At 44.6% G+C, this 142,003-nt stretch overlaps 6 protein-coding genes and 1 long non-coding RNA gene across 23 annotated transcripts in view; 6 read left to right on the top strand and 1 right to left on the bottom strand.

Moving 5' to 3' along the window:
- Positions 1-27,870, top strand: part of LOC307206705 (uncharacterized protein) — an 83,316-nt gene extending 55,446 nt beyond the window's left edge. For 2 of the 10 annotated variants that reach the window (XM_079960060.1, XM_079960061.1), the window contains exons 2-4: positions 5,977-6,154; positions 8,863-8,989; positions 25,369-27,870. In XM_079960060.1, the coding sequence (XP_079816186.1) occupies positions 6,080-6,154; positions 8,863-8,989; positions 25,369-27,659 (2,493 nt within the window). In that variant the 5' untranslated portion in view covers positions 5,977-6,079 and the 3' untranslated portion in view covers positions 27,660-27,870. Of the gene's footprint in view, positions 1-3,325; positions 3,401-5,976; positions 6,155-8,862; positions 8,990-10,019; positions 10,085-16,824; positions 16,932-17,888; positions 18,051-18,175; positions 18,303-25,368 lie in introns of those variants that run through there. The other 8 variants (XM_079960064.1, XM_079960058.1, XM_079960059.1 and 5 more) reach the window with 7 other exon arrangements.
- A 6,876-nt stretch (positions 27,871-34,746) lies between these two features.
- LOC307208644 (uncharacterized protein) lies at positions 34,747-40,514 on the bottom strand. The gene is made up of 4 exons (XM_079963469.1): positions 40,370-40,514; positions 38,546-38,690; positions 38,189-38,266; positions 34,747-36,867 (listed from the first exon to the last, which is right to left on the bottom strand). Exons 1-4 carry the CDS (start codon positions 40,370-40,372, stop codon positions 35,543-35,545), a joined length of 1,551 nt encoding a protein of 516 aa, XP_079819595.1. The 5' UTR covers positions 40,373-40,514; the 3' UTR covers positions 34,747-35,542.
- A 3,784-nt stretch (positions 40,515-44,298) lies between these two features.
- On the top strand, positions 44,299-52,427 carry LOC307207042 (uncharacterized protein). Of its 2 annotated transcripts, XM_079960722.1 has the most exons (3): positions 44,299-44,586; positions 46,282-46,455; positions 49,617-52,427. In XM_079960722.1, exons 2-3 carry the CDS (start codon positions 46,323-46,325, stop codon positions 51,881-51,883), a joined length of 2,400 nt encoding a protein of 799 aa, XP_079816848.1. In that variant the 5' UTR covers positions 44,299-44,586; positions 46,282-46,322; the 3' UTR covers positions 51,884-52,427. The 2 variants fall into 2 exon arrangements, with proteins under 2 accessions (XP_079816848.1, XP_079816849.1); XM_079960723.1 differs by lacking the exons at positions 44,299-44,586; positions 46,282-46,455 and adding an exon at positions 48,719-49,515.
- Positions 52,428-52,740: 313 nt separating this feature from the next.
- LOC307209172 lies at positions 52,741-105,684 on the top strand. Its single transcript, XR_013835377.1, has 2 exons — positions 52,741-53,636; positions 103,402-105,684. It is a non-coding gene; the product is annotated as an uncharacterized lncRNA (long non-coding RNA).
- On the top strand, positions 61,056-105,684 carry LOC307206766 (uncharacterized protein). 5 transcript variants are annotated; one of them, XM_079960174.1, is made up of 5 exons: positions 61,058-61,263; positions 63,579-63,707; positions 64,047-64,220; positions 90,372-90,545; positions 99,745-105,684. In XM_079960174.1, exons 3-5 carry the CDS (start codon positions 64,088-64,090, stop codon positions 102,009-102,011), a joined length of 2,574 nt encoding a protein of 857 aa, XP_079816300.1. In that variant the 5' UTR covers positions 61,058-61,263; positions 63,579-63,707; positions 64,047-64,087; the 3' UTR covers positions 102,012-105,684. The 5 variants fall into 5 exon arrangements, with proteins under 5 accessions (XP_079816301.1, XP_079816300.1, XP_079816299.1 ...); XM_079960175.1 differs by lacking the exon at positions 63,579-63,707 and having other exon boundaries at positions 61,056-61,263; positions 64,083-64,220; XM_079960173.1 differs by lacking the exon at positions 63,579-63,707 and having other exon boundaries at positions 61,059-61,263.
- LOC307207148 (uncharacterized protein) lies at positions 74,176-78,960 on the top strand. The gene is made up of 2 exons (XM_079960909.1): positions 74,176-74,314; positions 74,788-78,960. The coding sequence occupies exons 1-2, from the start codon at positions 74,302-74,304 to the stop codon at positions 77,136-77,138; spliced, it is 2,364 nt and encodes a 787-aa protein (XP_079817035.1). The 5' UTR covers positions 74,176-74,301; the 3' UTR covers positions 77,139-78,960.
- Positions 105,685-108,624: 2,940 nt separating the features above from the next.
- On the top strand, positions 108,625-125,115 carry LOC307207031 (uncharacterized protein). 3 transcript variants are annotated; one of them, XM_079960693.1, is made up of 3 exons: positions 108,625-108,907; positions 110,626-110,763; positions 119,963-125,115. In XM_079960693.1, exons 2-3 carry the CDS (start codon positions 110,631-110,633, stop codon positions 122,227-122,229), a joined length of 2,400 nt encoding a protein of 799 aa, XP_079816819.1. In that variant the 5' UTR covers positions 108,625-108,907; positions 110,626-110,630; the 3' UTR covers positions 122,230-125,115. The 3 variants fall into 3 exon arrangements, with proteins under 3 accessions (XP_079816819.1, XP_079816818.1, XP_079816820.1); XM_079960692.1 differs by having other exon boundaries at positions 108,627-108,907; positions 110,590-110,763; XM_079960694.1 differs by lacking the exons at positions 108,625-108,907; positions 110,626-110,763 and adding an exon at positions 116,249-116,399.
- The last annotated feature ends 16,888 nt before the right edge of the window (positions 125,116-142,003 follow it).

Here is a 142,003-nt window from a genome sequence, read left to right as displayed (position 1 = left end):
GGCAAAAGAAACTGTATTGTTTGTTTTATGTTGATGATTTATTATTCTTTTGGAAAGATGTCACAATGTACAATAACGCCCTAGCTCAACTGAAAGAACACTTTGACATGAAAGATCTTGGTGAGGTAAACAACTACCTATCTCTGGAAATAGAGAGAGATCAAGATGGTAACATTCTAGTACACCAGTCACGGAAAATTGCTGATGTGTTAAGCAAACTAAACCTGATGGATGCTAACCCTGTAGACACACCGATGATAACAGGTTATCAGGTAGATGACACTGAAGAAGCATTTTCTGACACTACACTGTACAGAAGTGTGCTAGGCAAGCTAAACTTCATTGCCAGATGTTCAAGACCAGACATTGCTGTTAGCTGTAATTTGCTAAGCAGACAAGTCAACAATCCTACTGTTAAGGATTGGAAAGCTCTGAAACGCGTAGCGCGCTATTTGAAAGGCACTATGCATTACAGACTGAGATTTAACAATCAGAAGTCTGGTGGTCTTGAGATATTTGCAGATGCAAGTTTTGGAAGTGACACTACAGACAGGAAAAGTACGTCTGGAGTTTGCTACATGTACAATCAGGGTCTATTTGATTGGTCATGCAAGAAGCAAACAACAGTTAGCTTAAGTACTTGTGAAGCTGAACTGAATGCACTGTCTTATTCACTCAAAGATTGTGAATGGTTGTTACAATTGTGCAAAGACATGAAAATTCCTGTCAAATGTCCAATCCAGGTTTACCAGGACAACAAAGCATGTTTGGCTTTGCTGAATTCTGAAGGTTGTAAGCAAAGCACGAAGCACTTGCAATTGAAGTTGCAACATGCTAGGGAACGTATTCAGAAGGGACTCGTAACGGTGTCCTATATGCCAGGTAATGAAATTCCTGCTGATGTATTGTCCAAGATTGTATCAAGGGATCAACACTGTACCTATGTGCAGAAGTTGGGTTTGTACTGATATTGTACGAACACGCTGCCCAGTGGTGTTCACAGAAAGGGGGAGGATGTTGGTTTCTGCTCTCTTCACTGTGCAGCGAAAGGCTTGTCACAAGACAATGTTTACATTCCACAGTCTGTACTGTTGGTTTTCCCACGGGATAAGGGGAGACTGGATGTGACGTACACTGGTTTCCTGTTTTTCACTGTTCTTTGCAGTTCAGTGTGATTCTCTCCGTGCTTCAGAGGAGAGAGGATGCATTCTTTGCTCCGGCAGAGACAAGATGGTTTTCTGTAATCTACCAGCTTTGAAATGTAAATAAAGCAATATAGAGTATGGGCACGTATTCCTCATCACTCCGCTGTGCACTTGGATACTGCTAATCAACAGCGAAGGCATTGTGCAGCCATCCCGAAGCTGGAACAGCAAGATGGAGGGCTGCGCAGCGCCCCGTCTCGCTGTTTTGGCTTCGGGGGCAGCAGGCAGCTGTCCGTAAGCCTTGGGAGCCCGGCGGAACTCCCGCCGGGCTCCGCTGGCTTGCGGAGAGCTGCCCGTGTTACAGGAAAAATCCGAGGGCTCCCTTGGACAAAACAAAGACACCAACCAGGATAACTTGGAGCAAAACAGCAGCCTGTAGGCTTGGCCTTTATTGATCTGTTGCAACAGGGTATTCCCCTCACGTGCAGGAGAGAGGAAAGACCCAGAAGAATAGTGTGCAAGGTCTTATAAAAACTTTTGAAATTCCCCTCCTCTAGGTCTAGCCCACCCCCAGAAACATCATGCATACATTACAGAAAGGAGGGGTTGAGGGAGGAGTTGTGGTGGTAACATCATGCATACATTACAGAAAGGAGGGGTTGAGGGAGGAGTTGGTGGTAACTTGAGTGTCTTGTCACCTGGCTGGTTCCTCCTTTCCCCCCTCCCCATGAGTCACTTCCAGGAACTTCCAGGAGACAAAGGGGAGTTTGCAGTTTCCTGCCCCCTGAGGGAAGATCTGATCAGTGTCCTTTGTTTCAGTCCATGCTGAATCCACTCCCATATGCAAGTTCTTTGTGATCTTGATTGTCTTCTGTCTGGGACCATCAGGGTTGGCATAGCAACTGGGCAGGGCACCTGTGTATGTGCTGGGATGCTGAAGGGATTATGGCTGCCCTGTATCAAACCTGCCCCATTTTGTAGTCCTTCCTTCATGGAGTAAAATAAAAGTGGAACAGTGCAAATCCAATGTATGGTTGATTTTCTATGAATTTATAACAGAAGCATAGCGTATGTAGTGTGTGAGTGTGAGTGTGTGTGAAGTTTGTACAAACAGAATGATTGGGGTGGGGGGGTTCCTGCTACACCCGAAGCCCGGGGTGCACAGCGCCGCGCTCCCCGGGCTCCAGGCTGCAGGCAGCTATTCGCAAGCCTCAGTGGCGTAGCGTGGTGGGTGCAGTGGGGGCCGGCCGCACCAGGTACAACATCTGGGGATTAGGGTTAGGGGGCGCAAATCCACGGGTTAGGGGGCGCAAATTACTTGCCTTGCGCTGGGTGCTGACAAGCCACGCTACGGCACTGGCAAGCCTGCGGAGCCCAGCGAGAGGCTTGCGGATAGCTTCCTGAAGCCTGTTTTGGGAAGTTTTTAATGTATGATGTTGTATTGTTTTTAATATTGGGTTGGAATCACTCCTGCAAATGTAATTTCATCAACCAATTTTCCTATCACTATTCAAAGGGCCTCCGCTGCAGATTTCCAAATGTAACAATTCACTGATAAATGTATCTATCTACTGGCTCATTGGGAAAACTCTAGTTACAGATAGGTAGCCGTGTTGGTCTGCCATAGTCAAAACAAAATAAAAAAATTCCTTCCAGTAGCACCTTAAAGACCAACTAAGTTAGTTCTTGGTATGAGCTTTCGTGTGCACACTGTGTATCTGAAGAAGTGTGCATGCACACGAAAGCTCATACCAAGAACTAACTTAGTTGGTCTTTAAGGTGCTACTGGAAGGAATTTTTTTATTTTGTTTTGGGAAAACTCTAGAAAGTCATATAACAAAGCCTAACTTTCTCCATCAGCTCCCTCTTTTTTAAAAATGGTACCCATTGCAATGACACTGGACCAGCCTTTAGGGTTGTCTTAAGTTACTGCTCTAAACTCCTTCCCAGGACGAGAATTTTTAGAAATTCGGGGGCGGGGGTCGCCCTTCGCTGCCTCTGCGCGGAATTGAACCCATGAATTTCTCACTAAATAAACGGGAATATAGGGCTTGCCGGCTGGGAAGGGCATTTCTGTTTGCAGGGGGGGGGGGCGGATCTGCTGCCGCTCCCCCTCCCTCTGGGTCAATGAGCTCCGCTTCCTAGAGAGGCAGGAAGGGGGTTTTATTGCGGGGGAGGGAAGAGGCTATTTGGAGGGGAGGGGTCTCCATCTTCATTCGCGGAAGAGAAGCGGACTTGGAGAAGAGGAGAAAGAGGTGCCGCATATTGGGGGGTTATTTGGGGAGGGGGGTGGGAAAAGGATTTGCTTTCCCTCCCCCTGAATCTACAAACAGGGCAGCTGGGAAAGGAGGCGGGAGGATTGCGGGGGGGGGTGTGCAAAGAAAGCAGGGAGGGGCTCCGCCCTTTCTCTGTGGGGAAGGGGGGCTGGCTGGATGCAGGCCATCCTGTTGCAAAGTGGGGTCCTCTCCCCCCAGGAGGGTTTGCATTGCAAGTTCCTTTTCGAAGCGTAGAGATCGCTCCCATGTTGGGGGGAGGGGGCGAAGACACTTGAGAGGAACCAGAAAAGGGTGCCCCCCCCCGAGCAATTTAACTACAAAGGTATTCGCAGCCCCACCCTGTGCCTGTAGACTCAGAGGTCAGTCCTCCTCCGTTCAAAGGGGAGGGCAGCCCCATTCCACCTTGTGATGCTACTCTCTGATCTGCCCCCCTCCCGAAATCTGCTGCTGAAGCCCCTGCCTCAGTGGGGCGGAGATGGGGGGGGCAAGCAGGGGAGAGGAAGTGGAAGCAGCTGGAGAACAGAGTCACCTCTGGATTGGGGGAGATCTCGAGTTGGGGTGTGTGAGAAGTGGACAATGTCAAGGGGAAATCGGCCTCCGGAGCTTCCTGAGTAAGAAAGAGGCTGATGGGAGAAGGAAGGGGGCAGACCCCCAGCTCCCCTTTCAGAAATCCTAGTCTGGCCGGCTGAGGTTGCTTTGGCAAAAAGGAAATAGCCTTGTTGGGTTTCCCATGTTGGGGGGTGCAGTTGGGGAGGGTTTGCTGTGCTGCTTTTGTGCCCCAAAACTGGAGGGAAGAGGCACATTTTCCATTTCCTGAAGCATGAAAAAGCACCTTGTCAGTTTCCCTCCTGCTTGGCAGGGGAAATGGGCCCATGGATGGCAGGAATTGAAAGTGATCAAGGTCGCAGGAGCCCTTTAAATATGTTCATGGCAGAGACTGGAGGAAATAAAGAAATGCCCCCTCCCCAGCTGGACTTGGGGGAAAGAGGAAGGGGGATGAGTTTTTAATGCTGTTTCTTTCCAAAAAGAGGCTTCTCCAGATATCCTCTTGGGACTTTGCCGGAAAGGAGAATCAAAGGCCTGTCTTGCAGGATTGGCCCAGCGCAGAGGTGCTGAGGGACTTTCTCTGCCGGTGCTGCCAGCCTCACTCCTGCCTGGCCTCGTCCCCATCCAGGTTGCCAGGAGGGTCTTGTAATGCTGTAAGGTAAAGGGACCCCTGACCATTCGGTCCAGTTGTGACCGACTCTGGGGTTGTGGTGCTAATCTCGCTATACTGGCCGAGGGAGCCGGCGTACAGCTTCTGGGTCATGTGGCCAGCATGACTAAGTCGCTTCTGGCAAATCAGAGCAGCGCAGGGAAACGCCATTTACCTTCCCGCCAGAGCGGTACCTATTTATCTACTTGCACTTTGACATGCTTTCGAACTGCTAGGTTGGCAGGATACTGTAGGTGATCTAAAACCCACCTGGGCAATGCTCACACCAGAACTCTGCAAGGTGGGCCAGGATTACAGCCAGTTTAGTGTTTGGGACAGGGGTGGAGACCGTTCTCCAGCCTGAGGTCCTAATTCGCTCCTGAGCAGCCTTCCAGGGGCCACTTTCCATTGATGGGCAGGGCCAGAGTTGGTAGAACTATCTATGGAGGTGACTCTGAGCTTTGTCCAGGAGCTGCCTGCCTTCCAGGGATTTTTTCCACCCACACAAAAGTCCCCCAGGAGGCAGCTGGGAAGTATTGGAAAGAGGGTGTGGCGCTGGGGAAGTTCTTGAGGGCCAGAGAGTGAGAGACAAAAAGGAATTGAGAGCCAATTCAGCCCCTGGGTCTGAGGTTCCCCACCCTGCCGTTTGGGTGCTGTTCCTACACCAGGGAGACCCAGTCTCCCATCCCCATTCTCAGGAGGGATGCCCTGTGCCCAGTTTGAACCCCCTGATTATTTCTCCTCCTGTCCTTCCCCACAGTGTAGGGAAGATAAAAGAGGGGACACAGGACTAGGGGGCCAGAAGCCACTAAACTTTGTATTTCTGTCTCCTAAACTATAATCCATGTTAGCGCATAGAGTGCTCTAAATATTTCCATCTGCTCCGCTTGGATGGAGCTTCTGCACCCTGGTGCCCTCCAGATGTTGCTTTTCTTCTGACTGCAAATTCTGCATATAATTTAGGGGTTTTCCTTATTTTCTTTATTCTAAATGTATCAAAGGGACAGAAACTGGTTTCCTGGGTGGCTGTTTGGGGGAAAGGAACAGTGAGGTCTGCAGAGGTACTGGCCGTAATGCTTTCTGCGAAGCTTCATTAAGAGTTTGGGATTTCATCCTAGAACTTTAGAATCCGAAGCTGAATGTCCCCTAAAGACTGAGGCAGCTTATACTATTATAAAGAGCTTGTAGAAAGGATTACATCCTTCCAGTTTTTTGCAATTAGAATTTATGGGTATTAGCTTATTAATACTGGTATTTGTAATTTGTAAATAAATCTGCCTTTCTGTGAACTGAGACATCTGGGTATATAAATTCAATAATAATAATAATAATAATAATTTCTGCATTGTTCTCCTTAAAGAGCTGCTCCCTGCTTTGAAGTGCATCTTGGCAACAGCTGAGAGAGTCCCAGAAGTGGCCCAGTTTACGCCTCCTCCTCCTCCGTCCTTTCCACTGGCAGCGCAATGGCCTCTGAGACCCCCTCTGAACAGTCTCTTCTTAAAGGTGGAGTGGAAAGAGGAGCCAGGCAGCTTCCTCAGGTAGGGAAAGAGCAATGAATCATAGAATCATAGAGTTGGAAGAGACCACAAGGGCCATCGGGTCCAACCCCCTGCCAAGCAGGAAACACCATCAGAGCACTCTTGACATATGGTTGTCAAGCCTCTGCTTAAAGACCTCCAAAGAAGGAGACTCCACCACACTCCCTGGCAGCAAATTCCACTGTCGAACAGCTCTTACTGTCAGGAAGTTCTTCCTAATGTTTAGGTGGAATCTTCTTTCTTGTAGTTTGGATCCATTGCTCCATGTCCGCTTCTCTGGAGCAGCAGAAAACAACCTTTCTCCCTCCTCTATGTGACATCCTTTTATATATTTGAACATGGCTATCATATCACCCCTTAACCTCCTCTTCTCCAGGCTAAACATGCCCAGCTCCCTTAGCCGTTCTTCATAAGGCATCGTTTCCAGGCCTTTGACCATTTTGGTTGCCCTCCTCTGGACACGTTCCAGTTTGTCAGTGTCCTTCTTGAACTGTGGTGCCCAGAACTGGACACAGTACTCCAGGTGAGGTCTGACCAGAGCAGAATACAGTGGCACTATTACTTCCCTTGATCTAGATGCTATACTCCTATTGATGCAGCCCAGAATTGCATTGGCTTTTTTAGCTGCCGCGTCACATTGTTGGCTCATGTCAAGTTTGTGGTCAACCAAGACTCCTAGATCCTTTTCACATGTACTGCTCTCAAGCCAGGTGTCACCCATCTTGTATTTGTGCCTCTCATTTTTTTTGCCCAAGCGCAATACTTTACATTTCTCCCTGTTAAAATTCATCTTGTTTGTTTTGGCCCAGTTCTCTAATCTGTCAAGGTCGTTTTGAAGTGTGATCCTGTCCTCTGGGCTGTTAGCCACCCCTCCCAGTTTGGTGTCATCTGCAAATTTGATCAGGATGCCCTTGAGTCCATCATCCAAGTCGTTGATAAAGATGTTGAATAAGACCAGGCCCAAGACAGAACCCTGTGGCACCCCACTAGTCACTCTTCTCCAGGATGAAGAGGAACCATTGATGAGCACCCTTTGGGTTCGGTCAGTCAGCCAGTTACAAATCCACTGAGTGGTAGCATAGTCAAGACCGCATTTTACCAGCTTCTTTACAAGAATATCATGCGGCACCTTGTCAAATGCCTTGCTGAAATCAAGGTAGGCTACATCCACTGTGTTCCCTTCATCTACCAGGGTTGTAATTCTGTCAAAAAATGAGATCAGGTTAGTCTGACATGACTTATTTTTCAGAAATCCATGCTGACTATTGGTGATCACAGCATTCCTTTCTAGGTGCTCACAGACTGTTTGCTTAATGATCTGCTCCAGAATCTTCCCTGGTATTGATGTCAGACTGACTGGGCGGTAATTATTTGGGTCCTCTCTTTTCCCCTTTTTGAAAATAGGGACAACATTTGCCCTCCTCCAGTCTGCCAGGACTTCGCCTGTTCTCCAGGAATTCTCAAAGATGACTGCCAGTGGTTCTGAGATCATATCTGCCAGTTCTTTTAATACTCTTGGATGCAGTTCATCTGGCCCTGGAGACTTGAATACATCTAAACTAGCCAAGTATTCTTGTACTATCTCCTTAGTTATTCTGGGCCGTGTTTCCTCTGCTGAATCATTTGCTCCAAATTCTTCAGGTCGGGCATTGTTTTCTTTATCGGAGAAGACTGAGGCAAAGAAGGCATTGAGGAGTTCAGGCCTTTCTGTGTCCCCTGTTTGCATTTCACCATCTTCTCCTCTGAGTGACCCCACGGTTTCTTTGTTCTTCCTTTTGCTACGAACATACCAATAAAAGCCTTTTTTTGTTGCTTTTAACCTCTCTAGCATGCCTGAGTTCATTCTGTGCTTTAGCTTTTCTGACTTTGGGTCTACACGTGCTGGCTATTTGTTTGAATTCCTCTTTGGTGTTTTTCCCCCTTTTCCATTTTTTGTACACATCCTTTTTTAATCTTAACTCAGTTAAAAGTTCTTTAGATAACCACCCTGGCTTCTTTAGGCACCTTCCATGTTTCCGTCTCATTGGTATACTATCTCCCTCTTAACAAACTCCCAGCCATCATGAACTCCCTTTCCTTTTAGTATTACTGTCCATGGGATCTCACCCAGCACTTCCCTAATTTTATGAAGTCGGCTTTCTTAAAGTCAAGAAATTGAGTCCTGTCTTCTAAGAGGGCAATCAACATGCAGTTGCTGCAGGTAAAGCTGCCTGCAACCTTTGGCAAGATGGCAAACATTGCGCAGGAACCGCAGGGGACTGCAGCTGTTCCCTCACCCTCCATCTTGAGAACGTGTCGTTGTGGGTGACTACAGCGGTCTCCATCATAAAAAGCGTGAAGACAGGACAAATAACTCCCCCCCCCAAAAAAAAACCCTAGGTCTCCCCCAACAAACGTTTGAGACTAGCTCCCTTAAATCTAAAAGATGGATCAAACTGCCTTTTAAGCTCTGATAAGCTCCTCCCACAGCTAATCACCTGCCTCAACAGAAACCCTGCCCCCTCTGACCTTTGCACAGGGAGAGCACCTAATTAGCCACAAAGAAACACACACACAAGAAAACCCTTTTTGCTCCTTCTTCAGCTGGGGAAGAATGGGAGCAGGGAGGAGGGAAGAGGCACAGATGGGACCACCCAGCCTCCCTCTGTGTTGAGTGGGGATGATGGGGACCAAAGAGAAGCTCTGTTTTCTTCCTCTTCTTCTTCCAGGCCCTCTTGACCTTTGAGGAGGTGGCTGTGTTTTTCACGGAGGAGGAGTGGGCTCTGCTGGATCCAGGCCAAAGAGCTCTGCACAAGGAAGTCATGGAGGAGAATTATGAGATGGTGGCCTCTCTAGGTAAGGGCACATTTTTATTCCTCTTGGCTGTTAGACGTTGGATGTGTGAATCTGCTGTTTGAGCCATTTATTCATTCTGTGTCTTCTTCTTTGGCAACCTCTTATAGCTGAGTAAGATTGTCTTCCATGAACACAGTTTTAACGGTGTGTCCGTAATTGACTGTAGAGTCCAATTCTGGATCCACAAATCCTTTGGCAGTGGGGACATAGGTTTCTGGGCAGGAGTTAATCACAGCGAGGTTTTGCCAAACATGCTTTCCTCATCCTGAGTTTGTGCTTCTTTAAAGTCCACGAAGCCTTTGGTAAAGCTATTTTCCAGTTGGCACTCTTGCAGGCCAGTGTTTCCCAATTTCCTATACCCCATTTTTTTAGATTAGCCTTCAGAATATCTTGAAACCACTTTAGTTGTCCACCTGTATTTAACTTTCCATTCTTAAGTTGGAAATAGAGTAGTTGCTTTGGAAGACAATAATCAGGCATCTGAACAACCTGACCAGCCCAACAAAGTTGATGTTGAAGATTGTAGTTTATAGCAACGCTGTACTTTTATCAGTAGGTAACTCTTCATAAGCTGATATTGTGGTATGAATTCCCCCAAAAAACCAAAAAAGGGAAAATCTACAAAGAGACTCACAGGTTAATAATTGTGGTATGAGGTTTCCTGGTCCACATCATTTATTAGCTTTTAATGGGCCAGCAGATACTTTATTGTCTTTGCTTCAAAAGATTAATATTTTTGTATATTTTTAGAGTCATATAAAGTAATATCTGTGGTTACAAACCGTCCTTCTTGTGAAAGCTTCAGGTTACGTGCTCCGCTAACCTGGAAGTAGGTGCTCCTGGTTGCGAACTTTGCCCCAGGATGCGAGCGGAATCGCCCCATTAGCGAAAGTGTGCCTCAGGTTAAGAACGGTTTCGAGTTGAGAACGGACCACTGGAGCGAATTAAGTTCATAACCAGAGGTACCACTGTATTAGTACTATAGCACTTAGGTTTTACTTATTCCTCATAGAGTGGCTCTGATACTCAGGTCTGAGCTCATCTCCTTGCTTGGAACTGAACAATACAGGCATGTTGTCCTGGACCAATTGAGAGGTACATACTTCCACTTTGCTGGGAGACTGTACCTTTGTATGTCTCCTTTCAGTGTGTAGGAATATAAAACCGGCCCTGAAAGACCTACATTGGCTCCCAGTACGTTTCCGAGCACAATTCGAAGTGTTGGTGTTGACCTTTAAAGCCCTAAATGGCCTCGGTCCAGTATACCTGAAGGAGCATCTCCACCCCCATCATTCTGCCCGGACACTGAGGATCAGAACGAGGGCCCATCTCTTCCAGCATCCTGGTGCAGGTGTAGGTGATGTGTACAGTGGGTTGGAATGTATCAGCAAGAAATTACAGATCATGGAGAAAGGAGAAAGCTGAAAACAGAGGTGCAGGAGGGGGAAAGTGTGTCCCTCCAGATGTTGCTGCACTACAACTCCTGCCATCCCTGGTCATTGGCCATCTTTGCTTTGGTTGATGGTACTTAGAGTCCAACCACATCTGGAGGGCCATAGATGTCTCACCTCAGCACAGAAGAGAAGGTGCTGATTGGACTTGATGTGTTTTAACTTCTCTGGTTTTCTTCCTTGAATACCTAACAATATTATCTTTCTCTCCCACTTTAAACCAGGTGATGGAGAAGCCAATCTGAATTTTGAGGGGCCATCTGTAAAGTACTTCACTGCGAGTGAACACCTTAGGACACATCTTCAAACTAACACTGAGGAGAAACCCTTTAAATGTATGGAGTGCGGAAAAAGCTTCAGTGAAAAGGGAAAACTTGCCGTACATCAACGAATTCACACAGGGGAGAAACCATTTGAATGTATGCAGTGTGGAAAGAACTTCAGACAGTCTTCACACCTTACTGTACATCAACGAACTCACACAGGGGAGAAACCATTTAAATGTACTGAGTGCGGGAAGTGCTTCAGTGAGAGTGGAAGTTTTACTCTACATCAAAGAATTCATACAGGGGAGAAACCGTATAAATGTATTGAGTGTGGGAAGTGTTTCAGTGAAAGTAGAAAACTTACTGTACATCAACAAATTCACACAGGGGAGAAACCCTTTAAATGTACGGAATGCGGAAAAAGCTTCAGTCAGAGTGGAAGCCTTACTGTACATCAACAAATTCACAGAGAGGAAAAACCATTCAGATGTTTGGAGTGCGGAAAGAGCTTCAGTCAGAGTGGAAGCCTTACTATACATCAACGGAGTCACACAGGGGAGAAACCATTCAGATGTATGGAGTGTGGGAAATGCTTCAGTCAGTGTTCACACCTTACTAGACATCAGCGGACTCACACAGGGGAGAAACCATTTAAATGTATGGAGTGTGGGAAGGGCTTCAGTCACAATGGAATACTTACTGTTCATCTACGAACTCACACAGGGGAGAAACCATTTAAATGTATGGAGTGTGGGCAGAGCTTCATTCACAATGGAATCCTTACTGTACATCAACGAACTCATACAGGGGAGAAACCATTTAAATGTATGGAGTGTGGGAAATGCTTCAGTCAGTGTTCACACCTTACTATACATCAACGAACTCACACGGGAGAGAAACCATTTAGATGTATGGAGTGTGGGAAGGGCTTCAGTCACAATGGAATACTTACTGTACATCAACGAACTCACAAAGGGGAGAAACCATTTAAATGTATGGATTGTGGGAAGGGTTTCAGTGAAAGTGGAGCTCTTACAAGACATCAACAAACTCATACAGGCGAAAAACCATTTAGATGTATGGAGTGTGGAAAGAGCTTCAGACACACTTCACACCTTACTCTACATTTGCGAACTCACACAGGGGAGAAACCATTTAGATGTACAGAGTGTGGAAAGAGCTTCAGTCGGTGTTCACATCTTAATATACATCTACGAACGCACACAGGGGAGAAACCATTTAAATGTATACATTGTGGGAAGGCTTTCATTGAGAGTGGAGCTCTTACTAAACATCAACGATCTCACACAGGGGAGAAACCATTTAAATGTTTGGAGTGTGGGAAGTGCTTCAGTAAGAGTGCAACTCTTAGAAAACATAATCAAACTCACAGAGTATCAACTGTTTAAATGAAAGTGTTGAATATGTTTCACTTATAATGAAGTTCTTAATCAACACCTATGGACTCTCACAGGGGAGAACCCATTTAGATGTATGGAGTGTTCCAAGTTTTTCCCACAGAGTTCACTTTGTGCTCCATATCAACAAACTCATATAGGGAAAAATCAGTTGTAAATGCATGGAGTATATTTGATGTTCTGGTGTTTGTATGGAAAGTTGTACATATATGTATTAAAGCAATGAAGGTAATGTCTTATAATAGTAACTATAATGCTAAAGATAATGTACTGTTAGGGATGTGCAGAATGCGACTCTGGAGTGCTCATTGAGAGTAAACATGCTGAGAGTCTGTTGATATTTGGTCTTTGCAGAGAGAATTGGGAATGGAAACTTGTGAAAAGTGGAGTACGACAGTAGTGTTTAGGAAGCAGGATTGGCTCTGGAATCCTATAACTGAAGAGTTGAAAGGGACTCTTAAGGTCTTCTAGTCCAATTCCCTGTTACAAGAACAGCAGCATAACGCCCATTTTTATAATTGCAATAAAGGAAAAATGAAAACACAAAATGACTGAAAAGTAATTATTAAACCTTGCTACATTGTTTATATTTTATAAATTAATTGTTTTACAATACCTTCTCATTCATGGCTACATTAATGGCAGCAAAGTGGATAAAATCCCTGGTGGCAGCCGGAATACAGGAGGTGTTCAGGGGAAGAACCAGTATACGGAGGGAAAGTGGCACAGGGAAATGTGGGTATTGCCAGTGGTTTCAGGAGAGTCCTTTCCCTGAGGAGAAAGGAATCTGTGCCTAAGTAATTGGCCCATCTTTCAGAAATCGAGATGATCTGGCAGATCTGCAAATCTTTTATGAAGCAGCCTGCCTGAGTTGGTTAAAAGAATGGATTACATTGGATAATGCAGACATCCTGGACCTAGAAGGCCATCATTTAAAATTTTGCTGGCATGCATGTTTATGTTATGGTGAGGTGAAAATTTACAAAAGCTTTAGAAACCATATTGTAAGGAAGAATTTGTATAGAGTTTGGGAGAAATATAAAACTCTGTTGAAAATTAAAACATGTTTACGGCTATCTCCTATTGAGCCTATTACAATAAAGAGAGGTAATATGGATAGACAATGGGCAATTTACAGGGAATTGTAGCTTACAGGCCCATCTTTTAGAAATCTGTAGAAAGAGCAGGCAGTATAGGAGGCTGAAAGCAGAGTTCATCTGGAGCTACTCCTCCCTCTGCTGGCATTGAGCATTTACTCATGATATGACGCAGCCCCAGCAGGTCCTAGAAGCTACCCACAGTTGGACTTCATCCCCAAACGCCCCCTCCTCCATTGCCTCCCAAGACAGACAGATGCCAACAGGGTCTCTCTGCCTGCCGAGGATTCCACCTGGGACCTCCTGCAGGCAAAAGCATTGAATTCAAGACCTTTTAAAATAAATCATTTATTCAAAATAAATACAGCTTTGTCCACTGCCATAATATCACAGAATGATCACTCCAATCCTCAATCCCAGATCACGGTCATGTTGGCTCCCCCAATACCTTCAATAGGAACCCAACTACCCATCAGCCTGGCTAGACATTTCCAATCATTATATCCCCTCCACAAATACCTCCGTGGTGATGATGATGTTGATGGCATTAAAATATCGTGTTCTTTTTCAATAAAGGGAGACCAGATTGTGTCAAAGGTGTCTTTTTTGGAGATGCCTTTGATTAGACACCGATGGCATGTGAGGCGTTGTGATAGAGCAATGGTCCAGATGTTATTGATCCAAGCCCCTATTGGTTTTTTAGAGGTTTCCTTCCATCGGGCAGTAACTGTAGTTTAGCTGCTGTGAACAGAAAGGAAATTAATTCTTTAGATTGAAGCCTAGAATATGGGATAAAATCCAGTTATGATGAGGCAAGTCCTGGATTAGGACGGATAGATTGTTTAGTGAATTGGGGGGGTCAGATAAAAAAAACTTCCCCCCAGAAGATGTGGACCACGGTACACTCCCACCAAACATGAAAATAGGAATCTGAGACCTTCTGCATGCAAAGCAACTGCTCTGTCACTGAGCTGCATCCCCACACAAGAAAGCCTAACTTTCTCCATCAGCTCCCGCTTTTTTAAAAAAGGAACTGTTAGTGGAATTTATGGAAATTTATGAAATTTACCAAAATCATCACAATCACTCCTGCAAATGTCCCTACAAAACATTTCATCAACCAGTTTTCCTATATTCAAAGGGCCTCCGCTGCAGATTTCCAAATGTAACAATTCACTGATACAGACGCTTCAGGTTACAGACTCCGCTAACCCAGAAATAGTGCTTCAGGTTAAGAACTTTGCTTCAGGATGAGAACAGAAATCGTGCTCTGGCAGCACAGCAGCAGCAGGAGGCCCCATTAGCTAACGTGGTGCCTCAGGTTAAGAACTGTTTCAGGTTAAGAACAGACCTCCAGAACGAATTAAGTTCTTAACTCGAGGTACCACTGTAAAATTGCTCAAGTATCGTATTTGTGCCATTCCAACTTTGTTCTGTTCAGGAAAGGAATGGACGTCTTGGACATGGGCAGAGGCAGCCATAATCCCTGGAGCCTGAGACCACGTACTCAGCAGCCTCCTTGCCTGGCTGATAATCGCTGGCATTCTGAGTGGTAGCCATATCAGAAACCAGGTAAACCCGACCGCAGTTTTTTAAGGATCTTGGGATCTTGGTCAAGACAAAAGGGAGTAATTAACTTGACCAGGAGAAAAGGAACATGTACATCAGGCATGTTCAACAGGTCAATCACGATCTACCTGTCAATCATGGGATGTGTAATAAACGTAAATCTGCCCTTATGGGGAACACAAGAGCCCTTATAGAGTCCTTTGCAGGTTCTCCATCGGTTGGATAAAATAACAGAGGCCAAACAGAGAATATTGAGAAGCAAAGCAGCTAGTAAGCCTGATCTTTATTGACAGTTGCAACAGGGTGCTCACAACCCCACGCAGGAGAAAGGAGGAGGACCCAGAACAAAGGTGTGTCCGACACTGAGGTCCAGCTCCGAGGGCCTTCTGGCGGTTCCCTCGCTGCGAGAAGCCAAGTTACAGGATCCCCCACCCCCTCCCTCCTTGCAGAGAAAACATTTGAAAAGGGTTTCAGGGCGGTCCTCCTGTGCTGCTCCAGACATGTGGTATGTGCTTGGTTGGTACATTTATGAACATTTATTATATATGTATAAGACCTTAAAATTTTTATTTCAGACGTCATTGGTCGATCGCTGTCAATCACAGGACCTTCAGCAATCTGCGCGACCCACAAAACAATGGGAAATGTCAGCGGGACCCTTAGCGATGGGCGAGACCAAAAAAAGTCCTCCCCCCCAATAAAAAATGCTCAACAAGTTTGGTTCCCTCCCCCCCCCCAAAAAAAGCTCAGCAACTAGCTCAACGTTGCTTGTCAATAACAACGGGTAGATCAAAGCCATAATAACACTGCGAGTAGATTGCTTTTTCTTGGGAGTTGGAGGTATCTAATGCACATAATCACCTTTGTTATACTTAATGGGAGTGAAGTGCAGGTCAAGGGATGGATGGAGGCAAAACTTCTGCCAAAAGACCCTCTCCCAGGTTATGACATAGCTGTGATGTATATATGACGTATGTATGTCACTATGTATGGTCTGAAGCTCAACATCAAAAAAACGAAGATCATGGCTACTGGTCCCATCACCTCCTGGCAAATAGAAGGGGAAGAAATGGAGGCAGTGAGAGATTTTACTTTCTTGGGCTCCATGATCACTGCAGATGGTGACAGCAGCCACGAAATTAAAAGACGCCTGCTTCTTGGGAGAAGGGCAATGACAGGCCTAGACAGCATCTTGAGAAGTAGAGACATCACCTTGCCAACAAAGGTTCGTATAGTTAAAGCTATGGTTTTCCCAGTAGTGATGTATGGAAGTGAGAGCTGGACCATCAAGAAGGCTGATCACCGAAGAATTGATGCTTTTGAATTCTGGTGCTGGAGGAGACTCTTGAGAGTCCCATGGACTGCAAGAAGATCAAACCTCTCCATTCTGAAGGAAATCAGCCCTGAGTGCTCACTGGAAGGACAGATTGTGAAGCTGAGGCTCCAGTACTTTGGCCACCTCATGAGAAGAGAAGACTCCCTGGAGAAGACCCTGATGTTGGGAAAGATGGAGGGCACAAGGAGAAGGGGGCGACAGAGGACGAGATGGTTGGATAGTGTTTTCGAGGTTACCAGCATGAGTCTGACCAAGCTGCGGGGGGCAGTGGAGGACAGGAGTGCCTGGCGTTCTCTGGTCCATGGGGTCACGAAGAGTCGGACACGACTAAACGACTAAACAACAACAACAGTGTCACTAAGGGTGTTGAGTGTAAAAAGGGAAGCTTATAAAAAAGAGAGCTTCCTGCTGCTTCTTCCGTGTGGTGGGTGGAAGTCCTGCTGCAACAATAAAGATCCAGGGGGGAGGCTTTTCAGAAATCGGGGGTGGGGGGGTGGGGGGTGAGGGTGAGTCGCCCTTCGCTGCCTCTGCGGGGAATTGAACCCATGAATTTCTCACTAAATAAACGGGAATATAGAGCTTTCCGGCTGGGAAGGGCATTTCTGTTTGCAGGGAGGGGGGGGCGGATCTCCTGCCCCTCCCCTCCCTCTGAGTCAATGAGCTCCGCTTCCTAGAGAGGCAGGAAATTTATTTTTCTTTTTTTTTGGGGGGGGAGAGGCTATTTGGAGGGGAGGGGTCTCCATCTTCATTCGCGGAAGAGAAGCGGACTTGGAGAAGAGGAGAAAGAGGTGCCGCATATTTGGGGGTTATTTGGGGAGGGGGGTGGGAAAAGGATTTGCTTTCCCTCCCCCTGAATCTACAAACAGGGCATTTGGGAAAGGAGGCGGGAGGATTGCGGGGGGGGGGTGTGCAAAGAAAGCAGGGAGGGGGGCCGTCCTTTCTCTGTGGGAATCGGGGGGGGGGCTGGATGCAGCCCATCCTGTTGCAAAGTGGGGTCCTTCCCCCCAAAAAAAACAGGGTTTGCATTGCAAGACCCTTTCTGAAGCGCAGAGATCAAGCCAGCCTCCCAAGGTGGGGGGAGGGGGGCGAAGACACTTGAGACGAACCACAAAAGGCCCCCCCCCCCAGTGGAACTTAATTGCAAAGGGATTCGCAGCCCCACCCTGGGCATGTTGACTCAGCAGTCCGTCCTCCTCCGTTCAAAGGGGGGGGGGCAGCCCCATTCCGCCTAGTGATGCTCCTCTCTGCTTAACACCCTCCATCTCCCTTCTCACTGCTGCCCGCTCCTGCCCCCCCCCCAGGCTCTGTCTCCTGCTTCAGGGGAGGGCTGAGCTCCTCCAGGACCCTAATCTGCCCCCTTCTCACTGCTGCTGAAGCCCCTGCCTCAGTGGGGCTCCTGGTAGAGCTGGTTCCATGGGGGAAGATATGGAGGGCAGGCAGCGGCTATTGTGAGGAGTTGGCAAAAGGAAACAAGGATTTGCTTCTTGGGAAGGGGGTGGCCCTCCCCACCCATGTTGGCAGAGTGGGGAACAATGGGGGGGGGTTTGCTGTCCTGTTTATGTGCCCCTGAAGCGGCGGGAAGAAGCACATTTTGGATTTCCTGGAGCTTGGAAAAAACACCTGACCGGTTTCCCTCCTGCTAAGGGTATACGTGTGGCGGGATTGAAAACTAATCAGGCAAGTTCAGGTCTGTGCTCACAAGGGGCCAGTTTTGACGCTCTGGTTTTATTTTCACCCTGTCCTGTCTCACAGAGTTGGGGAAAAAAGAAGCGCAGCTCCTTTCTTTGAAGTACAACTGCGAAAGTCCCAGAAGTGGCCAACTTTACGGCTCCTTCGAATCGCCTCACCAATGGCCTCAGAGGCACCGTTTGGACCTTCTCTTCTTCAAGGTGGAGTGGAAAGAGGAGCCAGGCAGCTTCTTCAGGTAGGGAAAGAGCATTGGGGAATCAGGTTGGAGGGAAGAGGCACAGATGGGACCACCCAGCCTCCCTCTGTGTTGAGTGGAGATGATGGGGATCTAAGAGAAGCTCTGTTTTCTTCTTCTTCCAGGCCCTCTTGACCTTTGAGGAGGTGGCTGTGTTTTTCACGGAGGAGGAGTGGGCTCTGCTGGATCCCGGCCAAAGAGCTCTGCACAAGGAAGTCATGGAGGAGAATTATGAGATGGTGGCCTCTCTGGGTAAGGATGAATTTTTATTCCTCTTGCCTGTTAGATGTGGAAGGTGTCAACCAGCTCTTTGTGCCATTTATTCATGCCGTGAAGGAGCAACATAGGAATAGCCTGCTGTATCAGTGCAGTGGCCCATCTAGTCCAGCATCCTGTTCTCACACTGGCAAAACCAGATGCCTGTGTGAAACCAGCAAGCTGGATTCGAACACAAGAGCACTGTTGCCTCCTGTAGTTTCCAGCATTTATAAAAAACATTGGTGCTTCTGACTATGGAGGCATTGCAGAGCCATCACAACGAGTGGCCGGCAATAGACTTCTCCTCCTTGTATTTGGGCCATCATTGCTCCCTGTGGGATCGAGTTCCCTAGTTTAACTATGTGCTGTGTGAAGGAGGCTGATATTTTATCTGTGCTTAGTGAATAATAATAATAATAATAATAATAATAATAATAATAATTTATTATTTCTACCCCACTCATCTGTCTGGGTTTCCCCAGCCAATCTGGGCAGCTTCCAATAAAATTAAAAGCATCTCCCTAAACAGGGCTGCCTTCAGATGTCTTCTAAAAGTCGGGTAGTTGTTTATTTCCTTAACATCTGATGGGAGGGCGTACCACAGGGCGGGCGCCACTACCAAGAAGGCCCTCTGCCTGGTTCCTTGTAACGTCACTTCTCGCAGGGAGGGTACCTCCAGAAGGCCCTCGGAGCTGGACCTCAGTGTCTGGGCTGAACGATGGGGGTGGCGATGCTCCTTCAGGTATACTGGTCCAAGGCCGTTTAGAACTTTAAACGTCAGCACCAACACTTTGAATTGTGCTTGGAAACTTACCGGGAGCCAGTGTAGGTCTTTCAGGACCAGTGTTATGTGGTCTCGGCTGCCACTCCCTGTCACCAGTCTAGCTGCCATATTCTGCATTAGTTGCAGTTTCCGGGTCATCTTCAAAGGTAGCCCCACATAGAGCGTGTTGCAGTAGTCCAAGCTGGAGTTAACAAGAGCATGCACCACTCTGGCGAGACAGTCTGCAGGCAGGTAGGGTCTCAGCCTGCGTACCAGATGAAGCTGGTAGGCAGCTGCCCTGGACACAGAGTTGACCTGCACCTCCATGGACAGTTGTGAGTCCAAAATAACTCCCAGGCTCCACACCTGCTCCTTCAGAGGTACAGTTACCCCATTCAGGAGCAGAGAGTCCCCCACACCCGCTCGCTCCCTGTCCCCCCAAAAGAGTACTTCTGTCTTGTCAGGATTCAACCTGTTAGCCACCATCCATCCTCCAACCACCTCCAGGTACTCACACAGGACCTTCACTGCCTTCAATGGTTCCAATTTGAAAGGGAGGTAGAGCTGGGTATCATCCGCATACTGATGAACACCCAGCCCAATCCCCCTGATGATCTCTCCGAGCGGCTTCATATAGATATTAAAAAGCATGGGGGAGAGGATGGAACCCTGAGGCTCCCCTAACAGCACTTTCTGGACATAGCCCAGGAGGAAGGAGTGGAACCACTGTAGAACAGTGCCCCCAATTCTGAGCTCCCCTAGACGTTCCTCAAGGTTGTAATGATCAATGGTATAAAAAGCCACTGAGAGATCCAGCAGAGCTAGCAAACAGCTTTCACCTTTGTCCCAGGCCCGCCAGAGATCATGGTCCGCATCCTTCAGGCGTGCCTGGAGTTGTTCTGCAACCACCCGTTCAATCACCTTGCCCAAGAATGGAAGATTTGGGACTGGGCGATAGTTGGCCATATTGGCCAGGTCTAAAGATGTTTTTTTAAGAAGTGGTTTAATAACCGCCTCTTTCAGCGGGTCTGGGAAGGCTCCCTCACAGAAGGAAGCCTTCACCACCCTGTAGAGCCCATCACCCAGCCCCTCCCGGCTCGCTTTTATGTTTTTTTTTAATAATAATATTTATTAGGTTTTCTCAAGAAAAAAGGACCACAAAGATAACAAAAAGTAAACATCAAAGAAAAGAAAAAAAGGAAAATTACAACAATCAAAAATCAAAAATTCCACACAAAAAACAAAAGAATAAGAAAAATAAAAAAATTAAAAATCTCTCCTTTCAATTTCTCAGCATTCTTTTACTTATTTTCCTGACTTCCTCTCACCTCCCTCCTTGTATTCCATTTTAAAATTAATTCAGCAAATTCATACCACTTGTCTTACCCTTATTTATCTTATCCTCAAATCTTTAAAGTTCTTAGATTTAAACCATTACTAAAGCCAATTACTTCCTTTCCAGCATCTCTTAATATTTCATTAGAATTACACTAATTCCATAAATGAAAATTTATTACAAAAACATTTCTCATTTTAAGTTTCTCCAGCGTCCCTTTTCCTGGTTCCGGATAATATCAGTCCTTAAGTCTTTAACCCTTGTCAATCCGGTGTTCTAATATCTGAGGCCCTCAAGTCACTTCCAAGCCCCCTCTGCGAGTTTTCTTGTTTCTGTTTGTAGTTACATAAATCCTTGTTCCCTTTTGTATTCTTTCGCATTTTCTTCTCTTTCTCTTTGGGGAGCCAGTCTCTGGAGGACTCTATGTAGTAAAATTCTTCATCTCCTTTTATCCAATTGTCCCATTCCCCAGTGTTGCACTCCCCAATGTTTAGTTTGTAATCCAAAGGGTAGTCATTCCAAAGATAATCTTCCACTTGTTTCACACCCAAGATAATAACTCTCTTAGGTCCACAATTTAACCAGTGTCCTACGAATTCCATCTCCCAATGTTGCAGCTTCTGATCCTGTAAAACTTGGAGACTCTGTGTCTTATGAGATACATTCATAACCTCATGCACTTGCCCTAAGTCAATATCCTGGGTAGATTGTTGTGCAGTTTCTGTAACTGTACATTCCATTGGCACCTCCTTGTTAACTGCAGCTAAAATATATGCTGTCTCTTGATTCATAAGAGACACTTTCTCATCCATCTGTTGCAGCACATCATATATTTTGTCCAGGGCAGATAAAACTTCCTCTCTCATCATTCTGTCAAGGTCAGGAAGCTGGTCCCACGGTCTGATTTTCTCAGCTGCTATGTTCTCTTTGTAAAATAAAACAAAAGCACTGGTAGATCTCCTCTAGGAGGAGTAGTTACATTTTAGCCTCCATTTTTACAGTGTATCCAGCAAGGGAAAATAAAAGTTACTTTCGATTTTCAGATATTTTGTTTCCTTTCAATCTAAAGCAAACAGGCAGAAGGCAGCATAGGACTTATTTTCCTTCCAACTCTATCTGTCAGTTTTCTTATATTCCTGTTATAGGCACCACCGACAATTTCTTTCCTTTCATTCCATCCCCAGGTTAGGAACAGTGAAGACTTATTTTCTTAAATTACTCCCTGCAGGATTTGCAAAGTCACGATTTGTTTTCCCCCTATCCTCCTGCTGTCTAGGGGGGGGATTTGGTAGTTAAAAGAGCAGGAAATTCCAGGCTGTCAATTTACGGCTTTTAGCTTATAAAGTCTTTGCTTTGATCTTTCTACAAAGAACAGAAGGCGGACTTCCTATTTTTACACCTTCCCGTCTCGGCTCTCATTCAAAGGTATAATTTTGATCTACAAGTTTCAATTGTCCTACTCACGGGTTGCTGTTTGAAATCCGAATTAGCATAGGAAAAAGGACAGCACTCTCCGACTTTGGCTGTGCAGCTTCACTCCACAGAAGTAGCAATTGACTCTCAGCACCACGCCAACCCCCGTCTCACTCTGGAGCCCTTTGTAGAGCTCCTTTGCCAAACAGAGGGGCGCAAACGGTGCCCGCCAAGTCCCACGGTCGCAGGCTTCTTCCGTCTGCGATTTTTGAAAGGGTCCCCGCTTCGCTGCAGCGGTAAGACCCGGTTTCTGTGGAGCTGTCTCCCCCTGAATCAGGGAGAATCCGCCATTGTCGGAGGCGCCGCCTCCGGAAGTCCCCGGCTCGCTTTTATGAGCCAGGATGGGCAAGGATCAAGGAGACAGGTGGTCGGTTTCACTCGTTCAAGCAGCCTGTCCAGATCCTCAGAGGTAGCAGATTGAATTGATCCCATGAAACTTGACTAGACTGGCCCTGCTCCCATGGTGGAGTCTACCTCCTTCCAAATCTGAGTGACTTTATCTGCAAAAAACTTTGCAAAATCATTGCAGGAGATCTTGGGGCCCTTATTGGACCCCAGTGGCACAGGTGGTTCCGTTAAATTATGAACCACCTGAAAGAGCCTCCTCCTGCTGTTTGCTGCAGATGCAATAGAGTTGGCGAAGAAGGTCCTCTTCGCTGTTGATATTGCCACTTGGTAGGCTCAACATTGAGCTCTAACCTGTGTCCGGTCTTATTCAGAATGACTATTATCTTTTTAATGTGTTTACAATAAGTTTCCAAAATAATCTACAAAGCATTTCCAATCTTCATTTTTAAAATTATTTTTAATTTTAATTTATATACATTGCAACAATTATTTTGCCTAGTTTTAACATTTTCAATTTCAACTCCCTTCCATCTCTTTCTGCGGTTCCTTAGATTTATTGTCTTCCTTTCCTGCATACTCCAAATTGTCTTAACTTATTCTTTTATTCATCTATTCTTATATATCATATATATATATTAAGCTGCAGGTTTTTACAATAATCCTGCCAATGTCTTCATCTGTTTACAGTTTGTGAATACTCAATAAACCATTTCCATTCTTTTCTAAAAAGTTTGTTACCTTGATTTCTTATTCTTCTGGTAAGTTTCACCATTTCTGCATACTCCATTAGTTTCTGTATGCAATCTTCTTTCGTTGGGACCCCTTCATCCTTCCATTTTTGGACAAATAACAGTCTTGCAACTGTAGTCGTCTACATAAATAAATTTCTATACAGTTTGGGTAGTTCTAATCCTATAATTCCCAAGAGAAAAGCTTCTGGGTTTTTTAAAGGGAAGATATTTTAAACATATTTTTCAGTCATTATGTATCATTTCCCAGTAAGCTTTAACCTTATTACAAGACCACCACATGTGCAAAAGGAACCTTCTTTCTCTTTACATTTCCAACATTTATTTCACTTTAATTTATACATTTTTGCCAAGCTACTAAGTGTTAAGTGCCATCTATATAGCATTTTCATATAATTTTCTCTTAAACCATAACATGCTGTAAATTTTATATCCGTATTCCATAATCTTTACCATGCTTCCATTTGTATATTATGACCAACATCTATTGCCCAGTGTATCATTGAAGATTTCACTTGCTCATTCTTTGTGTCCCATTCCAATAACATTGTGTACATTTTAGACATCACTTTAACATTACAACTTAACATGTCTCTCTCTAATTGTGATTGTTGTTCCCCAAACCCCCGCTTCATATCATTTAAAAATATTTAATTCAAATGATGATATTGTAACCATGTTGTTTACATCCCTGGTAAATCCTTCAATTCTTTTAATTAAAATTCTCATCCTCTCTTAATAAATTTCTGTAAGTTGCCATCATATTTTTCTTTTTCACCGCTATGGCTTCCAAAGGTGAAAGCCAAACGTTCCCAATAATTTTTTATATCTGTCCCATATTCTATACAATTTCCCCCCTAATTGTATGGTTTGTAAAGCCTTTATGTACTTTCACCATTTCAATACCACAGATAAGTGTGGCAGCCAAAAATAATATCATGACCTTCCAAATCTAAAATATGTTGATTCTTCAATAGCAACCATTCCTTCAACCAGCACAGACAAGATGTTTCATAATATCATATCCAGCAGGGAGAAACCTCCTCTATCTTTCAGTTCTATCAGTATTTTATATTTTATTCTCATTTTTTCTCCTTGCCAGATATATGTAGAAATATTTTTTGCCAGTTGTTGAAGCAATCTGCCTCACAGATCATCAGCATTTCCAAACTTCTTCAAATACTTTTTATCCTGATCTCTTATTCTATTTGTCAATCTTCCCATTTCTATATATTCTATTAATTAATCTGCCATTCCTCCTTTGTTGGCATCCTTCTTCCATACTGTAGTTGGTATATATAAAAAGAGATCTGTGATCCCTAGATATACCTTCATCTATTATACCTAAAATAAAAGCTTCTGGGGTTTTAACAAAGGTCCTCTTAAACATTTTTTTCAGCTCATTAAATATCATTTCTCAGAAGTTCTTAACCGTTTTGCATGGCGACCACATATGATGAAAAGTAACTACTTTGCCCTTACATTTCCAGCAGGTATCTGATTCAGTCTTGTGGATTTTAGCTAATTTACTCGGTGTCAGATACCACCTATATATCATTTTCATAAAATTCTCCTTCAGTGTGCAACACGCTGTAAATCTAAAATCTTTTTCCACATTTCTCCCAAGCTCTCATCTCCATATTATGACCTATATCTCTTGCTCATCCATTATTATAATCTTATCCAAATAATCAAACTTTGTGGTTGTTTAGTTGTTTGGTCGTGTCCGACTCTTCATGACCCCCTGGACCAGAGCACGCCAGGCCCTCCTGTCTTCCACTGCCCCCCGCAGTTTGGTCAAACTCATGCTGGTAGCTTCGAGAACACTGTCCCACCATCTCGTCCTCTGTCGTCCTCTTCTCCTTGTGCCCTCCATCTTTCCCAGCATCAGGGTCTTTTCCATGGATTCTTCTCTTCTCATGAGGTGGCCAAAGTCTTAGAGCCTCAGCTTCACGATACTACTTCTTAAAAAGCTGTTTTTTTCCTCATTTGGTGCAAAGACTCTCACCAAGAACATTTTTTCTCCTTCAACAATTACCTATATCCTGATAATTCTTCCTTGGTCATCTTTAAATAATTGTTATGGGTTCAAACCATGTTCTATATGCATTACCACACTTCTCTTTTTAGTTTTTCTGAGGTTATAAACTCTTCAACAAATATTTTGTTTACTAATAATCCGCTGTGTCGACTTGCAACATGTGTCTCCTGCACTAAGAGATAATTTTCTGGGATTATTTCCTTTCCTAAAAATGTGGTACATAGGAGAGGAGAGATTGTTGGAGGTGTTGAAAAAAATAAAGTACTGATTGGTCTTGCTGTGTGTTAAGTTCCCTTGTTCTGTTCCTTGAAATCCTAACAATATTCTCTTTCTCTCCTACTTTAAACCAGGTGATGGAGAAGGCAATCAGAATTTTGAGGGGCCATCTGTAAAGTACTACAGTGTGAGTGAACACCTCAGCACACATCTACAAACTAACGCAGGGGAGAAACCCTTTAAATGTATGGAGTGTGGAAAGAGTTTCAGTGAAAGAGGAAAACTTAGCGTACATCAACGAATTCACACCGGGGAGAAACCATTTAGATGTATGGAGTGTGGGAAGAGCTTCAGTCAGTGTTCACACCTTACTATACATCAACGAACTCACACTGGAGAGAAACCATTTAAATGTATGGAGTGTGGAAAGAGCTTCAGTGAGAGTGGAAAACTTACTGTACATCAACGAACTCACACAGGGGAGAAACCTTTTAAATGTATGGAGTGTGGGAAGAGCTTCAGTGTAAGTGGAAAGCTTACTATACATCAACGAACTCACACAGGAGAGAAACCCTTTAAATGTATGGAGTGTGGGAAGAGCTTCAGTCAGTGTTCACAGCTTACTATACATCAACGAACTCACACAGGAGAGAAACCATTTAGATGCGTGGAGTGTGGAAAGAGCTTCAGTGTAAGTGGAAAACTTACTGAACATCAACAAACCCACACAGGGGAGAAACAATTTATATGTATGGAGTGTGGAAAGTGCTTCAGTTGCAGTGGGAGCCTTACTGTACACCAACTAACTCACAAAGGGGAGAAACCATTTAAATGTATGGTGTGTGGAAGGTTCCTCAGTAGTAGGGGAGCACTTAAAAAACATCACTTAACTCACACAACAGATAAACCATTTAAATGTATGGAGTGTGGAAAGAGCTTCAGTGAAAGTTCACAATTTGCCATACATCTACGAACTCACACAGGGGAGAAACCCTTTAAATGTTTGGAATGTGGAAAGAGCTTCAGTACAAGTTCACAGCTTACAATACATCAGCGAACTCACACAGGGGAGAAACCTTTTAAATGTATGGAATGTGGAAAGCGCTTTATTGAAAGTGGAAAACTTACTGTACACCAACGAATTCACACAGGGGAGAAACCATTTAGATGTGTGGTGTGTGGAAAGAGCCTCAGTAGTAGTGGAGCACTTACAAAACATCAACTAATTCATGCAGGTGAGAAACCATTTAAATGTATGGAATGTGGAAAGCGTTTCAGTGAAAGTTCACAACTGATCATACATCTTCGAATTCACTCGGGAGATAAACCCTTTAAATGTATGGAGTGTGGAAAGAGCTTCAGTCGGAAAGGAGTCCTTATTGTACATCAACGAACTCATATGGGGGAAAAACCATATAAATGTGTGGAGTGTGAGAAGAGCTTCAGTTGTTGTGAAAATCTTAATTTACATCAACGAACTCACACGGGGGAGAAACCCTTCAAATGCATACATTGTGGAAACAGCTTCAGTAATAGTGGAAACCTTACAAGACATCAACGAACTCACACAGGAGAGAAACCCTTTAAATGTATGGAGTGTGGAAAGTGCTTCAGTAATAGTGGAGCACTTACAAAACATCAACTAACTCATACAGGGGAGAAACCATTTAAATGTATGGAGTGTGGAAAGAGCTTCAGTGAAAGGGGGAAGCTTACTGTACATCTACGAATTCACACAGGGGAGAGACCCTTTAAATGTATGGAGTGTGGAAAGAGTTTCAGTGAAAGTGGGAAACTTACTGTGCATCAACGAACTCACACAGGGGAGAAACCATTCAGATGTCTGGTATGTGGAAAGTGCTTCAGTCGGAATGGAATCCTTACTGTACATCAACAAACTCATGTACGGGAGAAATCATTTAAATGCATGGAGTGTGAAAAGAGCTTCACTAAAGGTTCACAACTGATCATACACCTACGCACTCACACAGGGGAGAAACCCTTTAAATGTTTGGAGTGTGAAAAGAGTTTCACTTGTAGAGGAAGCCTTACTGTACATCAACGAACACACAGAGGGGAGAAACCATATAAATGTTTGGAGTGTGGAAAGAGTTTCAGCCGAAGTGGGCATTTTAGAATCCATCAGCGAACTCACACAGGGGAGAAACCATTTAAATGTATGGAGTGTGGGAAGAGCTTCATTGAGAGTGGAGCTCTTACAAGACATCAACGAACTCACACAGGGGAGAAACCATTTAAATGTATGGAATGTGGGAAGAGTTTCAGAGAAAGGGGCAAACTTACAGTACATCAACAAATTCACACAGGGGAGAAACCATTTAAATGTATGGAGTGTGAGATGTGCTTCAATGAGAGTGGAGCACTTACAAAACATCAAGAAGCTCACAGAGGAGAAACCATGTAAATTGAAGGAGTGTGGACTGTGCTTCTGTTGAGGTCATCTACATACTCTCACAGGGGGAAACCCATTTAGATGTTTAGAGTGTGTCTAGTGTTTTCTTTGTTCTTCACATCAACAAACTTATATCAATTGCTAATGCATGGAGTGTTGTTGGTGTTCTGGTTTTTTTATGGAAAGTTGTAGACACATGTATTAAAGTAATGAAGGTAGCTTCTCCCAGTAGTAAGTATAATGAAAGATATGATGTACTCTTAGGGATGTGCAAAGTGTGAATCTGGAGTGCTGTTGGTGAGTGATGACTGGGCAATAATAGGCCCTTTAGCAGCAAACAAATTTAGTCCTCATTTTGTACTGGAAAATCCTCTTCCAGAACAGGGTGCATTTTCTAATTTGTGAATCCTTTCCTGATTGGCAACATTCACTGCCTAGGACCTGTTACAGAAATGTCAGTGATTTTGTATTAACTTTTAAACAAGGGAAGGCCAATTCTGTTCCAATAGCAGCAGTCACCACATAGTCATTCCTCCCTCTTTTGTATGTGTGAAAAACCTCTTCATATACAAAACTCAGACAAATTTTGGCTGTTCTGTCCTGGTTGCTCTGCAGTTCATAAGCCTGGACTTTTATTGTCTTCAAGGCTGACTGCGTATGAATCAATATCATAGAATCATAGATTCTATGAGACCACAAGGGCCATCGAGTCCAACCCCCTGCCAAGCAGGAAACACCATCAGAGCACTCCTGTCATATGGTTGTCAAGCCTCTGCTTAAAGACCTCCAAAGAAGGAGACTCCAACACACTCCTTGGCAGCAAATTCCACTGTTGAACAGCTCTTACTGTCAGGAAGTTCTTCCTAATGTTTAGGTGGAATCTTCTTTCTTGTAGTTTGGAGCCATTGCTCCGTGTCCGCTTCTCTGGAGCAGCAGAAAACAACCTTTCTCCCTCCTCTATGTGACATCCTTTTATATATTTGAACATGGCTATCATATCACCCCTTAACCTCCTCTTCTCCAGGCTAAACATGCCCAGCTCCCTTAGCCGTTCCTCATAAGGCATCGTTTCCAGGCCTTTGACCATTTTGGTTGCCCTCCTCTGGACACGTTCCAGTTTGTCAGTGTCCTTCTTGAACTGTGGTGCCCAGAACTGGACCCAGTACTCCAGGTGAGGTCTGACCAGAGCAGAATACAGTGGCACTATTACCTCCCTTGATCTAGATGCTATACTCCTATTGATGCAGCCCAGAATTGCATTGGCTGACTTGACCCAACAACCCTTTTCCCTCACACACGCAAACGAAACTCACTGCAGCCAACAAGGCAACCAATCATGGCCTGGGCCACCCCACCTCTCTCACCGCCAATGAAAACTTAAAAATGAATGAAAAGAGACCCTAGCCATGTGATGCTGACACAAAAACCTTGCACATATGCTGTGTAAAACAACCAATGTTTACTACCCCCTCTCCACCTCTTTCTTCTGCCCTAACTTTATTAATGTCTCACATCGCGTGGAATATAATATATAAATCTTTATTGTGTTCCAAAGACCACATAGATTCAGAATAAAATACAGATTCATACAGACAACCCCCTGGGAGAGGAAGACCGAGACGATATTTGTTCAGTCTTGAGTATGATGATCTTTGATACTTATGACTACGAAAAAAACTTTGCCACGGCCACTGTGATATCATTAGACTTGTCATCCAGAAGTTATTTAGTACAGTAGGCTTCAGATTTACCTGGGCGATTTGCCAGTAGAGGTTTAATCAATAGATCTCTAGCTTGCTCATATTGTCCGCAATGCAGTAGGATATGCCTCATACAATCGATGTCCTGAGAGCATACACAGAGCCTATTCTGATAAGGGATGCCTCTCAGTCTGCCATTTAGCACTTCTGATGGAAATACATTTAATCTGGCTTTGGTAAAAAGACGCCGATAAGTTGGTACAGACAGATTTTTAAGATATGCAGGTATCTGAAAATTGTACCTGTGATGAATTCCTACTGCTATTGGGCTACAGATAACATGAGGTTGAGATCGGAGATCACTATGTGATATGTCCCAGAGCCTTTGCCTCAGAGATTCAAGGGCGGTATCGTATCCCAGATCGTACAAGAGTGAAGGTGGCATTCCAATCGAAGTGGCTTTTCTGACCATAGTTTTCACCCATGAGCTGATAAACTCCTCTTTGTGTTGAAGTAACCCCTTCCCTAGGCCAAAGACTGAGATCTTAAGCCAGTATCTCAGGGCAGCCCACCATGCTTTTGTTGAGAAAGGGCATTCACCTGTCTCTAAAAATAGAATTGCATTTGGAACCTGTAAAAGGGACTGGTGAAACATTGCCTGGAGCCCATCAAACATGGAGAACGAGCCATTGAACCAGACGTTTGGGCGTAGACAGATTTTGCATTAAATACCCTAATGGCTGGTGGAACATAATGGCCTCCCCTTGTATAAAAGAATTGAATTATAGCTAGTTTGCTTACCTCCACCTTTAGATAGGCGGTCTGCCAATGGTGTTTCCAGGACTTAGAATGATGGAATAGAAGCCCTAGGTACCGGAAGTATTTGGTCTGCTCTAGTTTGTGATCATCCAGTACCCATTACTCGGGAGAATCTTTTTTCAAACACCAGGACTTTTGATTTTTCATAATTAATGGATAACCCATTACCAGAGCAGTAGTCTGAGAATTTCCTTAGTTGGTAGTTCAGGTCAGGTCTGGATCGGGAGAGGATGGCCGCGTCATCCACATACAGCAAGAGAGGAGTGTTTCTTGTTCCTATTTTTGGAAGATGGCCATCAGGATCCATCGAGTATAACTGATCTGTAGAAAGGACTTTATGAAATGAAAACAGAGGTGGTGTATGTACTTTTGTAACCCAATAAAATCTTTAATAAAATTCAAAATTCAAAAAACGACGTCAGTATCTGAGATAGGCTAGATCAGTTCTGGCCTCTTATTGAGGGGAGACCCAACTCAGATGAGCCGCCAGAATCCCTGGAGGAAGCCCCAAAATCTGCCTTCTAGTTCTGATTTCACACTAATTCCCCTGACCTCAGCCCCTGAAAAGCATTTGGGCAATGATCTTTGGCACATAAATCTTAATGTCTGGATTGATTAACTGCCCTTCAAATGGAAAATACCTGTATAGATGCCCAGTCGAGTAGGCAGGTAAGAATTTGACTGAATTCAGATGTATTCAAGTATTGTTGTAGGTAAAGGCTCAAAAGGTTTATCTACAAAACCTCAATGAATTACCGTATTTTTCGCTCTATGTGAGTCTTATAGAGCAAAAAATGCGGTAGGTTCCAAAATTTGAATTAATTCCCTTCAATAAGAGGCCAAACCCAAAGATTTCCAACTATTTTCATAATGTTCCTTTTTAAAAAATCTTTTTCATAATGTTGCATTTTTAAAATCCTTTTCATAATGTACCACTTTCTCTCTCACTGTTGCAGTTATAAAAGAGAAATGGCCTCATCTGATCAGGCAAACTGAACTGGTCAGGTTAATTTGGTCAGTTCTTTTTTCTTGGAGTTACAGTCCCTATCAAAACGACTCCATGTGTTTATGTTAGCTATTTTTGAGTTATTTAGAGTGATGTAGCAGTTTCACCCTCAAACCTCAGTGATGAAGTAGACTCCACATACAAGACTTGAAGATTAACATTTACTTCTCAGGGCGATATAATAATAATAATAATAATAATAATAATAATAATAATAATAATTATTATTTTATTTGTACCCTGCCCATCTTGCTGGGTTTCCCCAGCCACTCTTGGCGGCTTCCACAAAGACCAAAACTACACTAATACAACAACTGAGCAATTTGTATTATTCATATATATATTCAGCCCAAAGCAATGTGTTTCTTTCCCTTGAGCCCAAGAGAGGGTTTAGTCTTTTCTATTTTCGAAAACAGTGTATTTCGTAGCAATGCATTAATCCAGAGGTTTTCAGGCTTTTTGAGTCCTGGCTCCCTTGACCAATTTCCTTCTTTCTGTGGCTCCCCTGTGGGGCTGAGGAGCCCAGTTATGTCCCCCCTTGCCTGCAGAGCTGGTAGCCTCTCACCCCTTTTCGAACACCCTTGTGCAGTGTTCCCTCAGCCTCCTCTCTCCTCTCCTTGGGAATCCTCTGGGCAGCTGCTGCTGTATTCTCTGGGCTGCCCCGGCCCCCAAAAGAGGTGCCTCCTCACACTGCCCCACAGGGGCCTGGGAAGAAGATGCTCCCAGTCTTAGTGGCCCAACAGAGACTGGCCAAAGGTGAACGTGAGGGCAGCGTCTTACCTTGGGAGGCAGCAGCAGGTCCTGCTGGGCCTGCATGGTGGAAAGGCTCCCCTTCAGCACCGGGCACACAGCTCCCAGCAAGCCTTGTACACAGCAAGCACAAGAAAGGCAGGATGGTGCCTGCCTGTCTCCCACTTGTCTGTCCATTCCCAGCCTCAAGGACTGGTGGATTGGCTGGATGAGCTACCTTGACTGCTTGCTTGCTTACTCTGAGGACGCCTCAGCTCCTGGTACCCAGCACCCCCTGGCCAGCCCAAGAAGCACCATTCACCAACATTGCTTCCAACCAGGGCTGTTGCAACAAACAGCCTTTGGGAGGCAGAGATGCAAGAGGAGGGAGGGAAGGAAAGAAGACTAGAGGCCAGTGTTGCCTGCAGCACCCCTGAGCATCATTCAAGGCACCCCAGGGTGCCACGGCACGCTGGTTGAAAACCACTGCTTTAGGGAACCCCCTGATTTTAACATTTGGGCCTCTGTGGTTTGCAAAATCTCTCTTCAGTGGGAACAATCTCTTCAAGGAGCCTCTGGAGAAGGTTCTGGTGGAGACAAGGGACTAACAGAAGGCTTTCCAGAGTGCCAGGAAGGATGGCAAGAAGGGAAAACCAGTGTTCCTTTCACTCCTCCTGATACTCCTCCAGCCACAGGACATCAAATTACTTTCTCTCCTGCTGGGACAAACCAAACCCGCACACCAGCTGGTAGTGGCTTAACGTCCAGATTAAACAAAGGCCCCCCAAAGGGAAGGAGCTCTCCCTTAACTACCAATAAGAGGCAGACTATACCACTTTGCCCAGGTGTGGGCAGAGAGGACCCTGGATAGATGGGTCAACTGAATGATCTCTTGGGATTCCTCCTTAAAGGTTTCAAGGAAGCCAAGGGAGATGTTTGTGGGTACGCCCCCCCCATCCAAGATAGCAGACAAACACAAGGCTGCCATGAAGCCAATAGGACACCTGAGAAGCATAAAGGCAATTGTGTTAGGATCATTCTACTCTCGTGTAGGACCCTGGCAGAGACACATGCCCAACTGGCATGTTCTCTCCCTCCTGGTTGATCGTTTGGGAGCTTCAAAAGCTTTCTTCTGCCCAAACATCACAGCAACTGATGCCAACAGACACCAGCACACTCTGGGATCCGCAGAGTCTTTGCAGTTTGCGTAACAGACCTCAGCAACTCAGCATTTTGGCTAATCGACTTTATTTACATATAAAATACTCTGAGCATTCTGACTTAGCTCCTTCCTCTTTCTCATCAGACAGCAAAGAGAAAGAACGAAGGACAATAGTCCCACTTTACGGAACACAGTGACACAAACATCCTGTCTCCGTCACTTTCCACTCTGTGGAATGAAAACATACACCATCATGTGATAGACAACAATCCCATGACTGCAGGCACAGGGAATGAATCTCCAACAAATTGAGCTCATCTCACACAAGGAACAGGGTTGGTTCTGTTATCACCATGTTGAGCACTGCTTTCCTTTTGGGTGATGACACAGGCAAAGTAGGTGTTGAGCAGTTCCGCCTTCTCTGTATCACCCAATAGCATTTCTTCATTTTTTTCCAGAGGTCAGTCATATTATTATTACTATTATTATCATTAATCTCTTGCGAGCCTGAGCTCATTCTGAGCTTTGGCCTGCCAGACCTCGTGTATACTTTTCTTTCACGATTTCCCTTTTCTTCCATTTCTTATATGCACCCTTCTTAAATCTTAGCTCATTTATAAACACGGTGCAAGCTTGCTGAGTGGGTGCCCAGAAGGTGGCAACATCGATAGCCCATCTCTCCTTTAAAAAGAGTAATTTTGATATGCATCCACATATTGCCTGGCTTTTGGTATGGACTCAGTCTAACCCTTATGTTTCCCTCCCCTTATGGTTTTGATCTATGGGCCACTATTAAAATGAGGCTGCATTTTAAGTTGCATTTTAACCTGTATTTTAAATTGGTCCCCTGTCCCCATTATGTTTTTACTGTAATTTTACTGGTGTTAGCCACCCTGAGCCCGGCTCTGGCTGGGGAGGGTGGGGTATAAATAAAATTTGTTGTTGTTGATGATGATGATGACTGGTTATCTCCACAATTGCCAGAAGGGATTTTCTCTCTTAGATCAAAGTATATTTGATTTGTTGGATCGCTATATATATGTGTGTGAAAAGAAAGCAATATTAAGGCTACTGATAGAGCTGCTTTAATCTCAGCATCCTTTGCTGTGCCTTCTTAGTGCCCAAAAAGCTGGTACTCAAGATTGTTTCAGTAACAGGACAAACTGAAGCGCTGGTCAGATTGTGACACTTTAGAATAATATAGGGTTGCCGCTGCCGCTGCCGCTGCCGCCCCTTGTCTTTGAGCACCCTGCCTCAATGACAAGTGCCTTCCAGAGGGACCATTCGCCCACAGAGCTTGCAGCCAGGGCTGCGGCAACAAACAGCTGTGCAAGCCATTGGGAGGCAGAGATGCGAGACGGCATCAGAGGAAGGAAGGAAGGAAGGAAGGAAGGAAGGAAGGAAGGAAGGAAGGGAGGGAGGGAGGGAGGGAGGGAGGGAGGGAGAGAGGGGACAGAGGCCAGTGTTGCCCGTGGCACTCCTGAAGATCCTTCAAGGCACACTGGTTGAAAACCACTACCCTAAGGAGTCTGGCCAAGCCTTCTCCCCCGACAAACTCCAACTTTCTACACAGGAAAGAGATTGCCTCTACAGGCTCCCAAATGAAAGATTCTCCCACCTCCTGTCTCTGCCCTCAGATGGTGCTTTTCTAGCTGGTTGGGGCAAAATGAAGAGTAATAATAATAATAATAAATTATTTCTTTATTTCATAAAATTCCTACACTGCTTGATTGTAAAAAGAAGCAGCAGCACAACTGCTTCAAAGCGGAACATGAAAAAAAGATAAAATTATAAAATTGTCAATAAGAAAAATTAACAAAAACAATGTGAAAATTTCCAGAAGTTTATATGGCAATAGACTGAAAGCAGGTCAAAACCTGCATTAGCTTCCTAAGCATCTGGGTGGGCTTGTCTAAACAAGCTGAACAGTCACTGAAAAGAGCACAGTGTATCATAAAACAATTCCAGGCACCACAAGATGGTTGTTTCTGCACTCTGGTTTATTCTGTTCTGGTTCTTCCATGTCTAGTAAAGACTTCAGTTGCTAATGAAGTGCTGTTCACACTGAACAAATCTAGACTGTGTCTCCATCTTCGGAATCTTTTGCGTGAAGTAAGTTTGCTGCTCATATTTCATTCACTTAAGAGTTAGTTATCTGGTGTGAGTTCTCAGATGCAAAGTCAGGCCACCAATCCCACTGAAACTCATTCCACATTCCACATGTTTTCATGGTATCTCCTTGGCGTGGGGTATTTATTGTAAGGTAAGGACACCCCCAATACAGAAGTGCTTTCCACAATCTAGACATTCATTCAGTTTCTCCCATGTGGGTTCTTCGTTGGACAATAAGTGCACTCCTACAACTGAAACTCTTTCCACACTCCACACATGTATGCAGTTACTCCCCTGCGTGGGTTTTTTGAGGTACTGTACAGGGAGATGGTGATAGAGACTGAAGCTCTTCCCCCATACCATACATTTAAAGAGTCTTTCGCCTGTAAGGGTTCTTCGATGTGCAGTGGATTCTTTGATGTAAAGTAAGGTGGTGATTTAGACTGAAACTCTTTGCACACACCAAACAATGAAATGGTTTCTCCCCTGTGTGGGTTCTTCGATGCGCAATAAGGTTTCCGTTCTGGCTGAAGCTCTTTCCACACTCCATACATTTAAATGGTTTCTCCCTGGTGTGAGTTCTTTGATGCAAAGTAAGGTTTCCACTCTGGCTGAAGCTCTTTCCACACACCACACATTTAAATGATTTATCTGCTGTGTGGGTTCTTTGATGTGCAGTAAGGCTTCCGCTCTGGCTGAAGCTCTTTCCACATGCCATACATTTAAATGGTTTCTCCCCAGTGTGAATTCTTTGATGTGCAGTAAGGTTTCCACTCTGACTGAAGCTCTTTCCACACTCCATGCATTTAAATGGCTTCTCCCCGGTGTGGGTTTTTTGATGTAAAGTAAGGACACTCCCAATACGGAAGCGCTTTCCACAATCTATGCATTCATATGGTTTCTCCCCTGTGTGGATTCGTTGATGTTCTGTAAGGGCACTCCTACAAGTGAAACTCTTTCCGCACTCCATGCATTGATGCAGTTTCTCCCCTGTTTGGGTTTTTTGAGGTACAGTGAGATGGTGATGGAGACTGAAGCTCTTTCCACACACCATAGTTTTTAATGGCTTCTCCCCTGTGTGGGTTTTTTGATGTGCAATAAGGCTTCCACTCTGGCTGAAGCTCTTTCCACATTCTACACACTTAAATGGTTTTTCTCCTGTATGGGTTCTTTGATGTAAAGTAAGATGGTGATTGAGACTGAAACTCTTTCTGCACACCATACATTTAAATGGTTTCTCCCCTGTATGGGTTCTTTGGTGTGCAATAAGGTTTCCACTCTGGCTGAAGCTCTTTCCACAGTCCATGCATTTGAATGGTTTCTCCCCTCTGTGGGTTTTTGTATGCTTGACAAGGTTACCAGCACTACTGAGGCTCTTTCCACATTCCGTGCATTGAAACGCTTTCTCCCCTGTTTGGGTTCCTTGATGTAAACTAATGCTTCCACTCTGACTGAAGCTCTTTCCACACTCCACACTGCTACTTCCTGTTAATTCTTCCTGTGGATTCAGTGATACACGGACATCAGTGTCCTGAGTAGTAAGGGATTTGGTTTTCCAGTTCTTCAACACATTTCCTACAAGCTTTTCAGGTGATCGTTGATTTACAAAGGTCTCTTTCTGTGCTTCATGCCCCACATTTTCTACAGACACCACAGATGGCTCACCATAATTCTTACTCTTCTGCCCATTACCTGTTTTGAGGCAGAAAAAGAAAGTGCAATTCAAATTACAACTCAGAAGCAGAGACTCCCATCATGGATTGAGCCCTGTTCTCCACTTCTCTGAGTTTACCATTTTCAAGAATGTCCCCCTCCCTCCTTCCCTGCCCAGCTGAATCTGAAGTCAGCTTCTGAAGATGCTTCTGAATATGAATTGTATTGTTGTCTCAAGACAACAATACAAGTCCCTTCCTGCTCCTCCTCAAACTTGCTGAGCTGTGTCTGCTCATCTCTCCCCTTCCTCAGAGCCCCATCCAACTGGACCTTATCCTTCAACCCAAATGACAAAATACAAAATAGCCAGACACTCCTAGTGCTACTACTGCCATGGCTCTCTTCCCAAAAGCAGGGAAAGGCAAGATCTTAATTCTCCTGCTGAGGGATAGCAGAGGGGACACGTGGACCCAACAGAATCCCCCTGGTGCCGTGAAGAGGATCTCAGCTCAGTGCCACTACAGAGGATATTTTAATTTGGGGTGCATCTCAGCACCTGGAAGGGAAACCTCAGCCTGGAGGTCGTCTCTGCTCTTTAGAAGAAGACCCTGTGTGGGCAACATTATGCGGCTTGAGAGTGGCTTGCCTGTACACTGTGGGGCCAGAGGCATTTACAATGAATGTAAATGCGACCTTTGGACAGGAGCAGAGCTTCCACATACCCTTCTCTGTCCTCCATCCAGGCTGGCAAGAAGCCCCATCATATTTCAAGGAAACAACCCAGCCAGACCAAAAACACTCAAGGAAGCAGGTCAGGGTATGGGGAGAAGAGAGTACCAAGGGCCAGCTGGAGAGGTTTGAAGGCTGCATTTGTCCATCTGGTCCATTTAATCCAAGAGCCCCACAGGGGCCAACTAAATACTGACAGGAAGCCCAGAAGCAGGACTTATCCTCCTTGGCCCAGTATACCTGAAAGAGCATCTCCACCCCCATCGTTCAGCCCAGACACTGAGGTCCAGCGCCGAGGACCTTCTGGCAGTTCCCTCCCTGCGAGAAGTGAGGGTACAGGGAATGAGGCAGAGGGCCTTCTGGGTGGTGGCGCCCGCCCTGTGGAACGCCCTCCCATCAGATGTCAAGGAGATAAACTACTACCTGACTTTTAGGAGAAATCTGAAGGCAGATCTGTTTTGGGAAGTTTATAATGTTTGATGTTTTATTGTGTTTACTATTCTGTTGGGAGCCACCCCAGAGTGGCTGGGGAAACCCAGCCAGATGGGCAGGGCATAAATTATTTATTTATTGATATTGATATTAATATTACTGGAGCAAAAATGGCCCCACGACACAACTAAGCGCATACCTGCTGAAGTCTCCCCTTCTTTGGGGTCCTGGAGGAATAGATCTTGTTGTTCTTCCCAACAGGAACTGAGATCTGATTCTGCCAAGGAAAGAGTTAATATTAGCTACTTTTGGCCACAAAACCTCCAGCCCTTTCAAACCAATCTGTATTTTTGACCACAAAGGCAAAGAGGAGGAATTGCCATATCCAGATCCTATAAAGACATGCAATATGCACAGGAGTACTGTTACAAGGTGTGTGTGTGTGTGTGTGTGTGTGTGTGTGTGTGTGTGTGTGAGAATATATGGATGCTGCTTCGGAGAGCAAAGCTGCAAATATTGTACTAGCAGTCCAGAGGCAAAAAAAATGTGCCCTTACCCAGAGAGGCCACCATCTCATAATTCTCCTCCATGACTTCCTTGTGCAGAGCTCTTTGGCCAGGATCCAGCAGAGCCCACTCCTCCTCCGTGAAAAACACAGCCACCTCCTCAAAGGTCAAGAGGGCTTGGATGGTCACCAGATTCTGGAAGAAGAAAACTTTTTAAAGGTCCCTTCCCTACTTGACACACAAGCAAGTGTAAACTGGGCCACTTCTGGGACTCTCTCACCAGTTGCCACAAAGCAGAGAGCAGCTCTTTGATGTGAACAATGGAGAAATAGATTTATTTAGGGTCGGAGACATTTACACAGATGCCAGAGCAGACCTATGACTGGCGAACAAATATTAAGCAAAGCTAGACAACATCTGGAACTGGCTAAATGTGCCTCAAATTACACATTTTCTAACAAACCAAACAGTTACTGCACATGCCTCTAAACCCTAGACCAGGGGTAGGCAAACTAAGGCCCGGGGGCAGGATGTGGCCCTATGACGAGAACCCGCTCGCCATCTGTAAATAATCAGTCTCACGCCAAGATGGGTTGAAGAAGTCTGGCCGCAGCTCTCTCTAGAAGCTGCTGGAGCACAGCCTTTATTGTGTATTCACGAAAAGATACAAATTCAAGGAGAGAGCTTTGCCTCAGTCAGCAGATAAAAGACAATACAATGCATTAGTCTCATATTCTCACACCAGACCACGTATTTGATCATGCTATGCTACGTGAACCAATCATCGGATGGCATGAGCTGTCCACGCTCCAAGCAATGCTTTCTGCTATGAAATCATCCTTGCAATAATGAACTTTTGCCCATGCTCTTATGGACAAATGACCATATTCCCACAGCCCTATCGCCTTCTTAATCCGGCCCGTGGACGGTCCGGGAATCAGCGTGTTTTTACAGGAGTAGAATGTGCCCTTTTATTTAAAATGCATCTCTGGGCTATTTGTGGGGCATTTTCCCCCCTTCAAAATAGAGAGTTGTGTTTATATGTTTGTTATGTTCAACATTTTGAAAAAAACAAAAACTTATACAATACATATATATTTAAGGGGAGGGGGGGAGAGAAGCAGGGACCAGTCCAGGGACTACAAGGGAGAGACAGGGAACAGGAAGAATGTCAAACTTTACATAGAAGCTTTAGAAAACCATGTTTTGGTCTTTAGGGGACGTTTAGCCTGGGTTTGCCCAGTCACTCAGCTTTGTGAGGTTTTAGGATCATATCCAAAATCTCTTAATGAGGTTTCATGGAAAATCTGCCTCTCTAGGAAGCGGGGGGGGGGGGGGGGGGGTTGGCAGGCGATTCCTCCTCCCCTCCCTGCAAACATAAATTCCCTTGCTCCCCCCCCAAAAAAGCTCTATTTCCCCATTTGCTTTGTGAGAAGGTCCCAGGTCCAATCCCTGGCAGAGGCAAGGAAAGAGACCCCCCCTCCCAAAAAACTCATCATGTGAATGAAGGTTGCACAGTGTTACATTCTCCCCCCTTAACCCCATGGGAGACAAGATCCCTCATTATTACACCTGTTTACAAAGGGGGGCAGGGCTACGTCTGAGGGTGCCCCCCCCCCGTTATAACAGCCCCTCAGAGCAGCCTGGTGTCGTTAGGCCCGTTTTGCTAGAGGGGTTTTGAGCAGTAGCATACGACAGCCCTCAAGGGTAGTTCAGTGTCATTATCATGGATAGCTTTTTTCTTTTTAAGGCCGGGTGCTGGAAGTTGGGCTATGCTATTAGGGGAGGGGGCGTAGCTCCAAGGCAGAGCAGGTGCTTTGCATGCAGAAGGAGGTGCCCCGTTCAATTCTACGATTCCTGAGGGCCAGCCTTACCATTGGGCAGCCTCAGGTGGTTTCCTCGGAGGGCAGGATCCAGGGAAGAAGCAGACTGGAGGCGAAGCCTGTCTCTCCCCTGCAGAGGAGCAGCAGCAGCAGCCGGGGCGGAAGAAGATGAATGACCAAGACTTCAATGGGCTTCAATGGGCTTCCAGCTTCCGGCTCCCCTGATTGGCTCGACGCCGCCTCTCGCTTCTCTTCTGATTGGTTCTCTTTTTCCCGCGCCTCCATTCATTCTGCAGCGGCAACGCGAAGTGGCTTTTCGCTTTGCAGAGAGACGCGGGTATTATGATGCTTAAAACAACAACAACAACAACAACAACAACAACAACAACAACAACAACAACAACCACCGGACTTACTCAGAAGTAAGCCCAGCTGCTTGTAATTGTGGCGGGGACCAGAGAGGTAGCGCGTCCTAGCTTTATATAGGCTTTTTAGAAGCAGCGCGTTTTAAGTCAGCCCAGGTGATTGCGATGCTATTTCGCTTCCAGGTAAAAGTGCACGAGCGTAAAAGCCTGACTTGGGCTGCAGATCTCGCCGCTGGTCCCAATGAAGGGAGAATTACTTGCACTTCTTGGCATTCTTCTGGTTAGGGATACCCTTTCCCAAGATTATTTTATTCCAAATAATAACGTATTGCAAACTGTGTCAGAAATATTTCATTTTGTTTTAGTTGAGATCCCTGCATTGCAGGGGGTCGGACTAGATGACACTTGGGGCCCCTTCCGGTTCTATGGTTCTAATTCCTTCAGTTAATTGGGGCGGGGGAGGGGCAGTTTCCCAACGAAGCCCCAAGAGGAGGGCAAGGGGCAGCTCGTCACGTCCGGTTCCCATCCGACCACAGGCTGCTCTGCAGCTGTACGTAGCTCTATGGTTAGGCAGTCTCCAGGCGGGTTGGGGGGGGGCGTCAGCGGATGGGAAATCAGGAAGGGGAGGGCTGATTGCCAGAGAGGACGAAGAGCAGGTATAGGCAAACTCGGCCCTTCAGATGTTTTTTGGGACTACAACTCCCATCATCCCTAGCTAACAGGACCAGTGGTCAGGGATGATGGGAGTTGTAGTCCCAAAAATATCTGAAGAGCCTATGCCTGACAAAGAGGTAAAGATGCGGAGTGGTGGAAGGGCAAATATATAAAACTGCAAAATCAAGGCAGGTGTCAGTCAACACTGATGGCATTCTCCCATGACTGCCAGTAATGTTTTGGCCTAATGTTGCCTGCTGTTTTGTTCCTTCTGCTTCCAGAATTTCATGTGCTTAAATTTAGCAAGCACTAGTAAAAAACAGGGCATCCCCATGCCGAAAATGGATGGGGGCGAAATGGGGTGGGGGCAGAACGGGAGAATCCCCAATGAGTCCATGGGGCTAGCTGGGGGGGGGAGTAGGGAAAGGCAGCTGCCCACCCCTAAATCAATAAAAGTACATAGCTAATCGAGGTTATGCCCCCCCCCCCAAAGGCCTGTCTCCATAAACAACCCACCCCACAAAAATCCTGCCTCGCCCCATGCCACTGATGTGCCTCCCAGTGGCCCTGAATGTAAGTGGGGATTTCTGCCCCCATTATCCCACAGTGGAGCTGCAGAAAGACTGTTCTTGGTCAAGGGAGCCATGGACTCAGAAGATTGAAAACCACCGGCATAAACAAACAAACAAACAAACAAACAAACAAACTGCAAAGCTCTTTTACGTGGTATCAGCCCACCCACCTGCACCTCTCCCCCTGCCTTTTCTCTGCTTTTGGGGGTGGATTCTACCACCACCCCCTATTTCAGAAAAGATGGGGTGTGCATGGGGTGCTTTTAAGCAAAATGAGCATTGTTCTGGAAGAGAAGCGAGAGAAGGTGATATAAGTAACAGAAAAACAACTGCTCTTTTTCACTTATGGGGTACCCAAGAACCCGTGTAGAGTCCTTTTGTAGGTTCTCTATCAGTGGGAGAAAATAACAGAGGCCAACCAGAGAATATTGAGAAGCAAAGCAGCTAGTAAGCCTCATCTTTATTAACTGTTGCAACAGGGTGCTCACAACCCCACACAGGAGGCAGGAGGGATCCTGAACTATTCTATGGCGCACAAGCCCTTATATAAACCACTTATAAATGCCATCTCCAACTCCTCGAAAGATTCCATCAACGGTGTCTCCGAAAATTTTTACACATCGCTTGGGAAGAAAGGCGAACTAATACCAGTGTACTGGAAGAAGCAAAGATCACCAGTGTTGAAGCAATGATTCTTCAACATCAACTTCATTGGACTGGTCATGTTGTGCGGATGCCTGATGATCCTCTTCCAAAGCAACTATTCTATTCCAAACTTAAAAATGGAAAGCGTAATGCTGGTGGTCCACAAAAGAGGTTTACAGACTGTCTCAAAGCAAATCTTTAAGGTGTCATGGGCTTTGAAGACACTCGAACTCAGGATGCAAGGGAGAAACGTGTTGCACGCTTGGCAAATCCATACCATGATCAACTCCCGCCCTGAAACCAATGTCCCCACTGTGGAATGACATGTGGATCCAGAATTGGCCTCTACAGTCACTTCCGGGCTCATTGTTAAAACCGTGTTTATGGAAGGCAATCTTACTCGGCTATGAGGGATCGCCAAAGAAGAAGATAGACATTTGAAATTGCCCGCCCTGGAGCCCAAGACACCCCCCCCAATACAACATACATACATCAGAGAAGGGGTGGCCTACAGCAGAAATCTGAGTGTGTTGTTTTTCTCCTGTCTGCCAGGATATTGGATCACTGATTGCATTACCTGGGCCATTTGGCAACTCTTTTGTGATGTTAACTACTTAATTCCTGAATCCAGCTCACAGGCTCACCCTATTAATACACAGACAGGATTTGTGAATAAAGAGACAGTGGGGAGGCTTTTCCATTTCCTTCCTCTTTGCAGAGAAACATTTGAGGTGCCTGAAAGAGTCAAAATGACTTTAGGACTGTTTTCCTGTACTTTTCCAGACATGTGGTTTATATATTTATGTTTGTGTTTGCCTTGTACAGTTATGAACATTTTATATATGTAAGACATTAAAATTCCTATAGCACCCCTTTTTATTTCTTTGTTTTTATTATTCAAATGTTCTCCATTTTGTGTGTGTGTGTGTGTGTGGTTGAACATGGAGCCAGGCCTGTTGGCCCTCATAATAACTTCGCTTTATTCGTATCCGTGGGTCTCTCTTCGGAGTCAAATTCTGCTGGGGGATTCCTCTAGCCTTTGCGGGGCCCTGGCACGCGGCACAGTGATTTTCAGTCACCTTAAACCCTCAGAGTTTAAAATAGACAGTTAACTGAAAGACGGGATGTCCCCCTTGTTTGAGTCTGTGATGGACAGCCGAGCCAGGCCAGTCAGGGTGCGCAGTCTCTCAGAAATACCACCATGGGGCTGGAGCCTCGCTCTGATTGGCTCGCAAGACAGCAAGGGGCGGAGCCAGCCCTTTTGGAGGGAAAATAAAAGGAGCCATTTCTGAGGGAGTTTCCTGAGAGGGAGAAAGGGCGGATTGGGAGAGGGATGGACTGAGGGCGGAAGGTGAGGAGAATCTCCGCTGGGAGAGGAGTCAGGCGGGAATTCAACGGGAGAAGCTATGGGGAGGCGGGCGAAAGCGGAGTGTCCTTCCAGTGAGGAGGGGAAAGGGGACCCGCCCCCCAAGCCAGGCACCAGGGCTGAGGGGATCCGCTGGGTCCGCGAGGCTGACTGGAAATCCCTCCGGAGTGGCTGAGAGGGAGGAAAAGGCCCCTCGCTCACGAACCCCCCCAGGTCTGACTCGGGGGTGGAAGCAGGGCTGCCTCCCAAGGACTGAACGGGGACAAAACTCAGGGAAGGAGCAGAAACCCAGGGGAAGATTTGGCCCCCGTTTCTAGAAAGCGGAACATCCGCCTCAATTATTAATATTATTAATATTTTATTTATCCCCCACCCATCTGGGCGCAGGGCACTAAGCGGCATCTGAGCCGAGAATCACAGAGAACTCTGCACATGCCCTGGACCCCCGGATTCTGGGAGGGGAGGGGAGGACAGCCAGCCAGCCCGGGGGCTGTGCTCAGCTTGCGAAGGGTTAAATCCAACAGAGCCGGAGTCCTAGAGAGGACAGGAAGTGGAGAGGCGGGGCGGGTCCTCCAGAGCAGAATCCCCTCCCTCCGTGCCCAGTCCCGTCTTTTCTCTCTTGTCTCCTCCCCGCGCTGCCTCGGTTTCCCTCCTGGGCAGAATCCGGTGAGTCTCCCCTCTCTTCCCCTTGGGGTGCCCATGGGAGAAGGGGGTCCCGGGGCTGCAGGGGGAGACCCCCAAGTCTGGGAGCAGAGGGTCCTGCCCCCCCATTCCTCCCTGCCAAGCCTGGGAGGGGGCGAGTTTCCAGGGGGTCTGCAGCTCTGCTCTTCCTTGGCATCCTCTTTGGGGAAGGGGGGGGTCTTGGGGGGGGGAGGGCATGCCCAGAATGCCCCTTCCAGTGGAGGAGCCCCTGCCAGGCCGGCCTTTCCCCCTGCCAGAATATTCCTCCTCCAGATCAGCTCAGGTCTCCAGCCCAGAGCCTCAAGGGAAGCCTCTCTGGGCGGGGGCCACGCCTGGGGCCCCTCCGTGGAGAAAAGGGGAGAGCCAGAGGGCTGAGCTGGCTGCACTGGGCTTGCCAGGGTTCAAGGGAACGGAGCTGCCTTCCTTGAGAGGAGAGGATGGAAAGTCGCCTGAAGGACCCCAAGATCTTGTCCTGAAGGGGGTGAGGCAATGCAGGGAGGAGAAGGAGGGGGCTCTGGGTGGCAGGTCTGCCAACTTTTCTCTCTCTGATCCCAGAGGGAGCTTTCAAGGATGTTCCCCATCCTGGAGTTTCTCTGCAGCTGCTGCTGTTGCAGAATGTTTTATTTACATTAAACTTATAACTTCCACAGTGCGTAGGTAAAACTGGAATTTCCTCCCGCAGGAGCCAGGGATTGGAGAGACTTTTCTAAAGGGAAATAATCTATACATGGCAAGCATGATTGTGAATAATACTCTCTTAGAAAAATGTAAGATACAGTAGAGGACATTTATTTATGTATTATCAAGAAGAATAAAGCAAGGATAAAAGACACCTATTCCCCACCTTCTGGGACAAAAGAGGGATTATCAGTCATTGTGTGGCTCCTACTACTAACAGGGGACATTGGTACTATCTCAAAATAGACTAGCTCTATCAAGCTACCCTAAGATTTGGGAATCTTGTCACAAGAGGAGCGTAAAGCTCACCTCTGCAGTTTTTGGAGGATATACATGCCTGGTGTTCTTAAGAACACTGCAGATTTAGGACATGTGGAAGATCTATACTTTGATTGCTTCCGTGCCAGGGTGGGGGCCACATTTCAAGACTGGAGACTTGCGAAGATGGTGTATAAGCACAGACGATATCTAAGGAGGAGAGGTGTATTAGTTTCCTGATATTTCAAAAATGTGGCATCACCGGCTCCTCTGCTTCCACGTATAGATTTGCTACTCCTGACAGAGGCGGATACGACCACAACATCTGTCTGGCTTGTGATGAGAGACCTCAAATATTGTGAACAGAGCATATCATACAAAGCACCCAGTATGGGGGCATTTATATGTAATATCTACTCTGCTATTTTTTGCCCATGATCTGGGGTTTCAGTTTTCAGGCTTGGGGACAGGACGGTGACTGGTTTTTGTACCAAGTTCTGTCAATAGTCCTCAGTGCTTTCAATGGGATCTATTCTCAGGTCACTACTGTGCAGACCATGCCAGGCTTGCAAGTGGGGTGAGGAGCATACAGAAGAAATTGGAATCACTGGAGATGTTTAGAAATGGGGCTTCTCTTGGGAAGGGGCTGCCCCATTTGTGCTTCTCCAGGGGCAGGAGAATATCTAGGGAAAGAGGATCCCTGCAGGGCCTCTGAGGCTCCCTTTGTTTCTTCCTCTCTCCCAGGACCCTGCAGCTTGTTTTGGCTTCTTGACTGCTCAGAAAGGATGAAAGAGACGGATCCTGCAAAGCTCGTAAGGATGGAAGGGGGAAGATGGACGGTTGACCTGCTCAGGTTGTCTCCTGCATCCCTTCGCACAACCTCTGAGTGTTCCCTCCCAGGGACCTCCGAGAGATCTGGTGAGTTCCAGGGGAGTGGAGATGGGGACATGGATGGAACCGGAGAGATATTGGGGCTTGCTCAGGGGGCACCATTTCGGGCTCCTCCACCTGCCTGTCTGCACCTTTGACATCTGCAGGCAATTTGAGCTAGGAATACATCACAGCTCCCCGACCACCACAATGTATTGGCAGCTCAAAATGTCTAAAACCAGTACTGTGATTGAATGCTCTACCAATGTCAGACAACTTACCAATCCTTCAGGCAGCATTAGAAGTCATGACTCTTGAAAGTAACCTGATCCTGCGCTTCCGATTTGTCTGCGAAGGGAAATGGCAAGGCGGTGTGAGTCATCCGTTTAAAAGACGACTGTTACTGGGGCTTTTGAGCAGTGGGGGTGAGACACCCCCCCAAAAAAGTGCCCTACAGGTAGTGGGGTGTCGAGGGGACCAGCCGGGTGTGAAGAGGCTTGCCGTGATTGCCGGAGCCTTGACGCTGTATCGGCAGGTCAGCAACCACACTACCTGGGGTGTACGAGGCATCCATATCTTTCTGGTATAATTCCTCTGTGTATTCTTGCCACCTCTTCTTCATGTCTTCTGCTTCTGTTAGGTCCTTACCACTTTTGTCTTTTATTATGGTAATCTTTGTACGAAATGTCCCTTTCATATCTCCAATTTTCTTGAACAGACCTCTGGTTTTTCCCATTCTATTGTTTTCCTCTATTTCTTTGCATTGCTCGTTTAAGAAGGCCTTCTTGTTTCTCCTTGCTATTTTTGGAAATCTGCATTCAATTTCCTGTATTTTTCACTATCTCCCTCGCATTTTGCTTGCCTTCTCTCCCCCGCTATTTGTAAGGCCTCGTTGGGCAACCACTTTGCTTTCTTGCATTTCCTTTTCATTGGGATGGTTTTCGTTGCTGCCTCCTGTATAATGTTACGAGCCTCCATCCATAGTTCTTCAGGCACTCTGTCCACCAAATCTAAATCCTTAAACCTGTTCCTCAATTCCACTGTGTATTCATAAGGGATTTGATTTAGATTGTATCTTACCGGCCCAGTGGTTTTTCCTACTTTCTTCAGTTTAAGCTTGAATTTTGCTATAAGAAGCTGATGATCTGAGCCACAGTCAGCTCCAGGTCTTGTTTTTGCTGACTTGTATAGAGCTTCTCCATCTTTGGCTGCAGAGAATATAATCAGTCTGATTTCGATGCTGCCCATCTGGTGATGTCGATGTGTAGAGTCGTCTCTTGTGTTGTTGGAAAAGAGCGTTTGTTATGACCAGCTTGTTCTCTTGACAGAACTCTATTAGCCTTTGCACTGCTTTGTTTGGAACTCTAAGGACAAACTTGCCAGTTGTTCCTTTTATCTCTTGAGTCCCTACTTTAGCATTCCAATCCCCTATAATGAGAAGAACATCCTTGTTTGATGTCATTTCTATAAGGTGTTGTAAGTCATCATAGAATTGGTCAATTTCAGTTTCTTCAGCACCAATGGTTGGTGCATAAACCTGGATTACTGTGATGTTAAAAGGTCTGCCTTAGATTTGTATCGAGATCATTCTATCATTTTTGAGATTGCATCTCAGTACAGCTTTCGCCACTCTTTTGTTGACTATGAGGGCCACTCCATTTCTTTTACGGGCTTCTTGCCCACAGTAGTAGATATGATGGTCATTCGAACTGAATTCGCCCATTCCTGTCCATTTTTGTTCACTGATGCCCAAGATGTCAATATTTATTCTTGCCATCTCATTTTTGACCACATCCAACTTACCAAGATTCACGGTTCTTACATTCCAGGTTCCTATGCAATATTTTTCTTTACAGCATTGGACTTTCCTTTCGCTTCCAGGCATATATGCAACTGAGCGACATTTCGGCTTTGGCCCAGCTGCTTCATCAGCTCTGAATATATTTGTACTTGTCCTCCGCTCTTCCTCAGTAGCATGTTGGACGCCTTCCGACCTGAGGGGCTCATCTTCCAGCGTCATAACTTTTATATGCCTGTTGTCTTTCTCCATGGAATTTTCTTGGCAGGGATACTCGAGTCGCTTGCTGGTTCCTCCTCCAGGTGGATCACGTTTGGTCAAAACTCTCCACTATGACCTGTCCATCTTGGGTGGCCCTGCACGGCATAGCTCATAGCTTCTCTGAGTTATTCAAGCCCCTTCGCCACGGCAAGGCAGTGATCCATGAAGGGGGGAATAACTTTTTATTTGCTTTTAAAAACAAGGATCATAGGACTAATATACAAATATGTAGACCAAGTATCTCTAGCATATGGTCCACCATTAGTGGTCAGTGTATGAGTTCTGGGTTCCTGAATTGGTTTAAATTGAAAGAAAAAAAGGGAAACAGGAGAGAACAGAGAACATTCAACATTGCATAGCTGAATGCCTAGTCAGGAGCTCTTGCGGCTGTTGTGTTTAGATTAAGAGTGAGTTAGTCACTTTTCCTCTTTTGTCACCAATGAAACAATACAGAGTTAGTCTACTCTTGAAAATGGGAGTGGGGTTCAAACTGAAGAGAGTGATTTAGGTATAAATTAAAATTTAGACCAAATTTAGATTGAGGCAACAGCTGGTGGGGAGTGTGCAGGTGAAGGTGAATGTTGCTGTTTGTTTCACGGACAATTTGCTGGATCTTGACAAGAGAGCTCTGCATAAGGAAGTCAAGGAGGAGAATCATGGGGTCATGGACCCTCTTGGTAACGCTTCCTGATGGATCATAATATCTGTTCTGAAATTAAGCAAGTAACTTTGAAAGTCCATACATACCTCTATGTGATGAACCTTCACTATTTAGATGGAGACCAACAGCATTCGGATTCTAACATCCCCACCATGAACCCTGAATGGAGGGATATCCACTGTTTTCTCTGCAATTTTTTTCCTTCTAGTCATGCCTTTTAAAGCAATGACCAGGTTGTCTGAACTGCCCAGGCCTTCTTAAATGTCAGCCTCAGAGCTTTAAGGGAAATTGGAGATGGAGTGGATTCCAGGATTGAGCCAAACAAAATCTATCCCAGATAAAAACCAAGCAATATGTCAGTTAATACCAGCCAACAGTGAAAACTATAGTAAGGGCTCACATCTAACTCTCTTCAGTTCCTCCTCTATCACAAGCATTCATTAACTTTGTTCTTCCTGAGGCTCTAATTAGCTTCTCTCTTCATTGCAGATGGTGATGAATTGGAAGGGAAGAACAAGGGGGACCTCAACAGTATCCACATAGCAGAGAAATCAGATAAATATACAAAGTGCGGAGAGAACATCTGCCGGAGCCCCCAGTCCACCTCACCTCAAGGAAAGAGCTTTGTTCGGAGGGATAGAATCTCTTCATATGAAAGAACTAACAGCGGAGAGAAATTGTATCAGTGCAGAGAACGTGGGAAGAGCTTCAGTCACCGTCAGAATCTCACTTGCCATCAAAGAATTCATACAGGGGAGAAACCCTATCAGTGCTTGGAATGTGGAAATAACTTCAGTCGGAAAGAACAGCTCACTTCCCATCAAATAATTCATACAGGGGAGAAACCTTATGAGTGCTTAAAGTGTGGAAAGAGCTTCAATCGGAAGGATGGTCTCAGTATCCATCAAAGAATTCATACAGGGGAGAAACCCTTTCAATGCCTTGAGTGTGGAAAGAGCTTTCGTCACAGTTCCAGTCTCACTTCCCATCAAAGAATTCATAAAGGGGAGAAACCCTATCAGTGCTTAGAATGCGGAAAGAGCTTTAATCGGAAGGATGGTCTCAGTATCCATCAAAGAATTCATACAGGGGAGAAACCCTTTCAATGCCTTGAGTGTGGAAAGAGCTTTCGTCACAGTTCCGGTCTCACTTCCCATCAAAGAATTCATACAGGGAAGAAACCCTATCAATGCTTAGAATGCGGAAAGAGCTTCAGTCAAAGTTCCAATCTAACTTCTCATCAAAGAGTCCATACACGGGAGAAACCCTATCAGTGCTTGAAATGTGGGAAGAGCTTCAGTCACAGAGAGATTCTCACTTGCCATCAAAGAATTCATACAGGGGAGAAACCCTATCAATGCTTGGAATGTGGAAAGAGATTTAGTCAAAGTGTACATCTCACTTCCCATCAAATAATACATACAGGGAAGAAACCCTATCAGTGCTTGGAATGTGGAAAGAGTTTCAGTCGGAAGGATGGTCTCACTTCCCATAACAGAATTCATACAGGGGAGAAACCCTATCAGTGCTTAGAATGTGGAAAGAGCTTCAGTCAGAAGGATGGTCTCACTTCCCATAACAGAATTCATACAGGCGAGAAACCATATCCATGCCTGGAATGTGGAAAGAGTTTCAGTCGGAAGGATGGTCTCACTTCCCATCAAAGAGTCCATACAGGCGAGAAACCATATCCATGCCTGGAATGTGGAAAGAGCTTCGGGTATATGCAGTGTCTTAGTTTGCATCAAAAACTTCATACGGGGGAGAAACCCTATCAGTGCTTTGAATGTGGAAAGAGCTTCAGCCAGGGGGCCCATCTCACTTCCCATCAAAGAATTCATACAGGGGAGAAACCATATCAATGCTTAAAATGTGGGAAGAGCTTCAGTCTCAGACAGAATCTCACTTTGCACCAAAGAATTCATACAGGGGAGAAACCATATCAGTGCTTGGAATGTGGGAAGAGCTTCAGTCTCAGGCACAATCTCACTTTGCACCAAAGAATTCATACAGGAAGGAAACCCTATCAGTGCTTGGAATGTGGAAAGAGCTTCACCTGGAAGAACAGTCTCACTTTCCATCAAAGAATTCATACAAGGGAGAAACCCTTTCAATGCCTTGAGTGTGGAAAGAACTTTCGTCACAGTTCCAGTCTCACTTCCCATCAAAGAATTCATACAGGGAAGAAACCCTATCAATGCTTAGAATGCGGAAAGAGCTTCAGTCAAAGTTCCAATCTAACTATGGACCATAGAGTTCACACAGGGGAGAAACCCGATCAGTGCTTGGAATGTGGAAAGAGCTTTCGTCAGAGAGGTGATCTCACTTCCCATCAAAGAGTCCATACAGGCGAGAAACCATATCCATGCCTGGAATGTGGAAAGAGCTTCGGGTATATGCAGTCTCTTAGTTTGCATCAAAAACTTCATACGGGGGAGAAACCCTATCAGTGCTTTGAATGTGGAAAGAGCTTCAGCCAGGGGGCCCATCTCACTTCCCATCAAAGAATTCATACAGGTGAGAAACCATATCAGTGCTTGGAATGTGGAAAGAGCTTTCGACAGAGAGGTGATCTCACTTCCCATCAAAGAGTCCATACAGGGGAGAAACCATATCAGTGCTTGGAATGTGGAAAACGCTTCACTAAGAGGATGCAGCTTACTTCCCATCACAGAATTCATACAGAGGGAAAACCAAAAAAGAAAAATAATAACGCAAACATTATTGAACAACCCTTACAAAACACATTTGTATAGAAAAGAGAAAGGGCATGGGAAAATAACTAAAAATACCCTTTATCACATTTGTATCATATCATTTGTCAACACTTAGAAAGGCAGGCTCCCCAGCGCTCCCCTGGGTGCTTTTAGGTATTGTATGTAGCAAATGTCTGTTCCAGAACCCTGAAAAGAATAAAGTGGGAGTTGTATACATGAAAAGAGAATCAGCTAGGCATGGCAATTGTGATTTGTCTTGAACTGTTTTGTAGATGGATGAAAGAGGACTTTGGAAGACATTTAGTGAAAAGGCATATTAGCCAAAGTCTTAAAAAGAAAGACAAAAAAATTGTTATATGTCGTCACATGATATGATGAGGGCTTATCTGAAGAGCCAAATGATTTTGGTTAGTTCAGGATGATGACATTGGGCTGCAACTATTAAGATTGCTGCGATCCTTGAAGATGATGGGTTTTTCGGAGCTAGCCAACCTAACCGGAAGAGTCCGCGACCAGAAGGAGGAGGCATATCAGGAAGAATGGACTAAATTTAATGATTATTTAGTTTAAAGCCTATCTTAAGAATTGTTATAAAATTGATGAGTGCTAAAATGTCAAGGGAAAGGAAGATGCAGAATTGCAGCTGAAACTGTTTGATGAATTAAGATGAAATTGAGAAAGATAATAAGTTTGAATTAATTGGAGTAAAGGGTTGCTGAAAAATTGCAAGATAAGGATGCAAGAAGGGTTGGGTATGGGGAAGTCCGAGAAAGAAGGTTTATGAAAATGAGGTTATGAAATTATATTTGTGTGTTTGTTTTTGTTTGTTGATGTTTGTATGTTGTTTTGTTTTAAAATTGGAAAATTAATAAAAAATTATTTTTTTAAAAAAATTTATTGTCCTTTTTAATGTTCATCCAATCCTGCTTCCTCTTCTTTTACTAATCTTCTTTCCTAATCCACTGGGGGTGGGGAAGAATGCATATTAAATCCCTTTCCTCATGCGAGCTCATAGCTTGTGTTGTGAACAGTTTCAGGAGTTGCACTGCATCCCCTTTTGCTGGATGTACCTTTTTTTCTGCTGACAGCTCATCCCAACGCAGCCTTGTCTTTCCATGGAGCTCGTTCTCTCTCCTCCTGTTCTTCCCTCACCTGCTCAACAGAACCTTCTGCCAATCCCAGCGACTCCTTTCCAACGACTCCCAGTTTATGACCCACACATTCACCTCAGTCTCTTTTTCTGGAACCCGACTTGGTCTTCAATGCCAAGGAGCTCCATGCCTGGATGGGCTCAGTGTGACCTTGAGATAACAAAATGCAAATCATAATAAATCCAGCTGCCTCAGCAGAAAAGAACAAAACCTTCTGGAAGGAACCAGTGTTTTGCAGTATTTTCCGGTTTCTCCTCTCAGGATTTTAGCCATGACATTTTGTCCCACTGCCAGAAAAGCATCTTTAGCTCCCTAGTTTCTGTGGCAACACTTTGGCTCAAGTTTCCATCACGGAATCGTAGAATGGGAGAGTCGGAAGTGTGGGGATGTTTAGGGAGGCAGGAGAAGGATATATTGTTTGCTAATATCCTTCCCAACTTGCATTAGCCAGTTCTAGAACTTAGCAGAGTTCCAAACATTCCCCTTTTTAAATTTGCATGGTGGTTAGCTTGTTGCAGGCTTGCTTAAGCCTCTTTAAATATAGGATTCCTGGTAAGATCCCTTCTACTCCCTCATAAAGATATGACACAATCTTATTATAGTAAATGTAAAAGTAGTTTACTCACTCATTCAGTTCACAGGTGCAGACTTAGGTTACAAAAGTGTCTAACTATATGAACTGTCCCATAAGGGAGTTAGTCCCAAGTGACTGCAACTGAGCTGTCACTTCTCCTAACATATAGAAGGGAGCTTGGGTGTCACCTGGTCCTGCCCCCTGCAAGTCAGGAATCTCATCCAAGACAGATGGTCATCCAACCTCTTCTTTAAAAACTCCATGGAAGGAGAGTCCAGCACCTACCAAAGGAGTCTGTTTCACTCTGGAAGAACTCTTCCTGTCCTAAAGTATTTCCTGAGGTTTAGCTGGAATCTCTTTTCTTGTAACTTGAAGCCATTGCTCCATCCTGAACACCTTGCTCCATGCTGCAGGTGACAGCCCTTTCATAACATGTATACGTTGTAGAAAATAACAATTCCATAAAACTGCATTTGGATGATTCCGATTTCTTTTAAGCCTATGGCCTAGCCTAACTGAAAAGGCCTGTGCCTGCCTACATTTGACGGAACAGAATGAGCTGCTTTAGGTACTGTATGTAGCAAATGTCTGTTCCAGAACCCTGAAAAGAATAAAGTGGGAGTTGTATACATGAAAAGAGAATCAGCTAGGCATGGCAATTGTGATTTATCTTGAACTGTTTTGTAGATGGATGAAAGAGGACTTTGGAAGACATTTAGTGAATAGGAATATTAGCCAAAGTCTTAAAAAGAAAGACCAAAAAATTGTTATATGTCGTCACATGATATGATGAGGGCTTATCTGAAGAGCCAAATGATTTTGGTTAGTTCAGGATGATGACATTGGGCTGCAACTATTAAGATTGCTGTGATCCTTGAAGATGATGGGTTTTTCGGAGCTAGCCAACCTAACCGGAAGAGTCCGCGACCAGAAGGAGGAGGCATATCAGGAAGAATGGACTAAATTTAATGATTATTTAGTTAAATATGTCAAGTTAGATGAATTGGAATCAGCTTGCAGATACTTAATCGACTTAGGATTCTATATAAGTTAAGTGATGAATTAATAGGTGTAATTTCAAAATGAAAAGATCTAAGGATGTTAATGTTCAAGTTAAACTTTATAAGAACTGTGATTTGGAAAACCCTTAAAAGGATATGCATTGAAATTCAATGAAGGGGAAGTGAGGAAGGCACTTAACAATGTTAATAAGTGTAATTTTTAATACGGTTATGATTTATGTTTGTTTGTTTTATGTGTTTGTTTATAATTTTGTGAAAACCGATAAAAAATTGAAGTAAAAAAAAAAAAGATTGCTGTGATCCTTTGATTGGCGAATAGGAATGATGTGCAATTTGCCATTCCATCCAAAAAACACCTACAATAAAATATAAATTACTTATTGATCGGAGAAAGAGAGGCGGATTTGACCTACCTGACCTGGAATTATATCATGCTGCAGCAGCTCTGACCTGCTTAAAGGAGTGGATTAAGTTAAAGGACACTGATGTGTTAGATCCGGAGGAAGTAGGAACTCAATTTGGATGGCATGCATACCTAATAGATGGAAAGGAGAGAGTCCAGATGGGTTTTATAAGGAAATCATTGTATAAAATATGGATGAAATATACAGGGATTCTAGAACCCAAAACACCTTGGTGGACCTCACCTTAGAAATCATGACTGTAAAGAGAAAGAATATGAATAACAACTGGGCAACATATAAGGATTACTGGAAGAGGAAAATAATAAACTTAAATTGAAAGGATATAAGGAAGTTAAGAAATATTTGAACAATTGGCTGCAGTTCTTTCAAATTAATCAGAGATGACAAAAGAGGAAGAAAAAGGATTTGAGAAAGAAATTTCAAGATTGGATGAGTACTTACTGCAATCTAAAAGTAAACATATTTCCAAACTATATGATTTGCTCCTAGAATGGGAGGTAAAGGAGCAGCAAGTGAAGACAGCGATGGTAAAGTAGGCCCAGGATTTAGGGGAAAATATGATGAGCCAACTACTGTGAGACAGGGATATTAAATTTACGGCATGCTACAATTTAAGAGAGAATGTAACGAAAATGCAATACAGATGGTACTTGACCCTGGTTAGACTGGCAAAAATGTATAAAAACTGTAGTGATGTTTGTTGGAGATACAACAACGGGGCGGGAACCTTTCTACACATGGGCTGGGAATGCAAAGAGATTGTGGGGTTCTGGGAAAATATTTACAAGTTGAAAAAGTGAATAAGGAGTGGGCTATCTTTAAGGAATACATCAAAAGCTATGTGGAAAAAGTCAAACTTTTGACAGATATTGAGTGAATTCAGAACATGATTTGAGTGAAAGGAGAGTAAAGTTAAGATAGAAGAAGAGATTAAAGAAATAATGAAATGTGTTTAAGGCAACTGGAAAAATAAAGTAGTGTAACAAGAACGGCTGGAAGTCAAGTCAGTTTGTGGGTGTTCATGTGGGGTAGACGTGTTGGTATGTATAGTATAGGTAGGCATAATATAGAGTAATGTAGGTATGCTTATGTTAGGAAAATAACGTATTGTGTATATGTACTGTGCAAATGTAAATGTATGTGTTCTATATGTATGTGGTTCTTTGCAGGAACATTTGTATTTCAATAAAGACCTATCTTTCCACCTGGAGACTTCCTCCTTTTTTTGGGGGGGGGGAGTTTCTGTGTGGATAACCTCCAGTCTGGGAACCTCTTTTTGAATTTCTACTACATATACATGACAAGATTTTTTTAAAAAAATTTGAAAGTGATTTATAATGAGATTGAATATAATTATTGGTAGAAACTATTTAAAACATTCAAAAAATGAATCAGCAATACATTTTTTCTTAGTGTTTACAGTTCAGTTTACAGATGGTTGGGGCGGGGGGAGGGAACAACATGCCGAAGCAGAGCCCATCTTTTTCAAGGGATCCTTAGTAAACCTGGGAACGTCTGCATGTGATCCCACCATAAAGAAGGAGGCTGGAGCATTGGCCCCGAAGGCCTCAAGGGCGATTTTCCCCATGGAGACCTGGGACCCCTTCTCCTTCTAAAGGGACCTCCAAGGAGGAAGCCAGGGCGGATCATCGGGTGACGATGTTTCTGTTTTACTTAATATATGTGGGGTTTTGTGTCAGCATTGCTTGTGCGGGTTCTCTGCTGTTCACCTGTGTCCCTTTGGTGATGAGAGAGGTGGTTCATTTGTGGTTGGCTGTGGTGGTCTTTGTTTTCGTGGGTGAGTGGGGTGGCTGGGTGTTTTGGATCAGGTTAGCCACATTGATTTGTATGCTGTAGGTGGGTTTTTGTCATTGTCTTGTTGGGCTGTGTGTGTGATAAAGGGGAGTCATACTGGGGTGATGGCGTTAAGAATGGACCTCCAGAACGAATTAAGTACTTAACCCGAGGTACCACTGTAGTGTGTTGTTGTGGTTTAGTGTTGTTCAACACTGATCTTTTAAAAAGAAACTAATAATAATAGTAAACTGATACGGAAGGAGGGGGGGTACCCTTCCTCACCCCTCCTCCTCCTGAGAAGGGGCCTGAGGCGATGACCTCGACAGCGCCCAACTCTGTCGTGACCCCTCAGCCCCCACATTGTTGCACAAGCACCACACTATACCCCTTGGCCTTATAAACTAATATCCCTTTTCCTTCTATATACGGGCGAAATAAGCCCTTCTTTCTTAAGCCTTCCTTTCGCCCTGATTTAGCATGGGTAGACCGTATCGAACTGTATTCTCCATTGACTATAATGGCCGCGCCTCAGCCAATCAGGACCATGCATTCCCCTGCAGAGACTAGCTCAGGGAGCTCTTGCACGCCTCATTTAACCTCCTGACAAGCTTTGACAGCTCCCCGCTGCGAGAACAATGGAACCGAAACCAGCGACCTTGTAAACCTGTCAAAGTCTTGTTACAATGTATCCATTTTGTTTCCGCTTTTGATATTCAATATACACTTGACCGGCAAAGTGCCGAAACTTTGGAAAATAATATAAAATCAACCAAAGCTCCAATTTTCTCCATCTTGACGTCATTCTACTCGGTTCCCTCTGGCCTCCATGATGCTGCCCCTACCTCCATGATCCCCAGAGCGGCGAGTCACGTACTCAGGAAGACCCTAATCCTGTCGGATCGTTCTGCCAAACCCTTCCTCCGGGCAATGCCAGGTGGCAGACGATGCATATCTACGCCATTGTCTTGCCATCACCTGTATTCAGGAAGCGTTTATCTATGTTTATCTATGCATATCTCTTACTCTGCATATTTCCCCCTCCCTTCCTTAAAATGCTAATCCATGTAACCCCACCTTTCTGTAATATATTCATGATGTAATCTGTGAAACCCAACCTTCCCATAATGTATTCATGACGTTTGTTGCACTGTATTCTGGGACTTGGAGGGAACTTTTAAAAGTTTATGTCGCCCCATTCTCGGGGTTCAATTCCATTTTGAACCTGTTGCGCAATAAACTTTGGATCTCCGTTTATTGCTCCTGTCTCCGGCTGAGCTCATTTTCCTCCACTAGGACCCGCGGACTTCATCCAACGAGCCGGGTGGCAAGGGTAACTCCGCACCCGGAATTTTCCGTAACATAAACAACTGTGAGGTTGGACCCCAACGGACATCTAGTCCCACCCCCTGCAATAAAGAATCCCTGACATTTGGCCTTCCAGCCTCCGTTTGGAAAACTTCCAAAGAAAGCAGTTCTGACACTGGTAGTTTAAAAACAGAGATCAGGGAAGGAGTGTTTGCTGACACTGAAGATCCGGAGAATAATTTAATTTTGTTTTACTTCTTAACGCAGGAGTGCTGGAAAGGAGAAAAATCAAGGGTGTGTGTGTGGGGGGGGGCATTATAATTAACTCATGCCCAGGTTGGGAAATTCCGCATCAGCCTCAGAGTGAAATGGGTGCAGTTTCCCAGCCTCAGTTGTGGCGCGTGTGAAATGGGTATATCACAGTGAGGCTGAATTTAGAGGTGCTTCAAGGTGAATGAGAAGCAGGGATGGGAAGGGGGCAGGCTGGGCTTTGCAAAGGGCCTGGTTTTTATTTTAAGGGTTGGGGTCTCCAGACCCAGGACCTGGAAGACCAGGCCGGCCTCGACCTCCGGGGGAAACTCGGACTCCAGGGCAGATTCTTCCAGGAGTCTCCTGGGTGGGGGCAGGAACAAAATGGCGGGACACTGCTTAAGGGCACTGGGCATGACTGAGCCTCTGCCCCCAGCCTCCTCCAGGAACCAGCAGCCCAGCTTGGCCACCGGAGGCAAGGTTCTGCCAAATGACGCTCCTGGGAGGAGGAAGAAGAAGGGGGTGGACTAGATGGCCCCTGGGTGTGATTCTAGGAGCGGAAGGACCTCAGGAGAGCCCCAAATCAGCAGCAGCAGCAGCAGCAGCAGCAGCATCTGGGTCCGGACCAAGGGGACCCCTCCCCCCTAGCCCAGCCTCCTGTCCTCACAGCAGCCCAACGCCCCACAGAATAGAGCCGTCTGGGTAGAGTGCTTGTGGGCCTGGAGGCTGTCGCTGGAAAACACCCCCCCTCCATTGACACGTGTACCGCACAAGCACCACACTCACACATACACGCACCCACCCTCCCTGACCCTAGAGATGTCCCTTTAAAGGGCCACCTCTTAAAAGCCTTCCGTAAATAAGGAAGCGCTAGCCTGACAGCCCTTCGTCGTAACACTTCGCATCGCCCTATCTTTATTGTGAGTAGACCGGCCGCCTGAACTTTAGGTCAAATGGCAGCTGCCTCAGCCAATCAACATTGTCGAACAGCGCCCCTTGTGGCGGCCATGCTGGTACTGCAAGCTGCAAGTACCTTTTCCCTCACCTTTTGACAGCTCTCAATACAATGTTTCCGAGTTCAATTGACCGTGACTGATTTAATCAAAATGTAGCAAGTTGCTTCCGAAAGGCGAAAGTACTTTGAACTTCAAGGACCATATTCTTTATAAATTCACCAAAAATCAGCCGTACATCGGATTTTCATCGGACCACTTTTATTTGACTACATATTACAAGGACTATCAAAGGGGGGTGACCTGATACAGGGCAACCATAATCCTTTGACCGAGCGGTCACGTACTCGGCGGACTTTCCCAGCGGACGTGACAACCTTGATGGCAATCGTGATGGGCCCAGACAGAAGGCCATCAGGGACACAATAACCTGCATATTTCAGTGTATTCCGCGCGGACTCTTACAAAGCGTTCTGACCGGATTCCCCTCAGGGGGGCAGGAAACTTTACCCTTCTCTTTTGTTCTTAATAATGACTCATGTGGGGAGGGGAGAGGAGGCTCCGGCCAGGTGTCAGGACACTCGGATTACCTGTGTAGCCCCTCCTCGACTCCTCCTAATTTTAATGTAATCATGATGTAGATATGATGTAATTCTGGGGGTGTAGCTTAGGGGATTAGCAACTAATAAAAGTTAGGGTCTTCCTTTGTTCGGGGCTTCCATCTTGCTTCACCTCGTGGGCGGTGGGAGTCCTGTCGCGACAGTCTTTTCTTAAATAAAGACCGAGCCTACTGGCTGCTGTTTTGCTCTGTATTGCTCTGGCTGGTGTCTTCATTTGTCCAAGAGAGCCCTCAGATTTTTCCTGTAACAAGGCTCCATAAGAAGAGCCCTGCTGGATCAGGACCAGGGCCCACCTAGCCCAGCCTCCTGGCAGGAGTTGAAGAGCGTCATCCCATTCTCCTTCTCCCCCCTTCCAAGGTAGACTGGCTCTGTCCATGGAGGATCCGCTTGGGCATCGCTGGGGACAAAGCAGAGCCAAAGGGGACCAGGCTCCCCCCAAGCGAAGAGGCCCTCTTCAGGACGACGCTTCCAGGAGAGCGGAGGGACTACCCCGGGCCAAATTCCCCTCCCGGATCCTGGCTATTCCGCCCCACCTTCCCCCGCCTGGACTAGATGACCCTCAGGGGTCCCTTCCAACTCCAGAATTCTACGAGTCTCTGAATTCTAAGATTCTGAAGTTGAATCGGAAAGAGCAGGAAGCAAGGGAAGGGGGCGGGAGGGAGAGCAGCCAGGTGGGGGCGCCCCATCGGATATTTGGGCCTCTGAGTCTTCCTGCCTGAATGCAGAATCCGACCTTTGTCCCCCCTGAAGGTCCCTTTCTGAGTCTGGAGCGAGTTCTCCAAGTGGGGAGTGTTCTGATTTATTTATTTGCATTTAACAGATTCACAGAGGGGTCGAGGGTCATCCAGCCCAACCCTTTGCCGTGCCTAAAGTGGGGCTTGAACCCAGGACCCTGAAATTGAGAGTCTCCTGCTTTACCAGCGGAGGCTTTTGCTCCCAAGGGACCCTCCTAATATTGCAACAGACTTTCACTCTGCTAGTGAGCAGGTGAAGCAATTATTATTATTATTTTATTTATCCCCCACCCATCTGGGCGCAGGGCACTAAGCGGCATCTGAGCCGAGAATCACAGAGAACTCTGCACATGCCCTGGACCCCCGGATTCGGGGAGGGGAGGGGAGGGGAGGACAGCCAGCCAGCCCGGGGGCTGTGCTCAGCTTGCGAAGGGTTAAATCCAACAGAGCCGGAGTCCTAGAGAGGACAGGAAGTGGAGAGGCGGGGCGGGTCCTCCAGAGGAGAATCCCCTCCCTCCGTGCCCAGTCCCGTCTTTTCTCTCTTGTCTCCTCCCCGCGCTGCCTCGGTTTCCCTCCTGGGCAGAATCCGGTGAGTCTCCTCTCTCTTCCCCTTGGGGTGCCCATGGGAGAAGGGGGTCCCGGGGCTGCAGGGGGAGACCCCCAAGTCTGGGAGCAGAGGGTCCTGCCCCCCCATTCCTCCCTGCCAAGCCTGGGAGGGGGCGAGTTTCCAGGGGGTCTGCAGCTCTGCTCTTCCTTGGCATCCTCTTTGGGGAAGGGGGGAGGGGTCTTGGGGGGGGGAGAGGGCATGCCCAGAATGCCCCTTCCAGTGGAGGAGCCCCTGCCAGGCCGGCCTTTCCCCCTGCCAGAATATTCCTCCTCCAGATCAGCTCAGGTCTCCAGCCCAGAGCCTCAAGGGAAGCCTCTCTGGGCGGGGGCCACGCCTGGGGCCCCTCCGTGGAGAAAAGGGGAGAGCCAGAGGGCTGAGCTGGCTGCACTGGGCTTGCCAGGGTTCAAGGGAACGGAGCTGCCTTCCTTGAGAGGAGAGGATGGAAAGGCGCCTGAAGGACCCCAAGATCTTGTCCTGAAGGGGGTGAGGCAATGCAGGGAGGAGAAGGAGGGGGCTCTGGGTGGCAGGTCTGCCAACTTTTCTCTCTCTGATCCCAGAGGGAGCTTTCAAGGATGTTCCCCATCCTGGAGTTTCTCTGCAGCTGCTGCTATTGCACAATGTTTTATTTACCGTATTTTCCGCTCTATAACACGCACCTGACCATAACGCGCACATCGTTTTTAGAGGAGGAAAACAAGGGAAAAAACATTCTGAATGAAACAGTGGATGTATCATTTTTGTGCTTCATGCTGTGGCCACAGACATGTGATCTGATGGTGAATTTGGGGTGACCCAATGCAAAAATCCTGAGAATACCTGTGGATCCATGTTTTGTAACCACGTTTTTGCACCATTGCAGCACCAGGCAACAGTGGGTGTGTGATTTTTGGAGGGCAGGCTGTAGCCATGGACATGCTATGTGCTCTGATGGTGAATTTGGGCTGACCCAATGCAAAGATCCTGAGGATCCATGTGGATCCATGTTTTGTAACCACGCTTTTGCACCATTGCAGCCCCAGGCAACAGTGGGTGCGTGATTTTGGGGGGGCAGGCTGTAGCCATGGACATGCTATGTGATCTGATGGTGAATTTGGGGTGACCCAATGCAAAGATCCTGAGGATCCATGTAGATCCATGCTTTTTAACCACGTTTTTGCACCATTGCAGCCCCAGGCAACAGTGGGTGCGTGATTTTGGGGGGGCAGGCTGTAGCCATGGACATGCTATGTGATCTGATGGTGAATTTGGGGTGACCCAATGCAAAGATCCTGAGGATCCATGTGGATCCATGCTTTTTAACCACATTTTAAGTGGGAAGGAAAAACACAGAATGGACAAGGAGCACGAGAGGTATGTGCAGAGAAGCAGCTGGCTAAGAATGCAGGAGAGGGGTATAACGGGAGGGAGGAAAGGAAGGCAAAAGTTTTCCCTCACCTACCCACCCAAGCCAGCCAGCTCGCGCGCGCTCTCTCTCTCTCTCCCTCCTGCATGAGCACAGAGACGACACACTGCTTTCCCCTCTGCTTACCTGGAGGGGAGGGGCTTTCCCTGCTCTTTGTTCCATTTGAGCAAACACAGCAAGGAAACAGGTGGGTGGGCAGTAAGACCCTGAGGCAGAATGCAGGAAAGCAGCCGCTTCCTCTTTTCAGGTTTCCCTTCTCCGAGACGCGCAATTTGATTTTTGCCTGATTTTTTTTTGCCATTTGGCTCCAGGGACCACACATTCGCTCAATAACACGCACAGACATTTCCCCTTCCTTTTTAGGAGAAAAAATATGTGTGTTATAGAGGGGAAAATACGGTACATTAAAAACTGGAACTCCCTCCCGCAGGAGCCAGGGATTGGACAGACTTTTGTAAAGGGAAATAATCTATACATGGCAAGCATGATTGTGAATAATACTCTCTTAGAAAAATGTAAGATACAGAAGGGGACATTTATTTATGTATTATCAAGAAGAATAAAGCAAATATAAATGACACCTACTCCCCACCTTCTGGGACAAAAGAGGGATTATCAGTCATTGTGTGGCTCCTACTACTAACAGGGGACATTGGTGCTATCGCAAAATAGACTAGCTCTATCAAGCTACCCTAAGATTTGGGAATCTTGTCACAAGAGGAGCGTAAAGCTCACCTCTGGAGTTTTTGGAGGATATACATGCCGGGTGTTCTTAAGAACACTGCAGATTTAGGACATGTGGAAGATCTATACTTTGGTTGCTTCCGTGCCAGGGTGGGGGCCACATTTTGGGACTGTAGTCTTGCGAGAATGGCTCCTCTGCTTCCACATACAGATTTGGTCCCCATGCAACTCTTGACAGAGGTGGATACGGCCACAACATCTGTCTGGCTTGTGATGAGAGAGCTCAAAGATTGTGAACAGGGTTCTCCATAGAAAGCACCTAGCATGGGGGCACCTACATGTAATATCTACTCTGCTCTTTTCTGCCCATGCTCTGGGGTTTCAGTTTTCAAGCTTGCGGACAGGACGGTGACTGTTTTTTTTTACCAAGTTCTGTCAGTTATCCCCACTGAGTTCAATGGGATCTACTCTCAGGTGACTACTGTGCAGACCATGCCAGGCTTGCAAGTGGGGTGAGGAGCATACGGAAGAAATTGGAATCACTGGAGATGTTTAGAAATGGGGCTTCTCTTGAGAAGGGACTGCCCCATTTATGCTTCTCCAGGGGCAGGAGAATATCTAGGGAAAGAGGATCCCTGCAGGGCCTCTGAGGCTCCCTTTGTTTCTTCCTCTCTCCCAGGACCCTGCAGCTTGTTTTCGCTTCTTGACTGCTCAGGAAGGATGAAAGAGACGGATCCTGCAAAGCTCGTAAGGATGGAAGGGGGAAGATGGACGGTTGACCTGGTCAGGTTGTCTCCTGCATCCCTCCTCACAACCTCTGAGCGTTCCCTCCCAGGGACCTCCGAGATATCTGGTGAGTTCCAGGGGAGGGGAGATGGGGACATGGATGGAACCGGAGAGGTATTGGGGCTTGCTCGGGGGGCACCATTTCGGGCTCCTCCACCTGCCTGCCTGCGCCTTTGACATCTGCAGGCAATTTGAGCTAGGAATACATCACTGCTCCCCGACCACCACAATGTATTGACAGCTCAAAATGTCTAAAACCAGTACCGTGATTGAATGCTCTACCAGTGTCAGACAACTTACCAATCCTTCAGGCAGCATTAGAAGTCATGACTCTTGAAAGTAACCTGATCCTGGGCTTCCGATTTGTCTGCGAAGGGAAATGGTGAGGCAGTTCGAGTCGTCCGTCTAAAAGACGACTGTTACCGGGGCTTTTGAGCAGTGGGGGTGAGTGCCAGGGTTAGACACCCCCCCAAAATGCCCCAAGGGTAGTGGGGTGTCGAGGGGACCAGCCGTGTGTGAAGAGGCTTGCCGTGATTCCTGGAGCCCTGACGCTGTATCGGCAGGTCAGCACCCACACTACCTGGGGTGTACGAAGCATCCATATCTTTCTGGTATAATTCCTCTGTGTATTCTTGCCACCTCTTCTTCATGTCTTCTGCTTCTGTTAGGTCCTTACCACTTTTGTCTTTTATTATGGTAATCTTTGTACGAAATGTCCCTCTGGTTTTTCCCATTCTATTGTTTTCCTCTATTTCTTTGCATTGCTCGTTTAAGAAGGCCTTCTTGTCTCTCCTTGCTATTCTTTGGAAATCTGCATTCAATTTCCTGTATCTTTCACTATCTCCCTCGCATTTTGCTTGCCTTCTCTCCCCCGCTATTTGTAAGGCCTCGTTGGGCAACCACTTTGCTTTCTTGCATTTCCTTTTCATTGGGATGGTTTTATTGCTGCCTCCTGTATAATGTTACGAGCCTCCATCCATAGTTCTTCAGGCACTCTGTCCACCAAATCTAAATCCTTAAACCTGTTCCTCACTTCCACTGTGTATTCATAAGGGATTTGATTTAGATTGTATCTTACCGGCCCAGTGGTTTTTGCTACTTTCTTCAGTTTAAGCTTGAATTTTGCTATAAGAAGCTGATGATCTGAGCCACAGTCAGCTCCAGGTCTTGTTTTTGCTGACTTGTATAGAGCTTCTCCATCTTTGGCTGCAGAGAATATAATCAATCTGATTTTGATGCTGCTCATCTGGTGATGTCGATGTGTAGAGTCGTCTCTTGTGTTGTTGGAAAAGCGTGTTTGTGATGACCAGCTTGTTCTCTTGGCAGAACGCTATCAGCCTTTGCCCTGCTTTGTTTGGAACTCTAAGGACAAACTTACCAGTTGTTCCTTTTATCTCTTGAGTCCCTACTTTAGCATTCCAATCCCCTATAATGAGAAGAACATCCTTGTTTGGTGTCATTTCTATAAGGTGTTGTAAGTCATCATAGAATTGGTCAATTTCAGTTTCTTCAGCACCAGTGGTTGGTGCATAAACCTGGATTACTGTGGTGTTAAAAGGTGTGCCTTGGATTCGTATCAAGATCATTCTATCATTTTTGAGATTGCATCTCAGTACAGCTTTCGCCACTCTTTTGTTTACTATGAGGGCCACTCCATTTCTTTTACGGGCTTCTTGCCCACAGTAGTAGATATGATGGTCATCCGAACTGAATTCGCCCATTCCTGTCCATTTTTGTTCACTGATGCCCAGGATGTCAGTATTTATTCCTGCCATCTCATTTTTGACCACATCCAACTTACCAAGGTTCACGGTTCTTACATTCCAGGTTCCTATGCAATATTTTTCTTTACAGCATTGGACTTTCCTTTCGCTTCCAGGCATATCCGCAACTGAGCGACCTGTTGATTTGTAGCATCCAAGTGCACAGCGGAATGATGAGGAATACGTGCCAACATGCTCTATATTGCTTTATTTACATTTCAAAGCTGGTAGATTACAGAAAACCATCTTGTCTCTGCCGGAGCAGAAAACTGCATCCTCTCTCCTCTGAAGCTCAGAGAGAAACACACTGTGTGAGAACAGTGAAAAACAGGAAACCAGTGTACGTCACATCCAGTTTTCCCTTTCCCGTGGGAAACCTCCAGCAGTAACTCTGTGGAATGTAAACATTGTCTTGTGACAAGCCTTTCGCTGCACAGTGAAGAGAGCAGAAACCAACATCCTCCCCCTTTCTGTGAACACCACTGGGCAGCGTGTTCGTACAATATCAGTACAAACCCAACTTCTGCACATAGGTACAGTGTTGATCCCTTGATACAATCTTGGACAATACATCAGCGGGAATTTCATTACCTGGCATATAGGACACCGTTACGAGTCCCTTCTGAATACGTTCCCTAGCATGTTGCAACTTCAATTGCAAGTGCTTCGTGCTTTGCTTACAACCTTCAGAATTCAGCAAAGCCAAACATGCTTTGTTGTCCTGGTAAACCTGGATTGGACATTTGACAGGAATTTTCATGTCTTTGCACAATTGTAACAACCATTCACAATCCTTAAGTGAATAAGACAGTGCATTCAGTTCAGCTTCACAAGTACTTAAGCTAACTGTTGTTTGCTTCTTGCATGACCAATCAAAAAGACCCTGATTGTACATGTAGCAAACTCCAGACGTGCTTTTCCTGTCTGTAGTGTCACTTCCAAAACTTGCATCTGCAAATATCTCAAGACCACCAGACTTCTGATTGTTAAATCTCAGCCTGTAATGCATAGTGCCTTTCAAATACCGCGCTATGCGTTTCAGAGCTTTCCAATCCTTAACAGTAGGATTGTTGACTTGTCTGCTTAGCAAATTACAGCTAACAGCAATGTCTGGTCTTGAACATCTGGCAATAAAGTTTAGCTTGCCTAGCACACTTCTGTACAGTGTAGTGTCAGAAAATGCTTCTTCAGTGTCATCTACCTGATAACCTGTTGTCATCGGTGTGTCTACAGGGTTAGCATCCATCAGGTTTAGTTTGCTTAACACATCAGCAATTTTCTGTGACTGGTGTACTAGAATGTTACCATCTTGATCTCTCTCTATTTCCAGAGATAGGTAGTTGTTTACCTCACCAAGATCTTTCATGTCAAAGTGTTCTTTCAGTTGAGCTAGGGCGTTATTGTACATTGTGACATCTTTCCAAAAGAATAAAAGATCATCAACATAAAACAAACAATACAGTTTCTTTTGCCCCTCCTCTTTGACAAATACACATGGATCAGCTTTCCCTTGCTTAAAACCTAGAGAAAACAATACTTCAGTGAGTTTTGTGTGCCAACACCGTGCACTTTGTTTGAGACCATAAAGGGACTTTTTCAGAGCACAAACATATCCCTGTTTTACCTGTACGCCATCAGGTGGAAGCATATAAAGTGATTCATTTAGAGATCCGTACAGAAAAGCTGTATTCACATCGTGGTGACTAATGTGTAGATTCTCCTCTGCAGCTAGCTTGAGCATAAGCCTAATGCTCTCATACCTCACTGTGGGTGAGTAGGTCTCGTGATAGTCTTCACCTGGTACCTGTGCAAAACCTCTGGCTACCAATCTGGCTTTGTGTCTGACTATCTTGCCATTTTGATCAGTCTTCGCTTTGAAGACCCACTTGCTTCCTAGCAGTTTCATTCCTGGAACTACTGGAACAAGTTCCCATGTTTTGTTCCTTTCCAAGGAATCAAGCTCAGCCTTCATGGCATTTAACCATGGCTCAGCTTCCTTTGAATCCAAATCCTGGATTTCTTGGAAACTTGAAGGTTCAAATACCTTCTTGGAGCTTTTAACAGCTGTTACTGCTATCTTAGCAAACTCATCAGCAAATCTCTTTGGAGGTCTACCTTTTGTGGCTCTTTGTGACCTGCGAATTAGCCTTAAGTCTTCAACACTCTCCTCTTCCTTCTTAGGAGAAAAGCGACCTATTGTGAATAATGGTTCCTCCAATTCTTGATCAGAGCTTTCAGAGGGTCGCATAGAGGCTTTCGCACTCTTGAAATCCTCTGAATCACCCGATTCAGTTTCAGACTCAGAATCAGAACTTTCATCAGTGGGTGTGGGTTGCTGTGGTTGCTTTTGACTATCCTCAGTCTCATCACTGTCATCAGGATAACATTGGAAAATTCCCACATTCTCCCCCCACTTGGCATTGTACTCAACACTTCTTGTGAGCTTAATGGTCTTAGAGTCAGTCATCCTTATTCTGTAAGAACCTTTCTCATAACCTAGAAAGATACCATGCAAACCACGCTTGTCTAACTTGGAGTTTTGTGGTGAGTGAACCCACATGTCAGAACCAAAAATTTTCATGTGTTTGATGTATGGTTTCTTGCCAAACATCTTCTCATAGGGGGTACAACCAATCGCTGAAGATAACCTGCGATTATAACTGTAAGTGAAACATGAGAGAGCTTCGGCCCAATAACTCTCTGGAAGATTTGCATCATGTAGCAAGGTTTTTAACCCTTGAAGCAATGTCTGATTTGCTCGTTCTGCAAGTCCATTCTGCCATGGCGAGCGAGGACTAGACAAATCGTGTTGAATTCCTTTCTCAGTCAGAAAAGCTTCAAACTGCTGAGAAGTGAATTCCCCCCCGCGATCAGTGAAAAGAGTCTTTACCTTCTTACCATGCACATTTTCCAACCAAGCACAGAATTCCTTGAACCTAGGAAAAGCCTCTGATTTCTGCTTGAGATTGTACACATAAATATACCTGGAAAACGCATCAATGAGAACCATGAAGTACCTATTTCCACCCAAAGAGGGCGCTAGTGGTCCAACCAAATCAGCATGAACAATTTGGTATGGTTCTGTAGCTTGCCTACTAGACACCTTACCTTTCGCAGCCATTTTCACCTTGTTTGCTGCGCATGCCTTACACTTCATGTGGTACCTGCAGGGTTTAATAGTCATACCTTCAACCAAGGCAGGCATTTTAGATACTGCCTCAAAACCCAAATGTCCAAATTTTCGATGAAAATCATGAATACATTCTGCATGCAAACATTTGTTAGAACCTGCAATGCAACAAGTGTCATTCTGCACAACATCATCATAATACAAAACATACAAACGATCAACATATTCAGCATACAATACATAATCATTTTTCTTTGTGATGATGCACCTTTTGTTCTTAAAGGAAACGTCAATGTTCCGCTCATTCAGCTGTCCAACGCTGAGCAAATTATGTTTGGCATCTGGAACATAAAGTACATTCTGTATCGATAAGTCCAAACTGTGAAGAACAACAGTTCCGTAGCCTTTACTGGGAATTGTGTGGTCATCCGCCTGGTGAATCGCACCTTCCTGCGGTGTAAAAGACACGAACAGTCGCTTATCGTTGCACATGTGGTGCGTTGCCGCTGAATCAACAACGAAGAAAGATCTAGACGTCTTCTGGACCTCTGCAACTTTTGGAGTGAAGCGTGAGACCATTGCTTTGGGCGGCGTTGTCCTGGACACCGGACCTTTGCCTTTGCTCTGGCCTTTTCCACGCGATGAGCTTCCGCTGCGTTGCTCTGTCTTGGCCCTGGGATATTTGCATTCCCTCTTCATATGGCCTAGACGTCCACAGGAGTAGCATTTCACTGCCTTCAAAGCTTTGGCGCCATCTGGTGGTTCCACTGCACTATGGGATGACGTCTGTGAAGACTCCCCCTTACCCATGCAGCTATCACCCTGGCAATCTGCTTCATTCTGAATCATGGCAGTATCACAAGCTACTCTGAGCTGAGCATGTGGCTGATCGGCATCAGATTCCCCACTTGCATCAGCCAGCCTTCTGCAGCTAGCCATCTTATGCAGCTTGTTAAAATAAAACATAGTAGATTCAGCTTCTGTCCTCAAGTGTGCCTCCCTCAAAGCGTCCCAAATTTCTCTGGCTGAGGTCTTATCACGCAATAGACAGAGCTCTTCTGGGGATACTATCAATGTAAGAGTTCCCCTTGCTTTGGAATCTTTAGCTTTCCATGCATCTGTAACTGGAGCTGGGGGGGTGTCTGTAATAACTTCAAACAGACCCTCTTTCCGCAGAATAGCCTCTGCATAGATAACCCAGTCCGTATAATTTTTCTTATTGAGCTTGGGAATCCCACAAGCATCCTGAAGGGCCATCATGACTCTGGCATTAGCCTTCTGCATCATCTCTGCTGCTTTAAACAAGCTGCTTTATACAAGCTGCATCTCTGCTGCTTCAAGCCTCATTCCAAAGGCAAGTTCAAAACAGCTTTCTCTCTGCTTCCCTAAAATCATGCTGCGTCACTTCTATCAGCAGCTGCTTCAGCCCAAAAGTTACTTTCGATTTCCCCAGCATAGGCATAGCCGCTGCCTGTAGCCGGCAAACGGACATAAAAGTTCAAAGTCCAGCCATAAAGCCATTAAATAGAAGCTGGCAGGCTGCCCGGAGCAGTAGCACATACCTCATCAATCATCTTGACGCGCAGATACCGTCCGATCCGTCCCTCTGCATTCCGATCCTTTTTCCGGAATTCCAATGACTGCGTCTTCTGGGCCATAACCATATTGTTGATTTGTAGCATCCAAGTGCACAGCGGAATGATGAGGAATACGTGCCAACATGCTCTATATTGCTTTATTTACATTTCAAAGCTGGTAGATTACAGAAAACCATCTTGTCTCTGCCGGAGCAGAAAACTGCATCCTCTCTCCTCTGAAGCTCAGAGAGAAACACACTGTGTGAGAACAGTGAAAAACAGGAAACCAGTGTACGTCACATCCAGTTTTCCCTTTCCCGTGGGAAACCTCCAGCAGTAACTCTGTGGAATGTAAACATTGTCTTGTGACAAGCCTTTCGCTGCACAGTGAAGAGAGCTTTGGCCCAGCTGCTTCATCAGCTCTGGATCTACTTGTACTTGTCCTCCGCTCTTCCCCAGTAGCATGTTGGACACCTTCCGACTTGAGGGGCTCATCTTCCAGCGTCATAACTTTTATACAGTGGTGCCTCGCAAGACGAACGCCTCGCAAAACGGAAAACCTGCTAGACGAAAGGGTTTTCCGTTTTGGAGGCGCTTCGCAAAACGAATTTCCCTATGGGCTTGCTTTGCAAAACAAAAATGTCTTGCGAGTTCCTGCGGGTTTTTTTCCCTTTCCCCCCTTTTTCTAAGCCGCTAAGCCGCTTATCAGCTGATCCGCTAAGCCGCTAAAAGCCGCTAATCCGCTAAGACGTCAATGGTCTTGCTTCGCAAGACGAAAAAACCGCTAGACGAAGAGACTCACGGAACGGATTAATTTCGTCTTGCGAGGCACCACTGTATGCCTGTTGTCTTTCTCCATGGAGTTTTCTTTTTTAAAAAAAAATAATTGATATAATAATTGAGATTTTCAAAATATTACAAAATGAAATAAAAGCAAAGAAAAATATAAAAATAATTGGCAAGTTAAAAAAAGAAGAAAGACAAAACCCTCCCACCATATAGATAGGAAAAAAGAAAAAATTCAACAATACCACACAAACAATTAAAACAATTAAAAACAATTACAAAAAGGGAAAAAAACAAAAGAACCAATTCATTATTTCCAAATCCTCAACTGTCATCACCTTTCTTAGACCTCCTCCTCCTCCCTTTCTTTGTATCCTAGTTATTAATTATCCCAGCAAATCCTTTCCATATTATAAAAAATTCTGTCATTGCATTACCCTAAACAATCTTAATCTTACCTTTCTATAATAAGATAAATCTTAAATCTTAAAACTTAAATCTTGTCCATACCAGCTTATAACATTCTTTCATAATTCTTTGAACATTTTTACTAAAACCAAGTAATTCCATTCCAGCATTTTTCTAATGCTCATCAATTATTATAAAACACTTCTAATAAAAAGAGAGAAAAAAAACAAAAAAGAAAAATACAAATAAGTCTGATCTTCCAGGTTTTGTCAGTCCTCATTATCACATCAATCTAGCTCATTAACCTGGCAACCTTATATCTGACACCCTCAAATCTCTTCCTTGCCCCTTCCGCGACTCTTCTTCATGTTCGTAGCTATATTTTCCCTTTTCTCCTGCTCGTGATAACTCCAGCTTAACAGTATTTTCAGCCCTTCTCGACATATCAGCCCCTTTTCCATATTCAACCTTAAATTCCATGTGGTATTTAATAGCATATTTCAGAAGCCCTCCAAGGTTAAGATCCCACACAGTCCCAAACATCTCATGGCTCATTACCATATTTGAAAAGTCCAGACATCCCAGCATTGGGGGATCCATCCAGCCCCCCATTTCCAGACCAAACCAGACATTTTCTTTCCAAATCTGGCTTTTCCCAGGATCATTTGTCCAATCCGAAAACTCATATTCCTGTTGGGCCTGATCTGTCAAAACACACTCTTGATGTGATTCCTGAGTGGGCTCCTCATATTTTCCCACTGCCTGTTCAAAGTTTCCCACTGCTTGTCCCAAATTTCTGACCGAAGTCTTCATCCATTTCACTTTTTCATGTAATTGTTCCAGTAGGGCATTTGTTTTGTAAAGGGCACACAACAAGGTTTCTGAATACATTGTTCTGCAAGGTCAGATGCCTGTTCCCACGATCGTAATCTATAACAGCTGCCGGCTCCCTGGAGTTAGTTACAGTTTCACAGTCTCCCTCTAGGGGGAAAACTTCTATTTGTTCTCGCAACAAAATTTCCCCTTTTAAGATACTTTGTCAAAATTTGTTCCTTTCAAATGCGAAGAGGGACGATGGAATCACTATGTTTCTCTTCTTTTCACTATCTGTCAAAACCACTTGTTTCTGGTCAATGAACTTCAAACATCGGTCCTGACACCCCTGCTCCAGTATCAGGACGGATACTTTGCTTAAACTCACTTTGAACAATCCAAAGATAGTCCTCCCCCTTCTTCTGTCAAAAAAGGGGGGTTGCACAATTATAAATGATGGAATCCAATCCTTTAAAGACGATTTTCTTAGCTCTAGTTTAGATAGTCTTTGCTTTGTTCTGTTTACAAAGGAACGGAAGGCTGACTTCCTGTCTAGACCTTCCCGCTCCGTACCAAATAGAAAAAAATATTTTAAAATCCAATTCTTTTCTGCTCGTTAATCCTTATTTAATGTCCAATTGTTCAAGATTCTAATTACTCACGGGTGCTTATATTAGAGTCCAAATTGTCCCAGGAAAAAGGCAGCGCTCCTCCGGCAACAGCTATGCGGCTTCGCTCCATGGAAGTAGCAGTTGACTCACAGCACCGCGCCACTTCCCCCTCTTCACTTCGGAGCCCGTTCGTGGGTTCTTTTGCGAGTTGGGGGGGGCGCTAAAGGTGCCCGCCGAGTCCCATGGTCACAGGCTTCTTCCGCCTGTGATTTCTGAAAGGGTCCCCGCTTCGCCGTAGCGGAGAAGACCCATTTCCCGCGGAGCTTCCCCTCCAGTTCAGAGGGAGACCGCCATTGCCGGTGGCGCCACCCCGGAAGTCCCCTCCATGGAGTTTTCTTGGCAGGGATACTCGAGTGGCTTGCCGGTTCCTGCTCCAGGTGGATCACGTTTGGTCAAAACTCTCCACTATGACCTGTCCATCTTGGGTGGTCCTGCACGGCATAGCTCATAGCTTCTCTGAGTTATTCAAGCCCCTTCGCCATGGCAAGGCAGTGATCCATGAAGGGGGGAATAACTTTTTATTTGCTTTTAAAAACAAGGATCATAGGACTAATATACAAATATGTAGACCAAGTATCTCTAGCATATGGTTCACCATTAGTGGTCAGTGTATGAGTTCTGGGTTCCTGAATTGGTTTAAATTGAAAGAAAAAAAGGGAAACAGGAGAGAACAGAGAACATTCAACATTGCATAGCTGAATGCCTAGTCAGGAGCTCTTGAGGCTGTTGTGTTTAGATTAAGAGTGAGTTAGTCGCTTTTCCTCTTTTGTCACCAATGAAACAATACAGAGTTAGTCTACTCTTGAAAATGGGAGTGGGGTTCAAACTGAAGACAGTGATTTAGATATAAATTAAAATTTAGACCAAATTTAGATTGAGGCAACAGCTGGTGGGGAGTGTGCAGGTGAAGGTGAATGTTGCTGTTTGTTTCACGGACAATTTGCTGGATCTTGACAAGAGAGCTCTGCATAAGGAAGTCAAGGAGGAGAATCATGGGGTCATGGACCCTCTTGGTAACGCTTCCTGATGGATCATAATATCTGTTCTGAAATTAAGCAAGTAACTTTGAAAGTCCATACATACCTCTATGTGATGAACCTTCACTATTTAGATGGAGACCAACAGCATTCGGATTCTAACATCCCCACCATGAACCCTGAATGGAGGGATATCCACTGTTTTCTCTGCAATTTTTTTCCTTCTAGTCATGCCTTTTAAAGCAATGACCAAGTTGTCTGAACTGCCCAGGCCTTCTTAAATGTCAGCCTCAGAGCTTTAAGGGAAATTGGAGATGGAGTGGATTCCAGGATTCAGCCAAAGAAAATCTATCCCAGATAAAAACTAAGCAATATGTCAGTTAATACCAGCCAACAGTGAAAACTATAGTAAGGGCTCACATCTAACTCTCTTCAGTTCCTCCTCTATCACAAGCATTCATTAACTTTGTTCTTCCTGAGGCTCTAATTAGCTTCTCTCTTCATTGCAGATGGTGATGAATTGGAAGGGAAGAACAAGGGGGACCACAACAGTATCCACATAGCAGAGAAATCAGATAAATATACAAAGTGCGGAGAGAACATCTGCCGGAGCCCCCATTCCACCTCCCATCAAGGAAAGAGCTTTGTTCGGAGGGATAGAATCTCTTCACATGAAAGAACTAACAGCGGAGAGAAATTGTATCAGTGCAGAGAATGTGGGAAGAGCTTCAGTCGCCGTCAGAATCTCACTTGCCATCAAAGAATTCATACAGGGGAGAAACCCTATCAGTGCTTGGAATGTGGAAATAACTTCAGTCGGAAAGAACAGCTCACTTCCCATCAAATAATTCATACAGGGGAGAAACCCTATGAGTGCTTAAAGTGTGGAAAGAGCTTCAATCGGAAAGATGGTCTCAGTATCCATCAAAGAATTCATACAGGGGACAAACCCTTTCAGTGCCTTGAGTGTGGAAAGAGCTTTCGTCACAGTTCCAGTCTCACTTCCCATCAAGGAATTCATAAAGGGGAGAAACCCTATCAGTGCTTAGAATGCGGAATGAGCTTTAATCGGAAGGATGGTCTCAGTATCCATCAAAGAATTCATACAGGGGAGAAACCTTTTCAATGCGTTGAGTGTGGAAAGAGCTTTCGTCACAGTTCCAGTCTCACTTCCCATCAAAGAATTCATACAGGGAAGAAACCCTATCAATGTTTAGAATGCGGAAAGAGCTTCAGTCAAAGTTGCAATCTAACTTCTCATCAAAGAGTCCATACACGGGAGAAACCCTATCAGTGCTTGAAATGTGGGAAGAGCTTCAGTCACAGAGAGATTCTCACTTGCCATCAAAGAATTCATACAGGGGAGAAACCCTATCAGTGCTTGGAATGTGGAAAGCGCTTTAGTCAAAGTGCACATCTCACTTCCCATCAAATAATACATACAGGGAAGAAACCCTATCAGTGCTTGGAATGTGGAAAGACCTTCAGTCGGAGCGACTTTCTCACTTCCCATAACAGAATTCATACAGGGGAGAAACCCCATCAGTGCTTGGAATGTGGAAAGAGCTTTCGTCAGAGAGGTACTCTCACTTCCCATCAAAGAGTCCATACAGGCGAGAAACCATATCAGTGCTTGGAATGTGGAAAGAGCTTTCGTCAGAGAGGTGATCTCACTTCCCATCAAAGAGTCCATACAGGCGAGAAACCATATCCATGCCTGGAATGTGGAAAGAGCTTCGGGTATATGCAGTGTCTTAGTTTGCATCAAAAACTTCATACGGGGGAGAAACCCTATCAGTGCTTTGAATGTGGAAAGAGCTTCAGCCAGGGGCCCCATCTCACTTCCCATCAAAGAATTCATACAGGGGAGAAACCATATCAATGCTTAAAATGTGGGAAGAGCTTCAGTCTCAGACAGAATCTCACTTTGCACCAAAGAATTCATACAGGGGAGAAACCATATCAGTGCTTGGAATGTGGGAAGAGCTTCAGTCTCAAGCACAATCTCACTTTGCACCAAAGAATTCATACAGGAAGGAAACCCTATCAGTGCTTGGAATGTGGAAAGAGCTTCACCTGGAAGAACAGTTTCACTTTCCATCAAAGAATTCATACAGGGGAGAAACCCTTTCAATGCCTTGAGTGTGGAAAGAACTTTCGTCACAGTTCCAGTCTCACTTCCCATCAAAGAATTCATACAGGGAAGAAACCCTATCAATGCTTAGAATGCGGAAAGAGCTTCAGTCAAAGTTCCAATCTAACTATGGACCATAGAGTTCACACAGGGGAGAAACCCGATCAGTGCTTGGAATGTGGAAAGAGCTTTCGTCAGAGAGGTGATCTCACTTCCCATCAAAGAGTCCATACAGGCGATAAACCATATCCATGCCTGGAATGTGGAAAGAGCTTCGGGTATATGCAGTCTCTTAGTTTGCATCAAAAACTTCATACGGGGGAGAAACCCTATCAGTGCTTTGAATGTGGAAAGAGCTTCAGCCAGGGGACCCATCTCACTTCCCATCAAAGAATTCATACAGGTGAGAAACCATATCAGTGCTTGGAATGTGGAAAGAGCTTTCGTCAGAGAGGTGATCTCACTTCCCATCAAAGAGTCCATACAGGGGAGAAACCATATCAGTGCTTGGAATGTGGAAAGAGCTTTCGTCAAAGTGCACATCTCACTTCCCATCAAAGAGTCCATACAGGCGAGAAACCATATCAGTGCTTGGAATGTGGAAAAAGCTTCACTAAGAGGATGCAGCTTACTTCCCATCACAGAATTCATACAGAGGGAAAACCAAAAAAGAAAAATAATAACGCAAACATTATTGAACAACCCTTACAAAACACATTTGTATAGAAAAGAGAAAGGGCATGGGAAAATAACTAAAAATACCCTTTATCACATTTGTATCATATCATTTGTCAACACTTAGAAAGGCAGGCTCCCCAGCGCTCCCCTGGGTGCTTTTAGGTATTGTATGTAGCAAATGTCTGTTCCAGAACCCTGAAAAGAATAAAGTGGGAGTTGTATACATGAAAAGAGAATCAGCTAGGCATGGCAATTGTGATTTGTCTTGAACTGTTTTGTAGATGGATGAAAGAGGACTTTGGAAGACATTTAGTGAATAGGAATATTAGCCAAAGTCTTTTAAAAAAAGACAAAAAAATTGTTATATGTCGTCACATGATATGATGAGGGCTTATCTGAAGAGCCAAATGATTTTGGTTAGTTCAGGATGATGACATTGGGCTGCAACTATTAAGATTGCTGCGATCCTTGAAGATGATGGGTTTTTCGGAGCTAGCCAACCTAACCGGAAGAGTCCGCGACCAGAAGGAGGAGGCATATCAGGAAGAATGGACTAAATTTAATGATTATTTAGTTAAATATGTCAAGTTAGATGAATTGGAATCAGCTTGCAGATACTTAATCGACTTAGGATTCTATATAAGTTAAGTGATGAATTAATAGGTGTAATTTCAAAATGAAAAGATCTAAGGATGTTAATGTTCAAGTTAAACTTTATAAGAACTGTGATTTGGAAAACCCTTAAAAGGATACGCATTGAAATTCAACCAAGGGGAAGTGAGGAAGGCACTTAACAATGTTAATAAGTGTAATTTTTAATACGGTTATGATTTATGTTTGTTTGTTTTATGTGTTTGTTTATAATTTTGTGAAAACCGATAAAAAATTGAAGTAAAAAAAAAAAATGCTGTGATCCTTTGATTGGCGAATAGGAATGATGTGCAATTTGCCATTCCATCCAAAAAACACCTACAATAAAATATAAATTACTTATTGATTGGAGAAAGAGAGGCGGATTTGACCTACCTGACCTGGAATTATATCATGCTGCAACAGGTCTGACCTGCTTAAAGGAGTGGATTAAGTTAAAGGACACTGATGTGTTAGATCTGGAGGAAGTAGGAACTCAATTTGGATGGCATGCATACCTAATAGATGGAAAGGAGAGAGTCCACATGGGTTTTATAAGGAAATCATTGTATAAAATATGGATGAAATATAAAGGGATTCTAGAACCCAAAATACCAGTGCTTTGAATGTGGAAAGCGCTTTAGTCAAAGTGCACATCTCACTTCCCATTAAAGAGTCCATACAGGTGAGAAACTATATCAGTGCTTGGAATGTGGAAAAAGCTTCACTAAGAGGATGCAGCTTACTTCCCATCACAGAATTCATACAGTGGGAAAACCAAAAAAGAAAAATAATAACGCAAACATTATTGAACAACCCTTACAAAACACATTTGTATAGAAAAGAGAAAGGGCATGGGAAAATAACTAAAAATACCCTTTATCACATTTGTATCATATCATTTGTCAACACATAGAAAGGCAGGCTCCCCAGCGCTCCCCTGGGTGCCCCCTCTTCTCCCTGTCTCCCACCCTGAGTGATCGTTCCACTGTAGCAATAATTACTCAGAATATGCACTCCTAGATAAACCCAGCTGTCTTTAGTACCCAGCCTTTTCCCTCCCCTTTAGCAAGATGGCACTTTCCCTACATTCCGCCCCCCCCCCAGCCCAGGCTTCAAATCTTAACCACTCAGATAGTGCAATATGACTCTTATTATGATTGTCTAATAATCCAAATTAGTATTTCTCCAGTTTCTAGGTCCAGTTTCTATAAAGCCTTATTAAAACCGTTCCAACAAATCTCAGTCAAGTCACAGTCCAAAATTATTGTCCTTTTTAATGTTCATCCAATCCTGCTTCCTATTCTTTTATTAATCTTCTTTCCTAATCCACTGGGGGTGGGGAAGAAGGCATATTAAATCCCTTTCCTCATACGAGATCATAGCTTGTGTTGTGAACAGTTTCAGGAGTTGCACTGCATCCCCTTTTGCTGGATGTACCTTTTTTCTGCTGACAATTCCCATACCAGCTCATCCCAACGCAGCCTTGTCTTTCTATGGAGCTCGTTCTCTCTCCTCCTGTTCTTCCCTTACCTGCTCAACAGAACCTTCTGCCAATCCCAGCGACTCCTTTCCAACGACTCCCAGTTTATGACCCACACATTCACCTCAGTCTCTTTTTCTGGAACCCGACTTGGTCTTCAATGCCAAGGAGCTCCATGCCTGGATGGGCTCAGTGTGACCTTGAGATAACAAAATGCAAATCATAATAAATCCAGCTGCCTCAGCAGAAAAGAACAAAACCTTCTGGAAGGAACCAGTGTTTTGCAGTATTTTCCGGTTTCTCCTCTCAGGATTTTAGCCATGACATTTTGTCCCACTGCCAGAAAAGCATCTTTAGCTCCCTAGTTTCTGTGGCAACACTTTGGCTCAAGTTTCCATCACGGAATCGTAGAATGGGAGAGTCGGAAGTGTGGGGATGTTTAGGGAGGCAGGTGAAGGATATATTGTTTGCTAATATCCTTCCCAACTTGCATTAGCCAGTTCTAGAACTTAGCAGAGTTCCAAACATTCCCCTTTTTAAATTTGCACGGTGGTTAGCTTGTTGCAGGCTTGCTTAAGCCTCTTTAAATATAGGATTCCTGGTAAGATCCCTTCTACTCCCTCATAAAGATATGACACAATCTTATTAGAGTAAATGTAAAAGTAGTTTACTCACTCATTCAGTTCACAGGTGCATCCCTGAAGGCAGACTTAGGTTACAAAAGTGTCTAACTATATGAACTGTCCCATAAGGGAGTTAGTCCCAAGTGACTGCAACTGAGCTGTCACTTCTCCTAACATATAGAAGGGAGCTTGGGTGTCACCTGGTCCTGCCCCCTGCAAGTCAGGAATCTCATCCAAGACAGATGGTCATCCAACCTCTGCTTTAAAAACTCCATGGAAGGAGAGTCCAGCACCTACCAAGGGAGTCTGTTTCACTCTGGAAGAACTCTTCCTGTCCTAAAGTATTTCCTGAGGTTTAGCTGGAATCTCTTTTCTTGTAACTTGAAGCCATTGCTCCATCCTGAACACCTTGCTCCATCCTGCAGGTGACAGCCCTTTCATAACATGTATACGTTGTAGAAAATAACAATTCCATAAAACTGCATTTGGATGATTCCGATTTCTTTTAAGCCTATGGCCTAGCCTAACTGAAAAGGCCTGTGCCTGCCTACATTTGACGGAACAGAATGAGCTGCTTTAGGTACTGTATGTAGCAAATGTCTCTTCCAGAACCCTGAAAAGAATAAAGTGGGAGTTGTATACATGAAAAGAGAATCAGCTAGGCATGGCAATTGTGATTTATCTTGAACTGTTTTGTAGATGGATTAAAGAGGACTTTGGAAGACATTTAGTGAATAGGAATATTAGCCAAAGTCTTAAAAAGAAAGACCAAAAAATTGTTATATGTCGTCACATGATATGATGAGGGCTTATCTGAAGAGCCAAATGATTTTGGTTAGTTCAGGATGATGACATTGGGCTGCAACTATTAAGATTGCTGCGATCCTTGAAGATGATGGGTTTTTCGGAGCTAGCCAACCTAACCGGAAGAGTCCGGGACCAGAAGGAGGAGGTATATCAGGAAGAATGGACTAAATTTAATGATTATTTAGTTAAATATGTCAAGTTAGATGAATTGGAATCAGCTTGCAGATACTTAATCGACTTAGGATTCTATATAAGTTAAGTGATGAATTAATAGGTGTAATTTCAAAATGAAAAGATCTAAGGATGTTAATGTTCAAGTTAAACTTTATAAGAACTGTGATTTGGAAAACCCTTAAAAGGATATGCATTGAAATTCAATGAAGGGGAAGTGAGGAAGGCACTTAACAATGTTAATAAGTGTAATTTTTAATACGGTTATGATTTATGTTTGTTTGTTTTATGTGTTTGTTTATAATTTTGTGAAAACCGATAAAAAATTGAAGTAAAAAAAAAAAGATTGCTGTGATCCTTTGATTGGCGAATAGGAATGATGTGCAATTTGCCATTCCATCCAAAAAACACCTACAATAAAATATAAATTACTTATTGATCGGAGAAAGAGAGGCGGATTTGACCTACCTGACCTGGAATTATATCATGCTGCAACAGGTCTGACCTGCTTAAAGGAGTGGATTAAGTTAAAGGACACTGATGTGTTAGATCTGGAGGAAGTAGGAACTCAATTTGGATGGCATGCATACCTAATAGATGGAAAGGAGAGAGTCCAGATGGGTTTTATAAGGAAATAATTGTATAAAATATGGATGAAATATACAGGGATTCTAGAACCCAAAACACCTTGGTGGACCTCACCTTAGAAATCATGACTGTAAAGAGAAAGAATATGAATAACAACTGGGCAACATATAAGGATTACTGGAAGAGGAAAATAATAAACTTAAATTGAAAGGATATAAGGAAGTTAAGAAATATTTGAACAATTGGCTGCAGTTCTTTCATATTAATCAGAGATGACAAAAGAGGAAGGAAAAGGATTTGAGAAAGAAATTTCAAGATTGGATGAGTACTTACTGCAATCTAAAAGTAAACATATTTCCAAACTATATGATTTGCTCCTAGAATGGGAGGTAAAGGAGCAGCAAGTGAAGGCAGCGATGGTAAAGTAGGCCCAGGATTTAGGGGAAAATATGATGAGCCAACTACTGTGAGACAGGGATATTAAATTTACGGCATGCTACAATTTAAGAGAGAATGTAACGAAAATGCAATACAGATGGTACTTGACCCTGGTTAGACTGGCAAAAATGTATAAAAACTGTAGTGATGTTTGTTGGAGATACAACAACGGGGCGGGAACCTTTCTACACATGGGCTGGGAATGCAAAGAGATTGTGGGGTTCTGGGAAAATTTATTACAACAAGTTGAAAAAGTGAATAAGGAGTGGGCTATCTTTAAGGAATACATCAAAAGCTATGTGGAAAAAGTCAAACTTTTGACAGATATTGAGTGAATTCAGAACATGATTTGAGTGAAAGGAGAGTAAAGTTAAGATAGAAGAAGAGATTAAAGAAATAATGAAATGTGTTTAAGGCAATTGGAAAAATAAAGTAGTGTAACAAGAACGGCTGGAAGTCAAGTCAGTTTGTGGGTGTTCATGTGGGGTAGATGTGTTGGTATGTATAGTATAGGTAGGCATAATATAGAGTAATGTAGGTATGCTTATGTTAGGAAAATAACGTATTGTGTATATGTACTGTGCAAATGTGGGACGCAGGTGGCGCTGTGGGTTAAAGCCTCAGCGCCTAGGACTTGCCGATCGAAAGGTCGTCGGTTCGAATCCCTGCGGCGGGGTGCGCTCCCGCTGCTCGGTCCCAGCGCCTGCCAACCTAGCAGTTCGAAAGCACCTCCGGGTGCAAGTAGATAAATAGGGACCGCTTACCAGCGGGAAGGTAAACGGCGTTTCCGTGTGCAGCTCTGGCTCGCCAGAGCAGCGATGTCACGCTGGCCACGTGACCCGGAAGTGTCTCCGGACAGCGCTGGCCCCTGGCCTCTTAAGTGAGATGGGCGCACAACCCCAGAGTCTGTCAAGACTGGCCCGTACGGGCAGGGGTACCTTTACCTTTACCTTACTGTGCAAATGTAAATGTATGTGTCCTATATGTATGTGGTTCTTTGCAGGAACATTTGTATTTCAATAAAGACCTATCTTTCCACCTGGAGACTTCCTCCTTTTTTTTGGGGGGGGGGTGTTTCTGTGTGGATAACCTCCAGTCTGGGAACCTCTTTTTGAATTTCTACTACATATACATGACAAGATTTTTTTAAAAAAATTTGAAAGTGATTTATAATGAGATTGAATATAATTATTGGTAGAAACTATTTAAAACATTCAAAAAATGAATCAGCAATACATTTTTTCTTAGTGTTTACAGTTCAGTTTACAGATGGTTGGGGCGGGGGGAGGGAACAACATGCCGAAGCAGAGCCCATCTTTTTCAAGGGATCCTTAGTAAACCTGGGAACGTCTGCATGTGATCCCACCATAAAGAAGGAGGCTGGAGCCTGAAAGGCTAAAGCATTAGCCCCGAAGGCCTCAAGGGCGATTTTCCCCATGGAAACCTGGGACCCCTTCTCCTTCTAAAGGGACCTCCAAGGAGGAAGCCAGGGCCGCCAGGGCGGATCATCGGGTGACGATGTTTCTGTTTTACTTAATATATGTGGGGTTTTGTGTCAGCATTGCTTGTGCGGGTTCTCTGCTGTTCACCTGTGTCCCTTTGGTGATGAGAGAGGTTGTTCATTTGTGGTTGGCTGTGGTGGTCTTTGTTTTCATGGGTGAGTGGGGTGGGTGGGTGTTTTGGATCAGGTTAGCCACATTGATTTGTATGCTGTAGGTGGGTTTTTGTCATTGTCTTGTTGGGCTGTGTGTGTGATAAAGGGGAGTCATACTGGGGTGATGGTGTTAAGAATGGACCTCCAGAACGAATTAAGTACTTAACCCGAGGTACCACTGTAGTGTGTTGTTGTGGTTTAGTGTTGTTCAACACTGATCTTTTAAAAAGAAACTAATAATAATAGTAAACAACTGTGAGGTTGGACCCCAACGGACATCTAGTCCCACCCCCTGCAATAAAGAATCCCTGACATTTGGCCTTCCAGCCTCCGTTTGGAAAACCTCCAAAGAAAGCAATTCTGACACTGGTGGTTTAAAAACAGAGATTGGGGAAGGAGCGTTTGCTGACACTGAAGATCCAGAGAATCATTTAATTTCGTTTTACTTCTTAACGCAGGAGTGCTGGAAAGGAGAAAAATCAAGGGTGTGTCGGTGTGGGTGTGTGGGCATTATAATTAACGCATGCCCAGGTTGGGAAATGCCGCATCAGCCTCAGAGTGAAATGGGTGCAGTTTCCCAGCCTCAGTTGTGGCGCCTGTGAAATGGGTATATCACAGTGAGGCTGAATTTAGAGGTGCTTCAAGGTGAATGAGAAGCAGGGATGGGAAGGGGGCAGGCTGGGCTTTGCAAAGGGCCTGGTCTTACATTGGGGGTCTCCAGACCCAGGACCTGGAAGACCAGGCTGGCCTCGACCTCCGGGGGCAACTTGGATTCCAGGGCAGATTCTTCCAGGCGTCTCCTGGGTGGGGGCAGGAACAAAATGGGGCACTACTTGAGGGCACTGGGCATGACTGAGCCTCTGCCCCCAGCCTCCTTCACGAACCAGCAGCGCAGCTTGGCCACCTAGGCGAGGATCTGCCAAATGACGCTCCTGCGAGGAGGAGGAGAAAAAGGGGGTTGGCTAGATGGCCCCTGGGTGTGATTCTAGGAGCGGAAGAGTCTCAGGAGAGCCCCAAAGCAGCAGCAGCAGCAGCAGCAGCAGCATCTGGGTCCGGACCAAGGGGACCCCTCCCACCTAGCCCAGCCTCCTGGCAGAAGTTGAAGAGCGTCATCCCATTCTCCTTCTCCCCCCTTCCAAGGTAGACTGGCTCTGTCCATGGAGGATCCACTTGGGCATCGCTGGGGACAAAGCAGAGCCAAAGGGGACCAGGCTCCCCCCAAGCGAAGAGGCCCTCTTCAGGACTACGCTTCCAGGAGAGCGGAGGGACTACCCCGGGCCAAATTCCCCTCCCGGATCCTGGCCATGCCGCCCCACCTTCCCCCGCCTGGACTAGATGACCCTCAGGGGTCCCTTCCAACTCCAGAATTCTGCGATTCTCTGAATTCTAAGATTCTGAAGTTGAATCGGAAAGAGCAGGAAGCAAGGGAAGGGGGCGGGAGGGAGAGCAGCCAGGTGGGGGGGCCCCATCGGATATTTGGGCCTCTGAGTCTTCCTGCCTGAATGCAGAATCCGACCTTTGTCCCCACGGAAGGTCCCTTTCTAAGTCTGGAGCGAGTTCTCCAAGTGGGGAGTGTACTGATTTATTGATTTGCATTTAATAAATCCCCAGAGGGGTCGAGGGTCATGCAGTCCAACCCTTTGCCGTGCCTAAAGTGGGGCTGGAACCCAGGACCCTGAAATCGAGAGTCTCCTGCTTTACCAGCGGAGGCTTTTGCTCCCAAGGTACCCTCCTAATATTGCAACAGACTTTCACTCTGCTAGTGCGCAGGTGAAGCATTATTATTATTATTATTTTATTTCTACCCCACCCATCTGGGCGCAGGGCACTAAGCGGCATCTGAGCCGAGAATCACAGAGAACTCTGCACATGCCCTGGACCCCCGGATTCTGGGAGGGGAGGAGGACAGCCAGCCAGCCCGGGGGCTGTGCTCAGCTTGTTGTTGTTGTTGTTTAGTCGTTTAGTCGTGTCCGACTCTTCGTGACCCCATGGACCAGAGAACGCCAGGCACCTCTGTCCTCCACTGCCTCCCGCAGTTTGGTCAAACTCATGCTGGTAACCTCGAAAACACTATCCAACCATCTCGTCCTCTGCCGTCCCCTTCTCCTTGTGCCCTCCATCTTTCCCAACATCAGGGTCTTCTCCAGGGAGTCTTCTCTTCTCATGAGGTGGCCAAAGTACTGGAGCCTCAGCTTCACGATCTGTCCTTCCAGTGAGCACTCAGGGTTGATTTCCTTCAGAATGGAGAGGTTTGATCTTCTTGCAGTCCATGGGACTCTCAAGAGTCTCCTCCAGCACCATAATTCAAAAGCATCAATTCTTCGGCGATCAGCCTTCTTTATGGTCCAGCTCTCACTTCCATACATCACTACTGGGAAAACCATAGCTTTAACTATACGAACCTTTGTTGGCAAGGTAATGTCTCTACTTCTCAAGATGCTGTCTAGGCCTGTCATTGCCCTTCTCCCAAGAGTCTTTTAATTTCGTGGCTGCTGTCACCATCTGCAGTGATCATGGAGCCCAAGAAAGTAAAATCTCTCACTACCTCCATTTCTTCCCCTTCTATTTGCCAGGAGGTGATGGGACCAGTGGCCATGATCTTCGTTTTTTTTTATGTTGAGCTTCAGACCATATTTTGCACTCTCCTCTTTCACCCTCATTAAAAGGTTCTTTAATTCCTCCTCACTTTCTGCCATCAAGGTTGTGTCATCTGCATATCTGAGGTTGTTGATATTTCTTCCGGCAATCTTAATTCCGGCTAGGGATTCATCCAGCCCTGCCTTTCGCATGATGAATTCTGCATATAAGTTAAATAAGCAGGGAGACAAAATACAGCCTTGTCGTACTCCTTTCCCAATTTTGAACCAATCAGTTGTTCCATATCCAGTTCTAACTGTAGCTTCTTGTCCCACATAGAGATTTCTCAGGAGACAGATGAGGTGATCTGGCACTCCCATTTCTTTAAGAACTTGCCATAGTTTGCCGTGGTCGACACAGTCAAAGGCTTTTGCATAGTCAATGAAGCAGAAGTAGATGTCTTTCTGGAACTCTCTAGCTTTCTCCATAATCCAGCGCATGTTTGCAATTTGGTCTCTGGTTCCTCTGCCTCTTCTAAATCCAGCTTGCACTGCTGGGAGTTCTCGGTCCACATACTGCTTGAGCCTTCCTTGTAGAATTTTAAGCATAACCTTGCTAGCGTGAGAAATTAGTGCAATTGTGCGATAGTTGGAGCATTCTTTGGCACTGCCCTTCTTTGGGATTGGGATGTAGACTGATCTTCTCCAATCTTCTGGCCACTGCTGAGTTTTCCAAACTTGCTGGCATATTGAGTGTAGCACCTTAACAGCATCATCTTTTAAAATTTTAAATAGTTCAGCTGGAATACCATCACTTCCACTGGCCTTGTTATTTGCAGTGCTTTCTAAGGCCCATTTGACTTCACTTTCCAGGATGTCTGGCTCAAGGTCAGCAACCACGCTACCTGGGGTATACGAGACATCCATTTCTTTCTGGTATAATTCCTCTGTGTATTCTTGCCACCTCTTCTTGATGTCTTCTGCTTCTGTTAGGTCCTTTCCACTTTTGTCCTTTATTATGGAAATCTTTGTACGAAATGTTCCTTTCATATCTCCAATTTTCTTGAACAGATCTCTGGTTCTTCCCATTCTATTGCTTTCCTCTATTTCTTTGCATTGCTCGTTTAAGAAGGTCTTCTTGTCTCTCCTTGCTATTCTTTGGAAATCTGCATTCAATTTCCTGTATCTTTCACCATCTCCCTCGCATTTTGCTTGCCTTCTCTCCTCCGCTATTTGTAAGGCCTCATTGGACTTACAAATAAGTCCAATGTTCTCTTGACAGAACTCTATTAGCCTTTGCCCTGCTTCGTTTTGATCTCCAAGGCCAAACTTGCCAGTTGTTCCTTTTATCTCTTGACTCCCTACTTTAGCATTCCAATCCCCTATAATGAGAAGAACATCCTTCTTTGGTGTCACTTCTATAAGGTCTTGTAAGTATTCATAGAATTGGTCAATTTCAGTTTCTTCAGCACAAGTAGTTGGTGCATAAACTTGAATTACTGTGATGTTAAAAGGTGTGCCTTGGATTTGTATCGAGATCATTCTATCATTTTTGAGATTGCATCCCAGTACAGCTTTCGCCACTCTTTTGTTGACTATGAGGGCCACTCCATTTCTTTTACGGGTTTCTTGCCCACAGTAGTAGATATGATGGTCATCCGAACTGAATTCACCCATTCCCGTCCATTTTAGTTCACTGATGCCCAGGATGTCAATATTTATTCTTGCCATCTCATTTTTGACCACCTCCAACTTACCCATGTTCATGGTTCTTACATTCCAGGTTCCTATGCAATATTTTTCTTTACAGCATTGGACTTTCCTTTCGCTTCCAGGCATATCCGCAACTGAGCGTCCTTTCGGCTTTGGCCCAGCCGCTTCATCAGCTCTGGATCTACTTGTACTTGCCCTCCGCTCTTCCCCAGTAGCATGTTGGATGCCTTCCGACCTGAGGGGCTCATCTTCCAGCGTCATATCTTTTATATGCCTGTTGTCTTTTTCCCTGGAGTTTTCTTGGCAGGGATACTCGAGTCACTTGCTGGTTCCTGCTCCAGGTGGATCACGTTTGGTCAAAACTCTCCACTACGACCTGTCCATCTTGGGTGGCCCTGCACGGCATAGCTCATAGCTTCTCTGAGTTATTCAAGCCCCTCTGCCACGGCAAGGCAGTGATCCATGAAGGGGGGAATAACTTTTTATTTGCTTTTAAAAATAAGGATCATAGGACTAATATACAAATATGTAGACCAAGTTTTTGTCCATGGAGTTTTCTTGGCAGGGATACTGGAGTGGCTTGCCGGTTCCTCCTCCAGGTGGATCACGTTTGGTCAAAACTCTCCACTATGACCTGTTCATCTTGGGTGCCCTGCTCCGCATAGTTCATAGCTTCTCTGAGTTCTTCAAGCCCCTTCGCCACGGCAAGGCAGTGATCCACGAAGGGGTGTGCTCAGCTTGCGAAGGGTTAAATCCAACAGAGCCGGAGTCCTAGAGAGGACAGGAAGTGGAGAGGCGGGGCGGGTCCTCCAGAGGAGAATCCCCTCCCTCCGTGCCCAGTCCCGTCTTTTCTCTCTTGTCTCCTCCCCGCGCTGCCTCGGTTTCCCTCCTGGGCAGAATCCGGTGAGTCTCCCCTCTCTTCCCCTTGGGGTGCCCATGGGAGAAGGGGGTCCCGGGGCTGCAGGGGGAGACCCCCAAGTCTGGGAGCAGAGGGTCCTGCCCCCCCATTCCTCCCTGCCAAGCCTGGGAGGGGGCGAGTTTCCAGGGGGTCTGCAGCTCTGCTCTTCCTTGGCATCCTCTTTGGGGAAGGGGGGGGTCTTGGGGGGGGGAGGGCATGCCCAGAATGCCCCTTCCAGTGGAGGAGCCCCTGCCAGGCCGGCCTTTCCCCCTGCCAGAATATTCCTCCTCCAGATCAGCTCAGGTCTCCAGCCCAGAGCCTCAAGGGAAGCCTCTCTGGGCGGGGGCCACGCCTGGGGCCCCTCCGTGGAGAAAAGGGGAGAGCCAGAGGGCTGAGCTGGCTGCACTGGGCTTGCCAGGGTTCAAGGGAACGGAGCTGCCTTCCTTGAGAGGAGAGGATGGAAAGTCGCCTGAAGGACCCCAAGATCTTGTCCTGAAGGGGGTGAGGCAATGCAGGGAGGAGAAGGAGGGGGCTCTGGGTGGCAGGTCTGCCAACTTTTCTCTCTCTGATCCCAGAGGGAGCTTTCAAGGATGTTCCCCATCCTGGAGTTTCTCTGCAGCTGCTGCTGTTGCAGAATGTTTTATTTACATTAAACTTATAACTTCCACAGTGCGTAGGTAAAACTGGAATTTCCTCCCGCAGGAGCCAGGGATTGGAGAGACTTTTCTAAAGGGAAATAATCTATACATGGCAAGCATGATTGTGAATAATACTCTCTTAGAAAAATGTAAGATACAGAAGGGGACATTTATTTATGTATTATCAAGAAGAATAAAGCAAGGATAAAAGACACCTACTCCCCACCTTCTGGGACAAAAGAGGGATTATCAGTCATTGTGTGGCTCCTACTACTAACAGGGGACATTGGTACTATCTCAAAATAGACTAGCTCTATCAAGCTACCCTAAGATTTGGGAATCTTGTCACAAGAGGAGCGTAAAGCTCACCTCTGGAGTTTTGGGAGGATATACATGCCTGGTGTTCTTAAGAACACTGCAGATTTAGGATATGTGGAAGATCTATACTTTGATTGCTTCCGTGCCAGGGTGGGGGCCACATTTCAAGACTGGAGACTTGCGAAGATGGTGTATAAGCACAGACGATATCTAAGGAGGAGAGGTGTATTAGTTTCCTGATATTTCAAAAATGTGGCATCACCAGCTCCTCTGCTTCCACATATAGATTTGCTACTCCTGACAGAGGCGGATACGACCACAACATCTGTCTGGCTTGTGATGAGAGACCTCAAATATTGTGAACAGAGCATATCATACAAAGCACCCAGTATGGGGGCACCTACATGTAATATCTACTCTGCTATTTTCTGCCCATGATCTGGGGTTTCAGTTTTCAGGCTTGGAGACAGGACAGTGACTGGTTTTTGTACGAAGTTCTGTCAATTATCCCCACTGCGTTCAATTGGATCTACTCTGAGGTCACTACTGTGTAGACCATGCCAGGCTTGCAAGTGGGGTGAGGAGCATACAGAAGAAATTGGAATCACTGGAGATGTTTAGAAATGGGGCTTCTCTTGGGAAGGGGCTGCCCCATTTGTGCTTCTCCAGGGGCAGGGGAATATCTAGGGGAAGAGAATCCCTGCAGGGCCTCTGAGGCTCCCTTTGCTTCTTCCTCTCTCCCAGGACCCTGCAGCTTGTTTTCACTTCTTGATTGCTCAGGAAGGATGAAAGAGACGGATCCTGCAAAGCTCGTAAGGATGGAAGGGGGAAGATGGACAGTTGACCTGCTCAGGTTGTCTCCTGCATCCCTCCTCACAACCTCTGAGCGTTCCCTCCCAGGGACCTCTGAGAGAGCTGGTGAGTTCCAGGGGAGGGGAGATGGGGACATGGATGGATGGAGCCAGAGAGGTATTGGGGCTTGTTCAGGGGGGCACCATTTTGGGCTCCTCCACCTGCCTGCCTGCCTGTGCCTTTGTCATCTGCAGGCAATTTGAGCTAGGAATACATCACAGCCCCCCGGCCACCGCGATGTATTGGCAGCTCAAAATGTCTAAAACCAGCACCGTGATTGACTGCTCTACCAATGTCAGACAACTTACCGATCCTTCAGGCAGCACTGGATGTCATGATTCTTGAAAGTAACCTGATCCTGGGCTTCCGATTTGTCAGTGAAGGGAAATGGCAAGGCAGTGTGAGTCGTCTGTCTAAAAGAGGGACGTTACTGGGGCTTTTGAGCAGTGGGGGTGAGTGCCAGGGTTAGACACCCCCCCAAAAAAGTGCCCTTCAGGTAGTGGGGTGTTGAGGGGACCAGCCGGGCGTGAAGAGGCTTGCCGCGATTGCCAGAGCCCCAACGCTGCATCGGCAGCACGTGGGGGTGTGTGTGTGAGAGACAGTGGCCTGAGCCTGCCCATAGCTCCAGCGCAGCTCAAAAACCTGAAACCAGAAATCACCACCTGAAGCAGCAGACTTTCAAAGGAAAAAAGGTATTGTCAACAACAATGGACTTTTCAAAATAAAAAGAATTGGATTTAATTTAGATTTGGCAAAGACAGAATCTAAACAGGAAGTCAGCTTCCGTCTTTTGAAAGGAAGATTTTGCAGTACAGGCTTGTGAATGGGGAAAAAACTTTGGAGACACACCAGTCTTTAGGTACTTTTTAAACTGCACTTTGTTACTTTGCTACCTATTAACACTATGTACTCTGGATACATGAAGAAACTGTAGCTCTTTGTTCTTTGATTCCTAAAAAGGAAGATACAGGAAGCGATTGGAGTACTCTGTTTTTTTGAATGGGGATGCAGATTTTATGAATGAAAGCACTGAAAGGCTTGGAAACATTGCAAATTCTTTTTTAAAAAACCTCTAAAAAGGACCCTGGATCTTGGCAAGTCTTACCAAAGCTTGGCAGGAAACTTTTCCATAACTGGGAGGTAATCCCAGGGAGGGGAGGTGCCTGGTAAGAGCTGGAGTAGGAGAAAGGGGGGAAAACGGGATGTATTTTTAAAGACCAGGTCCTGTATTGGAATAAAAACTGAATAAAAACTGAGAGAAATAGCATATATTGGATTACAATTACCATTTGGATTATAAATCTAATTTGGATTATAAATACGTCTGGAAAATATTTGAACTCACAGTGTAAATATTTTGGATTACAAGACACATTGTGGATTATAATATAACTAGAAGTTTGCCAAGTGCTTAATCATCATCAAGGAGACAATGTAACAAAGAGTTTGAACAATGGTAACTATTAGACTTTTGTTGTGGCCTGGTTTTTTTTTGTTTTTTTTTTTGTAGGTTGTATATAAAGTTGGTATTGCCCACTTTTCTCTCTCTCTTTTGGATATTGTGGAACTTTTATAATTCTGTAAGTGTGAAAGTGTTACTACCGTTTGGTTTAAAAGGGTGTGGGAATTGGATTGGTGGGAGAACTGTTGTATACAAGGCAAGAGTGAGAAAAAGACAGGAGGGCTGAAGGAAGTATCAAACCTGACATCAATTCTAAGAGGAGCAGGTATAAATTATAAATGGGAATTCCCGGAGGGAGGTTCCTTTACTTATAGGAGAAAGAGATTCAGATTAATGTCAGAGAGTCAGGTACAGGAATTTCTGGATAAACATGGCAAAGACCCAGAGTTTCAAAGCTCAGGGAGAGACTTCAGAAGCCCCTTTGAGATGCAAAGAGATGAACTGGAAAAGACTGAAAGAACAGGACAAAAAAGCAAATCTTTTTAAAATGAACCAGATCATGGCAAACTTAAATTACTAACTGGCATGTCAATGGCCTTAACAATAATGTTAAAAGGAACAGGGTGTGGCATGAAGTTTTAAAACTGAATTTGGATATAATTTGCCTACAGGAGACTCGTGTTGCAAGAAAGCATGAGAAAATCTTGAGTAATAAGAATTAGGGAGCCAATTTATTGCATCAGATGTTTCCAAAAAACGTCGAATTGTTTTGCACATAAAACCTGCACTTGAACCACAATTAATTCAAAAGGATGAGAAAGGGAGAAAATTAATGGTACAAATTAAAGTTGAGGGAGAAAAAAGTAATTTTGGTAGGGATATATGCACCAAATGAAAATAAATAAAAAAAATTCAGGATTTAGAAACAGAATTGCTAGAATTTGCACATGAGAAAATAATAGTGCTGGGAGATCTTAATGGCATCCCATCATTAGAGAAAGACAGAACGATAGGAAGAAAGACACGAAAGAAGGTAGACTTCCCAAAACTTTTTTTGAAATGACAGAAAATGTAAAATTGATAGATATTTGGAGAATTAAGCATCCATTTGAAAAACAGTTCACTTTTTTCTCTCATGTTTATGGAAGCAGTGCCCGACTAGATGCGGTTTGGGTCTCTAAGGAATTAGAGTCAAGAATCAAAAAAATTGAAATAGATCCAAGAACAATGTCAGACCATGATTCTATAATTATGGAAATACAGAAAGACACTCAGTCCACCTTTCGGTGGAGACTGAATGAAGAAATATTAGATGAAAAAATCTTTCTAGAAAGCACAGAAAAGACAATAAGTGAGTATTTTGAACAAAATTTGAATAATGAGACCAAACTCCAAACAGTCTGGGACACAAGCAAAGCGGTGATGAGAGGCCTATTCATTCAAGAAAATTAAGGTAAAAAAGAAGAAAAACAAAGAGATTTTACATAAAATAGAAGAAAAAGAATTAATAAAAACATTAAATAAAGAAATAGTAAAGCAGGAGATAAAATTATTACAATCACAATATTCAATGGTAATCAATGAGGAAATAGCATGGAAAATAAAAGAAAAAACAAAAAACAAAAAGTCCAGTCGTGAACGACTCTAAGGTTGATTTATTGGCCAAGGGAGCCGACATTTGTCCGCAGACAGTTTTTCCAGGTCATGTGGCCAGCATGACTAAGCTGCTTCTGGCAAAACCAGAGCAGTGCACGGAAACGCCATTTATCTTCCTGCCGGAGCGGTAGCTATTTATCTACTTGCACTTTGACGTGCTTTCGAACTGCTAGGTTGGCAGGAGCTAGGACCAAGCAATGGGAGCTCACCCCATCGTGGGGATTCGAACCACTGACCTTTCGATCGGCAAGCCCTAGGCTCATTGGTTTAGACCACAGTGCCACCTGTGTCCTGATAGGTCCTTGTAAAACCTTTAGGAAAAAATCTAGCAGAGAGTCTGTGGGTTTTGATAAACAAGAAATGGCAATTGGTGCTATCTCAAAATAGACATCGGTCTGGCTTGTGATGAGAGAGCTCAAAGATTGTGAACAGGGCTCTCCATACAAAGTACCTAGCATGGGGGCACCTACATGTAATATCTGCTCTGCTATTTTCTGCCCATGCTCTGGGGTTTCAGTTTTCAGGCTTGGAGACAGGACGGTGACTGGTTTTTGTACGAAGTTCTGTCAATTATCCCCACTGCGTTCAATTGGATCTACTCTGAGGTCACTACTGTGTAGACCATGCCAAGCTTACAAGTGGGGTGAGGAGCATACAGAAGAAATTGGAATCACTGGAGATGTTTAGAAATGGGGCTTCTCTTGGGAAGGGGCTGCCCCATTTGTGCTTCTCCAGGGGCAGGGGAATATCTAGGGGAAGAGAATCCCTGCAGGGCCTCTGAGGCTCCCTTTGCTTCTTCCTCTCTCCCAGGACCCTGCAGCTTGTTTTCACTTCTTCTTCTTTTTTTAAATGATATTTATTAAGATTTTCCATAAAATCTTTTTCCCAATAACATCTTTTCAGGACTTCCCCTCCCCTCCCCCTCCTGTATTCCAATTCTTACAAATAAACAAAAAAAAAATTTCAACAAGTTCTTATCCCAAATTTAAACTTATTATCATTGACTCAATTTTAAAAATATTTTCCCATCCCCTAAAATCGACCTGTTCCCTTCCGCGAGTTCCCCCCTTTAATATGCAATACAGATTACAATAGAAGAAAAATAAAAAAAATAATTTTACGCCCTTTGGATTCCAAATTTCCCTCCCCCCTTTCCCGGTTGCGTTCCCAATGTTCCTCGATGTCTGATATCTTCCTGGAGTTCCCACATCTCTCTAAGCCATAGTCCTTTCCCAGTCATCTTTAGTTTCGAATGTCCAATCTTGGAAGGAGTCTGTCTCAAAAAAGGCCCATTTCTTCCATCCAGATTTTTATATCTAGGGGTGAAAGCTCCAATTTTATTCCTTTAAACCTGTCAAATCTGGATGTCCCAAATGTTCCCACTTCCAACTTTGTCCAGTTCTTATTATTTTTGTTGTTCTTGTTGATCTCACTCCTCCTTTTTTTTTCTTTTTCCCTGCTCTCCTGCACAAATGTTCCAATTCCAAAAGCTTCTAATTCCTCTGCAGAGGCTTGTTATTCAAGAACAAAACATTACGTCAAGTCCTTTTCATTCTTCAATAGATAAATCTATTGTCTCCTTTAGTGCGTAGACCTCTGTAGACAAAATAGTGTTCCATTTCTGCAGTTTCCCAGGAGATAGAAAGTTCTGGTCAAATTCCACGCCAACAATACTTGTAATGTCCCTCGGCTCCTCTAGGTGGATTGCAATAACTAAATTTCCTTCCAGATCACGTCCACCAGTCAAAATAACTTGTTATTCCTTGTTTATAACAATTTGTATCCAATTTATAACAAATGTAACCGGCAAAGTCCTCGTAACAAAGATCTCTATTTTATTCTTCCGCTTTGACAGCTCTTTGACAGCTGTCAAAACCTCTATTTCTCTTCTCCCGGCGCTCTCACAAATCGCTCCCAGGGTTCCAGGGGGGGTGTTGCTTTTTAATTCAATTCCACCTTTCTCCTCCAGCTCAGTCTTATGATTTTCCCTCGCGAAGTTAATAACTTTGTCAAAATAGGGATGCACTCGATCTTAGTTGTCAAATCCTTTGCTTTAACTCTTCTACAACGGGGGGGGCTGACTTCCTTTTTGCGCCTCCCCCGCTCGCTCCGAATTTTTTAAAAAAAATTATCCCCCTTTTTAGTCCAGGTTCCGATTACTCACGGGTTATTCTTTTAAGTCCAGATTTTCAATAGAAGAAGTCAGCGCTCTCCGTCGAATGGCATGTGGCTTCGCTCGGCAGGGGAAGCGAAGGACTCAAAGCACCACCCCCCGTCACCCGCTCCGCAGCCTTTAAAAAGGCTCCTTCGCGGGTCGGGGGGGCGCAAAAGGTGCCAGCCGAGTCACCATGTCCATGGGTTTCAGCGCCCATGGTTTTTGAGGGTCCCCGCGTCGCCGGTGTGGTAGGACCCAGCCCCTGCCGAGCAGGCTCCCTCCGGGGCTCGGAGGGAGTCCGCCATTCGGCGATGGCGCCAACCCGGAAGTCACTTCTTGATTGCTCAGGAAGGATGAAAGAGACAGATCCTGCAAAGCTACCGAGGATGGAAGGGGGAAGATGGACGGTTGACCTGCTCAGGTTGTCTCCTGCATCCCTTCGCACAACCTCTGAGTGTTCCCTCCCAGGGACCTCCGAGATATCTGGTGAGTTCCAGGGGAGGGGAGATGGGGACATGGATGGAGCCAGAGAGGTATTGGGGCTTGCTCGGGGGGCACCATTTTGGGCTCCTCCACCTGCCTGTCTGCACCTTTGACATCTGCAGGCAATTTGAGCTAGGAATACATCACAGCTCCCTGACCACCACAATGTATTGGCAGCTCAAAATGTCTAAAACCGGCACCGTGATTGAATACTCTACAATGTCAGACAACTTACCGATCCTTCAGGCAGCATTAGAAGTCATGACTCTTGAAAGTAACCTGATCCTGGGCTTCCAATTTGTCTGCGAAGGGAAATGGCAAGGCGGTGTGAGTCGTCCGTTTAAAAGACGACTGTTACTGGGGCTTTTGAGCAGTGGGGGTGAGTGCCAGGGTTAGACACCCCCCCCCCCAAAAAAGTGCCCTACAGGTAGTGGGGTGTCGAGGGGACCAGCCGGGTGTGAAGAGGCTTGCCGTGATTCCCGGAGCCCTGACGCTGTATCAGCAGGTCAGCAACCACACTACCCGGGATGTACGAGACATCCATATCTTTCTGGTATAATTCCTCTGTGTATTCCTGCCACCTCTTCTTCATGTCTTCTGCTTCTGTTAGGTCCTTACCACTTTTGTCTTTTATTATGGTAATCTTTGTACGAAATGTTCCTTTCATATCTCCAATTTTCTTGAACAGACCTCTGGTTCTTCCCATTCTATTGTTTTCCTCTATTTCTTTGCATTGCTCGTTTAAGAAGGCCTTCTTGTCTCTCCTTGCTATTTTTTGGAAATCTGCATTCAATTTCCTGTATCTTTCACTATCTCCCTCGCATTTTCCTTGCCTTCTCTCCCCCGCTATTTGTAAGGCCTCGTTGGGCAGCCACTTTGCTTTCTTGCATTTCCTTTTCATTGGGATGGTTTTAGTTGCTGCCTCCTGTATAATGTTACGAGCCTCCATCCATTGTTCTTCAGGCACTCTGTCTAGCAAATCTAAATCCTTAAACCTGTTCCTCACTTCCACTGTGTATTCATAAGGGATTTGATTTAGATTGTATCTTACCGGCCCAGTGGTTTTTCCTACTTTCTTCAGTTTAAGCTTGAATTTTGCTATAAGAAGCTGATGATCTGAGCCACAGTCAGCTCCAGGTCTTGTTTTTGCTGACTTGTATAGAGCTTCTCCATCTTTGGCTGCAGAGAATATAATCAATCTGATTTCGATGCTGCCCATCTGGTGATGTCGATGTGTAGAGTCGTCTCTTGTATTGTTGGAAAAGAGCGTTTGTTATGACCAGCTTGTTCTCTTGGCAGAACTCTATTAGCCTTTGCCCTGCTTTGTTTGGAACTCTTAAGGACAAACTTGCCAGTTGTTCCTTTTATCTCTTGAGTCCCTACTTTAGCATTCCAATCCCCTATAATGAGAAGAACATCCTTGTTTGATGTCATTTCTATAAGGTGTTGTAAGTCATCATAGAATTGGTCAATTTCAGTTTCTTCAGCACCAATGGTTGGTGCATAAACCTGGATTACTGTGATGTTAAAAGGTCTGCCTTAGATTTGTATCAAGATCATTCTATCATTTTTGAGATTGCATCTCAGTACAGCTTTCACCACTCTTTTGTTGACTATGAGGGCCACTCCATTTCTTTTACGGGATTCTTGCCCACAGTAGTAGATATGATGGTCATTCGAACTGAATTCGCCCATTCCTGTCCATTTTTGTTCACTGATGCCCAAGATGTCAATATTTATTCTTGCCATCTCATTTTTGACCACATCCAACTTATCAAGATTCACGGTTCTTACATTCCAGGTTCCTATGCAATATTTTTCTTTACAGCATTGGACTTTCCTTTCACTTCCAGGCATATATGCATCTGAGCGACATTTCGGCTTTGGCCCAGCTGCTTCATCAGCTCTGAATATATTTGTACTTGTCCTCCGCTCTTCCTCAGTAGCATGTTGGACGCCTTCCGACCTGAGGGGCTCATCTTCCAGCGTCATAACTTTTATATGCCTGTTGTCTTTCTCCATGGAGTTTTCTTGGCAGGGATACTCGAGTGGCTTGCCGGTTCCTGCTCCAGGTGGATCACGTTTGGTCAAAACTCTCCACTATGACCTGTCCATCTTGGTGGCCCTGCACGGCATAGCTCATAGCTTCTCTGAGTTATTCAAGCCCCTTCGCCACGGCAAGGCAGTGATCCATGAAGGGGGGAATAACTTTTTATTTGCTTTTAAAAACAAGGATCATAGGACTAATATACAAATATATAGACCAAGTATCTCTAGCATATGGTTCACCATTAGTGGTCAGTGTATGAGTTCTGGGTTCCTGAATTGGTTTAAATTGAAAGAAAAAAAGGGAAACAGGAGAGAACAGAGAACATTCAGCATTGCATAGCTGAATGCCTAGTCAGGAGCTCTTGCGGCTGTTGTGTTTAGATTAAGTGTGAGTTACCGTATTTTTCGTCCCATAGGACGCTCCGCCTCATAGGACACACCTACATTTTTTTTGGGGGGGGGGGAAATAAAGGAAAAAAATTCCCCCGGGCGTGCACGGCTTGCGGACACCTGCGCGAAGCACGGGGCGTCCTCCGGAGGGCGCCCCGTGCTCTGCGCTGCCGGCTGCCGCCCGCAAGCCGTGCGCGCCCGGGGGGAGTTCCCCCGGGCACGCAAGGCTTGCGGATAGCTTCCTGGAGCCTGGAGAGCAAGAGGTGTCGGTGCGCACCGAAGCCTCTCGCTCTCCAGGCTTCAGCGAAAGCCTGCATTCGCCCCATAGGACGCACACACATTTCCCCTTCATTTTTGGAGGGGAAAAAGTGCGTCCTATAGGGCGAAAAATACGGCAGTCACTTTTCCTCTTTTGTCAACAATGAAACAATACAAAGTTAGTCTACTCTTGAAAATGGGAGTGGGGTTCAAACTGAAGAAAGTGATTTAGGTATAAATTAAAATTTAGACCAAATTTAGATTGAGGCAACAGCTGGTGGGGAGTTAAGGAGGTGAAGATGTTGCTGTTTGTTTCACAGACAATTTGCTGGATCTTGACCAGAGAGTTCTGCATAAGGAAGTCAAGGAGGAGAATCATGGGGTCATGGACCCTCTTGGTAACGTTTCCTGATGGATCATAATATCTGTTCTGAAATTAAGCAAGTAACTTTGAAAGTCCATACATACCTCTATGTGATGAACCTTCACTATTTAGATGGAGACCAATAGCATTCGGGATTCTAACATCCCCACCATGAACCCTGAATGGAGGGATATCCACTGTTTTCTCTGCAATTTTTTTCCTTCTAGTCATGCCTTTTAAAGCAATGACCAGGTTGTCTGAACTGCCCAGGCCTTCTTAAATGTCAGCCTCAGAGCTTTAAGGGAAATTGGAGATGGAGTGGATTCCAGGATTGAGCCAAACAAAATCTATCCCAGATAAAAACCAAGCAATATGTCAGTTAATACCAGCCAACAGTGAAAACTATAGTAAGGGCTCACATCTAACTCTCTTCAGTTCCTCCTCTATCACAAGCATTCATTAACTTTGTTCTTCCTGAGGCTCTAATTAGCTTCTCTCTTCATTGCAGATGGTGATGAATTGGAAGGGAAGACCAAGGGGGACCACAACAGTATCCACATAGCAGAGAAATCAGATAAATATACAAAGTGCGGAGAGAACATCTGCCGGAGCCCCCATTCCACCTCCCATCAAGGAAAGAGCTTTGTTCGGAGGGATAGAATCTCTTCACATGAAAGAACTAACAGCGGAGAGAAATTGTATCAGTGCAGAGAATGTGGGAAGAGCTTCAGTCACCGTCAGAATCTCACTTGCCATCAAAGAATTCATACAGGGGAGAAACCCTATGAGTGCTTAAAGTGTGGAAAGAGCTTCAATCGGAAGGATGGTCTCAGTATCCATCAAAGAATTCATACAGGGGAGAAACCTTTTCAATGCCTTGAGTGTGGAAAGAGCTTTCGTCACAGTTCCAGTCTCACTTCCCATCAAGGAATTCATAGAGGGGAGAAACCCTATCAATGCTTAGAATGCGGAAAGAGCTTTAATCAGAAGAATGGTCTCAGTATCCATCAAAGAATTCATACAGGGGAGAAACCTTTTCAATGCCTTGAGTGTGGAAAGAGCTTTCGTCATAGTTCCGGTCTCACTTCCCATCAAAGAATTCATACAGGGAAGAAACCCTATCAATGCTTAGAATGCGGAAAGAGCTTCAGTCAAAGTTGCAATCTAACTTCTCATCAAAGAGTCCATACACGGGAGAAACCCTATCAGTGCTTGAAATGTGGGAAGAGCTTCAGTCACAGAGAGATTCTCACTTGCCATCAAAGAATTCATACAGGGGAAAAACCCTATCAGTGCTTGGAATGTGGAAAGCGCTTTAGTCAAAGTGCACATCTCACTTCCCATCAAATAATTCATACAGGGAAGAAACCCTATCAGTGCTTAGAATGTGGAAAGAGCTTTCGTCAGAGGGTGCAGCTCACTTCCCATAACAGAATTCATACAGGGGAGAAACCCCATCAGTGCTTGGAATGTGGAAAGAGCTTTCGTCAGAGAGGTGATCTCACTTCCCACCAAAGAGTCCATACAGGTGAGAAACCATATCAGTGCTTGGAATGTGGAAAGAGCTTTCGTCAGAGAGGTGATCTCACTTCCCATCAAAGAGTCCATACAGGGGAGAAACCATATCCATGCCTGGAATGTAGAAAGAGCTTCGGGTATAAGCAGTGTCTTAGTTTGCATCAAAAACTTCATACGGGGGAGAAACCCTATCAGTGCTTTGAATGTGGAAAGAGCTTCAGCCAGGGGGCCCATCTCACTTCCCATCAAAGAACTCATACAGGGGAGAAACCATATCAATGCTTCAAATGTGGGAAGAGCTTCAGTCTCAGGCACAGTCTCACTTTGCACCAAAGAATTCATACAGGAAGGAAACCCTATCAGTGCTTGGAATGTGGAAAGAGCTTTCGTCACAGTTCCACTCTCACTTTGCACCAAAGAATTCATAAAGGGGAGAAACCATATCAGTGTTTGGAATGTGGAAAGAGCTTCACCTGGAAGAACATTCTCACTTTCCATCAAAGAATTCATACAGGGGAGAAACCCTTTCAATGCCTTGAGTGTGGAAAGAGCTTTCGACACAGTTCCGGTCTCACTTCCCATCAAAGAATTCATACAGGGAAGAAACCCTATCAATGCTTAGAATGCGGAAAGAGCTTCAGTCAAAGTTCCAATCTAACTATGCACCATAGAGTTCATACAGGGGAGAAACCCTATCAGTGCTTGAAATGTTGGAAGAGCTTCAGTCACAGAGAGATTCTCACTTGCCATCAAAGAATTCATACAGGGGAGAAACCCTATCAGTGCTTGGAATGTGGAAAGTGCTTTAGTCAAAGTGCACATCTCACTTGCCATCAAAGAATTCATACAGGAAGGAAACCCTATCAGTGCTTAGAATGTGGAAAGAGCTTTCGTCAGAGAGGTGATCTTGCTTCCCATCAAAGAGTCCATACAGGCGAGAAACCATATCAGTGCTTTGAATGTGGAAAGAGCTTTAGTCAAAGTGCACATCTCACTTCCCATCAAAGAGTCCATACAGGCGAGAAACCATATCAGTGCTTTGAATGTGGAAAGAGCTTTAGTCAAAGTGCACATCTCACTTCCCATCATAGTGTCCATACAGGCAAGAAACCATATCAGTGCTTGGAATGTGGAAAAAGCTTCATTCGGAAGGATGTTCTCACTTCCCATCACAGAATTCATAAAGAGGGAAAACCAAAAAAGAAAAATAATAACGCAAACATTATTGAACAACCCTTACAAAACACATTTGTATAGAAAAGTGAAAGGGCATGGGAAAATAACTAAAAATACCCTTTATCACATTTGTATCATATCATTTGTCAACACATAGAAAGGCAGGCTCCTGCAGCGATCCCCAGGGTGCCCCCTCTTCTCCCTGTCTCCCAACCTGAGTGATCGTTCCACTGTAGCAATAATTACTCAGAATATGCACTCCTGGATAAACCCAGCTGTATTTAGTATCCAGCCTTTTCCCTCCCCTTTAGCAAGATGGCACTTTCCCTACATTCCGCCCCCCCCCCCCCAGCCCAGGCTTCAAATCTTAACCACTCAGATAGTGCAATATGACTCTAATAACCCAAATTAGTATTTCTCCAGTTTCTAGGTCCAGTTTCTATAAAGCCTTATTAAAACTGTTCCAACAAGTCTCAGTCAAATCACAGTCCAAAATTATTGTGTCTTTTAATGTTCATCCAATCCTGCTCCTTCTTCTTTTACTAATCTTCTTTCCTAATCCACTGGGGGTGGGGAAGAAGGCATATTAAATCCCTTTTTTCACACGAGATCATAGCTTGTGTTGTGAACAGTTTCAGGAGTTGCACTGCATCCCCTTTTGCTGGATGTACCTTTTTCTCTGCCGATAATTCCCACACCAGCTCATCCCAACGCAGCCTTGTCTTTCCATGGAGCTCTTTCTCTCTCCTCCTGTTCTTCCCTCACCTGCTCAACAGAACCTTCTGCCACTCCCAGCGACTCCTTTCCAACGACTCCCAGCTTATGAACCACACATTAACCTCGGTCTCTTTTTCTGGAACCCGTCTTGGTCTTCAATGCCAAGGTGCTCCATGTCTGGATAGGGAGCAGAGCTGCAGAAGTTTGTTTGGAGTGGATGCATCTGGTTCTCCATAAATCAGGCAGAATTGGCAAAAGAAGAACTTTCTACTAAAGGTTTTTCAGCTTCGTTACAGAACAAAGCTTCAGGGGACTTAGCAGATGTGAAAGTTAGAAAATGAAAGTAAGAAAGAGAAACCAGACCACTGAGCTCACAGATTTATCTTTCTGGCTCTGTGTGACCTTGAGATAACAAAACACAAATCATAATAAATCCAGTTGCCTCAGCAGAAAAGAACAAAACCTTCTGGGAGGAACCAGTGTTTTCCAGTATTTTCGGGTTCCGCCCTCAGGATTTTATCTGTGACATTTTGTTCCACTGCCAGAAAAGCATCTTTAGCTCCCTAGTTCCTGTGACAACACTTTGGCCCAAGTTTCAAACTTTTTAAATTAGCACGGTGGTTAGCTTGTTGCAGGCTTGTTAAGCCTCTTTAATATAGGATTTCTGGTAAGATCCCTTCTACTACCTCATAAAAAGACACAACACAATTTTGTTAATGTCAATATAAAAGTAGTTTACTCATTCAGTTCACAGATGCATCCCTGAAGGCAGACTTAGGTTACAAAAGTGTCTAACTATATGAACTATCCCATAAGGGAGTTAGTCCCAAGTGACTGCAACTGAGCTGTCACTTCTCCTAACATATAGGAAGACAAAATGGAGAAAAAGAGCAGAACATGGAGGACATATGATATTATGACCAGGCCTTATCTGAAGAGCCAAATGATTTTGGTTATTTCAGGATGATGACATTGGGTTGCAACTATTAAGATTGCTGCGATCCTTTGATTGGTGAATAGGAATGATGTGCAATTTGCCATTCCATCCAAAAAAAAAACCCTAGAATAAAATATAAATTACTTATTGATCGGAGAAAGAGAGGCGGATTTGACCTATGTGACCTGGAATTATATCATGGTGCAGCAGCTCTGACCTGCTTAAAGGAGTGGATTAAGTTAAAGGAAACTGATGAGTTAGATCTGGAGGATGTAGGCACTCGATTTGGATGGTATGCATACCTAATAGATGGAAAGGATAGAGTCCACAAGGGTTTTCTGGACCATATTATAAGGAAATCATTGTATAAAATATGGATGTATATAAAGGGATCCTAGAACCCAAAACTGTTGGATTTAAGCAGGTTTCTTGCACAGCCTGCTATGATTTCTGGCCATCCTTCACACTTCCCTGTGCCACTGGACTCGAGCCAGTGTGGTGTAGTGGTTAAGAGCGGTAGTCTTGTAATCTGGGGAACTGGGTTCGCGTCTTTGCTCCTCCACATGCAGCTGCTGGGTGACCTTGGGCCAGTCATGCTTCTTTGAAGTCTCTCAGGCCCACTCACCTCACAGAGTGTTTGTTGTGGGGGAGGAAGGGAAAGGAGAATGTTAGCCGCTTTGAGACTCCTTAAAGGGAGTGAAAGGCGGGATATCAAATCCAAACTCCTCCTCCTCCTCCTCCTCCTCTTCTTCTTCTTCTTCTTCTTCTTCTTCTTCTTCCCAGTTTCAAGCAGAGTATCGCAGCAGTGGGGTGCCTTTTGTAGGTGCAATAAATAACAGGTCCATACACCGGCTTCTTTCTAATCCTAAAGAAGCTTTAGGTAAAGATAAAGGGACCCTTGACCATTAGTTCCAGTCGTGGCCGACTCTGGGGTTGCGGCGATCATCTCGCTTTATTGGCTGAGGGAGCCGGTGTACAGTACAGCTTCCGGGTCATGTGGCCAGCAGGACTAAGCCACAGCTCTCAGAAGGCAGGCTGTTTAACCCTGTAAGTTCTGATTCTCAGAAAAACACCTTGGTGGACCTCACCTTAGAAATCATGACCGTAAAGAGAAAGAATATGAATAACAACTGGGCAGCATATAAGGATTACTGGGAAAGGAAAATAATAAACTTAAATTGAAAAAATATAAGGAAGTTAGGAGATATTTGAACAATTGGCTGCAGTTCTTTAAATTAATCAGAGATTGGCAAAAGATAAACAAAAGGGATTTGAGAAAGAAATTTCAAGATTGGATGAGTACTTAATCTAATCTAAAAGTAAACATATTTCCAAACTATATGATTTGCTCCTAGAATGCGAGATAAAAGAGGAGCAAGTGAAGACAGAGAATTCAGAACATGATTAGAGTGAAAGGAGAGTAAAGTTTAGAAGAGATTAAAGAAATAATGAAATGCGTTTAAGTCAATTGGAAAAATAAAGTAGCGTAACAAGAATGGCTGGAAGAAGAAGAGTTTGGATTTGATATCCCGCTTTATCACTACTCGAAGGAGTCTCGAAGCGGCTAACATTCTCCTTTCCCTTCCTCCCCCACAACAAACAGTAAGGTGGAGGAGCGGGGAAGCGAATCCGGTTCCCCAGATTACGAGTCTACCGCTCTTAACCACTACACCACACTGGCTCAAGTCACCTTGTGGCTGTTCATGTGGGGTAGGTGTGTTTGTATGTATAGTATAGGTAAGTATAATATAGAGTAATGTTAGGTATGCTTTATGTTAGGAAATAAGGTATTGTTTATAGAGTGGTACCTCGGGTTAAGAACTTAATTCGTTCCGGAGGTCCGTTCTGAACCTGAAACTGTTCTTAACCTGAAGCACCACTTTAGCTAATGGGGCCTCCTGCTGCCGCCGCGCCGCCGGAACACGATTTCTGTTCTCATCCTGAAGGAAAGTTCTTAACCTGAGGCACTATTTCTGGGTTAGCGGAGTCTGTTACCTGAATCGTATGTAACCTGAAGCGTATGTAACCTGAGGTACCACTTTGTGTACTGTGTACATGTATGCGTTTTATATGTTAATAAAATATTTTAATTAAAAAAAATGAATGAGGGATGTGGTTCTTTCCAGACACATTTTTATTTCAATAAAGGCCTATCTTTCTACTTGGAGACTTCCTCCTTTTCTTTTGGGTTTCTGTGTGGATAACCTCCAGTCTGGGAACCACTTTTTGAATTTCTACTACATATACATGACAGGATTTTTAAAAAATAAAAAAGTGATTTATAATGAGACTGAATATAATTATTGGTAGAAACAACTCTTTAAAACTTTCAAAAAATGAATCAGCAATACATTTTAAGATAGAATTTTTTCTTACCGTGAAGTTTAGTTTACAGATGGTTGGGGAGGGGGCACAGCATGCCGAAGCAGAGCCCATTTTTTTCCCTTCCAAATCATTTTTATTATTTTTTCTAGTAAGGCTGCTTCCCATACTATTTGGTACCATTGGTCCATGCTTACTCCTGACAGGTCTCTCCAGAGTCTGGTTATGATGCTTCTGGCTGCTGATAGTAGGTGGGTTATGAGTGGCTGAGAGGGAGGAGAGCAGAGGAAAAGGGCCCCTCGCTCACGAACCCCCCCAAGTCTGAATCTGTGATGGAAGCAGGGCTGCGTCCCAAGGATTGAATGGGGACACAACTCAGGGAAGGAGCGAGAGGGAAGAAGCAGAAACCCAGGGAACATTTGGCCCCCGTTTCTAGAAAGCGGAACATCTGCCTGAAGTGGAGCAACTGCTTTTTGGCAAGCGGAGCGGAAGAAAAGCTGTGGCTTTCCTGCTGCGTTTAGTGCCGTGACATCCTCCAAGTTGAAGGAATAAGTTGACTTCCGCCAGAAAGAACACATCTCCTGACAGCAGGTTTTTTTGGGTAAATAGAAATTTCTGTGTTTGTTCAGCTTCAGGCCAAGATTCTAAATCACCAAGTTTTCCCTCACACAAGAGATGCTGTGGTCAATGACAGAAATTCATTTAATGGGTGTACCATGAGGCAGATCCACAATATTTCATTGGGGGCCATTAGCAGGGACATAATGCAACTTTATTAATGGGAGGCTTGAGGTGGGATCCGCTACAAGGCCATTATAAAATGATCAGAAAGAGTTGTAGAGTTGGAATGCATTTATACCAAATATAGTAGGTTAGGAATCAACATACATGTTTCTGAATAATAATATCACCTAGACATTAAAGGTAAAGGTAAAGGTACCCCTGCCCGTACGGGCCAGTCTTGCCAGACTCTGGGGTTGTGTGCCCATCTCACTTAAGAGGCCAGGGGCCAGCGCTGTCCGGAGACACTTCCGGGTCACGTGGCCAGCGTGACATCGCTGCTCTGGCGAGCCAGAGCCGCACACGGAAACGCCGTTTACCTTCCCGCTAGTAAGCGGTCCCTATTTATCTACTTGCACCCGGAGGTGCTTTCGAACTGCTAGGTTGGCAGGCGCTGGGACCGAACGACGGGAGCGCACCCCGCCGCAGGGATTCGAACTGCCGACATTTCGATCGGTAAGCCCTAGGCGCTGAGGCTTTTACCCACAGCGCCACCTGCGTCCCTACCACCTAGACATTAGATAAGCATATATGGAATTGGAATTGTTAACTCTTACAATGATATAGTGTGTTGTTGTTTAGTGTTGTTCAACACTGATCTTTTAAAAAGGAACTAATAATAATAGTAAACAACTGTGAGGTTGGACCCCCTGCAGTAAAGAACCCCTGACATTTGGCCTTCCAGCCTCCGTTTGGAAAACCTCCAAAGAAAGCAATTCTGACACTGGTGGTTTAAAAACAGAGATTGGGGAAGGAGCGTTTGCTGACACTGAAGATCCAGAGAATCATTTAATTTCGTTTTACTTCTTAATGCAGGAGTGCTGGAAAGGAGAAAAATCAAGGGTGGGTGTGGGTGTGTGGGCATTATAATTAATTCATGCCCAGGTTGGGAAATTCCGCACCAGCCTCAGAGTGAAATGGGTGCAGTTTCCCAGCCTCAGTTGTGGCGCGTGTGAAATGGGTATATCACAGTGAGGCTGAATTTAGAGGTGCTTCAAGGTGAATGAGAAGCAGGGATGGGAAGGGGGCAGGCTGGGCTTTGCAAAGGGCCTGGTCTTACATTGGGGGTCTCCAGACCCAGGACCTGGAAGACCAGGCTGGCCTCGACCTCCGGGGGCAACTTGGATTCCAGGGCAGATTCTTCCAGGCGTCTCCTGGGTGGGGGCAGGAACAAAATGGGGCACTACTTGAGGGCACTGGGCATGACTGAGCCTCTGCCCCCCCCCCCGCCTCCTTCACGAACCAGCAGCGCAGCTTGGCCACCTAGGCGAGGATCTGCCAAATGACGCTCCTGCGAGGAGGAGGAGAAAAAGGGGGTGGGCTAGATGGCCCCTGGGTGTGATTCTAGGAGCGGAAGGATCTCAGGAGAGCCCCAAATCATTATCCCCTCCTCCCCTCGCCCTCCCGGATCCTGGCCATGCCGCCCCACCTTCCCCCGCCTGGACTAGATGACCCTCAGGGGTCCCTTCCAACTCCAGAATTCTACGGTTCTTTGAATTCTAAGATTCTGAAGTTGAATCGGAAAGAGCAGGAAGCAAGGGAAGGGGGCGGGAGGGAGAGCAGCCAGGTGGGGGCGCCCCATCGGATATTTGGGCCTCCGAGTCTTCCTGCCTGAATGCAGAATCCGACCTTTGTCCCCCCTGAAGGTCCCTTTCTGAGTCTGGAGCGAGTTCTCCAACTGGGGAGTGTTCTGATTTACTGATTTGCATTTAACAGATTCACAGAGGGGTCGAGGGTCATCCAGCCCAACCCTTTGCCGTGCCTAAAGTGGGGCTTGAACCCAGGACCCCGAAATCGAGAGTCTCCTGCTTTACCAGCGGAGGCTTTTGCTCCCAAGGTACCCTCCTAATATTGCAACAGACTTTCACTCGGCTAGTGCGCAGGTCAAGCATTATTATTATTATTATTTTATTTATCCCCCACCCATCTGGGCGCAGGGCACTAAGCGGCATCTGAGCCGAGAATCACAGAGAACTCTGCACATGCCCTGGACCCCCGGATTCTGGGAGGGGAGGGGAGGGGAGGACAGCCAGCCAGCCCGGGGGCTGTGCTCAGCTTGCGAAGGGTTAAATCCAACAGAGCCGGAGTCCTAGAGAGGACAGGAAGTGGAGAGGCGGGGCGGGTCCTCCAGAGGAGAATCCCCTCCCTCCGTGCCCAGTCCCGTCTTTTCTCTCTTGTCTCCTCCCCGCGCTGCCTCGGTTTCCCTCCTGGGAAGAATCCGGTGAGTCTCCTCTCTCTTCCCCCTTGGGGTGCCCATGGGAGAAGGGGGTCCCGGGGCTGCAGGGGGAGACCCCCAAGTCTGGGAGCAGAGGGTCCTGCCCCCCCATTCCTCCCTGCCAAGCCTGGGAGGGGGCGAGTTTCCAGGGGGTCTGCAGCTCTGCTCTTCCTTGGCATCCTCTTTGGGGAAGGGGGGGGTCTTGGGGGGGGGGAGGGCATGCCCAGAATGCCCCTTCCAGTGGAGGAGCCCCTGCCAGGCCGGCCTTTCCCCCTGCCAGAATATTCCTCTTCCAGATCAGCTCAGGTCTCCAGCCCAGAGCCTCAAGGGAAGCCTCTCTGGGCGGGGGCCACGCCTGGGGCCCCTCCGTGGAGAAAAGGGGAGAGCCAGAGGGCTGAGCTGGCTGCACTGGGCTTGCCAGGGTTCAAGGGAACGGAGCTGCCTTCCTTGAGAGGAGAGGATGGAAAGGCGCCTGAAGGACCCCAAGATCTTGTCCTGAAGGGGGTGAGGCAATGCAGGGAGGAGAAGGAGGGGGCTCTGGGTGGCAGGTCTGCCAACTTTTCTCTCTCTGATCCCAGAGGGAGCTTTCAAGGATGTTCCCCATCCTGGAGTTTCTCTGCAGAATGTTTTATTTGCATTAAACTTATAACTTCCGCAGTGCGTAGGTAAATCCAAAACTCCCTCCCGCAGGAGCCAGGGATTGGAGAGGCTTTTCTAAAGGGAAATAATCTATACATGGCAAGCATGATTGTGAATAATACTCTCTTAGAAAAATGTAAGATACAGAAGGGGACATTTATTTATGTATTATCAAGAAGAATAAAGCAAGGATAAAAGACACCTACTCCCCACCTTCTGGGACAAAAGAGGGATTATCAGTCATTGTGTGGCTCCTACTACTAACAGGGGACATTGGTACTATCTCAAAATAGACTAGCTCTATCAAGCTACCCTAAGATTTGGGAATCTTGTCACAAGAGGAGCGTAAAGCTCACCTCTGGAGTTTTTGGAGGATATACATGCCTGGTCTTCTTAAGAACACTGCAGATTTAGGACATGTGGAAGATCTATACTTTGATTGCTTCCGTTCCAGGGTGGGGGCCACATTTCAAGACTGGAGACTTGCGAAGATGGTGTATAAGCACAGACGATATCTAAGGAGGAGAGGTGTATTAGTTTCCTAATATTTCAAAAATGTGGCATCACCGGCTCCTCTGCTTCCACGTATAGATTTGCTACTCCTGACAGAGGCGGATACGACCACAACATCTGTCTGGCTTGTGATGAGAGACCTCAAATATTGTGAACAGAGCATATCATACAAAGCACCCAGTATGGGGGCATTTATATGTAATATCTACTCTGCTATTTTTTGCCCATGATCTGGGGTTTCAGTTTTCAGGCTTGGGGACAGGACGGTGACTGGTTTTTGTACCAAGTTCTGTCAATAGTCCTCAGTGCTTTCAATGGGATCTATTCTCAGGTCACTGCTGTGCAGTCCATGCCAGGCTTGCAAGTGGGGTGAGGAGCATACAGAAGAAATTGGAATCACTGGAGATGTTTAGAAATGGGGCTTCTCTTGGGAAGGGGCTGCCCCATTTGTGCTTCTCCAGGGGCAGGAGAATATCTAGGGAAAGAGGATCCCTGCAGGGCCTCTGAGGCTCCCTTTGTTTCTTCCTCTCTCCCAGGACCCTGCAGCTTGTTTTGGCTTCTTGACTGCTCAGAAAGGATGAAAGAGACGGATCCTGCAAAGCTCGTAAGGATGGAAGGGGGAAGATGGACGGTTGACCTGGTCAGGTTGTCTCCTGCATCCCTCCTCACAACCTCTGAGCGTTCCCTCCCAGGGACCTCTGAGAGAGCTGGTGAGTTCCAGGGGAGGGGAGATGGGGACATGGATGGATGGAGCCAGAGAGGTATTGGGGCTTGTTCAGGGGGGCACCATTTTGGGCTCCTCCACCTGCCTGCCTGCCTGCCTGCGCCTTTGTCATCTGCAGGCAATTTGAGCTAGGAATACATCACAGCCCCCCGGCCACCGCGATGTATTGGCAGATCAAAATGTCTAAAACCAGCACCGTGATTGACTGCTCTACCAATGTCAGACAACTTACCGATCCTTCAGGCAGCACTGGAAGTCATGATTCTTGAAAGTAACCTGATCCTGGGCTTCTGATTTGTCAGTGAAGGGAAATGGCAAGGCAGTGTGAGTCGTCTGTCTAAAAGAGGGACGTTACTGGGGCTTTTGAGCAGTGGGGGTGAGTGCCAGGGTTAGACACCCCCCAAAAAAAGTGCCCTACAGGTAGTGGGGTGTTGAGGGGACCAGCCGGGCGTGAAGAGGCTTGCCGCGATTGCCAGAGCCCCAACGCTGCATCGGCAGCACGTGGGGGGGGGTGTGTGTGTGTGAGAGACAGTGGCCTGAGCCTGCCCATAGCTCCAGCGCAGCTCAGAAACCTGAAACCAGAAATCGCCACCTGAAGCAGCAGACTTTCAAAGGAAAAAAGGTATTGTCAACAACAATGGACTTTTCAAAATAAAAAGAATTGGATTTAATTTAGATTTGGCAAAGACAGAATCTAAACAGGAAGTCAGCTTCCGTCTTTTGAAGGGAAGATTTTGCAGTACAGGCTTGTGAATGGGGAAAAAACTTTGGAGACACACCAGTCTTTAGATACTTTTTAAACTGCACTTTGTTACTTTGCTACCTTTTAACACTATGTACTCTGGATACAAGAAGAAACTGTAGCTCTTTGTTCTTTGATTCCTAAAAAGGAAGATACAGGAAGCGATTGGAGTACTCTGTTTTTTTGAATGGGGATGCAGATTTTATGAATGAAAGCACTGAAAGGCTTGGAAACATTGCAAATTCTTTTTTAAAAAACCTCTAAAAAGGATCCTGGATCTTGGCAAGTCTTACCAAAGCTTGGCAGGAAGACACTTTTCCATAACTGGGAGGTAATCCCAGGGAGGGGAGGTGCCTGGTAAGAGCTGGAGTAGGAGAAAGGGGGGGGGCGGAAACAGGATTTATTTTTAAAGACCAGGTCCTGTATTGGAATAAAAACTGAATAAAAACTGAGAGAAATAGCATATATTGGATTACAACTACCATTTGGATTACAAATCTAATTTGGATTATAAATACGTCTGGAAAATATTTGAACTCACAGTGTAAATATTTTGGATTACAAGACACATTGTGGATTAGAATATAACTAGAAGTTTGCCAAGTGCTTAATCATCATCAAGGAGACAATGTAACAAAGAGTTTGAACTATGGTAACTATTAGACTTTTGTTGTGGCCTGGTTTTTTTTTTTTTGTAGGTTGTATATAAAGTTGATATTGCCCACTTTTCTCTCTCTCTTTTGGATATTGTGGAACTTTTATAATTCTGTAAGTTTGAAAGTGTTACTACAGTTTGGTTTAAAAGGGTGTGGGAATTGGATTGGTGGGAGAACTGTTGTATACAAGGCAAGAGTGAGAAAAAGACAGGAGGGCTGAAGGAAGTATCAAACCTGACATCAATTCTAAGAGGAGCAGGTATAAATTATAAATGGGAATTCCCGGAGGGAGGTTCCTTTACTTATAGGAGAAAGAGATTCAGATTAATGTCAGAGAGTCAGGTACAGGAATTTCTGGATAAACATGGCAAAGACCCAGAGTTTCAAAGCTCAGGGAGAGACTTCAGAAGCCCCTTTGAGATGCAAAGAGATGAACTGGAAAAGACTGAAAGAACAGGACAAAAAAGCAAATCTTTTTAAAATGAACCAGATCATGGCAAACTTAAATTACTAACTGGCATGTCAATGGCCTTAACAATAATGTTAAAAGGAACAGGGTGTGGCATGAAGTTTTAAAACTGAATTTGGATATAATTTGCCTACAGGAGACTCATGGTGCAAGAAAGCATGAGAAAATCTTGAGTAATAAGAATTAGGGAGCCAATTTATTGCATCAGATGTTTCCAAAAAACGTCGAATTGTTTTGCACATAAAACCTGCACTTGAACCACAATTAATTCAAAAGGATGAGAAAGGGAGAAAATTAATGGTACAAATTAAAGTTGAGGGAGAAAAAAGTAATTTTGGTAGGGATATATGCACCAAATGAAAATAAATAAAAAAAATTCAGGATTTAGAAACAGAATTGCTAGAATTTGCAGATGAGAAAATAATAGTGCTGGGAGATCTTAATAGCGTCCCATCATTAGAGAAAGACAGAACGATAGGAAGAAAGACACGAAAGAAGGTAGACTTCCCAAAACTTTTTTTAAAATGACAGAAAATGTAAAATTGATAGATATTTGGAGAATTAAGCATCCATTTGAAAAACAGTTCACTTTTTTCTCTCATGTTTATGGAAGCAGTGCCCGACTGGATGCGGTTTGGGTCTCTAAGGAATTAGAGTCAAGAATCAAAAAAATTGAAATAGATCCAAGAACAATGTCAGACCATGATTCTATAATTATGGAAATACAGAAAGACACTCAGGCCACCTTTCGGTGGAGAGTGAATGAAGAAATATTAGATGATAAAATATTTTTAGAAAGCACAGAAAAGACAATAAGTGAGTATTTTGAACAAAATTTGAATAATGAGACCAAATTCTAAACAGTCTGGGACACAAGCAAAGCGGTGATGAGAGGCCTATTCATTCAAGAAAATTAAGGTAAAAAAGAAGAAAAACAAAGAGATTTTACATAAAATAGAAGAAAAAGAATTAATAAAAACATTAAATAAAGAAATAGTAAAGCAGGAGATAAAATTATTACAATCACAATATTCAATGGTAATCAATGAGGAAATAGCATGGAAAATAAAACAAAAAACAAAAAGTCCAGTCGTGAACAACTCTAAGGTTGATTTATTGGCCAAGGGAGCCGACATTTGTCCGCAGACAGTTTTTCCAGGTCATGTGGCCAGCATGACTAAGCTGCTTCTGGCAAAACCAGAGCAGTGCACGGAAACGCCATTTATCTTCCTGCCGGAGCGGTAGCTATTTATCTACTTGCACTTTGACGTGCTTTCGAACTGCTAGGTTGGCAGGAGCTAGGACCAAGCAATGGGAGCTCACCCCGTCGTGGGGATTCGAACCACTGACCTTTCGATCGGCAAGCCCTAGGCTCATTGGTTTAGACCACAGTGCCACCTGTGTCCTGATAGGTCCTGTAAAACCTTTAGGAAAAAATCTAGCAGAGAGTCTGTGGGTTTTGATAAACAAGAAATGGCAATTGGTGCTATCTCAAAATAGACATCTGTCTGGCTTGTGATGAGAGAGCTCAAAGATTGTGAACAGGGCTCTCCATACAAAGTACCTAGCATGGGGGCACCTAGATGTAATATCTACTCTGTTATTTTCTGCCCATGCTCTGGGGTTTCAGTTTTCAGGCTTGGAGACAGGACGGTGACTGGTTTTTGTACGAAGTTCTGTCAATTATCCCCACTGCGTTCAATTGGATCTACTCTGAGGTCACTACTGTGTAGACCATGCCAAGCTTACAAGTGGGGTGAGGAGCATACAGAAGAAATTGGAATCACTGGAGATGTTTAGAAATGGGGCTTCTCTTGGGAAGGGGCTGCCCCATTTGTGCTTCTCCAGGGGCAGGGGAATATCTAGGGGAAGAGAATCCCTGCAGGGCCTCTGAGGCTCCCTTTGCTTCTTCCTCTCTCCCAGGACCCTGCAGCTTGTTTTCACTTCTTCTTCTTTTTTTAAATGATATTTATTAAGATTTTCCATAAAATCTTTTTCCCAATAACATCTTTTCAGGACTTCCCCTCCCCTCCCCCTCCTGTATTCCAATTCTTACAAATAAACAAAAAAAAAATTTCAACAAGTTCTTATCCCAAATTTAAACTTATTATCATTGACTCAATTTTAAAAATATTTTCCCATCCCCTAAAATCGACCTGTTCCCTTCCGCGAGTTCCCCCCTTTAATATGCAATACAGATTACAATAGAAGAAAAATAAAAAAAATAATTTTACGCCCTTTGGATTCCAAATTTCCCTCCCCCCTTTCCCGGTTGCGTTCCCAATGTTCCTCGATGTCTGATATCTTCCTGGAGTTCCCACATCTCTCTAAGCCATAGTCCTTTCCCAGTCATCTTTAGTTTCGAATGTCCAATCTTGGAAGGAGTCTGTCTCAAAAAAGGCCCATTTCTTCCATCCAGATTTTTATATCTAGGGGTGAAAGCTCCAATTTTATTCCTTTAAACCTGTCAAATCTGGATGTCCCAAATGTTCCCACTTCCAACTTTGTCCAGTTCTTATTATTTTTGTTGTTCTTGTTGATCTCACTCCTCCTTTTTTTTTCTTTTTCCCTGCTCTCCTGCACAAATGTTCCAATTCCAAAAGCTTCTAATTCCTCTGCAGAGGCTTGTTATTCAAGAACAAAACATTACGTCAAGTCCTTTTCATTCTTCAATAGATAAATCTATTGTCTCCTTTAGTGCGTAGACCTCTGTAGACAAAATAGTGTTCCATTTCTGCAGTTTCCCAGGAGATAGAAAGTTCTGGTCAAATTCCACGCCAACAATACTTGTAATGTCCCTCGGCTCCTCTAGGTGGATTGCAATAACTAAATTTCCTTCCAGATCACGTCCACCAGTCAAAATAACTTGTTATTCCTTGTTTATAACAATTTGTATCCAATTTATAACAAATGTAACCGGCAAAGTCCTCGTAACAAAGATCTCTATTTTATTCTTCCGCTTTGACAGCTCTTTGACAGCTGTCAAAACCTCTATTTCTCTTCTCCCGGCGCTCTCACAAATTGCTCCCAGGGTTCCAGGGGGGGTGTTGCTTTTTAATTCAATTCCACCTTTCTCCTCCAGCTCAGTCTTATGATTTTCCCTCGCGAAGTTAATAACTTTGTCAAAATAGGGTTGCACTCGATCTTAGTTGTCAAATCCTTTGCTTTAACTCTTCTACAACGGGGGGGGCTGACTTCCTTTTTGCGCCTCCCCCGCTCGCTCCGAATTTTTTTAAAAAAATTATCCCCCTTTTTAGTCCAGGTTCCGATTACTCACGGGTTATTCTTTTAAGTCCAGATTTTCAATAGAAGAAGTCAGCGCTCTCCGTCGAATGGCATGTGGCTTCGCTCGGCAGGGGAAGCGAAGGACTCAAAGCACCACCCCCCGTCACCCGCTCCGCAGCCTTTAAAAAGGCTCCTTCGCGGGTCGGGGGGGGCGCAAAAGGTGCCAGCCGAGTCACCATGTCCATGGGTTTCAGCGCCCATGGTTTTTGAGGGTCCCCGCGTCGCCGGTGTGGTAGGACCCAGCCCCTGCCGAGCAGGCTCCCTCCGGGGCTCGGAGGGAGTCCGCCATTCGGCGATGGCGCCAACCCGGAAGTCACTTCTTGATTGCTCAGGAAGGATGAAAGAGACAGATCCTGCAAAGCTACCGAGGATGGAAGGGGGAAGATGGACGGTTGACCTGCTCAGGTTGTCTCCTGCATCCCTTCGCACAACCTCTGAGTGTTCCCTCCCAGGGACCTCCGAGATATCTGGTGAGTTCCAGGGGAGGGGAGATGGGGACATGGATGGAGCCAGAGAGGTATTGGGGCTTGCTCGGGGGGCACCATTTTGGGCTCCTCCACCTGCCTGTCTGCACCTTTGACATCTGCAGGCAATTTGAGCTAGGAATACATCACAGCTCCCTGACCACCACAATGTATTGGCAGCTCAAAATGTCTAAAACCGGCACCGTGATTGAATGCTCTACAATGTCAGACAACTTACCGATCCTTCAGGCAGCATTAGAAGTCATGACTCTTGAAAGTAACCTGATCCTGGGCTTCCAATTTGTCTGCGAAGGGAAATGGCAAGGCGGTGTGAGTCGTCCGTTTAAAAGACGACTGTTACTGGGGCTTTTGAGCAGTGGGGGCGAGTGCCAGGGTTAGACACCCCCCCCCCAAAAAAAGTGCCCTACAGGTAGTGGGGTGTCGAGGGGACCAGCCGGGTGTGAAGAGGCTTGCCGTGATTCCCGGAGCCCTGACGCTGTATCAGCAGGTCAGCAACCACACTACCCGGGATGTACGAGACATCCATATCTTTCTGGTATAATTCCTCTGTGTATTCCTGCCACCTCTTCTTCATGTCTTCTGCTTCTGTTAGGTCCTTACCACTTTTGTCTTTTATTATGGTAATCTTTGTACGAAATGTTCCTTTCATATCTCCAATTTTCTTGAACAGACCTCTGGTTCTTCCCATTCTATTGTTTTCCTCTATTTCTTTGCATTGCTCGTTTAAGAAGGCCTTCTTGTCTCTCCTTGCTATTTTTTGGAAATCTGCATTCAATTTCCTGTATCTTTCACTATCTCCCTCGCATTTTGCTTGCCTTCTCTCCCCCGCTATTTGTAAGGCCTCGTTGGGCAGCCACTTTGCTTTCTTGCATTTCCTTTTCATTGGGATGGTTTTAGTTGCTGCCTCCTGTATAATGTTACGAGCCTCCATCCATTGTTCTTCAGGCACTCTGTCTAGCAAATCTAAATCCTTAAACCTGTTCCTCACTTCCACTGTGTATTCATAAGGGATTTGATTTAGATTGTATCTTACCGGCCCAGTGGTTTTTCCTACTTTCTTCAGTTTAAGCTTGAATTTTGCTATAAGAAGCTGATGATCTGAGCCACAGTCAGCTCCAGGTCTTGTTTTTGCTGACTTGTATAGAGCTTCTCCATCTTTGGCTGCAGAGAATATAATCAATCTGATTTCGATGCTGCCCATCTGGTGATGTCGATGTGTAGAGTCGTCTCTTGTATTGTTGGAAAAGAGCGTTTGTTATGACCAGCTTGTTCTCTTGGCAGAACTCTATTAGCCTTTGCCCTGCTTTGTTTGGAACTCTAAGGACAAACTTGCCAGTTGTTCCTTTTATCTCTTGAGTCCCTACTTTAGCATTCCAATCCCCTATAATGAGAAGAACATCCTTGTTTGATGTCATTTCTATAAGGTGTTGTAAGTCATCATAGAATTGGTCAATTTCAGTTTCTTCAGCACCAATGGTTGGTGCATAAACCTGGATTACTGTGATGTTAAAAGGTCTGCCTTAGATTTGTATCAAGATCATTCTATCATTTTTGAGATTGCATCTCAGTACAGCTTTCACCACTCTTTTGTTGACTATGAGGGCCACTCCATTTCTTTTACGGGATTCTTGCCCACAGTAGTAGATATGATGGTCATTCGAACTGAATTCGCCCATTCCTGTCCATTTTTGTTCACTGATGCCCAAGATGTCAATATTTATTCTTGCCATCTCATTTTTGACCACATCCAACTTATCAAGATTCACGGTTCTTACATTCCAGGTTCCTATGCAATATTTTTCTTTACAGCATTGGACTTTCCTTTCACTTCCAGGCATATATGCATCTGAGCGACATTTCGGCTTTGGCCCAGCTGCTTCATCAGCTCTGAATATATTTGTACTTGTCCTCCGCTCTTCCTCAGTAGCATGTTGGACGCCTTCCGACCTGAGGGGCTCATCTTCCAGCGTCATAACTTTTATATGCCTGTTGTCTTTCTCCATGGAGTTTTCTTGGCAGGGATACTCGAGTGGCTTGCCGGTTCCTGCTCCAGGTGGATCACGTTTGGTCAAAACTCTCCACTATGACCTGTCCATCTTGGTGGCCCTGCACGGCATAGCTCATAGCTTCTCTGAGTTATTCAAGCCCCTTCGCCACGGCAAGGCAGTGATCCATGAAGGGGGGAATAACTTTTTATTTGCTTTTAAAAACAAGGATCATAGGACTAATATACAAATATATAGACCAAGTATCTCTAGCATATGGTTCACCATTAGTGGTCAGTGTATGAGTTCTGGGTTCCTGAATTGGTTTAAATTGAAAGAAAAAAAGGGAAACAGGAGAGAACAGAGAACATTCAGCATTGCATAGCTGAATGCCTAGTCAGGAGCTCTTGCGGCTGTTGTGTTTAGATTAAGTGTGAGTTACCGTATTTTTCGTCCCATAGGACGCTCCGCCTCATAGGACACACCTACATTTTTTTGGGGGGGGGGAAATAAAGGAAAAAAATTTCCCCGGGCGTGCACGGCTTGCGGACACCTGCGCGAAGCACGGGGCGTCCTCCGGAGGGCGCCCCGTGCTCTGCGCTGCCGGCTGCCGCCCGCAAGCCGTGCGCGCCCGGGGGGAGTTCCCCCGGGCACGCAAGGCTTGCGGATAGCTTCCTGGAGCCTGGAGAGCAAGAGGTGTCGGTGCGCACCGAAGCCTCTCGCTCTCCAGGCTTCAGCGAAAGCCTGCATTCGCCCCATAGGACGCACACACATTTCCCCTTCATTTTTGGAGGGGAAAAAGTGCGTCCTATAGGGCGAAAAATACGGCAGTCACTTTTCCTCTTTTGTCAACAATGAAACAATACAAAGTTAGTCTACACTTGAAAATGGGAGTGGGGTTCAAACTGAAGAAAGTGATTTAGGTATAAATTAAAATTTAGACCAAATTTAGATTGAGGCAACAGCTGGTGGGGAGTGAAGGAGGTGAAGATGTTGCTGTTTGTTTCACAGACAATTTGCTGGATCTTGACCAGAGAGTTCTGCATAAGGAAGTCAAGGAGGAGAATCATGGGGTCATGGACCCTCTTGGTAACGTTTCCTGATGGATCATAATATCTGTTCTGAAATTAAGCAAGTAACTTTGAAAGTCCATACATACCTCTATGTGATGAACCTTCACTATTTAGATGGAGACCAATAGCATTCGGGATTCTAACATCCCCACCATGAACCCTGAATGGAGGGATATCCACTGTTTTCTCTGCAATTTTTTTCCTTCTAGTCATGCCTTTTAAAGCAATGACCAGGTTGTCTGAACTGCCCAGGCCTTCTTAAATGTCAGCCTCAGAGCTTTAAGGGAAATTGGAGATGGAGTGGATTCCAGGATTGAGCCAAACAAAATCTATCCCAGATAAAAACCAAGCAATATGTCAGTTAATACCAGCCAACAGTGAAAACTATAGTAAGGGCTCACATCTAACTCTCTTCAGTTCCTCCTCTATCACAAGCATTCATTAACTTTGTTCTTCCTGAGGCTCTAATTAGCTTCTCTCTTCATTGCAGATGGTGATGAATTGGAAGGGAAGACCAAGGGGGACCACAACAGTATCCACATAGCAGAGAAATCAGATAAATATACAAAGTGCGGAGAGAACATCTGCCGGAGCCCCCAGTCCACCTCCCATCAAGGAAAGAGCTTTGTTCGGAGGGATAGAATCTCTTCACATGAAAGAACTAACAGCGGAGAGAAATTGTATCAGTGCAGAGAATGTGGGAAGAGCTTCAGTCACCGTCAGAATCTCACTTGCCATCAAAGAATTCATACAGGGGAGAAACCCTATGAGTGCTTAAAGTGTGGAAAGAGCTTCAATCGGAAGGATGGTCTCAGTATCCATCAAAGAATTCATACAGGGGAGAAACCTTTTCAATGCCTTGAGTGTGGAAAGAGCTTTCGTCACAGTTCCAGTCTCACTTCCCATCAAGGAATTCATAGAGGGGAGAAACCCTATCAATGCTTAGAATGCGGAAAGAGCTTTAATCAGAAGAATGGTCTCAGTATCCATCAAAGAATTCATACAGGGGAGAAACCTTTTCAATGCCTTGAGTGTGGAAAGAGCTTTCGTCATAGTTCCGGTCTCACTTCCCATCAAAGAATTCATACAGGGAAGAAACCCTATCAATGCTTAGAATGCGGAAAGAGCTTCAGTCAAAGTTGCAATCTAACTTCTCATCAAAGAGTCCATACACGGGAGAAACCCTATCAGTGCTTGAAATGTGGGAAGAGCTTCAGTCACAGAGAGATTCTCACTTGCCATCAAAGAATTCATACAGGGGAAAAACCCTATCAGTGCTTGGAATGTGGAAAGCGCTTTAGTCAAAGTGCACATCTCACTTCCCATCAAATAATTCATACAGGGAAGAAACCCTATCAGTGCTTAGAATGTGGAAAGAGCTTTCGTCAGAGGGTGCAGCTCACTTCCCATAACAGAATTCATACAGGGGAGAAACCCCATCAGTGCTTGGAATGTGGAAAGAGCTTTCGTCAGAGAGGTGATCTCACTTCCCACCAAAGAGTCCATACAGGTGAGAAACCATATCAGTGCTTGGAATGTGGAAAGAGCTTTCGTCAGAGAGGTGATCTCACTTCCCATCAAAGAGTCCATACAGGGGAGAAACCATATCCATGCCTGGAATGTAGAAAGAGCTTCGGGTATAAGCAGTGTCTTAGTTTGCATCAAAAACTTCATACGGGGGAGAAACCCTATCAGTGCTTTGAATGTGGAAAGAGCTTCAGCCAGGGGGCCCATCTCACTTCCCATCAAAGAACTCATACAGGGGAGAAACCATATCAATGCTTCAAATGTGGGAAGAGCTTCAGTCTCAGGCACAGTCTCACTTTGCACCAAAGAATTCATACAGGAAGGAAACCCTATCAGTGCTTGGAATGTGGAAAGAGCTTTCGTCACAGTTCCACTCTCACTTTGCACCAAAGAATTCATAAAGGGGAGAAACCATATCAGTGTTTGGAATGTGGAAAGAGCTTCACCTGGAAGAACATTCTCACTTTCCATCAAAGAATTCATACAGGGGAGAAACCCTTTCAATGCCTTGAGTGTGGAAAGAGCTTTCGACACAGTTCCGGTCTCACTTCCCATCAAAGAATTCATACAGGGAAGAAACCCTATCAATGCTTAGAATGCGGAAAGAGCTTCAGTCAAAGTTCCAATCTAACTATGCACCATAGAGTTCATACAGGGGAGAAACCCTATCAGTGCTTGAAATGTTGGAAGAGCTTCAGTCACAGAGAGATTCTCACTTGCCATCAAAGAATTCATACAGGGGAGAAACCCTATCAGTGCTTGGAATGTGGAAAGTGCTTTAGTCAAAGTGCACATCTCACTTGCCATCAAAGAATTCATACAGGAAGGAAACCCTATCAGTGCTTAGAATGTGGAAAGAGCTTTCGTCAGAGAGGTGATCTTGCTTCCCATCAAAGAGTCCATACAGGCGAGAAACCATATCAGTGCTTTGAATGTGGAAAGAGCTTTAGTCAAAGTGCACATCTCACTTCCCATCAAAGAGTCCATACAGGCGAGAAACCATATCAGTGCTTTGAATGTGGAAAGAGCTTTAGTCAAAGTGCACATCTCACTTCCCATCATAGTGTCCATACAGGCAAGAAACCATATCAGTGCTTGGAATGTGGAAAAAGCTTCATTCGGAAGGATGTTCTCACTTCCCATCACAGAATTCATAAAGAGGGAAAACCAAAAAAGAAAAATAATAACGCAAACATTATTGAACAACCCTTACAAAACACATTTGTATAGAAAAGTGAAAGGGCATGGGAAAATAACTAAAAATACCCTTTATCACATTTGTATCATATCATTTGTCAACACATAGAAAGGCAGGCTCCTGCAGCGATCCCCAGGGTGCCCCCTCTTCTCCCTGTCTCCCAACCTGAGTGATCGTTCCACTGTAGCAATAATTACTCAGAATATGCACTCCTGGATAAACCCAGCTGTATTTAGTATCCAGCCTTTTCCCTCCCCTTTAGCAAGATGGCACTTTCCCTACATTCCGCCCCCCCCCAGCCCAGGCTTCAAATCTTAACCACTCAGATAGTGCAATATGACTCTAATAACCCAAATTAGTATTTCTCCAGTTTCTAGGTCCAGTTTCTATAAAGCCTTATTAAAACTGTTCCAACAAATCTCAGTCAAGTCACAGTCCAAAATTATTGTGTCTTTTAATGTTCATCCAATCCTGCTCCTTCTTCTTTTACTAATCTTCTTTCCTAATCCACTGGGGGTGGGGAAGAAGGCATATTAAATCCCTTTTTTCACACGAGATCATAGCTTGTGTTATGAACAGTTTCAGGAGTTGCACTGCATCCCCTTTTGCTGGATGTACATTTTTCTCTGCCGATAATTCCCACACCAGCTCATCCCAACGCAGCCTTGTCTTTCCATGGAGCTCTTTCTCTCTCCTCCTGTTCTTCCCTCACCTGCTCAACAGAACCTTCTGCCACTCCCAGCGACTCCTTTCCAACGACTCCCAGCTTATGACCCACACATTAACCTCGGTCTCTTTTTCTGGAACCCGTCTTGGTCTTCAATGCCAAGGTGCTCCATGTCTGGATAGGGAGCAGAGCTGCAGAAGTTTGTTTGGAGTGGATGCATCTGGTTCTCCATAAATCAGGCAGAATTGGCAAAAGAAGAACTTTCTACTAAAGGTTTTTCAGCTTCGTTACAGAACAAAGCTTCAGGGGACTTAGCAGATGTGAAAGTTAGAAAATGAAAGTAAGAAAGAGAAACCAGACCACTGAGCTCACAGATTTATCTTTCTGGCTCTGTGTGACCTTGAGATAACAAAACACAAATCATAATAAATCCAGTTGCCTCAGCAGAAAAGAACAAAACCTTCTGGGAGGAACCAGTGTTTTCCAGTATTTTCGGGTTCCGCCCTCGGGATTTTGTCTGTGACATTTTGTTCCACTGCCAGAAAAGCATCTTTAGCTCCCTAGTTCCTGTGACAACACTTTGGCCCAAGTTTCAAACTTTTTAAATTAGCACGGTGGTTAGCTTGTTGCAGGCTTGTTAAGCCTCTTTGAATATAGGATTTCTGGTAAGATCCCTTCTACTCCCTCATAAAAAGACACGACACAATTTTCTTAAAGTCAATATAAAAGTAGTTTACTCACTCATTCAGTTCACAGATGCATCCCTGAAGGCAGACTTAGGTTACAAAAGTGTCTTAACTATATGAACTATCCCATAAGGGTGTTAGTCCCAAGTGACTGCAACTGAGCTGTCACTTCTCCTAGCATATAGAAAGACAAAATGGAGAAAAAGATCAGAACGTGAAGGACATGTGCTCCTCTACCCAGAATAGGCCACACCTACTTCAAGTCACATGTAGTGGAAGTCTGTCCCAGCTCAGGAAGAAACAGGAAGTTTTCTCCTGAGTAGTAGAAAACATCCCCAAACATGTCCACTGTAGAAATGTTGTACTTGACTGCTATAAGTTTCACATCCCACAGGAAGGAAGCCTGGGTGTCACCAGGTCCTGCCCCCTGCAAGTCAGGAATCTCGTCCAAGGCAGATGTATGCATGAAAAGAGAATCAGCCAGGCATGCCAATTGTGATTTATCTTGAACTGTTTTGTAGATGGATTAAAGAGGACGTTGTAAGACACTTAGTGATTAGGAATATTAGCCAAAGTCTTAATAAAGAAAGACACAAAAAATAGTTATATGTCATCACATGATATTATGAGGGCTTATCTGAAGAGCCAAATGATTTTGGTTAGCTCAGGATGAAGACATTGGGTTGCAACTATTAAGATTGCAGCGATCCTTTGGTGAATTGGAATGATGTGCAATTTGCCATTCCATCCCCCAAAAAACCTAGAACCCGAAACACCTTGGTGGATCTCACATTAGAAATCATAACCGTAAAACAGCGATGGTAAAGTAGGTGTAGGATTTAGGGAAAAATATGATGAGCCTATGGAAATGGCTGTGGGAAAGGGATATTAAATTTACGGCATGCTACAATTTAAGAGAGGATGTAATGAAAATGCAATACAGATGGTATCTGACCCTGGTTAAACTGGCAAAAATGTATACAAACTGTGGTGATGTTTGTTGGAGATGCAACAACGGGGCAGGAACCTTTCTACACATGTGGTGGGAATGCAAAGAGATAGTGGGATTCTGGGAAAAGATTTACAACGAGTTGAAAAAGTTATTAAGGGGTGGGCTATCTTTAAGGAATACATCAAAAGCTATGTGGAAAAAGTAGAACTTTTGAACAATATTGAGTGAATCCAGAAAATTATTATAGTGAAAGGACAGTAATGTTAAGATAGAAGAATGTAAATAAATAATGAAATGTGTTTAAGCCAATTGGAAAAATAAAGTAGTGTAACAAGAACGGCTGGAAGTCAAGTCACTTTGAGGGTGTTCATGTTGGTTTAGGTGTGTTGGTATGTATAGTATAGGTAGGTATAATATAATGTAAGTATGCTTTATGTTATGAAAATAAGGTATTGTGTAAATGTACATGTATGGGTTCTATATGTTAATAAAATATTTTAAATAAAAAAGGAATGATGTGCAATTTGGAAGTTTATTTTAAAAAGCATTTTATCGGATGTGGTTCTTTGCAGGCACATTTGTATTTCAATAAAGGCCTATTTTTCCACTTGGAGACTTCCTCCTTTTCTTTTGAGTTTCTGTGTGGATAATGTCCAGTCTGGGAACCTCTTTTTGAATTTTTACTACATATACATGACAGGATTTAATTGAAAGCTATTTATAATGAGACTGAATATAATTATTGGTAGAAACAACTCTTTAAAACATTCAAAAAATGAATCAGCAATACATTTTAAAAAGAAATTTTTATTACTGTGAAGTTCAGTTTATAGATGGTTGGGGGGGGCACAACATGCTGAAGCAGAGCCCATCTTTTTCTTTTTTTCAAATCATTTTTATTAATTTTCCAATAAAAAACATCCAATCCATATATCCAAACATAATCCAAGTAAAACAAAACAAAAAACCTAAAATTAAAAAAGACCAAATTATAATCCAAATTGTAATTATTGATTTTTCAGGGATCCCCATAGTCTGGACCTCTGAAGCATATCTCCAAATCTCAGTCCTGCCTCTCCTCGTTTTCATATTTTCCACATCCTGATTTTAATGCTTTAAAGTTCTCCGTCCCTGGCTCTACGATTCTCAATCATGTCAGAAATCATGTATCCTTTCATCCATCGAATACAGCTTTATTTGTGTATATATTTTTTTCCAACTGTCTATTTGCTAGCGCAGCTTCCCCTGACTCAATTCCAGTCCAGGCTGTTGTTCAAGTCTGTTGTCTGAAGTTTAATGGTGCAGCAACTCCCAAGTCGTTAATCCTTCCAATCCGGGCTGTTATCCAATTCTTCCTTTTGAGATTTAATGACGCAGTACTTTCCACGTTGTTGAGTTGTTATTATAAATTGTTGGGCAAAGTGTTTGCAATATTGCAGTGTAAATAAAATGTATTCCACAGGTATGTCATTTGACGATTGATCAGCCTTCTTGGAGACCACACATTCCCCCCTCCGGGCCCTAGAGAGGGGCTGCTGGACATCCATTTAGCCTTCTCTCTTGCTCACAATGAAAAATAACTACAAACAGCTGCACTGCATAATGTCCCAAATTGTTATCTCAAATAATTGCAAAGTCAGCCAGCAAATAGTTCCTGCTTCCCTTGAAAAAGGGAGGAATTCACATTTTTCTGTGCTGCGCCATCTTGTTTCTTCTTTTATCTTAATCAAGTCTTTCAAGTCTTAAGTAAAGCTGCACAGTTGAATACTTAATTATAAATAGAAGTCCATCTGTACTCTTTTTAAAAAAAGAATTAAGTTTTTTAATGAGGCTTGGCATAGAAAACATATTAAGAAGAGAAAAAAAACATACCAAACACCTCTGTAATCCACACACCATGAAGATAATCTCTTTGAAGTCTGAGTTTAAACATCAAAGACTGTACAGTTCTGCAGGTTTTTCCTTAGTCTTCTTTGGTCCAGACCATGTCTGTTTATTGTCCAAATCTAATCATTTTCTCAAACAGATATTTCTGGCTATGAGAATGACATTGGAGAGTGCCAGCTGTATCGTGCTCTGAGACCCAGTGTCCTGCCACTTGCACCTTGATGCAAACTGACAATCTGTGGGTCTACGAGGCAGTCTTCCCCCACCCTGGGGAGTCTGCCAGGGCTAATTACCCCCATATCAGCCATGAATTACCGGCACGGCTAGGATCTGATCATATGGGAATGAGCCATTTCCCACTGCTGGAAACAGGAAGTACAGAGACCATATTTTTCAAGGGATCCTTATTAAACTTGGGAGTGTCTGCATGTGATCCCAACTCTACAGCTCACATAAACACCATGGAGAAGGTGGCTGGAGCCTGAAAGGCAAAAGCATTTGCCTCAAGGGCGATTTCCCCCATGGAGACCGGGGACCCCTTCTCCTTCTAAAGGGACCTCCGAGGAGGAAGCCAGGGCGGATCAATCCCTGGACCTTGGAGGTGATTCCTCGGCTCATCTGGAAAGTGCCATATCATGTTCCTTTCCCCATTTGCCAGGAGCCTAAGTTCCATTTGGGGTTCCTCATTCCGCACCCCAAGGTTCCTCCAAGGCTTTGGGGAAGGAAACTGAGGCAGGCTGAGCCATGGCTTTGGTTGCTCCCAATGGCCCTGCAGGGGATTCAGGGTGGGGGCCCTGTCTCTTCCTCTGGCCATGGCAGTTTCCAGGAAGCCTTTTCAGAAAGGCAGTAGACCCTCAGCACAGAACAGCCAAGTTCGGTTCTTCTCCGCAATGGCTTCCTCTTCTGAGCTGGACTGGGAGGACCCCAGTTCAGGCAGTTCCCCAGAGTCCCCCCACTGGGCTCCAGTGGCCCCTTGAAACCCACAGGGATCCGGAGGGGGAGCGTCGTCTGTTGAACTACCACCTGAGAAGGAGGAACAGATGTCTTAACCCATTTGAGTGGCAGGCAAGGGCCATCCAGAAAGGGCTCCTGGGACCCCGAGGGGCCAAGCAGGGGAGTCTCCAGTCTTGTCTAGGGAACAGCCCCCCTTTCGCCTGGGCCTGCAGGTGAAGCCCTTCTCCTAGTGCTGGCTCTTGGGGGGACAAAGGAAACTGGTCCGGAGGTCAAACTCCCCTGAGAGAACCCTCCACTTTGGAGGGGATAAAAGCCCTTATTACGAAATGTAAAGAGACTGAAGGTACCTTCTTCCACCTTTGGTGGACCTGCCCAAAGATTAAGGCCTTCTGGGAAATGATTTATAATGAGATTAAGAAAGTACTTAAATGCACCTTTCATAAAAAACCAGAGGCTTTTCTCTTGGGTATGGTCGGCCAATTGGTGTCGAGGAAGGATAAAATTTTTTTTTTGTATGCTACTGCGGCAGCAAGGATTCTTCTAGCAAAGTATTGGAAGACACAAGAGCTACCCACACTGGAGGAATGGCAGGCGAAAGTGATCGACTTTATGGGACTGGCAGAATTGACCGGCAGAATCCGTGACCAAGAGAAAGAGACTGTGGAGGAGGATTGGAGGAAGTTTAAAATATATCTTAAGAACTATCATAAACTTGAGGAGTGCTAAAATGTTAAGGGAGAGGAAGACGTAGAATTGCAGCGGTAAATTTTGTTTGATTCAGAGTGAAAGTGAAAAGGAGAATGAATTTAAATTTAATTGGTTAAAAGAGTTGTTGAATAATTGTTTAAAAAAAAAAGGATGCAAAAAGGGGAAGGTATGGGGAAGTCCGAGAAAAGAGGCTTATGAAAATGAGGTTAAGAAATTATGAATTTGTGTGTTTGTTTGTATGTTGTTTTTGTTATGTTTTATAAAATTAGAAAATTAATAAAAATTTATTTAAAAAAAATAAATAAAAGCCCTTATTACTGTTATTCTCCTTTGGCCTCAGAGACAGAGAGGGCCTTGCCCTCCTCGCCCTCTTCGCCTGTCCTGGCGCAGAACCTGGCACATCCCCCAAGGCCACTGGTCTGGCATGTCCCAATGGAGAGGCCTCCTCCGTTGGGCCAATGTTATAAGAAAAAAACTGCTCCTTTTCCCTTATGGGGTATCTAAGAGCCCATATAGAGTCCTTTTGTAGGTTCTCTTTCGGTAGGAGAAAATAACAGAGGTCAACCAGAGAATTTTTTAAAAATGTATTTTTATTAAAGATTTTCTTGATTTACAAAAGTATGTGCAATGTCTCTCTCTTGTAAATCCCCCCCATGTAACATTTTTACAAATCAGTTTCATTTGATGAGAGTAGGAAGAAAAGGGGGAAAGAGGTGGGGGTGGGGAGATGGGGGTGGGGTCGGGTGACGATGTTTCTATTTTACTTAATATATGTAGGGTTTTGTTAGAGGCAGTTTTTCTTCTGGTGGTAGACGACAGAACCACGAGACCAGTGTAAAACACTCAAACAAAGGTTTTATTACAGCTATACAAAAACAACAAACACAAAGCATGTGGGTGTTTTCTCTCTGCAGGCAAATTCAAACTGTAACTTCTCTTCCTTTTGTACTCATCACCAGCTGTACCTAATCAGCCTAGAAAACCACTCACAGAAACAGTTACAATCATCTTTTCTGTTAAAGTTACAATCATCTTTTCTGTTTCTTTGCAGAATGATTCCTAACACCCCCTCACATTCAAACAAAACAGAAACAAAACAGTACTTTAAACATATACAAAACATTTATACATCATGCACAGCAATTCTTAATTTTGTCACTAGTTGTGCATGTTTTTTAAAAGTTAGTGCTTTTGTAAATATATCAGCCACATTTTGTATGCTCTCACAGTATTTCAGCATTATCAGATTTTAACATTTTCACTTACATTCTGATACTTAATCTCCAAATGTTTTGATTTATTTTTAAACTGCTCAGACCCAGCCAAAGTTATTACAGCTTGGTTGTCTTCCCATATTTGAACTGGATAATCACATTGTATATCTAAATCATTGAGGATTTTAACGTAATATTTTTATTTCTTTACACAACTCCAATAAAGCACCGTATTCAGCCTCTGTTGAAGATGTGGCCACGATTCTTTGTTTTTTGGACTTCCAACCTATCAAGGAATTCCTAGATTGAAACACCATGCCTGAAAGTGATTTTCTATCAGGTAGGTTGGCCCAATCACTGTCAACGTAACACTGCAATTTTGTAGACCCTGAAGATGGTAATCTTAAACAATAATCAAGTGTATGTTTTAAATACCGGAAAATACGTTTTAAACCCTTCCAGACATTTTCTGAAAAAACCTATTTCCATTGGGTTTTTGCATATTGTTTCTTTCAATTAATTCCATTATTTTATCTTTTTGACTTCCATTGTTTGTCCTTTGTCCTTTGAATTTCTAGACCGAGGTAATTTTTCACTGGTCCCAAATCTCTTACTTTAAACTCTTTTCTTAGTTCTGCAAATTTTTTCACTTACAGTGGTGCCTCGCAAGACAAAAAGAATCCGTTCCGCGAGTCTCTTCGTTTTGCGGTTTTTTCGTCTTGTGAAGCAACCCTATTAGCCGCTTAGCGGATTAGCGCTATTAGCGGCTTAGCGGCTATTAGCGGCTTAGAAAAAGGGGGGGGAGTGAAAAGACTCGCAAGACTCGCAAAACTCGCAAGATGTTTTCGTCTTGCGAAGCAAGCCCATAGGGAAATTCATCTTGCGATGCGCCTCGAAAAATGGAAAACCCTTTCGTCTAGCGGGTTTTTTGTCTTGCGAGGCATTCGTCTTGTGGGGCACCACCATTTTTTGTAGAGTAAAGCAAATCATCAACATAAGACAAACATACCGTATTTTTTGCTCTATAAGACTCACTTTTTCCCTTCTAAAAAGTATGGGGAAATGTGTGTTCATCTTATGGAGCGAATGCAGGCTGCGCAGCTATCCCAGAAGCCAGAAGAGCAAGAGGGATTGCTGCTTTCACTGCGCAGCGATCCCTCTTGCTGTTCTGGCTTCTGAGATTCAGAATCTTTTTTTCCTTGTTTTCCTCCTCCAAAAACTAGGTGCGTCTTGTGGTCTGGTGTGTCTTACAGAGCGAAAAATACGGTAATTCTTGTTTATCACTCTTTCCTTAGTGTACAAGCAATTATCAGCTAGGCTTCTTTTAATGCCAAGATTTTTTAAAGCATTATTGAGAAGCTCGTTCCAATTTCTAGCTGATTGTTTGGGCCCATAGATTGCTTTGTGTAACCTATATACAGAATTCTGTTCGCCTGCCTCAAATCCTGGTGCTTGATTCATAAAAATTTCTTTGTGCACATTTGCGTTAAGATAAGCAGTTTCAATATCAAAATGATTTACCTTAAACCCACGCTGTGCTGCAATAGCCAGCAATAAACGTACACTTTCGCTCCTTGCAGTAGGAGAAAAGGTTTCATCAAAACTTTCACCTTTTCTTTGCGTAACGCCTTGTGCTACCAGCCTAGCTTTGTACTTAACACTACCATCTGCCAAGTGTTTTATTTTATACACCCATCTACTGTCCACTGCCTTTTTTCCTTCTGGCAATGGCTCAATATTAAACACATTATGTTCTGCCAAATATTTCATTTCTGCTCTCATTGCATTTTTCCACATTACTATTTCCTAGTGTGGTATCTTTAAAACCTCCTCATAATCACAAGGTTCTTTCTCCACATCAACAGTTTTAACTTCTTGTATAGTAAACCTTTCTGGAGGTACCCCCTTACTGCTTCTTTGTGATTTTCTAACTAGAGCATTTTCCCCCTCTGAACTATCTTCCCCTTCTAATTCATCTTGCTCAGGAGAAATTGGTTCAGCTTTAGGAGATTGTGTACTGGGACCCTCATCCCCTGATTCCTCATCACTATCACTTTCAGAACTTTCTTTAATTTGTGGCTTTTCTTCCTCAGATTTCACAAATTTATCATCTGAAGATAAATCAACTTCTGAATTTCCGTGTAAATGACCCCAACCTGCTATGCCCTAGTGCAAAATGATACCCTTTTGACCAACTTTGATAACCAACAAATCTAAGTCTCCTTGCCTTGGGATCTCCTTTCCTTCTTTGTCCTTTTGGGATGTGAACCCAAGCCCAACAACCAAAAGTTTTAATGTGGTCCAAAAAAGGCTTTTTTTCATAAAGCAAAAAATGAGGGGTATTAAGGTAGAATGAAACAATCGGTTCTGTATGTAAATAGCAGAGAATTGCTTCTCCCCAGAATTTTATGGCGAAGCCAGAATCACATAGCATAGAGTCTACCATTGTTTGTAAATACAGTGGTGCCTCGCAAGACGAAATTAATCCGTTCCGTGAGGCTCTTCGTATAGCGTTTTTTTCATCTTGCAAAGCAAGCCCATTGACAGCTTAGCGGATTAGCGCTATTAGGGGTTTAGCGGCTTTTAGCAGATCAGCTGATAAGCGGCTTATCAGCGGATCAGCTGATAAGCGGCTTAGCGGCTTAGGAAAAGGGGGAAAAAGGGGGGGAAACCCGCAGGAACTCGCAAGACATTTCGTCTTGCGAAGCAAGCCCATAGGGAAATTCGTTTTGTGAAGCACCTCCAAAACGGAAAACCCTTTCGTCTAGCGGGTTTTCCGTCTTGCGAGGCGTTCGTCTTGTGGGGCACCACTGTACCTTATTTTGCGTTCTGCAATCAAATTTTATTCGGGTGTGTCAGAGCTGCCTCTATTTTTTTTTTTTAATTAATTTTTAAGAAAATTTTTCTTTTACAAATTTAAATAACACATCATATCCAATATAATAGAAAGTTCTTTTTGACTTCCCCCAGCTCCCTCCACAATCCTCATAATTTTAAATTTAATTCACATTTCCTTTATAATTGTATTGCCAGTTAATAAGTCTTTACAGCTCTTTTCCCTCTTACAATACCCTTTCTCCTCACAAAGCCTCTTTAAATCCAACTAGCGTTGTCTGTTCATCACAAATATTTTCCAGATAAATCGTAAACTTTCTCCAGTCCTGTATGAACTTGTGGTCTTTTTGGTATCTAATTTTCCCTGTCAGTTTATCTAATTCAGCAAAGTCCGTCAGTTTCCGTCTCCATTCTTCCAATGTTGCTAATTCTTCTTGTTTCCATTTTTGAGCCATTAAAATTCTTGCCGCAGTCACTGCATATTAAAAAAGTTTATAATCACTTCTATTAATTTCCCTTCCTGTAATTCCTAGCAAAAAGGCTTCTGGTTTCTTCACAAAAGTATATTTAAACATCTTTTTCAACTCATTATATATCATTTCCCAGAAGCCTTTTACTTTCTTACACTCCCACCACATATGATAGAACGACCCTTCCCTTTCCTTACATTTCCAACATTTATTACATGTCTTATACATTTTTGCTAGTTTAACGGGAGTGATGTACCATCTATATACCATTTTCATAATGTTTTCCTTTATCATCATACATGCAGTGAATTTCATATTTTCCTTCCATACCTTCTCCCAATCTGCTAGCTGTATATTGTAACCAAAATCCTTGGCCCAATGTATCATGACTGATTTGACTTCTTCGTCTTTTGTTTGCCATTCCAATAGCATTTTGTACATTTTTGACAAAACCTTGTAATCATTATTTATTATCTCTTTCTGAAATCTAGACTCTCCTTCAATGTATTTCCTCTCTTTGCAATCCTTTTTAAACATTTCGTTTGTTTGGAAGTAGTGCAATCAATCATATACATGTTTTTTGACTTGTTCATATGGCTTCAATTTCCATTTCCCCCCCTCTTTAATTACAATATCTCCATAAGTCATCCAATCCTCTCTCATGTTTATCTTTTTGACACTCATGACCTCCAGTGGGGATAACCAATGAGGTACATTTGGTTCCAAAATATTTTGGTACCTATCCCATATTTCTATTAGGGCACCTCTAAAAATATGATTGGCAAAACTTTTGTGGGCTTTCTTCTTTCCCAACCATAAGTAGGCGTGCCAACCAAACCTGTTGTCAAACCCTTCCAAATCCAATAACTTATTGTTTTTTAGTGTTATCCAGTCCTTTATCCAACAGAGACAAGATGCTTCATAATAAAGTTTCAAGTCTGGCAGGGCGAAGCCACCTCTTTCTTTCGCATCAGTTAGTAACTTAAATTGTATTCGTGGCTTTTTGCCCTGCCAGATATATTTTGAAATCATTCTTTGCCACTCTCTGAAGATCTTTGTCCCCTTGATTATTGGGATCATTTGAAATAGAAACAACATCTTTGGAAGCACGCTCATCTTGATTGAAGAGATTCTGCCCCAAAAAGATAGTTTCATCCTACTCCACACTTCGAGGTCTCTCTTAATAGTGTTCCAAGTTGTCACATAATTGTTTTGAAATAAATCAATTTTTTTTGGGTTAACCATATTCCCAAATATTTTACCTTCTTCGCCACTTCCATCTCTGTTTCTCTTTGCACTTCTTCTATCAAACTTTGGTCCAAGTTCTTCACCATAAGTTTAGTTTTCCTCTTATTTAATACAAATCCGGCCACTCTTCCAAATTGGTCAATTTCTTTTATAACTTCTTTTAAACTACTTGTCGGATCTTCCACCGTAATTACCAGATAATCGGCAAAGGCTTTAACTTTGTATTGGTTTTGACCTACTGTTACCCCCTTTATTAGTTCGTTTTGCCTAATGGAACTAAGCAAGATCTCCAGAACCATAATGAATAACAGTGGTGAGAGAGGGCATCCCTGTCTTGTACCTTTCTTTATATTCACGTCCTCTGTGATTACATTATTTACTATCAATTTTGCTCTCTGTTCTGAATATATTGCCTTTATACCATTGTAAAAATCTTCTCCCACTTCCATCATTTCCAAATTTTTCAACATGAAATCCCATGAAACATTATCAAACGCTTTCTCTGCATCCACAAACATTAAAACGGCCTGTCTCTCATTGCTGGCAGTCAAATATTCCAAAATATTTATTATATTTCTTACATTGTCCTTCATATGTCTGCCAGGAAGGAAACTTGCCTGATCTTTGTGGATATGTTGTTGCAGTATCTTCTTAAATCTTGTTGCCAAAATACCCGAGAAAATCTTGTAATCTGTGTTTAGCAGAGATATCGGTCTGTAGTTCTTCACTTGTGTCAAATCAGAGTCTTGTTTTGGTATGAGTGTTATAAAGGCTTCTTTCCATGTTTCTGGTATGTCTTGTTGTTTCAAAATGTTATTCATGACTTCTTTAAGTGGTACTATCAGGGAGTCCTTCATTTCTTTGTAATAAGTTGCTGTAAATCCATCTGGTCCTGGTGCCTTCCCTTTTTTCATCTGTTTTATAGTTTCTACTATTTCCTCATTCTCTATTGGGGCATTCAGTCTGTCTTTCATTTCTGTCGGGATCTTTTGCACCTTTTTTTCTTTCAAAAATTTCTCTATGTTCTTTATATTGTTTTTCTCTCATTTTGCATATAAATGCTTGTAGAAATCCAAAAAAACTTTTCTGATACCTTTTGGGTTCTTTATTTCCTCGCCATCCACAATGATTTTGTTAATTGTACTTTGCTCTTTCCTTTTTTTAATTTGCCATGCAAGCCATTTTCCAGGTTTATTTGCGAATTCAAAGTTCCTTTGTCTCAGTCTTTTAATGTTCCATTCGACTTCTTTGTTTATGATCATGGCAAACTGTGTCTGCAAAACTTTAATATTTTGTTTTATCTTAGTGTTATTTGGCTTTTTGATTAGCTTTTGTTCATTGTCCATTATTTGTTTTAGGATTTCCTTCTTCCCTTTCTCTCTGTTCTTATTTTTAATCACATTCTGTTGGATAAAAAATCCCCTCATTACCGCCTTGCTTGCATCCCAAACTGTGCTGATCTTTGTGCCTTTGTTCATATTGTCTACAAAATAATCCATCAATTTTTTACGGGCATCTTGAATAATTCTTTCATCTTCCAAAAGGTAATCTTTCAATCTCCATCTAAATGTTCTTTCTTTATACACCTTTATCTCCATTTTTATCGGATTGTGATCCGAAATTACTCTGGGTTGGATTTCTATTTGTTGGATTCTGGTAGTCAGTTCATTCGAGATCCAAATTTGATCTATTCTTGACATGGACTGATTCGGTTCCGAATAAAATGTAAACTCTTTTTCTAATGGGTGACTGAATCTCCAAATGTCAATTAAATTGAGATTTTGCACCAATGCGAAAAAGGTCTTTGGTAATTTCCCTTCTTTACTGTCACATTTTTCTCTTAATCTGTCCATTTCCGTTGATACAACTCCGTTCATATCTCCCATTATTATAATTTTTTGATCCATGTATTCAAACAATCTTTCTTCCAATTTCTTGTAAAAATCAGTCTTATTTCCATTTGGTGCGTAGATCCCGACAATTATTAATTTTTCGCCCTGCCAATTGATCTGTATTGCAATTATTCTTCCTTCTTCGTCTTTAAAGATCTGTTGAGCTTCTATATTTTTCCTTACATAAAGGACTATGCCTCTCTTCTTTTCTTTATCTGAGGATATAAATTCATTTCCCAATCTGTTATTAATCAGAATTTTTTTATGTTTCCTTGCCACATGTGTTTCTTGAAGACAGATGATGTCCAAATTTTTCCTTCTTAGATATTGTTCAATACTGTTTCTTTTTTTCTTATCATTCATTCCATTAACATTCCAATTCCATAATTTCAATGCCATATTTTCTGGTAATTAATTAAAAAAATAAAATTTTGTTCTAAATTTATCTCTTTATACTTCCTCCTCTTTTTCTTCTTCCTCCTCCTCCTCCTCCTCCTCTTCTTCTTCTTTCTCCTCCTCCTCTTCATCCGTCTCTCTATTCTTTTTGTACTTTCCTTTTAGAAGTTTTCCTCCCATCGGGTCAATTCCTCCTACCTCGCCTTCTTCCTCTTCCTCTTCTACCGTCAATTCTTTGTAGCGTCTCTGGAACTTGCTTGTTTCTTCGGGACTTGTAAGTCTGTGTCTCTTGGCTTTGTATACAAAAGAAATCCCCTGTGGAAATTCCCATTTAAATTCAATCTTGTTTTTCTTCAGAATTTGGACCAGTGGTTTATATGGGTCTCTCCGTTTCAACAATCTGACCGGTATATCTTTAAAAATAATTATATAGCTCCCATCAATATTCAGTCGCTTCTCTCTGTTTTTTTGGAGTATTAAATTCCTCATGTCTTTATCTTTAAAGGTGATCAAGCAATCTCCTGTAACTTTCCTTGTCTTTGTTGTCCTTACTCTCATTCTAAATGCATTTTGAACTCGCTTCTCTACATCTTCTTTTTGTAATTCCAACCATTGAGCAATTTCCGTTATTAATTTATCTTTAATGTCTTCTCCTTGGATCTCTGGAACTGCTCTCAACCTTAGGTTCACCTCCCGTTGCCTTAGTTCGTTCATGGAGATTGCATCCCATAACTCCTCCTGCGTTTTGCTCATTTCTGAAATTCCTGCTTTCATCTTCTCTTCTTTTTTGACTTCTTTTATCTCCACTTTTGTCTTTTTTAATCCTTCCTCCACAGATTGTGTTCTCTTACTAACTTCTTTTATTTGGCCTTTCAATTCTTTTACTGTATCGTCAATCTTTTGGTCCATTTTACCTATTTTGTTATCCACCTGCTCAATTCTAGTGTCTACATGTTCTAATTTATCCTCCAAATTCTTTTCACTTTGTCTGATTTCTGCAAACATTTTTAAAATTTCAGCTTTGAAATCTGCCTCAGGTTTTGAACCTCTTCTTTCTCCCGGTGTTCCTCCTTCCCCAGCTTTCTTCTGTGAGTGAGACATTTTCTCCTTTTCCTTACTTTCTAACCCGTTCCCTTTTCTGACAAATCAGTCCCACTATTTCCCTGATTCAGTTGGATCCAACCCCCAAATTATACTGTGTACTTCCTAAAAACAAATTCTTATATCAAACATTTAAATGACACTTTTTTCAAAATTTCACGATTCAAAATACAAATACCACTATCGTCCATTCATAGTCCATCAAATCCAGTCCAAATCTCAATATAATCAAATGTAATCAAATTGAATCCCAACAGTTCCAATTGTCTGTAAACGTCTTCTTGCCACCAATTAGGCTAATCCATAAATTCAGATATTTGTTTTGAATATGACCCAACTCTTACAAATTGCTGAAGTTAGAGGAAACCCAAGGAAAAAGATTTTTTTAAAAAATATTATTATCCAAACCAATCTTCTGCCACCAATTAGGCTAATCCTTAAATCGATATGAATAAATATTTCTTCTGCCACCAATTAGGCTAATCCAAATTTGTATGAATCAATAGTTCTTTTAATCCAGAAACCAAAAGGCCAAGAGTTGTTTATTAAAGAAAAAAAGAATAAGGACCCCCCCCAAAAAACAAGTTGTTATATATCTTCTGGCCACTAGAGGCAAGGTCTCCGAACCGTTTTAAATTGCTCAAATGTTTAGATATTTCAAAAAAAAGAAAAAAAAAGAAATTGCCACGCACACACACAAAAAAGAAATAAGCCGTCAAAGGGTGAGCCGAATTATATTTAATCCTGAAATGCCAGTCTAGATCAGTTTAAAAGACCCTTCTTTCCTCGGCAAACATCAGACAATCTCGTAGAACTTTAACAATGGAGTCTGGAAATCCCCTTCTGTTACGCAGTTTTTATTTCGCCACCACACCAAAGTCTAGTTACGCCAAATCGAATTCACAAGCCGCAAAAAGGACTTAAATAGCTCCGTCTTGTTCCTCTGTCCCCCCTTTCCCTTTAGATCTTCCTTGATAGATTGTATCTTCCCAAAAAAGTGTTATTTTTTATTCAGTTAAAGGGGGGAAGAAACAACAGCCGCAAGCAGTAACTTACTTTCACTTTTGATCGCTTTGTTGTTTCCATGTGTCTAAGCTGATTGCGGATAGAAAAGCTGGTCTCGTACCTTCCAAATTTTTCATCCGGTTTCTTTCCTTAATTTTAAAATTCTTCTTTATATCCAATTAAGTCCGAATTTCTTCCAAATCGAGAATTGAGAGCTCTCCTTGCAAGCCCGGGGCTTCGTTTCTCGGAGGTAGCTATGGCCTCCCTGCAACCCGCTCTCCCCCCCGCCGTTCTCGTCACTCTTTTAAGAGCTACCTGACGGCCGGGAGGTTCGCGTTTCGGCTGCCTGCGGGAACCTGAGTGTCAGAACACCCTCCTGACACTACTTCGAGGGGTCACTGTGCCCTGTGACACCCCCAATCCTCCGAAAAACCCGGGATCTCCCCAAGAGGGAAAATCCCCGCTTGCGCTCGGATCGCTGTCAACCGGAAGTTCACTAATTCCGCCGTCTTGTCCTTGCTGAAGTGCCCGGCGCTGGGCGCGTCGTGTAACTGCTGCAGTACTTTCGCGCGGAGTTCGTCTCCCGGCACGTAGAGGGCCCCTTTGCGGAGGAGCAGTCCGTCGCGTATTTGGAACTCGTCGTCCTTCGCTGTGCCTCTTCGCACCTCCTCCATCTTGGATTGTGCAAAGGAATCCGCCTGCAGCGCACGACGTACCGCGTCCAGGTCCACGGTGGCTGAAGCGCATGCCCACGCTTTCGGTGCGAAAATGTGTTTGGCCGCCACCGGTGCCGCTTCCTCGAGATACTGAGGCTTCCTGGATAGCGCATCCGCCATGACGTTGTTGTCTCCCGGGATGTATTCTATCCTGAAGTCGAAATCCGCAAAGAACTCCGCCCAGCGGATGTGTCTCTGGTTCAGGAATCGCGCTGTGCGCCAGTACTCCAGGTTCTTATGGTCCATGCGGACCTGCACTGTGTGTTTGGCTCCGATGAGGAAGTGCCTCCACGCCTTGAAGGCTGCATGGATGGCCAGCAACTCCCTGTCCCAGATGGTGTAGTTCTGCTCCGACTTGCTGAGTTTCCTGGAGTAGAAAGCACACGGCCTCCAGTCCCCTTGCGAATCTTGCTGCAACAGGACCGCCCCCACGGCTCTGTCCAAGGCGTCCGTTTCAACCCTCATTGGTCGGCTGGGGTTTACGTGTAGCAACTGTTCTTCGGACGCGAAGAGACGCTTGAGTCTCTGAAAGGACTGCTCCGCTTGGTCCGTCCAGACGAATTTCTTCTTCTTGGAGCTGAGGGTGTCCGTGATGGCCACCGTCTGCATTGCGAACCCCTTGATGAACTTGCGATAAAAGTTGGCGAAGCCGACAAACTTCTGGACCTCCTTCCGATTGCGTGGGCTCTTCCAGTCCAACACCGAGCGGACCTTGGTGCTGTCCATGGCGAGTCCCTTGTCGGACAGCTTGTAGCCCCGGAAGTCCACCTCCGTCGTGTCGAACTGGCACTTTTCCAGTTTGGCGTAAAGTCTGTGCTCCCGTAGTCTCTGCAGAACTTCCTTGACGTCTCTCTTGTGAGCCTCCTGCGATTCCGAGAAGATCAGAATGTCGTCCAAGAAGCAGACGCACTTCTTGTAGAGAAGTCCCGCTAACACGTGGTGCATGAAGGCTTGGAAACAGTGGGAGCCATTTTGCAAGCCAAACGGCATAACTCTGTATTCATAGGTGCCCAAAGGCGTAAACATGGCTGTTTTCCACTCGTCGCCCTCCCTCATGCGTATAAGGTTGTACGCCCCTCGCAGATCCAACTTGGTGAAGATGCGACCCTTCCTCACCGTCGCCAGCAGGTCGTCGATCTTGGGCATGGGGAATGCCGTGGGCTTCGTCCTCGAATTTATGACCCTGTAATCAACTACAAGCCTCTTTTGGGGCGTGTCTTTTTTCTTCACAAAAAACTCTGGACTGCCCCCCACTGCTTTAGATTCTTGGATGAATCCCCGCTTTAAGTTGTGGTCTATGAACTCCCTGAGTTCCTGCAGTTCGTCTTCAGACATGGAATACAGCTTTCCAGTCGGTAGCGTCACCCCCGGCAGGAGGTCAATCTTGCAGTCGTAGGGCCTGTGGGGAGGCAGCTTGTCCGCTTCCTTCTCGCAGAAGACCTCCAAAAATGCCTTGTACTTGTCGGGTACCGCTTGCAGCATGCCCAAGTGTAGCTGTGGTTCATCCTCTTGCCCCTCACCTTCCTGGCTGGTCAGGAAGCAGTGTTCTGCACAGTAGGAGGAGCAGAAGGTCAATTGACGCTGGTACCATGCTAATGCCGGGCTGTGCCTGTCCAGCCAACTCATGCCCAATACTATGGGTGTGTCTGACAGGTGAGTGACATTGAAGCTGATGACTTCGCGGTGATTCCCAATTCGCATCACCATAGGCGGTGTTTGCTGTACCTCCCAGTACCTGTCCTCCCAGTAGCTCTCTTCCATCAACCGTGACGACGTTCAGGGTCATAGTGGCTGGTAAAAGCGCTATGCGATGTTGTTTGATGAAATCCCCTCCTATAAAGTCTGCATTACTACCAGAGTCAATGGTAATAGGGACTTCCATGGTGAGTCCATTGGGGAGCTGGAGTGATGCAGTGAGCTGCACCACTGGTTTGGGCGGGAGGGGGTCTGTGGGCTGTAAAATCCCTGGGGGCTGCTTCACTGACTCGCCTGGCTGGGCCCCAGTGGCTCTGCCTCCAACCAGGCTTGGTCGTTTCCCTGTAGCTGTTGCTCCTGCTGAGCTGTTCCTTTTACTGTTGCTGAGGCTGCAGTGTGCTTGTGAAGCCTCTGGGGACACTCTTTCCCTAAGTGCTGAGCACTGTCACAGATGTAACACTTCCTGTTCCCTCTAGGAGGCTTCGCCTTGACTGCTCCTGGTGTTTGGGCTCTGGTTGCTGTCTGAGCCCTGGCACCACCTATCTCCATCGGCTCTTCTCCCCCTCCCAGTGGAGGCGTGGACTGGACGCGCGCTGTCTCTCTGGGAAAGAAAGGAGGTGATCTAGCTGGCGTGCGTCCCCAACGTCCTTCATCCTTGCTCCAAGGACGTTCTTCCAGACGCACCCCTATGGCCAGCGCTCTCTGGACAACCTCCTTAGTGCTCTGGGTTCTCTCCCCCTCGCAATTTCGTCTTTCACAGCTCCATTCAGCCCCTCCCAGAACAGGTCCCGGACGGCAGCTGAGTTCTTTTCCCATCCCAGCGCGTTGACCAGTGCAAAAAAGCGGGAGTGATATTGTCGCACCGTCGCTTTGCCCTGTTTTAGTCCATGAATCTCCCTTCTGGCCACATCCACATCTACTGCCGATTGAAAACAAGCGTCCATAGCCTTAATAAAGGCATCCGCATTTTGGAGGGCTGGATCATTGTCGCGCCAGAGATTGCGCAGCCACACTTTAGCTTCTCCATGCAGATGAGTTAGTATGAAGCCTACTTTCTCCTCCTCATCTCTAAAGTCCTTCTGCAGCAACTTGAGCGCATAAACTACGTCTGCTCTGAAGTTAGGATACTGCTGCAGGCTCCCATCGAAATGAGACACGAGGCTGCCCCCCTCTTTCCGAGACCAATCCCCTCCAGTCTGGCACCTGGCAGCCCCTCCTTTCTCAACATTTCCAACCTGGTTTGCAGGTCCTGGTAGGCAGCGGCTGCTTCATCCTCTCTCTTCCTGGATGCAGCTATCTCCATGTTCAGCCTTGTGACTGCGTCTTGCAGGGTTGCCATTCTTTCCTCGGTACTCATCTTTCCCGATCTTCGTGAGCTCG

The sequence above is a fragment of the Podarcis cretensis genome (assembly GCF_951804945.1).
Source record: "Podarcis cretensis genome assembly, chromosome: 2".
NCBI lineage: Eukaryota > Metazoa > Chordata > Lepidosauria > Squamata > Lacertidae > Podarcis > Podarcis cretensis.
This window is presented reverse-complemented; position numbering and strand designations above follow the sequence as displayed.

Coding starts and splice junctions, on each gene's coding strand:
- LOC307206766 (XM_079960175.1), top strand. CDS start 64,088: ATGAAAGAGACGGATCCTGCAAAGCTCGTAAGGATGGAAGGGGGAAGA. Junction 64,221..90,371: donor AGGGACCTCCGAGATATCTG/GTGAGTTCCAGG, acceptor CCTCTCTCCCAG/GACCCTGCAGCTTGTTTTCA. Junction 90,546..99,744: donor AGGGACCTCTGAGAGAGCTG/GTGAGTTCCAGG, acceptor TCTTCATTGCAG/ATGGTGATGAATTGGAAGGG.
- LOC307208644 (XM_079963469.1), bottom strand. Junction 38,267..38,545: donor TGAGATGGTGGCCTCTCTGG/GTAAGGGCACAT, acceptor TTTCCTTGGCAG/AATCAGATCTCAGTTCCTGT. Junction 36,868..38,188: donor AGAAGGGGAGACTTCAGCAG/GTATGCGCTTAG, acceptor GCCTCAAAACAG/GTAATGGGCAGAAGAGTAAG.
- LOC307207042 (XM_079960722.1), top strand. CDS start 46,323: ATGAAAGAGACGGATCCTGCAAAGCTCGTAAGGATGGAAGGGGGAAGA. Junction 46,456..49,616: donor AGGGACCTCCGAGAGATCTG/GTGAGTTCCAGG, acceptor TCTTCATTGCAG/ATGGTGATGAATTGGAAGGG.
- LOC307207031 (XM_079960693.1), top strand. CDS start 110,631: ATGAAAGAGACGGATCCTGCAAAGCTCGTAAGGATGGAAGGGGGAAGA. Junction 110,764..119,962: donor AGGGACCTCTGAGAGAGCTG/GTGAGTTCCAGG, acceptor TCTTCATTGCAG/ATGGTGATGAATTGGAAGGG.